The sequence below is a fragment of the Amphibalanus amphitrite genome, unplaced genomic scaffold, assembly GCF_019059575.1.
Source record: "Amphibalanus amphitrite isolate SeventyFive unplaced genomic scaffold, NRLGWU_Aamphi_draft 000069F_arrow, whole genome shotgun sequence".
Lineage (NCBI taxonomy): Eukaryota > Metazoa > Arthropoda > Thecostraca > Balanomorpha > Balanidae > Amphibalanus > Amphibalanus amphitrite.
The window spans coordinates 677,967-800,998 of NW_024881565.1; the positions used below are offsets into that span (position 1 = coordinate 677,967).

At 48.8% G+C, this 123,032-nt stretch overlaps 5 protein-coding genes across 31 annotated transcripts; 3 read left to right on the forward strand and 2 right to left on the reverse strand.

The window, feature by feature from the left end:
- Positions 1-1,375: 1,375 nt before the first annotated feature.
- Positions 1,376-14,428, reverse strand: LOC122379009 (tRNA pseudouridine(38/39) synthase-like). 4 transcript variants are annotated; one of them, XM_043360819.1, is made up of 11 exons: positions 13,856-14,428; positions 10,139-10,266; positions 6,373-6,553; positions 5,960-6,092; positions 5,437-5,558; positions 4,955-5,108; positions 4,846-4,918; positions 4,280-4,369; positions 3,593-3,736; positions 2,710-2,843; positions 1,376-1,740 (listed from the first exon to the last, which is right to left on the reverse strand). In XM_043360819.1, the coding sequence occupies exons 1-11, from the start codon at positions 13,940-13,942 to the stop codon at positions 1,457-1,459; spliced, it is 1,530 nt and encodes a 509-aa protein (XP_043216754.1). In that variant the 5' UTR covers positions 13,943-14,428; the 3' UTR covers positions 1,376-1,456. The 4 variants fall into 4 exon arrangements, with proteins under 4 accessions (XP_043216754.1, XP_043216753.1, XP_043216752.1 ...); XM_043360818.1 differs by having other exon boundaries at positions 4,846-4,924; XM_043360817.1 differs by having other exon boundaries at positions 4,846-5,108; positions 13,856-14,427.
- A 429-nt stretch (positions 14,429-14,857) lies between these two features.
- LOC122379011 (ribosome biogenesis protein BRX1 homolog) lies at positions 14,858-43,045 on the forward strand. Of its 18 annotated transcripts, none has more exons than XM_043360838.1 (7): positions 14,858-14,887; positions 36,769-36,914; positions 37,233-37,391; positions 39,937-40,054; positions 41,255-41,376; positions 42,312-42,542; positions 42,734-43,045. In XM_043360838.1, the coding sequence occupies exons 2-7, from the start codon at positions 36,777-36,779 to the stop codon at positions 42,962-42,964; spliced, it is 999 nt and encodes a 332-aa protein (XP_043216773.1). In that variant the 5' UTR covers positions 14,858-14,887; positions 36,769-36,776; the 3' UTR covers positions 42,965-43,045. The 18 variants fall into 18 exon arrangements, with proteins under 18 accessions (XP_043216773.1, XP_043216758.1, XP_043216767.1 ...); XM_043360823.1 differs by having other exon boundaries at positions 14,866-14,887; positions 36,635-36,914; XM_043360832.1 differs by lacking the exon at positions 14,858-14,887 and adding an exon at positions 29,750-29,783 and having other exon boundaries at positions 36,635-36,914.
- A 1,918-nt stretch (positions 43,046-44,963) lies between these two features.
- Positions 44,964-48,072, forward strand: LOC122379012 (testis-specific serine/threonine-protein kinase 1-like). The gene is made up of 5 exons (XM_043360841.1): positions 44,964-45,152; positions 45,545-45,934; positions 46,174-46,381; positions 46,717-46,907; positions 47,242-48,072. Exons 1-5 carry the CDS (start codon positions 45,100-45,102, stop codon positions 47,378-47,380), a joined length of 981 nt encoding a protein of 326 aa, XP_043216776.1. The 5' UTR covers positions 44,964-45,099; the 3' UTR covers positions 47,381-48,072.
- A 1,505-nt stretch (positions 48,073-49,577) lies between these two features.
- LOC122379013 (lysine-specific demethylase 7B-like) lies at positions 49,578-59,672 on the reverse strand. Of its 3 annotated transcripts, none has more exons than XM_043360844.1 (15): positions 59,658-59,672; positions 58,003-58,111; positions 57,431-57,516; positions 55,858-55,975; positions 55,506-55,669; positions 54,901-55,042; positions 54,496-54,688; positions 54,041-54,145; positions 53,548-53,693; positions 53,110-53,311; positions 52,389-52,899; positions 51,884-52,174; positions 51,421-51,611; positions 51,035-51,128; positions 49,578-50,120 (listed from the first exon to the last, which is right to left on the reverse strand). In XM_043360844.1, exons 2-15 carry the CDS (start codon positions 58,098-58,100, stop codon positions 50,041-50,043), a joined length of 2,421 nt encoding a protein of 806 aa, XP_043216779.1. In that variant the 5' UTR covers positions 58,101-58,111; positions 59,658-59,672; the 3' UTR covers positions 49,578-50,040. The 3 variants fall into 3 exon arrangements, with proteins under 3 accessions (XP_043216779.1, XP_043216778.1, XP_043216777.1); XM_043360843.1 differs by having other exon boundaries at positions 59,627-59,671; XM_043360842.1 differs by lacking the exon at positions 59,658-59,672 and adding an exon at positions 59,475-59,517.
- A 946-nt stretch (positions 59,673-60,618) lies between these two features.
- Positions 60,619-115,704, forward strand: LOC122379014 (palmitoyltransferase AKR1-like). 5 transcript variants are annotated; one of them, XM_043360847.1, is made up of 10 exons: positions 60,619-60,720; positions 61,110-61,258; positions 62,724-62,825; positions 63,181-63,319; positions 63,668-63,802; positions 64,046-64,213; positions 65,556-65,795; positions 66,260-66,342; positions 102,605-102,789; positions 112,728-115,704. In XM_043360847.1, exons 1-10 carry the CDS (start codon positions 60,707-60,709, stop codon positions 113,151-113,153), a joined length of 1,641 nt encoding a protein of 546 aa, XP_043216782.1. In that variant the 5' UTR covers positions 60,619-60,706; the 3' UTR covers positions 113,154-115,704. The 5 variants fall into 5 exon arrangements, with proteins under 5 accessions (XP_043216782.1, XP_043216783.1, XP_043216785.1 ...); XM_043360848.1 differs by having other exon boundaries at positions 60,628-60,680; XM_043360850.1 differs by having other exon boundaries at positions 60,642-60,658.
- The last annotated feature ends 7,328 nt before the right edge of the window (positions 115,705-123,032 follow it).

Genomic DNA, 123,032 nt, shown 5'->3' on the forward strand with positions numbered 1-123,032 from the left:
AGGAACCAATACGTTTGGCGACAAGTTTGTTACGACGAACTGAGCGCAGATTGGAGTTTGTTTTATAAGCCCACGGTAAAGGTAAGCATCTTCAAAGACAAAGTAGCAAAAATTCTATTGGCAGCTATAATGATCTTAGATCTCAGTGATTGTTGCCCGCAATCGTCACACACCGATCGCCGAGAGCAGGCGTCGGCCTCGCCGCTGCACGGGACGGGATTCGGTGGTAGAACTCTTGTCATGGCCCGCCATACAGTTCACTGGAAACTAAGGCCTGTCACAAGAACTGGGCGACGCAGTTCGGGGTAGCGCAGTCCGGCCCACTGGCGCTGATTGAGTGCGCGCCATGTCTCAATGGAGCGGGTCGGCGGCAGGCAGATTAGCCGGGCCGGCGGGCCCGCGCGGCGCTACCTACGCCGGCCGGGGCTGCGCCTCCCACGGCGCCGGCCGTGCGCCGTAGTACCGGCGCCCACCGGAGCGGGCCTCCCAGCGCGCAGCCCCGCAGCCACCGGCCCATACAGCCGCCCGCCGACCGGCTCCAAATGTCAGCCGCCAGGGCTTCCCACTTAACGAGAGGCCCGATGGCGGGCGGCGGGCGCGGACAGGGCGCCGCCACCGCCTCACCGCACCGCGCCGGATACACCGGTCAATACCTGCATCCGGCCCTTGATACCCTTCAGCCCCCTGGCCGACCCACGTCCGTTGCGTCACCGCGCCCAGCGATACATAGATAATGCCGCCGCTAACGAGTCCCGCTCTCAATATTTAAATTACATGAATTCGAAAACACGATGTCTTCCCCGGCAACAATCTCCTAGAATTAACGAGCTGTTCTTAGGGAGTTTACGTGGAAGTTTTAGTTTGGTGGTGCTTGGAAGTAAACACTGATTCGGCTGTTGTTAACGGCAAGTTCATTCTTTCGTGTCTGGAGGAGAGCTATGTTGTTTTGAGCTACAAAGAGACCTGCGACTGAACAATTGGAAATCATAACCATTGTCAATACCTATCTAATTCCAAAAAGTCGCCATAATCATGAGGCGTCCACACACAAATCCCTAGTCCCCGTCTTTTGAACGAATATTGAAATGAAGAGCCGAGATGCCTAGCAATCGCCGACCATCGGAGTAAGTATCGACACCCAATCCGAACAGCAGCTACGCTGTTCAGCAAAATCCGGCATCTTGTCATGTCACCTGCCAAACTTGCTCTTCTTTTGAGGCGACAGCAATGTGAACAGTCGCAATAAGCTCAATGATGATAATTCTAAGTTTCTTGCCATTGTCATGTAAATCAACAAAGTAGAAGCAAGCATTGGGAACCTAAATCTGTAGCAAGATTTCATTTTAATTAATGAAAAACAATGCCGAAAGAAATGTAAAATGTACATATTGTATTCTCCCTTGTGAGACTCCCAACACACACTGCGCAGAGAAAACCACTCGATAGCGAGCTCACATCACCGCGTATCGCTCCCACACTCCATGTCGGCCGCTGTCCGGCCGCTGCCGCCGTCACCCCCGTCCCTTTCGGTGGTGTTCCGCTCTCCCTCACCGTCCCCCGTTTCACCCCCGGCGGGAGGCGGCCCTCCCTCAGCACTGTCCCGCTCGTCTGCCCCGTCCCCCACAGCACCTGACGCGGCATCCGACACCCGTCCGCCTGCCACAGAGACGGCCGACTCGAGGATAGCCGGGTCCAGCTTGCGCCGCTTCACGTAGTGGTCCACACGCTCCTCCAGGCTGTCTGCAGGCCAAAACGTGGGTGGGTGTCAGAAGCTAGCGATAAGACATTAGGGAAGCGGGAAGGGGTCAACGAGAGGCGGGCAGAGGCAAAAAAAGATGAAAATGTGGGAAATGAAAGGATGATAGGTGGCATTACTTTGCAGGTGGTGGTATAAGTGGAGTAGGCATGTAGTTACTTTGCGGAGATGAGCGGGTAAGAGTTGGTGGAAAAAAGAGACCAGCCGTTGACAGAGCGGAGTATCGGAAAGGTAGCGACGCCGGTATCTGGTGAATTTCGAAGGGGACGCCGAAGAAACTGGCTGGGAGGACCCCTGCCAGTCCTCTCGCCTCACACACTCCATTATTAGTGAAATACGGACTGGTGGGGAAGACCGTGAAACTATCGAGATCTCTCGTCGGGAGCTGTGAATTCCTCCCGGAGTGTCTCTCGGAGGACAGTTGGGAGCGCCGCGTGCCATGGGCGCCGGCCGGCCGATCGACTCCCACACACACCGCTCTGCTCAGTTTGCCGCCGCCGGGCTGGCAACAGCGGCTAATGTGTGCGCCTTAGCGGGGCGTCCGGTGGGCGGCCACTGCCCGGTGACAGTGCTGGCCGAGCGCCGAACGGCCTTTCGGCTGCCGCACCGTGTAATTACCGCTCCACTGTCGGCCGGCCAGCCACCGGCAAATGGCAGCGCCGAGACGGGAGCTGAGGCGGTGGGGTGCTGGGAATGGAGCTACGGTAGGTGGGGTGCTTACAGTGGAGCTAAGGTGGGGTGCCGGAACAGGAGCGAAGGTGGGGTGCTGGGACCCGAGGTGAGGCGGGTAAGACGCTTTGAATGGAGCTGAGGTGGGAAAGGTGCTCAGAATGGAGCTCAAGTGAGTGGGATGTCGAGACCAGGCCGACGTCGGTGGGGTATTGCGTACCCTTTGAGTCACTGACAGTCGGCTAATCCTACAATGCTACATTCCCAGCTCCCCGTTGACGTACCACAGGTGGGTCTGCGCAGGAGCGGCGTGTAGACGCGCGGCCGGACGCCCGACGTCAGACAGCGGGTCTGCGTGGACGGCTGCTCGCCGTGGCGCGCCGTCAGCTCGGTCAGCATCTCCCGCAGCATGGCCGCCCTGGGCGGGAGAAGGGCGTCAACCACCTGACATCACCAGAGACCACTACACTGAGCACTGAGCAGCGGCAAGGCCCAGTGGGGGACGCAGCAGTGGGTGTCAACAGGTTCAATGTCTGGAGCGCACTGATCCAGTCAAGTGTAATGAAACGCATTGAACGAAAAAAGCATCGACGATAGAAGATGGGCATTCGTATTTCTTTGCATTTTCGATGAAAGCTCTCGCTACGAATAAAAAACACACCAGCTTTACTATTCCCTTTTAGGTGCATTTCCGATCACGAAACGAGACGTGTTCTGTCCTCTCACAGCATCCACGACCATTCACTGAGCAGGACCGCGCTATCGAGTCATGGAGCCGAGGCGGACCCGCGGGCGGGCGCCCACGCCAGCCCGCATCACGTCTCACTGGCGCGACCGGCCCAGTCGCCACCATTCCACCTCCGTGACCCGGGGTCAGCGCGTAATGAGTCGGAAATGCGCGATAACACCTCCCACCGATCCAGCCAGCGCCACTCAAACGACGCACTCCGTTATACAGGCTGCTTCGCCGAAATTTAACTACGCAACCGTAATTAGCTCCTCACAACTTCTCGGCTGGACAACGTAGAAAGTTTCATAGTCGATTCCCGGGATTAGTAGCGTTATCTAACAGCGCCTGAGAAACGCGTCGACGCAGGCAACACTTGACGACTCATGTCAATGGCGTGAAGCGCTCTCCAAACTAGCTACTGGCGGCGCCGGGCCTACCTGACAGCCGACTGGGTCCAGAGTCGCTGCAGCGTCTCGGCGACTGCGCGCAGCACGGCCGGGTCGCAGTGCCAGCGCACGCTGTCGTACTCGACGTCAAACAGGTTCAGCGGCAGCTCGGAGGCCATGTTGTACTGCGGCTTCCTGAAACGGCAGCCGATACAGAAGGGTGCCATCAAAATGTCGAACCTTCAATGCCGCATATGTAAATTTCGAGCGACATCCTGGAGCCAATGCATCGCATATCGGCTAATGAGGTATCAACATGAAAATCACGCCACGCAAAATGATATTAGTCCGTCAAAAAGTACGCAAAACGCAAACGAGGTGCTGTGGCGCTACACAAGTGACGCAATCAAAAATAATCTGGTACGGTGTCGTCATAAAGTTGGTGCGGCGCATACCTTGCGTTGTACCCTATTAAGGCGATTCACTGCGGATCATCCGACATTAAAACCTCACAGACAGCACACTTACGCAGACATGAGAACAGTATGATAATGAGAGCAGCATACGCAAATCAGCTGTGTCGTAATACACCTCGAACGCATCGCCATTAAAATTGCGCTTGGTACTGCGACATTATGGAGATGGAAATGTTCACTTCACGGATTTTTCCGGAACTCGTTAGCAATTAGCGGAAAAAGCCAGTACGATCCATCATATCACACATCTGCGCGGACCTACCTCGGGTTGGTCTCGACGTCCAGCAGTTGGTCAATGACGGACGGTTCCTCGAGTCCCTCCCCGACGAGGAACAGCACAGCCACCATGCACCTAGCGCAGGGGACCGGGCAATCAGTGGCGCCACACACACACGATGGGTACACTGGGCGAGCGATGGTTCGCGTTAGATGTCCTCCGGATCGCTACAGCGGCGGCGGATCGGCGGAATCGAGAATGGAGTCGCCGAATGCGCTATAAAAATAACAAGAAACACTAACTGATAGGTGTTAATAGGCGTACCTTATAGTGAATCCTGCAGCTAGTGAACAGCGTATTAAAAAGTTTATCTTAGACAGTCGGTTTACAAGAAACGACGGCGGAAACCATTAAGAACAGTTTAAACTGATTTAAATTACAGCATTGCCACATTATAAATCAAAAATACAACACTGCTCTCACAGAAAATGACATATATGTCTTCCCACGAAAACTAGCATCGTTCTACAGTCTACACCCCTGCAATCCTTGAAACTCTCTCCAAATCCCGCCAACCACACCGTTCCCGATTTCCCGCACTGTCAGCGTACCTGATTTGGTGCCAGAGAAAAGCGTTTCCGCGCACCTCCAGTTGATACATCTGGTACCCTCCATCGCCTCCGCCTCCGCCTCCACCTTTCCCTGCGCCTCCGCCTCCACCTCCGCCTCCGCCAGCTGCCGGTCCGTCCACAGGCGTGATGGTCACCCGCTCCAGCCTGCGCCGGTACTCGATCACACCGTTACCCACGTCCATCTTGCACAGGTTTCGGAAGTCGTGGTGGCCACAGAGTCGGCCGGCCGCCTCACACATCGCCTGGAGACGGACGGACGGACGGGCATCGGTCAGGTGGCAGATGCTGGCTACTGCCGGGATAGTTCTGCTTATAACTAGTACATGAAAGATCCTCGGCCAAAATACGATTCCGAGTCATTGACGGCGGAACCCATTTGTCAAAAACTAACGAGTACGTAGCAGCTTATGATTATTTGAACTATATAAACACAACTGATAAAAGCAAGTATCACGATATTCAAAAATATTTTTGTTAGCCTGCAGCTAAACTAACGACCGCCACACAAACCAAACACAAACTACGGATATCCGGAAGGTACCAACACCATAAGCAATAAGTATGTCCCACCTGTATATTGAGGTCGCCTCGGGGGAAGAAGTAGCGGTAGGTGCGGGCGCGACAGTCGAAGCGCGCACTGGCCTCCGGGTCGGCGGGACTCCAGCACAGCGCGCGGATCTCGGCCGGTAGCACTGCATGAGCGCAGACGCACAGAGCGTGTGAGCGAGCGCGAAAGGAAGCAGCGCCTTTTGAGTTGATTGATGGTGATTTGTGTTTAGGGGCGCCGTACTCCGTAGCGTTGAAGTTATATGGGGCATGTGGGCTATGCCTGATCACAAACAAACGTTGACACTGAGCGGAGCGACGAGAAAACGAGTGACCTGCTGTGTTCAGTGCTCTTTGAGTGCACTTTTCGTTATTTCGTGGGAAGTCGATTTGAAATACCTTACAAAAGGTAAATATTAAACGAGGAAAAAAAAATGCACCGATAAGTGATTAATGAATGTGGATACACCACTTCACAATTCACTGAGCTAGCTCAAGAATCTTGACACTAAGCTGCGGAGGATGCCAGAGTCCAGTAACGACCTACCTTTGTTGAGTATGGCTGGGTAGTTGATCTCCTGCTCCGGTGACAGCGTGGCCGCGGCAGTCGGGTCGGCAGGATCGGCCAACTGCTGACTGCGCACGTCGAGAGAAATGACCTGGCTGAACGCAGACACACCCTGACGGAAGACCCGAGAACGGGAACGTCAGAGGCTGACGGCCAGCGCACGGAACGTGCCGGGACGGGGACGAGGCAGCAAACGTGGATTAACAGCGAATGGAGCGTACGCGAGAAGAGGACGGAACGGCAAAGTTCGCCTAATAGCGAATAGAACGCAGCTGAAAGATGATACCAGAGCAGCCCAAGAAATATAAATTTAAATGTGACCATTAAGTAAACTCATGACCATTACCGATTTTTAGCCTTTATCCCACGACAGTGATGTGGGTGATAGTCACCTTATCGGTGCGGCCGCAGCGGTGATAGTTGGCCGTCTGCCGACAGCGCACCAGCCGAGTCAGCTGCAGACACCGGAACAGCTCGGCCTCGATGGTACGCGCCGTGTCTTCCTGACTGGCCAGACCCTGGTAGTCCCAGCCCAGGTAGCAGAACCGCAGCAGAATGTGCCGTCGCCGGAACCTGACCCGCGCGGCGCGCACAACCACCGTCATCAACCACACCGACGGACGTTAAACAGCGACTTATGGGTGTCCATCGTCACGCATGGATGCCATGCGCATGGCATAAACATGTTGCAATGAACAAATTACAATTTTAAATGATTATTGTTAGGGGTCGTCGTCTGCCGGCTGTCGGCTGCCGGTCGTCGCCCGCTGCTGCCAGGCGCTGCCATTAGCTAGGCCCGTATGGGCCGGGTGCGTTTGGCCGTCGTCGATTGGCCGGTGCTCCCCCCTTGCACTGGCCAGCCAGCGGTTAAGTGTCACATAACCTCACCCAGCAAGGGGCAAGTGGAGCCCTCGCCGGGATTCCAATCAGCTGGACGGCCAAGTCATGCCATGAGTGACGCTATGACGGGTCTTGTTGAGCTGGTTTAGAGTTGAAATACAAAAAAGTGCACTGTTAACTAAGAGTCTGTGGCAGAAGGCTGCAGAGCACACCCCACCCACAGTGTACAGCGTGTCTCAAAAGTTCGTTGACAGGTACCAGCCATGCTTTTTTGTCAATAATTCTGAATTCACAAGAAATTAACAGTCGAACTTTTGCATGGACATTGGTACCAACCTTCCTCAAGCAGTCTCATTGTTTTTAAGCGCACTCGACCCTTCATGAGCTCACAAAAAGGGTTCACCTCTGACCATGGGTCAGGCATGAAAATGGAGGTCGCAAAATCAGGTCGGCTGAGAAACTCTCTGTTTCAGGAGTAATGGGAATGGTTAAGTCGGTTATGACTAGTGGTGTCAATCGGAACTTGAATCTTCGAATTCCGATTTTGTCCAATGTCCAATTCGGAATTCGGTTGGACAATGGCAGCAGGCTTTGGACAACTTTGGACAATTGCTTGCTACACCTCAAATTTTTAAAAAAGTAATCGTGTTTAACATTGATTGGCTATTAGAAAGCTCAGCTTTCGATATGATTAACACTTTTAAGCTGGTAACGGTACATGAAAAGCAAATTAAATAACAGTGTTGAGTGTAAACTATTGCGTAAGTGTCGGACATCTTTGGACAAATGGCTGGCTTGGACATTTTTGGACGGACAGTCGACGTAAGCATTGGACATTGGACGGACTTTGGACATACGTTTTCTGAAATTGACACCACTAGTTATGACACATGGCTAAGTGTTGGCGAGGATGAGTACAACATGATGATCATCTAATAAAAACGGTGGCTAACATTTTTGAAGGACGAAACCATGCGAGACTAACAGCGTTTTGAACGACTCTCGTACGGCAGCAGATTCGTGCTCCGGAAAGCAGCTGAAAATGCAGTCACAACTATTGAAAACTGACAAGAAGCTCACAGACAAAGGTAACCCAGTTTCAAAAATTGCAGGTCATCGTAAAATAAAGACAAAGTATCATTTAAAATTGTTTATAATATCTATAACGCTAAATTTTGGGGGAAAATAACGCGAAAATCGTCAATGCCAAGGACAACTGACCCTCCAAAGTGTCAATTAACCCTCGCCCGCACATGGGGGGGGGGGGTGGTTGCCACCCCCCCCAGGTAGTCTTTCTGCTCTGCACTCAACATTTTTAAAGCTAGAAGGCTGATTTTTCGTATAGCTGCTCCTCTATCCTTTCTTGATGTCCACTGAAGATTTCAAGTTTCTGTGATTTTTGGTTTCGGAGATATGACCTTGTTTTTCAGGTCATGTCATGACCCAAATGGCCAGTTCTCAACATCTTGCGTTTGCCATGGGCCTTATGAGCTTTTGACACCCTGATTTCGGCCTTTTTGCCAGTCTTACCTCCCACCTATCATGGAACATGTTGTTCGACGATGTACAGGGGTCAAGGTCAGGGTCAAGGTCAACCTAGGTCATCTAAGATAAATGCGTTTTAGGCAAGCTGAATTTACTTTTTTTTTGAAGTTTTTTGACTGCATTTTTGGTAAAAGCTTCTCAGATCATGATTTCATGTAATATGGACCCAAAAACAATCGGTGCACACATCAGTATACACACAGACACACACAGACATACAAACACATATAATTGACCTTGACCTAACTTGACCTGAAATGACCTCAGCAGCAAAATTCTGGTCGGGTAGTGTGACAAAGAGGTTCTAGCTGGCTTGGCACCAGAAAACGGCATCGTCATCGGTATTTGATAAGCAGCACACTTGATATCCAACGGTGACCCAAAACAGCAACATTTTTTAGTTTGACCTGACCTGGAAGGTCAATGACTGATCTGAGAAGGTAAAACTGGGTATCATTGGATTTGTCTCTTCCCAAAGAATCTTTTTGGTCTTTACTGCTAAGCTCTATCTCCAACAGGAACGAAATGGCGCGGGGGGGGGGGGGGTGGCAACCACCACCCCCCCCCCCCCCATGTGCGTTCTAGGATGGGAAAATGGCATGTGCGGGCGAGGGTTAATGTAAAGTTTTATCTTACGAAGTTTCAAGAGGCAGATCTGGAGCAAATAGCTTTCTTTTAGACACAAAATCCCGATAAAACCGCACGATGGACAGGTTTTGGAAGTTTACAAAGCAGAACCTCTCCTGAGGAGAACACTCCGCAACCCAGCGAAGGTCTTGGCATGACGAATGACGAGCATTTGGGATTTGCAAAATTTGCAAAATGTGTCCAAAAAGCAGATGGCCGCGACATTCTGCTATGATATGCTGCGAAAAAATTGCCCCTGGCACTTCCCATTTGTTCGGGAATGGGGTTGTTTTGAAAAGGAAAATGGTGCTTGGGAGGTCGGCGCCAGTCATTCATGAAGGAATTAGCGCCAGAGAAAACCTACAAAATACTCACGGATGGTGTCGATGCAAGCTGTCGGCTTTCAGGGAGAAGCGGATGTTGCCGGGGAGCTCGTCAAACCTAAATCCGACGCAGAAACTGCAGGGGATTCCCCTACAAGAGCTTGAAAGCTGGTGACCTTTTATCATCCTCCGGCAGCCGACGGAGCGACGAAAATCGGTATGGGCAAATATTTTTGGAGATACAGCAAAGGGTTTGGTTTTCAACCCTCTGAATCAGTTTTCAAAGCATGCATATTTGTCTAGTGTACACACCAGCAAAACCTTAGATTTTTGGCCGGTTCTTATATGCTTTATTGGCATGGGAAATGTGTCAACTAACTTTTGAGACACCCTGTACATTATAATAATGGGCAAGCATTTCCAGATACAAGGCGACAGTTCCGAGCAAGAACATCCTTCCTTAGTGTCAAATTTTTCGAAGTTGAGATATTTATACCATTCGACTCAGCTCGACGAGCTGATTCGAATGGTATGAAGTGAACATCTCAATTTCGAAAAATTGGACACTAAGATATTTATATTAAAAAATATATAAAATTGGACACTAAGATATTTATACCATTCGACTCAGCTCGACGAGCTGAGTCGAATGGTATGAAGTGAACATCTAAATTTCGAAAAAATTGGACACTTAGGATGTTCTTGCTCGGAACTGTCGAAGTATTAAGAACTCAAATTGCAGAATGACCTTTCCATCTGTCGCTATAGCATTTACTTTTTTAATCAGACCTTGTAACTGTTGTAAGTATAATTGAACACATACTTGTCGTGGTTGAATTCCCGGTGTTTCCTCTTGTCAGGCTTGCCATTTGTGGTGCTACTTGATTTTGCAATTATATTACGAAGCTGCCTGATATGCAGCTCCATAGCTCGTACTTTGTCCATCAATTCCTGTAAACAAGTGAAACAAAACAAAGGGAAATAAGTTATGATGGCATGAACATAGTTCATACAGGCAGTGCATCAAACTTCTTATGAAATGTGCATGGTATCAAGTAACTAAATCAGCATATGATGGTAACCCAGACAAAAAAAAAAAAAAAAAACACTCATACACTACGCCGGACGCCCATTAGGCCCTCTTGCACCGAAATTCGGCGCTAGCGATTTTGCGGTGAAATTTATTTGCGCCGAAAGTTGGGTGCCTATTTGTGTCAAAATTAAGCCACTTATATATAAAGCACATGTGCACATCTACCAATCAAGGCTATATCAACCAGACAGAGCGTTCCGGGGCCTTGGGCGCTCTTCCATGGTTCAGCGTCCAAATAAGTTTTTATTTCCACGGAAACCCAATACCTCAATACGCTTAGCACACTGTGCACTGTAGCGTCCTGCCGTGAAACAAGGCCGGAGCCGGAAGTTACGGGGCCACAAAAATCGGCGGAGCGGTGTGTTGGAGGGCCGGGCAGCGGAGCAGCACGTATTCCGGCACATTAGCCTCCTCTCGGCACACGGCGCAGAGCGCTGCGGGGCACTGCTTGTTTGGGCGTTGCTGGCACGCCGCCGAGTGGAGACAGCTGATTCGGTGAACGTACTAGAGCGAGCGGCCCCAGTGGCCCGCTCTCATCTGGTGCACCAAAACGGCGTCCTCTCGGTCCTCTCCGGGGACAGGGAGCTGTGGCGTGCTGCGGAGTGGTTTAAAGAGACTCGGACCAGTTGTCGTGCCATTGATACGAGGCCGCACAATGAACCGCCCTGGTCAGCGAGCGGGTGTTTGAGGGCCCGCTTGTTTCGCCAGGTCGTCTGCGCTCTCATTCCCCTCAATACCATAGTGGGCAGGAACCCACCAATATACCCTGGGAACCCACTGCAGTATTACTTAACAACACTCGGCGATGTTCAACAAAGTCTTCTATATCTGTCTCCACACTGAGGGTTGAGGCCTCACCTGGGCAGCAGCTCCTCCGCTGAGTAGAACCAGGGCGGCTCGCCAGTTCGAGCACACAACGACTGGGGCGGGAACGTCTCGTTCCGAAACCTCTCCAGAGCCGCCCGCAGGGTGAATCTGCTGCTAGATTGGCCAGCATGCCGACTAAATTCGGTGACCGCCTTTCGCCAAAAGATTCTGCGGCCGCCCTGCGCCGGGGAAATCTACTGCCGCCAGGCCGTTAATTCAGCGCATGAAGTACGCCAGTCTTGAGCAAAAATTTTCGGCGCAATCCCGCCACTACACCGGACATAATTGGCATAACTTGTATTTTTTCAGTCTGGATGGTACCTACCAGCTATCTTATCTTGTTACCCGCGCCCTGCTGGGGGGGGGGAGGGGTGTTTGACTTTGAACACCCCCCCCCCTTTGGTTTTTCGCGAATATCTAAAAAACGGCGGCGCTTGGTACACCTTATCATACATCAATTCTACACATGTTGTGAAAATTTCAGACCAAGGTCATTCAAGGTCAGGTCACCAGGTCACTTGAAAGTGACCTCACCTCATAAAAAGTTTCAATGTCTGTCATAGCTACACCGAGTGACCGATCGCTTTGAAACTTTCAGCGATTGCTAAGAGCAATAGCACGTACAAAATGTATATCTCAGAATTTTGATATCGATGACCTAAGGTCAGGTCAATTTTGCGACCTCCCCATTATAAGTCAATGGGAGAAAATTGAAATGCACCTCTTTTGGACGAAAGACATTATAAACACTCCCAAACACTGAATTACAAGTGGTTTAGACACACTGAACATGAAAATGGTGTCCGTGACCCCTGTTTATGCCCTGAGGTCATCTTAGGTCATGAATGGTATCTAACAGTTTTTCACAAATAACTTTTGATAGAGGCATGCTAGAGCGATGAAAACGCATAAGATGTGTTCGGCTCGACGATACGGATCGACTGATATGCAACATGACCCGTTCAGGTCAGGTCATGACCTTGACCTGAGGTCAAATTTTCAAGTTGACCTTTCAAGGTCAAGTTGACCTTATAGTTCATTCGATGCGTCTTGACGAGAGGAACATGATGCCGGTAAAAGTAAGGTCGTGCAAGGCTTGGGTCAAACGTTATTGCAGAAAAAATATGTTTCCGAAAAAAATCGGCTATTTTTTGCAGTTTTTGCCCCCTGCAGGTAAAACCGTTGACGTTAGGTCAAATCTGAGAGCATTACTCAGAAAGAGCGTTAACCCGGCAGTTGCTGGGGTATTTCGCCACCCACCGTTTGCTGGGGGGGGGGGGGCGTTAAACGCCCCCAGCCGATAACTCGAGAACCAATAGGCGCAGCGAAACGCACGAGGCGGCAAACGAAAGAACGCGACGAGACGCTTCAGATGAGTACTTTAAAGTTGAATTTTGAGGTCACAGGTCGGGTCAAGGTCAGGTCAAACACCTGAAATCGGACTTTCAGTAGCATGGACCTCAGGACTTCGCAATGGGCGCCTCTCGTCAGAAACTCTGTCAAAACGGTGCACAACCCATCATATAAGGCCTACAAGAGTGTCAGTTCCATGTAGGGGTCAGTTAAGCGTAGGTCAGGGTCAAGGTCAGGTCAACCGGGTAGGCACATATCCCCGAAAATCAAAACTGATATTCGCAGCCTATGACACATGTTTTATGGGTAATTTGGGCCGTAGAACACGATGGTGACATTCATTTTATCATATGTGTACGTGTTTGGCTCAAAAAGTTCAATTTAAGAAATGCATGTATCATGGTCGTGAAGTAGTCACGAGAAATTGTCAAGATTCAGTTCAAGATTTTGGAAAATGTGGAACGATAATCAATAATCGAAGATAGCCATTTGATTGTTCATGGTATTGGCATTCTAATGGCGTTTACGGCATGTCTGTATGTCTATTCTGTGATTTTATATGATTTTTTGAACATATGCCGTTTTTGGTCAAAAATTCAGAAATCATGACGTCACTAAAACCTCGATATCTCAAAAATTTTCCGACTAATTTTTTTTTGAAACTTTGTCACAATAAACTTCAATCAATTCCCTACAGGTACCCAAAATTTGGCGCGCCTGCGGCGCGCCATTTTTATGCTATGGCCCGGCGAAAAAAGTGGGGGCGTTTAACGCCCCCCCCAGCAACTCGCGGGTTAATAGGGCTATCAAATGCGCTTTTCCGCGGCGCTGTAGCTCTATTGGTTCCCGAGTTATGCGTTGGCATCTTGGAAATTGTCGACATTCAACCTGGAAATCGGCGAAATTTTGCCTTCAATGACCTCTGGTGACCTGACCTTTGAGTTTTGACCTGACCAAAAATTGACCAAAGTGATTTCGTCATTATTTTTGACACTCTTTCGAACGCCACCTTCCGTGTATCGCTACGTGGCCCAGGAGCCGAGTTAGAAGGGGGGGGGGTTCAGCCCAGCAGGGCGTGGAAATCCAGGACCCCCAGCCGGGCGCGGGTTAATGAGGAACACCAAAACGGAATAAACACTTACCTAATTGGATAAAATATTGAAAATTTTATTGGTGGCCTAAATATAAGCTTCCTGAATCCTGAGGAGTCAACTCAAGTATGCTCACCTCTCTGCTAAGCAGATCCAATTTTTCTTTCTTGTTTTCCCCTTGAATGGCATTATACTGGGCATGTTCATCGCCTGGTGGATCCATTCTGGCACGGCAAGACTCTATCCAAGGTATATACTCTAACAAGAGGGGCTCTAATTGTACAACTCGTTTTTATGCCCTACGGAATCGAAACTCCCTATACCCTACTGTAGCATAACAGGTGGAAATAGTTATTATGTTCAAAGAGAGACCAAGCAGTCTGGCTGAGCCTTAAATTCCTAAATCGCCTAGCAACGTGGGAACACAACATGCCACCTGAATGCTTATTGGTGCTTTTGTTATAATCTTTATTCAGCAGCATTTATCGAACATTATATTATTTGGTGAATTACGTATCTGCTGCAGCATATTTGTCTTAGTCTGACGTCTTAAATATGAGCAGAGTGCTGTTCACGGGCACATGCGGTAACTGCGGTAGCTGCGGTAGATCGCAGGCTGTAAGTCCCGCCCACTTGTGCGCACGTCATCACGCGTTCGTCTGAGGCGGCCGTGTCAATTTTCCGCCCAAGTTACACGAATGCGCAACTGCCGCGCCACTTTGCATGACAAATGGCTCCTGCGGCCGCTGCGGTCGGATCGATCCGACCGCAGGAGACGCAGGCGACCGCAGCCGGCCGCAGCCGTATGACGTCACACCACCCGCCCCATCCCCACTTTCTGTGACGTCATTACCCGGCTGACCGCCGAGCCGCAGCTACCGCAGCTACCGCAGGTGCCCGTGAACAGCACTCAGTATTTTTAATGGGATAGATTTGAACTGCTGGAATATATTTATATAAAATAGGTTTTTAAGCAATAAAAATTGTGATACAGATATATCATATATCGGAATAATCGATATTTATGCAAAGATAGTGCTAAAACCAACGATTTTCGGTAACATATTACAAAATGGAACACAAGACATGAACAAATAGTACAGTAGTTTAGTGAAAATCGGTGGAGTTTATTGAAGACCTTGAACGGTCAACAACACGTGCGGCACGTGTGCGTATCCGCGTCGCGTCGTAATAAAGGACGCCGGTGAAAACAGGGCGCCGGAGGGCATATTAGTCACGTGACATTTGGAGCTTCTCCCTTTTCGTTGGCCTTCTCCGGGCCAAACGTCACGTGTAAATTTCACGAACCTTGATCAAATCGCCCCAGGCGCCCTGTTTTCATCGTCGTCCGTAATAAATCATTGCACGTGTTAAAGGGACCCTCCCACCTTAACATTAGATTTGAGTTGAGATAGCCAAAATGGGGTCCCTGGCTCACAATTACCGGTTTCGGCACTCACAACATCGAAAAATGCCTTAAATCAGAAATATTGAATTTCAAAATTGCAGCATTTTGATTCAGAGGGGCTAATGCTTAGGAATACCCCTCTGAATGTGTGACGTCAGCGCAGATATCTAACGATTTTTAAATGTTTGACTAAAACGTTTTGTAGCACGCGGTGGTATATGCTATTTGCGCGCAATATCTGCCGCAAACGCCGCACTTCTAAAATAAAGTCGCTAGAAACAGCGGAGATCCCAAGAAAGTAAACAAAAGTAAAAGTCTAATATCTTGAAAACCGGTGAATATTTTTCGGTGAAATTTGGTAGATATTCGTTTTAGCTCTTTCTGAACCGAGCGACATCACTTTCATGCCAATTTATAAACTTTTTTGAAGGTGGGAGGGTCCCTTTAAAGGGACCCTCCCACCTTAACATTAGATTTGAGTTGAGATAGCCAAAATGGGGTCCCTGGCTCACATTATTCAGTTTCGGCACTCACAACATCGAGAAATGCCTTAAATCGGAAATATTGAATTTCAAAATTGCAGCATTTTGATTCAGAGGGGCTAATGCTTAGGAATACCCCTCTGAATGTGTGACGTCAGCGCAAATATCTAACGATTTTTAAATGTTTGACTAAAACGTTTTGTAGCACGCGGTGGTATATGCTATTTGCGCGCAACATCTGCCGCAAACGCCGCACTTCTAAAATAAAGTCGCTAGAAACAGCGGAGATCCCAAAGGGTGAGTATTGAAGCATCCAAGAGCGCAGCATCCAAGGGACGCAACATCCAAAACCTTAGCATCCAGCGATCAAAACGTCCAAATAACATCCAAAACCGACCCCTTAGGGATGATTTAGAGCATCCAAGAGCGAAACATCCAAAACTGCAACATCCAGGACCACAGCATCCAAAATCGTATCATCCAAATTGGCAGCAACCAAGGACGAGGAATTGCAGCATCCAAGAGTGAAACATCCAAGGATGCAGCATCCAAAACCGTATCATCCAAAAAACATTTTTGGCACCGCAGCATCCAAGACCGTATCATCCAAAATAGTGACATCTGTTGTACAAGCTGTAAACTATTAGTTCAATGGCTGTCCGATAGGTGGTGGCACGTACGGTTCATAAGTGACGGAATTGTATGACATCACTGAGTCTCTATACAGTGGCATCCCTATAATGACCTTACATCCTCAAGACGGAGATGCGTAGCTGCTGGTGGCGACATCGCTGCGATACCACTACAAACCTGACATATGACATGAAGACGCATTGCAGTGCAGCGTATCCAAGCGCGGCACGTATGTAGGTAGGCTGAAGTGTCGATAATGGAGACCGATACCGAAAGTGGGTTTATTAATTTCCCTTTGTTTTCACACCAAAAGTGCCTAATAAGTCGTGAAGTGTCCACTATCCCCGTAACCAAGCCTCCGCAAGGATCTTCATCTCACCGTCAGATCGCGCTTATCATCGTCAGCTCCTCCCGTTCCTTCACAGTTAACCTTTTTCCTGTTCTATGTGATATATTCCATGTTCCAGAGGGCAAAAATATAAAAATAGCCGTTTATACCAGGGGTGCGGAGCCGGAGCCGGAGCAGCCGGAGCCGGCATATTTTGCCCAGAGCCGGAGCCGGAGCCGTTAAACAATATAGCCAGGAGCCGGAACCGGAGCCGGAGCCGTCAAAAAAGGGGGTGACTCCGGCTCTTTTTTTAAGTTGAAAAAATTATTGACCTAGTTCGGTTTGACAGTACAAGGCCATGTGGTATTCACTATTCAAATTAGCCTTGTTATGCAAATACAGAGGCAACGTGTACCAATCCAATTTCAATTGCCCTTTCTCTTCCACCCGTAGGTATTTAATTAATCGCATAGGAGATGTACGTACCTACTGAGAAGGAGCCGGAGCCACCGGAGCCGGACCATTTTACTCGGAGCCGGAGCCGGAGCCGGACCGTCTGAAATTTCCACGGCTCCGCATCCATGGTTTATACGAACAAAAGTTTTAGGTAACAGATTTTGACTGAAGGGAGCCACGACATTACTTTTACCAGCAACGTGTTCTCCTCGTCGAGTCGCGTCGAATGAAATTCGGACTTCTAAGGTCATTTGGAAAATTTGACCTCGGGTCAGGGCATGGCCTGACCGGAAAGGGTCATGCTGCATATCAGTTGATCCGTATCGCCGAGTTGAACACATCTGACATGTTTTTACCGCTCTAGCACGTCTGTCGTCTCTTATATCAGTTCAAAAGAAATAGTTAAAAAAAAACTGCTGGTGACCCTTCATGACCTGAGATAACCTCAGGGTCACACAAAGGGGTAACGGGTGCAATATTCGGGTGTGTCATGTTTTCCAATAAACCGATGTTTGAGAGTGTTTATAGATAGCATGGGCGTCGAAAGCGGGGGGACGGGGGACGCCCCCCCCCCCGCCGGCAGTCGATGAATCCGGGGGGGGGGACGTCCCCTAAAAAAAATCGGCCATAAAGGATTTCAAAAGTGACTATTTGGAACGGTCATTCAATATGGAGTCATGTAAACAGAAATAAACCATTTTTAAAAGAATACCCTCTGATGCTGGTCAGTTCGACGGTACAACTGAGAACTCAGACACTTCTGCGGCTCAGGTACCTACAGCCTACCGCTAAAGTAATGTAGGGTTTTACCAATCTCAACGGTTGGCTTTGACTGGCGATTGTTTAATGCGGAGTGATCGAAAAGAAGATGTCAATAGCTAAAGTTGCAGCTGCAAGGGTGACGATACATATACCTAAGCTACATTCAAAGTTTCATTGTAGTCTGGCTAATCGTTCCTAAGCTTCATAAGCAGAACATACCCATGACTGAAACCCCACATTACTTCTGCTGTGGACTGTACACCCACCAAAGGCTGAAGTTCGGTCCTCTGGGTGGGGTGACAGCTGCATAAGCCACTCATTCGAATATTCACAATACTCAAGCAAGCTGCAAGACCCCCACTTCTAAACGGCCATCCTCCCGTGCTAGGCAAAACGACAGCCGAAGGGGCTCACCAGTTCACCATGACCTTAGAGTAGGTACCTGATGCTGGTGTGAGAGGTCAGAGGACCTCGCCACGGTCTGGGATTTTTTATTGGGTTAGGACTTTTCGGTCTGACGAGACCATTTCAGAGCCGGAAGGAGATGGGAATTAGGGGGAGGGCGAGGGGGGACATTTGGTCTGGGCGAGCACCCTGATGAGTCGACGAGGCTGAGCCCGTCCAGAGGGCAGGCCGACCAGCACCCCAAGCACACACCAGTCACCGCACCCGGTTACGGGCGTGATCTTATCGGGGGTTCCCGCATGGGATAAAGTTGCCCGTCCAGCCCGGAACAAGGAGTTGAGACGCGGAGGAGAGGGATTTGACTGTCCTGAGGATAGAAATGACGGAACGGTGTGTGGTATGAGAGGGTCCAGGAGGTTTGAATCAGGCCCATGTCACTCCACTTTTGATGACATCATATGGGGGCCTCAGGACAATAATGGCGCGGCGCGCCACAATCGCTTCAAAGCTACTTGCCAACCGTTGCCATTTTTGAAAATATTATTTTGAAATAAAGTTCCAAGTAATAAAAATATTGTAATAAAGTTGTTGAATAAATCGATACCATATCTAAAAACTTACTGAAAAATGATTTATTCATAGTAAAAATATAAGCTCGATGCGTTTTTACGTTGCTTTCCTGCAACTGCAGAGGGTTTTTAAATCGTCTATATCTTCAAAACCGGCCATTTCTTAGCATATTGCTGCTCTTTTTCATCGCTAGAAAATTAGTTAGACTTTCCAATGACATCAATGGTTGAGCGATATGTGTAGAATGTCACCAACAATCTTCAAATGAAGTTAGTCATTTTTACGTTGTAAAGGAATGGAGTACCCATTTCGAGCATCAGGGGTGACGTCACTCAGGATCTGTCTCTGATTGGTCGGCGGGGGAGTGACTGTACCTTCTATAGATGGCCTTGGTTTGAATACTCAGTGTGGGCCTATATTGGTCTGACCTCTTTACTGATACAACCACCGTCCACCAGTCACAACGGTCAACAGAACCTACAGCTCTTATCCCACCTGCCCACGATCGGCTAAAACGGCTTCATAAATTTCGACTAACCAGTTAAGAGCAATGAGCATGACTTCAAGCCAGAGAATGTCGACTCTGACTTCGGAGTCGAAGTACAAACGACTTCGGTGACTCCAGCTCCGACTCTGGCCAGAGCTGTCAAGTCAAGCTGACGAGCTGTCAAGCTCCGCTCCGATCCCGCAATACTGCACTTGCACTACACAAAATTTCAAACTTCTAGGAAATAAGTTATACGGTTAAAGGACCACATTTTTTTAGAGGGCTATTTGACTTTTTGACCAGACCTTAGTTAAGTGTTAAGGAGCGGACCTTAGTTAAGGAGCGGGTTGGATGCCATGCCACATTTCGAGTCGGGAGACGTCACTGCAGACTTCGAAACTCCAAAATGACTTTATTAAGCGGATTGATAAACTATGGATATCTATGGAGAAAATCCGGGAACAGCTCAAGCCAGTAGCGGCGGAACACCTTCAATTAAGGGGGGGGGGGGGGCACTGCCGACTTTTGGTCCCATTCTTTCCATGCATCGCCCATAGGGCTCATATTAAAATGCCAAAATTAAAAGGGGACACAGTGCCCCGGTGCCCTCCCCGTTCCGCCGCCTATGGCTCAAGCGGCCACAATAAGCGGCTGGATTTATTATTCGAGAATTTATTAAGCAGATTCCACTGTACAGCATTAAAAAATAAGTCCACTGCAGGCCTGCGTAGCTAATGGGTACGTACATCGAATAGTGACTATTTGCTTAGTTTTGATATGGCCCGAGTTTTGATATGGCCGTGAGGAAAACAGTGGATTCTAATACCGCCCGGTCGGTATTAGAACTGCCCTACCGGCCGATTACCTACTGACCGGCCCGAATTTATACGGGCCGGCCTTACGGTCATTATTGATACGGGCCGGGCAGCATTAATACGGGCCGAGTTTTCAAACGGACCGTAACGTTAAACATATCAAGTGTTTAGTGTTCTACAAAAAGCAAGACTGTAGAGCTTTTGCGTGTAGATCTTTTGCGCTGATGTTGATATTTTATTATAGGTACAGAATAATTCTATTTTTAAAAACACTTTGGATTATAGGGCTGCGGATTCCGGCGAGGGGGGGGGAGGCAGGGCATGTGCAATTGCAGACGTTGAAAATCCCAAGATGTGCAAACTGCAAACACTAATTTTTGCGCATCCACATTTCATTGCGGGCTCATGCGGGCTAATAAGGGCTCTCACAGGCGCTTGCTTGTCTCAGCCCGATGCTCGAGGGCCCCAGCCCGAGCCTGATGGCCCCGCACCGGAACTTTAAGTCCTAAACAGGTACAGTCCACAGCAGAAGTAATGTGTGGTTTCAGTCATGGGTATGTTCTGCTTCTGAAGCCTAGGAACGATTAGCCAGACTGCAACAAGACTTTAAATGTGGCTTACATGTATCTTCACCCTTGCAGCTACAACTTTGTCTATTGACGTCTTCTTTTCAATCAGTCCGCATTTAAAAATCGTCGGTCAAAGCCATCCGTTGAGATTGGTAAAACCACACATTACTTTAGCGGTGGGCTGTACGTGCGGGTGTTATCTTGCAGGTTATCTCAGGGCCCCATGGGCCAGTATCGAAAGGCTCTCGCCGGCTCTTAAGGGCCCCAGCCCCCTTAGGTCTCTAGGGGGCCGAAGTCTGAGGGCCCCACACCGGTACCTAAAAGCCCAGTTATCCCAGCTGGCCCCGCCAGTTTCTAAGGGCCCTCACCGGCTCTGGAGTAGTGAGGATGACCCGGATACCATTTACTGAAATGGATAGGTCATCTGAGGTCAAATATGGTAAAAAGTAGTTTTTCCACGATATAATGGTGCTTAAAACTAGTAAATAGTGTGGTACCAAACTGTCATGACATGTCGATCGCTAGGTGCAAAAAGACCTGCTTGGGTCAAGACAAGACCTGACCTTGACGTGGGTCGAATAGTGAAAGTGACCTACCGACTACCGAGGTCTATCAAATACATATTTCGAACCATCTCGACGGAAAAAGGATGGTACAAATTTTATGTCTAACGAGTTCAAAACGATTAAGCTAAAACGGTCGGAGCTTGGGCGGGGAAGCTACCCCGCCTGCCCCCCCCCCCATCCCCGTGGCGACGATAATGATTGAAGCCCAGAGGCTTTGCCTGTAACCGTACTAAGTTGAATTATCGGATTCGGGCTGCAAATGTAGGTACAGGTAATCGGTCGGCTGCAATTAACCCGCGCTGGGGGTGGGGAGGGGGGGACTCTACAGAGAACTCCCCTCGCTTTTCTGCAACATCTTCTAAACGACTGGGCCTATCCATGCACACGAAACTTGCAGTACCTACTACCTTGAACCTTCGGCTCCATCACTTTGACACCTCGTGTTCCAATGAAAATTTATTCGCTTCTCATAGGTCAACCGGAAATAACGTCAGAGTGACGTCATGTTCGGCCAATTTCGATGCAAAACATTCAGCTACGGTAATCGCTCCCGAGAGCTTAGTTTCATAACTAAATCATTTTTCTTAGATGAGAGAACACAGAATACATGCGGATCTGTAGGGTGAGGTGCCTAATTAGCGACCCCCTTAATTTGAACCGTCATTGCTCACGCTCTATGGGTGCCACTGTATTACTGGCTTGATCTTCGAAGAGATCGTACATTTTGCTATTAAAATCAATTCATTTTCTGCACCAATATCCACTAATTTATTTGCACTGAGCATTTTGGCAAACCATTGCAAAATCGTTAATAGGGAACTCGTCCCGATTAGCGACCACGGTGAGGGTCGCTAATAAGTCTATGGGTTTTCCCATAATAAAAATGGCAAAAAAAAACGCGACGCCTGCAAATTTGCAATATGGTTCCAAACAGACAACTTATACGCAAAGCACTCAATCATTGGAACAGGAGCGTTTGTCCAACACCTTTATGAAGGTAAAAACTGATCACGTGATGCACCAAAGGCAAAAATAAGGCGAAAACCCATATATCGCGGGCTATCTCGCATGATATTCGAGGCCCGCCCTGGATTCGGCATCGGCACCCCTACAGTCGGTGACGACAGTTGGTATCACCCGCCACACATCGCAAACTTCAGCAACACCTCATTTTAATTTCTGTCTGTTTCCTTTCTTTCCCTTCTTAAGCTATTTGCGACCGTGTTGGGCGCAAATAGGAAATATGGGTTGCGACACATTTTTGACTACCATGCAGTGCACAGTAACAAGATTCACTACGGGAAAACGGCAATCAATTGGAAAAGGATTGTCGATGTAGAATAAAAAAGGTGCATGATCTTAAATGTGCATCGCTTTTCATCAGATAGGGTCAAAATGCACACGTTTTGGATAAGAAACTGGCCATTTTTATCGCAACTCCCCTAAAACGTTCCACCAGAAGCACCAACAACCGGAAAAAAATTTAGTTTGATAACCAAAGTATGGCAGACCTTTTGACATTGTTTTTACCCCGATTTATCTTCCCAGCTTTTCTGTAGGGAGGTAGGTCGCAAATAGGCAGCGGCGTATTTAGAAAATCGCGAAGGGGGGGGGGGCAAGGGTTTGGAGGGCGCCACCTCACCCAAGGAGGGCGCCATACGGTCGCGAGATAAAAAATCACTCAACGGGGGGGGGGGGGGGTTGGGAGGCGTTTTTTACCATGCCACCAGTTTTTTTTTTTTTTTGCGTAACCTCGTATAGGTCGTGCTGCATTGATTTTGCATCGTGTGTATTCTTTATACTCTTTATACTCCAGGTCACAAAAGGTCAAGTGGTCTTGAAATGCTGCGCCGAAGGCGCGCGAAATTTTTGAAAACAACCTTTTCCTCCGCTTTTTAGGCACGCCTTTTATACGATCACTGTTCAAAGCTCCTCTCGCTCTTTTACCAAATTTGAAGGTATAAAAAATACCTAAGGTTTGGTCGGGCCGCTGCCACACAAACTGTATAGAAAGCTTGACTCATGGGTGTCGATGTATAAAAGTTTATTGGCGGTGGCATATCTACGCACCAGATCACCGTATCGGATTGATACCGGAGCGCGAGATGCGTAAACATCATCCAAATTACCTCAGACCAGCCTTCATAGCCTTCTCACAGGTGCATACAGTGTACCCACATAACCAGTTTCAATCACCGAAACTTCAGATGCCTGCTGTTGCGGCCGAACCTGTTGACAATACTTAATCGTAATACATATAACGGGTGGTCAGTATGAAACTGGACAAAGTTTGAACTGTTACTGTGTCGAAAGTTTTCAAGCGAAAGCAACGGAAATCGCGTTACCGTGCCATTATTTTGTTGTGATCATGCTCGCCCTAATGGATTTGCAACACTGGACCTCTGTCAGCCTCCAAGCGCACGCGCGCTGGCAGCCCCGCTATTTTCTTTCGCGGCACCTCCGGGTCGATTTGACGGATGGCCTGCTGGATTATCCGCTTCAATTGTGCGTCTCAGCTGACCTGTCACCTTCCCTTAAACACTTTCTGTTGGATGAGCCCCACAGGTCCTCAATGGGCTAAATCTGAGGGGTACATGGCGGGTTCGTGTCACGTGCTGTTTCGGGCACCCCAGCCTCCTCAAGAAGTTCCGTGTTCTAGCGCGCGTATTGTGACTGTTGCAAGGTCGGAACCTAACAGAGCATCATGCTCTGTGTTCTGAGACTCAAGAAGTGGTAACAATACGCCATTCAAACACTTTTCATAGCACAGTTCGCCCTTTACATTGCTTGTGCTCGGCAAGTAACTGGACGCGTGAGCCCCTCGGACTCATAGCAAGCCAGACGGGTATTTCGGGTCGATACTCGCTCTCAGGTCGAAAGCGAAGGTGCGATCCACATGTGGAATAGTGTCTCCACCAGATGAGGTGTAAAATTCGCCTATTGGCCGCCACTGCAGGTGAAATAAGATTCATTATCCATATGCACTTCCATGTTTTTGCTACCCTGCATTGGACCCTGTGACAGACGGCGCAGGCGGATTTTCTGTGTACGAAATTGTGCCTCCGTCACCTTTATACTATTTTTGTACCTAATTCCTGCTTGTTGACACATTAATTGGTCATATGTTTTGAAGATTCCAAAATTTCTTCCCAGAGATCACAAGGAGAGCCCCAACTGTTCGGTGACGGCACCGGTTTGTTTCTTCCGGTGCTAAATGCGCCTTTTCTTGGTGATCTTGCCGTTCCCACCATGCAAAACATCTGCAAGTCCTCAGAATTTATCGATGCTCACATATTCTTAAGATCTGGTTACACCCTATGGCGTCATGTGACGCATAATGATAGCACTTTTGTAATTTGTGTTATTTTCACAAACTTGCGCGAACAGGTCCCGGAACGCTTGCTGACTTACCGGCGCAATGTTTTCTACTAGTTAGTAGCAGAAAGTTGAAATCTGAGCTGGTAATATAGAATAACTGGAAGTATTCACCTGCCAAAAATAATTAAAATCTGTCCATAATTGGAGATGCTATGCTTAATCAAATTTTGTCCAGTTTCATACTGACCACCCGTTAGATGCCATGATGCAGGTAAGAGGGTGGCGAGGAACAGGAGAGCACCAATAGGAGGGTGGCGATCAACAAGAGGTCGCCAATAGGTGGGAGGGCGGTCATCAACTGCAAGTCGCCAATGAGCGGAAGGGTGACGATTAAAATGGGGGTGGCAATGGTGAGGAGGGCGCCTTTGCTCAAGAGGATGACACGAACAGGAGGGCGTCTGTGCGGAGGGCGCTGGTCAACAGGAAGGTGCCAGTAGATAGGAGGGCGGTGATCAACAGGAGGGTGCCAGTGGTTAGGAGGGCGGCGATCAACACGAGGGCGCCAATAGGAGAAGGGCCCCGATTAGCATTCAACAGGAAGGACTAGGGAACCAATAGGTAGGAGGGCGGCACTGAACAAGAGGGTGCCAAAAGGGAGAAAGGCGGCCCTCAAAATTTCACATGAGGGCGCAATAGGTAGAAGAGCGCCAATAATTATGAGGACGCCGATCAGCAGAAGGGCGGCAATGTGTGGCAGGGTGGCGACCTACAGGAGGGCGCCTTCGGGTGAGAGGGCGCTTATTTACAGGACAGCAGCTTACATAGGCGACCACCGTTACGCTTAGAGAGCTACCTGCTACAGCCTACAAATGTGGTTGGAGGGCGCCCGAGGGAGCCCTCCAACCGTATTTGGAGGGCGTATTTGGAATGGGCGTCCTCCGAGGGCGCCCTCCATCCGTATTTTCCCTGTAAACACATTCGCGATTGGAGGGCGCCCTCCAGTCGCGATTGTTTTTCGATTCGATTATATCACAATTGCATTTGCGATTGGAGGGCGCCTTCGGCGCCCTCCAATCGCAAAGGGCGCCTTCGGCGCCCAAGGGGGGGGGGGGGGGGGCCATGGCCCAGTGGCCCCCCCCCCTGCCTACGCCCCTGCAAATAGGAAAGGGTCGCTAATTAGGCACCTTACCCTACAGTGGGAGAAGCCGGGGGAAGCCTGGCATAATAAGCTCTTTTTTATTTTTATGACATACCTTGCGTGATGTATAAAATGTTGATACCCTGTTAGCTTGATAAGTTAACCCTCGCATGTGTAGGGGGGGGGGGGAAGTCGGATGGACCCCCCCCCCACGGTTTTTCGCGAATAACTCGCGTAAAAAGCGGCCGATCGCGACGAAACTTTCAGTACCCTCGCATTGATCAATTTTACACCTACCCTGAAAATTTCATGACCCTTACCCAAATGACCTTTGACCTGTGACCTCTTTTCCGAGACCATGTTTGGCCGGAATCGCGATTTCGCGTATGTTGGCTCGCATTAGCCGCGCGTTTGCAAGCTTTTCGTGGTTTCAAACGTTCAAACATGTAATTTGATGTTACTCCCGTGGGTGTCAAGGTCACCTGAAGGTCAGGTCAGGTCATTGACCTTTGGTGACCTCGGGTGACCTCGGTTCACTTTTTCGAGTTTTACATGTTTCTAGGCTAGTTTTTGGAGCTGAATTCGAATTTAGCAACCATTTGAACATTTACGAAGTAGTTTTGGTGACTTCGTAACATGTTACGAAGCTGTCAGAGGCGGTTGACACGTACTACGAATACCCGTCACGACGCCTACTGGTTGACCTGACCTGACCTGACCCGACCTGGTCTAAATGCTTCAAGACATCATCTGTGATCAAAACTAACACGATATTCGTGATCAGCACCCCGAAAAACCCCTTAGCAGCCACACTTTACGACTTTCTAACAGGTCCCGATTTTCCCGACTTTGGGTCATTGACCTGACCTGGAAGGTCAACCAATGACCTAGGACCTTAAAATTGGTTATCATCGGCTTCCTCTCGTCACGGGCAACACGCTCGTTTTTTCCGCGAAGCTCTAGCTCGATCAGGGGCCAAACGGCAAGGGGGTTCCAACCGACCCCCCCCCCCCCCCCCCAGGGGCGTCGCCATGGGTTTTTGAGTGGGGGGACGAAGCTCGACGGATTCTGCAGGATTTTTTCCTATGCTAGAACCCCGCGACCCCGTTTTCAGCCTTTTCTCTGGATTTGATGCACTTTATTTTCGATATAGCCGGTTTTTATTATTTTTATTGCGCACTTCTTTTCATCGTGTTTATTCAGGCATAATTTCTAAGCCCAGGGCATCGTGTGACACAAAGAATAAACGACACACTATACTTTGATTTTATTTTTTTAATGTCAGAATGCATGGGTGTCACTAAGATATTTTGATTTTTCAGAAGAACGCCTTTGAGTACGAATGGTAAATGTAAATGGGAAAGGTTTGGACTTGCTTATTTCCGGTTTCTTTACTTAAATTATAAATAAATAGGTAGAACAAAAGTACCAAAATTGACTTTCCTCAAAGAAAGCCGTTTAACTTTTGGTGATAAACTTTCGTGTCATTCATTGTTAAATATGCTCGTTTTGCTTCAGCTTCAGACCAAGCGAAGCATATTCTATATACCTAAAGGCATGTGCTTAATTTTGACCGCCTAAATCGGCTTTCGTCTCCCTTTGAATTGCTCGTGCAATGTCGCATTAACGTGAGTCTTTTCGATTCACGTGTGATTGAAAGGCTCTTGTAATAAAAATATCCAACATTCCAGAGGAAGATCAAACTTAGAAGTGCAGAGACACAGGTTTATTACCTCCACTCACAGCTCACTGACGCCCGAATACTCGCTCTCGGCCGGCGTTAACCCGCGCCCCGCTGGGCTATTCAGCCATACGCGCCCTGCTGGGGGGGGGGGGGCAGATTCTGCCCCCCCTATCTAACTTCCGAACCGATGGTCGTAGAAAGACGGGGGAAAACGGCAATCGAAAGCTCTCAACAAGGCGGATCTTAATAGCCCAAATTTTTTTGCTTAAGCAGGTCAGAGGTCAGGTCAAGGTCAGGTCAAGGGTACAAAATGCAAGTTTCTACAGTATCGGCCTTGCACCGTAGTTGCCGAAGAATGGACTGAGACTGATTGCCCAAAACGTGTTCTTAGACTACCAAGACAATATTCGTTGCACACAATGTCATTCAAAGGTCAAGGTCAAGGTCAGTCAGGTCAGGTCAGGTCACCAAAAACAAAATATAGAAAAGGGCATGTGCGACACATGTTTTATGGGTCATTTTACTCATGGAATTCAAAAGGCACACTCAATAAGTGATATGGACCACCTCTGGATGAATTTCAGGTCGAGGTCAGGTCAAGGTCAGGTCAAGTGAGGTCAAATTTTGAAGTTGGTTGTTAAGGCCTAAAAAGGTGTCTATCCGATGCAGTTTTTCACGGCGAATCGAATGGTGCTATTTTTGTTTCCGTACGAGGTCTAGAACTTCCAAAAAAAATCATTTTTCAAAATTTTTGTGTGTCGTGACGTCATAAAATTTTGAATAACTCCCACATTTTTGAACCGATTCTTCTAAAAATTGGTATGTAGGTGCACATAGACCACTTCTTTGACATATATTCCGGTTTTTTTGATAAACTCAAAATGTTGGATTTTATAAATATTTTTCCAAAAGTCAGTTTTTTGGAAAATTTTTGGCCAAAATCCAAAATTTTCAAAAAACCCAGATAGCCATTTGATAGACAAAGTAGAATCACGTATAACCTTTTTGTTACGTCTTGATTCCTTTAAAAATGAAGATGTTAGCGGCATTTGAAATTTTGCCGTTTTTGAGGCGAAAATGGCGAACATGACGTCACTAAAACGTCAATTTCTCAAAAATGTTCTGACGGATTTCGCTCACATTTTCAGGGAACGTGTCAAATTGATGTATGATAAGGTACTGAAAGTTTGGCGTCGCTGGCGTAACGCGTTTAGAAGTTATTGGCGAAAAACGGGAGGGGGGGGGGGGCAGATTCTGCCCCCCCCCAGCGGGGCGCGGGTTAAGGCTGACGAACTGAGCCACGAGTTTGTCAGCATCCACAGCATCCACCCGGTGCCGGTGTACGTGGCAGACAGCCACCGAGGTGAGTCGGTCCTGGCGCATCGTCGAACGAAGCCAAGTCTTCAGGCGGCGCAGCGCACTGAAACTCCTCTCGACCGTTGCTGAGCTTGCAGGCAGTGTCAGGAGGAGCTGCTTATACTTAATACACGTTTTCCCGTGCATAAAAGAGCTTGTTCACTTCTGGGAACATTGCTCTTGCGGGCTCAGGCACCTCCTGCATGATGTTGACCGCATCCTGAAGAGACTTAGGTCTTCTGTCCCGGTAAAAAAAAAACTTGTTCGGTAAAGGATTACTTCTTTTTTTCCGCAGAATGACAGGTAACTGAGAAAAAGCAGCTCGAAAACTTCGATTGACATTCAATTTGAGGAGGGGATAATCCCCCCACCCTCACTCCAGGGGGGACGGTGTCCCCCCATCCCCCCTGTGGCGACGCCTATGCCCCCCCCCCTACACATTAGAAGCTGGCAAACGCCGCACACATGCGAGGGTTAACTGGCCGTGTTGTCCCAAGCACGGTTGCCTGGCCGTGTTGTTTATGTTTTTTTTAGATTTCACCTCTGTCGATCGTCCCCCCCCCCAGTCAAAAATCCGTGGCGACGCCCCTGCCTGCAGCCTCAACGAATAACTTCTAGTAAAGCCTATCCACCAAACCAAATACCATCGACCTCCTAACCTTTCGGTAATGCCACCAGGCGCCAACAGCTAACAGCTCTGTCCGCAATTCATTGCTTTGTTAAGTGCATCTGTACCGGCCGAGCAACGAGTTGCCACGCGGCGCGCAGCCGGCGCCAAGTGCAGCTGCACCTAGCGAGCGAAGAGCTAGCACGCGGCGCGCCGATTTGGCGCGCTTTTGGTTCCCGCGCTTTCCTGCTATTTGGCGGGAGACAGAGTGGCGGGGGCGGCGGGGGGCGTATTTACAAATTGCAACCGAGCTCCGCCGTAGGGTATTTTATTTCCGCCGTAGTGTATTTCACTTGGGGGATTTTCTACCATACATCTGCCTGAGCTTAGGGTAATTACAATTTGTCGGCGACGTTAAAAAATGATGCACGTTTTTTTCGCAGTATAGGATATCGCATGTGCATATTTCTGCCTTTTTGGGTACGCATTATCGGTTTTTCGTGAGTAACTCGCGTAAAAACCGTCCGATCGCGACGAAACTTTCAATACCCCCGTTTTTATCAATTTTACACCTACCATGAAAATTTTATAACCCTGACCCAAATGACCTTTGACCTGTGACCTATTTCTCGAGACCATGTTTGGCCCGAATCGCGATTCGTCGTATGTCGGCTCGCATTAGCCGCGCGGTTGCAGTCTTCACGTGGTTTCAAGCGTTGAAACATGTGATGTGATGCTGGTCCCATGCATTAGGGTGGGTGTCAAGGTCACCTGAAGGTCAGGTCAGCTCAATGACCTTTGATGACCTCGGTTCACTTTTTCGAGTTTTACATGTTTCTAGGCTAGTTTTTGGAGCTGATTTCGAATTTAGCAACCATTCGAACATCACAGGGGGTGTAACGAAATTATCCGGACACCTTTCTTCCCGCTGTAAAAGCAAAACAATCTGGTACTTTTTCTTTTAACTGAGCTTGTAGCCACCTTTCAAAAATACACAGTTTACTCACCTCGTTTACTCACCTCGTTGGTTTCTGCATATCTTTGGAGTGGTTTCAAAGGACAGTCAGAGAGGAAATGAGGAACCCACACAGTGGCGAATGTTCTGGAGCATTTTCAGCCAATGGATTCTCCAGCACACTGGCTTTGATGCGGACCAACGCCGTCCAAACCTGTGCCTGCGGTTGAGCAGTGCTTATGGCGGTTGGCTGTTCATACACCTCCTGCTAAAGAAAAGCCCACAGGTTTTCAATTGAATTGGGATCGCGACTTTTTCCAAGTCATAAGCGTTAGCCCAGAATGATTGAAGGTTCTATCGGCATCACTTCCCGTTCATTTAGGGACTTTTAAGTAGCGCGCCGCCACGCATGAAGACAGCGTGGCTTGAATCAGGCATCAGTGCGCGTTCAGAAACCGTGCCCTCCTATGCCGTCTGGTTGAGCGCCTCCAATCATGCTCCACCACCTTCCCTGGAAAAGCCCCACCCTTGCCTATGGCCTATGGGGCAAAATATAAGGGACAAAAAACAAGACAGATAAAAACAAAGCAAAATTAACTCAACCTAATGAAATTCAGGCTGGAGCAAAAACATAGGTAATAGGTATCTATGTCAAATTAGAATGAAAGATTAAAATCAACCTGACCAGGCCTTACGGTCTGACCGGGTCCTAACCACCTTACTTCGCCTAACTTGACCCAATTCAACCTAGCCTACCACAACACCTGCAGAGGTACCTTCCTGGAAAAATGACGCTCACGCCCAGGGAGATGACTGTCCAACTTATAGGAATACTACCATGATTGCTTGTCAAAATGTGTGTCATCATGCTCTTGTTTGACAAGTGATGTATAATGACAAGAAGAAATGACAAGAAGAAAGAAAAAAAATAAATGTGATATTTAATAATTATCTCCTGACTGTTGACTGTTGAGTGATCAAAACATTCAAATAATCAGGGTACAATCCTGTGCATAGTGCACACCAATCATGTTGTTTTTGTGTAGGCCCTCTGCACATTGTTGTGTGCACTGCTATGTGCACCTTAAGTAAAAAAGTGACTGGTGGTACATGACAAAAGGTTGAGCAACTGTGAAGTTCATGCCCTTGGTCTTGCTGGTGCCAAATGCCTATAGCTATAGCAGGATCAGTGAGGGTTGCAGACATGCTACATACATTGTGCATTGAAGATATTGGCACAAAGTTCATCCGTAATTACTATGCTTAACACCTGATGTAAGAACTGAAGCGACATAAATGCCCAGATGATAAAGCTCTCTGGTCAACATCACACAAATTTATTGACATACTTTGCAGGTACATATTTACATTCATGGCAAATACTTTTGATTTGATTCAGAAACTTGTTGCTAGTAAGCTTGCATTTTTGTAGGTACAACAACGACCATATATTAAATCATAAAAAAAACCTTCTCATGGCATTCACTTCACATACCTTTTAACTGAACAAGTACCTTATACCTAACTACCATGCAATGATTCTAAAATTTGTCCGCAATCCATCTATATCTCAACTGACACAATGAATTTCAAATACCCTAACAAAACATATAACTGTACATAAGAAGAATACAATACTACAAGAATTATGAATTTCTGAAGTTATTCTCACATGCTGGAATGTTAAAACTCTACTTTTGTCGTCCATTTCCATGTTTGATTGAGCCAACATATAGAACTGTTTTCGTTCTTCAGTCACAAGCTTTCCCAAAAATCTTGAATTTTTACACATCATCTTGAACCATGCTCCAGTCTTTCCAACAAGATACTATGTAACATCAAAGCAATTTTGATTTGCTACAACAGCTTCAGATCATGATAGGCTTGAGGTTTGTTACACCATTTGCCAGACAAATCTCTACAAAATGTGTATCAATTCCCAAACTAAGTAATTGATCATATCAGTATTTGCAGTTTCCACACAATGTTTCATAATACTATTCTATGTTTATATAAAGAAACTCAAATAATCCACAATTGTTATTGAAACACTCCCACTTCAAGAATTCACAGCAATAACAGTACAAGTTCAGATTCAGAAGCAAACAAACATTGCGCCACATTTCGTATGAAACGCGCCATCGTCCTGAAGTTTCTACCACAGACGGTAGTTCAACCGCAGCCGTAGTGCGAAAACCCCTGCCCACCTTACCCCACGGCGGAGCTCGGTTGCAATTTGTAAATACGCCGGCGGGGGCGGCGGGAGCACAGAGCAGCCACCGGCAGTCGGCTCTGGTTGTTAATAAATATAAGCGGGATCCACTGTATAATACCTAGTGGCGTCATATTACCTAGTGACGTCACATCGTGAAGATGTGCCGCTAAACACGACGCATTCGCCACCTGTCAGGCGAGCCTAAAACTAATAGTTTATAACAAATATGCCAGGTGGCGCTACTGAGTCTCTTGAGTGGATCCATCTTTTCTGTATTGTTTTGGATGATACGATTCTGGATGTTGCATGCTTGGATGTTTCGCTCTTGGATGAACCGTCTTTGGATGATACGATTCTCAGATATTCTCGTGCTGCCATTTTGGATGATACGGTTTTGGATTCTGCATCCTTGGATGTTTCGCTCTTGGATGCTCTGAATGCTCCCAAAAGAGCCGATTTTGGATGTTATTTGGAGGTTTTGATCACTGGATGCTGCGGTTTTGGTTGTTGCGTATTTTGGATGCTGCGCTCTTGGATGCTTTAATAGTCCCCCATCCCAAAAGAGTAAACAAAAGTAAAAGTCTAATATCTTGAAAACCGGTGAATATTTTTCGGTGAAATTTGGTAGATATTCGTTTTCGCTCTTTCTGAACCGAGCGACATCACTTTAATGCCAATTCATAAACTTTTTTGAAGGTGGGAGGGTCCCTTTAATGCAATGGTTGTTCTATAGGTTAGATATCCAATTCTATATGCATTTCAATTTTGTGAGTCGATATTTTTCCATTATTCAATGTTAAACTGTCTTTGATCGAATGTTGAGTGCCTCTGCTAAGTGCTATGTGTACTAAGCGGATGATTAGCAAGGATTCACAGAGGATCAGGATTGACTCATGTTGACAGCATGAGTTGAAACTTTGAAAGCTGCCCTCACCCTATTTCAATTTTTATCAGTATCGCAATGGCTTCATCCATCAGATGCGTTGATTAGATAATTGTGCCACATAGCTATAGGTCACATTCCGGGTCGCGCCTGGCTCAAACATTAGTTAATTCCTATAATGTAGACAGCCCATGATTTTATTAAGAAACTCGTGTTTAATAGGAGAAAAGCATCATCCAGTTAATCTGATTGACAACTTTCAACCCAGGCTAACTAACCATATATTTACTTCAGGTCTGAGACACAAACATCCCATAGTGATAGCGACTAGCGTGCTAGGTTAGTTGTGGTTATGTGAAGCTAATTAGCATCAAATGATGCAGTTACACACTTTGTAACATTTCCTCCCAGTCATCTGCAACATCGTACCCTCAAATATCAGAAAATTTGGCAACCCATTTTTTGGACAGATAAAGTTAAAGCTCAGGAATTTCTGGGCAGACCTAGTGGCAAAGTGCATCTGTGCTAGAGCTCTGATTTCTGAGTCAGAGCTGGGCAATTCCACGACAAATCACCTAATTTTTTTCCAATTGTTCACCATGACCTCTCCGATTTTGCTCAAATTTGGCATGTAAGTTGACCTATGGGCACTACTTCGTCCCAGGAAATTTTTAGTCTCTAGGTCACAGGAGTCATGAGATATGGGTCATGCAAATTTTTAGGTTTTCCGGAACACTGAAATATAAAGTATTTTTTATCTCTGCAACGGTTCACCGGATCAAAAAAAGTTATATATGAAATAAGAAGCGCAAAGGCTGGTGCGTCTAGCAAAAATGTGAACGAAACCCCAGGGTCATTTTTTGACCCTTTGACCTCGTGACCTTTTCTTGACCCCGTGACCTTTCAAATTTGTCCTATTTTAAAAATTCTGATTTTTTCTATCAGAGATGTCTTATCCATGCTCTTAATAGTGGTATGTGATTTGGTTGGTATATCGGACCCGTTGACCTCAAACTGAGGTCAACAATGTGGTCATGACCTGACATGAAAATGACATCTGACGAGAACGTCGAGAATCATAGGCAATATGGGTGTCATATGAAAGCTTACTTCACGGAGAATACATTGGTGGTGTTTTTGAGTAGGTATGGGCCGGGTCAAGGTCACATTAGGTCAGTGACCTAACACAGCATTGTGTTCTTTGAAGGTGGCGTATTTTGTTTGTTTGGTAAGCCCAGTGATCAGCACACAATAAGAAGGAAACAAAACGTCATAAAACACCATCTGCCTTTATTCAAAAAGCACAGATAAAATGCATTCACCCATATACACACACTCGCACAAACACACACACATACATACACCTTGTTCGAGGAAGATCTTTCAAACAAACCTCAGTAACACACGTGGTGTGAAGAACGAGTCTCAGAAGACTAGGAGAGCTTGAAGGCTGCTATGGTGTGGGAGTCGAGCGGTACAAAGCGGTGAAACGTCCTGGTACCTACTACCTACCCTTCACCGTGCGGGCACTTGTGAACCGTTCTCTTTCATTTTCGTCTTCGTTCCTGCTATTTGCGTTGCCGAAACGAAGAAGAGATGCATTTTATCGGTAAGGTGGTCCTCACAGTATTACCAATACCATCGCATGCGCTTTTGCCATGCGAGGTGGCAAAAAATCCACTCACATTGAACACCGAAATCCTCGGCATGATGACATATATTTGCAAAATTGTATTTGTTCTTGTACTGGGACGCTGCTCCGTCAGAGAAGTAGTGTATTTTTTAGTCTTGGGCATTCATTTCCAATGTGGGGAATAACCACTGCCTGAAATGCCGCTTCAGCTCCCGCGTCAGCTCCCGCAACGCAAATAGCAGAAACGAAGACAAAAATGAAAGAACGCTTCACAAGTGCCCGCATGGTGAAGGGTACCAGGACGTTTCACCGCTTTGTACTGCTCGACTCCAATACCATAGCAGCCTTCAAGCTGTCCCGAGTCTTCTGAGACTCGTTCTTCACAGCGCGTGTGTCACTGGGGTTTGTTTGAAAGAACTTCCTCGAACAAGGTGTATGAATGTGTGTTTTTGCGAGTGTGTTTATATGGGTATGTGTGCATTTTATCTCTGCTTTTTGAATAAAAAAAGACGTTTTATGACGTTTTGTTTCCTTTCTATTGTATGCTGATCACTGGACTTACCAAACAAATAAAAGACGCCACCTTCAAAGAACACAATGCTGTGTTAGGTCACTGACCTTATGTGACCTTGACCCGGCCCATACCTACTCAAAAACACCACCAATGTATTCTCCGTGAAGTTAGCTTTCATATGACACCCATATTGCCTATGATTCATGACGTTCTCGGCAGATGTCATTTTCATGTCAGGTCATGACCACATTGTTGACCTCAGTTTGAGGTCAACAGGTCCGATATACCAACCAAATCACATACCACTATTAAGAGCATGGATAAGACATCTCTGATAGAAAAAATCAGAATTTTTAAAATAGGACAAATTTGAAAGGTCACGGGGTCAAGAAAAGGTCACAAGGTCACAAGGTCAAAAAATGACCCTGAGGTTTCGCTTACATTTTTGCTAGACGCACCAGCCTGTGCGCTTATTATTTCATATATAACTTTTTTTGATACGGTGAACCGTTGCAGAGATAAAAAATACTTTATATTTCAATATTTCGGGAAACCTAAAAATTTGCATGACCCATATCTCATGACCCCTGCGACCTAGAGACTAAAAATTCACTGGGACGTAGTAGTGCCCATAGGTCAACTTGCATGCCAAATTTGAGCAAAATCGGAGAGGTCATGGTGAACATGCCTAGGTGATCTGTCATGGAATTGCCCAGCTGTAAGAGCCCAGAGGCCATCATAGCCTTCGATTCTCCTAATTGACATTCAAGATGTGGTAAATGTGAAGATGAAATCTGAGTAGATATAAAACACAATCCAACCTGACCTAACCTTACATACTAACCTACTAATCTTCAACCTACCAACCTACACCCTACATACCTACAACCTACCAACCTACAACCTGCAACTTATGAACCTACAACCTACCAACCTACACATACCACTTGGACTTCATCTTCACATATACCTGAGAATTGAGATACTACCTACATGATTGTTATGATTTGACATTTCTATGATAAATATTAATCAAATGAGTCCATATTTCATTCCATAGAACAATTATACTTATATATGACATCATTTTCAAACATCAGGTACTGAATGATAATCATCACCTTTTTGCAGCTTAGTGTGCTTGGAGCAGGAAGAGATTTCTCATTGTTTATAGGTGAATTAGGCTCAGGCAAACAGTTGTTCATGATATAAGTGCTTCTGGCTTTCACTGTTCCTGTTCATCACTGCTCCTCTAAACCACTCAGAATACAAAATGGGCAAGGTTACACATAAGAAGCTGAAGAAGGCAAAGAAACTTCCCAAGTCAGAATTGAAAATGCAGAAAACCACAAGCAAAGAAGTTGTCAAAAATAGCATTGTTGAGTCATCTACCCCAGAAGATCAACCAAAGGTAAGTACTTTGAAGAAGATGTGAGATGCATTCAAAATAGGTACTGTGTTGGAGGTATGCTAATGTTGTTAATATTTATGAATAATACCCCTTAAAAAAGTTTGTTGCTATAAAATTAGAAAAATTGAATTGTGATAATTTATATTAAATGCTTAGCAAATGAAAACCAAAGTTTTGTCAATAATTAGCATAGCCAAAGCTGCTAACCATTTTGCCCATCTTAAGTGCGAAACTATTGAAACAATTCATATGACCCTCCTTTCCTTTCAGCATTTGTGTATAAATGGGTCAATACAATGTTTTCTTCATTTTCTCCAGAAGGACAAGTGGATCAACAAGCAGCGCGTTTTGGTGTTTTCGTCGCGCGGCATCTCGCACCGCTACCGCCACCTGATGACCGACATCAAGGCCATGCTGCCGCACGCCAAGGCCGAGTCCAAAATGGACAAAAAGGACGAGAAACGCGTCATAAATGAGGTGGGTCAATCTAGAATTACAATGTGAGGCAATATATTCCTGCCCGGGGCCCAGTGTTCCAAAATTATATTTCGGCTTGGGTGTCGGAGGGGAATATTCGTCACTATAAAGAGGGTTGAGAGTGGAAAAATGCCAGTCAGAAAGGCAAAAAAAAAAAAGAGCGGAACATGCAGGGATCAACAATGTTTTTGTGAATGTTGAAGGATGTGGGAGCTGCTTTATAAGATAGTTGAATCGAAAATGGAGCGAGGTAAAAGGTACCCGCAGATGCTCTTTATTGGTAAAATAGGGAGTGAAAAATTGCTCTGGAAAGTTGGAGGTTAGAGTGGAAAATTATTTTGATTTGGATGTCATTTTCCACCCAAACTGGCAAACTTTGGGACACTGCGGGGCCGGGATGATTCAATAAATGTCACCGAGGTTTTTTAGCGAAAACTCCGAGGACCGTTAGGCCCGAGGTGATTTTGCTAAAAAAAGCGAGGTGACATTTATTGAATTCCCGGCCTTAGGGCTGGAAGGTGTTTCCCATACCTGCCAAAAAGCTCACAACTATATGATAGTGACGTCAGCAGCCGTGTGGTTCAATGTGTTTAACCACACCTTGAACCACACCCCTTGAACCAATACCATCATTGCATTAAACTTTGAAAAGTGTGGTACAGTGCACGTGCCGTTTAAATGCCTGGATGTCTCGATTTAATCATGCAATGTAGCAGGTATGGGAAGCCAAATAGCCAAATTCGAACTCCAGGGGGTGGGAGTGGAGGGCTTTTCGCGATTCCACTGAAATATCGGGAACTACAAGAGGTAGGTATACAGGGTGTCCCATAAGTTCGTTCTCACCTTATATTTGCATGTAAAACAGAGTACATTGCGTTTTGATATGTTTATGACCCCTCAATGTGCTCCCCATTTCATAGGCAAACACATGAATACATGCTGCGGCATGCCAACCGGCATGTTTGGCAGTATAGCAGGCTTGAAGTTAGCCCAGACTGACTTGGCATGCGCCGTGAGCCCCTCGAGGCTGGAACAGCGCTTCGCTTCGACGAGTCTCGATTTCAATATTTCCAACACATTTTTATGAAATTTGGATCCGATGAGTTGCCTGGGATGTGATCTTGCCACAGACGCCTATCACAGTCTCCTGGCACTGCTTTTAAGCTTTGCTTGACCTCTGCACTGATGCACTGTCTTGCTTGAAGATGGGCCTACGACCTCCCGGATGCCATTTTCTCCTCCAAAAATGTGTTCATACTTGCGGTTCGAGATAAGCTAGAAGGCTGAAACTCCTCCTAGATCTTCTTGGAGAAGCATTCTGCGTCCCAACACCGTTTCTGAAGTATCAATCGCAACCTGCTCAGTGTCTGGACGCATACCTGGACGGTATTACTCCACATTACCGTGACCCTGGCCTTTTGCATAGGTATAAAGCGGGATGACACGAAGGCCTTTTCCGTCGCCCATATGAGAACTTTTGGGGTTTGGACGGGTGCTTTATCTCGAACACGGACTAGGTAGTCCAGATGACCACATTGATGTCATCGGCCCTCCAGTCTTTTAGCCTAAGGCATAACGAAACAAATGTTTGGCCATTTTAAGACATTTTCGACTGTTTTGCGTCCTCCGTTAAGTTTAAGCCCAAGTGACCGTGAGTTATGTACCCCGAAAAAATACTCTTAGACAGCTGGTAATCCATCCTGAAAAGCCTGCTTACCAACTTTCTAACGCTAAGACCTTTTTGACGGCCACTTTGGCGCCACACAGTTTTGGCCACATGGCTCACTCCTGAGAACTGACAAAAAAGAGCATAAACTTGCAGCGATTGACTCCCGACAAATCATCGGTGTCACTTGCTGACTGTGCGTCCAGTTAGCGACAGACATTGGCTACAGACTGGATGGCCTCAATCACCCTCAACAGTCGCAAGAGGCCCACGTGCGAACTAAATACCGAGACGTACCCGTATCGGAGACCTCTAAGTTGCGGCGTAAGCCGTCTCCACAGGAAGTGAACTCTCTAGCAAAAAATATTTTGTCTAGACGAATTAGTTACCGTGGAGCATATTCACAGTTGCCATGGCAACCCCAAAACCTCAGTTACAAAATAAATTAAGCGTAGCTTTAAATAAGAGAGCCTCTAAAAGAAAAATTTAGGTGAGAAGGAACTTATTAGTAGTAAAGTTATCTTGGAACTTATGGGACACCCTGTAGTAGAGACGTTTCTTGGTATAATGATACACTGTTCTTTGAAAAAAGGACGTTTGGAAGAATGCATCATTCTATGAGAAATGGCATCTTGCATATTGTGACATGTTCTCAAATGAAATCCCATAATATCAGCTCATGTCATCTGTTGAAATTGTGGGTTTTTCAAAGCACCAAAGTGCAACATAATCTATTTTATCGGGGAAAATAGATTTATTTACGGAAACGTTAATTATCTTACGGAATCATATAGCTGAAGGATAAATACGCGCAAGGCAATGTTAAATGCGAAGAGATCGACTTTCCATCCTGGTTTATGTGATTCGATCATATTTCAGATCTGTGAGATGAAGAACTGCAACAAGTGCTTGTTTTTCGAGCCCCGCCGAGATTCTCTGTACTTGTGGATGAGCAACGTACCTGATGGTCCCACTGGCTATTTTCTGGTCGAAAGCGGTTAGTTTGCTCTTACTTCGTTTGTTATTCGTGTGTGTGTGTGTGTGTGTTTTTTTTTTTTACAAGTCTTTGTTTTATAGAGGACAGGACATTTCCGATTTTTTACATTGTGTTTACAATCTTGTTTACTTCTTACGGTGTGTTACTGCTCACGATGCTCCTGTCTCTTTTCATATATTTCATAATTAGAGTGCCATTCCAACAGTTAAGTTATCGTTGTGAAGCTGATCGTCGTTTCAACCTGATCTTCCCCTAACCCCCGCCGGCACAGGACATTTTGCGCCCTTTGACGGCACAAGTGGGGGGGGGGGAGGGTACAACCCCTCCCCCCTCGCGTTTGACCCCTGATCGAGCTAGAGCTTCGCGAAAAAAAAAACGAGCGTGTTGCCCGTCACGAGACGAAGCCGATGATACCCAATTTTAAGGTCCTAGGTCATCGGTTGACCTTCCAGGTCAGGTCAATGACCCAAAAGTCGTGAAAATCGGGACCTGTTACGTCGTAAGGTGTGGCTGCTACGGGGGTTTTCGGGGTGCTGATCACGAATATCGTATTAGTTTTGATCACAGATGATGTCTTGAAGCATTTAGACCAGGTCAGGTTAGGTCAGGTCAGGTCAACCAGTAGGGGTCGTGACGGGTATTCGTAGTACATGTCAACCGCCTCTGAAAGCTTCGTAACATGTTACGAAGGCACCAAAACTACTTTGTAAATGTTCAAATGGTTGCTAAATGCGAATTCAGCTCCAAAAACTAGCCTAGAAACATGTAAAACTCGAAAAAGTGAACCGAGGTCACCAAAGGTCAATGACCTGACCTTCAGGTGGCTTTGACATCCACCCTTATGCATGGGAGCAACATCAAATCACATGTTTGAACGTTTGAAACCACGAAAACATTGCAAACGCGCGGCTAATGAGAGCCGACATACTCGTACGCCGAATCGCGATTCCGGCCAAACATGGTCTCAGAAAGAAGGTCACAGGTCAAAGGTCATTTGGGTCAGGGTCATGAAATTTTCAGGGTAGGTGTAAAATTGATCAATGCGAGGGTATTGAACGTTTCGTCGCAATCGGCCGCTTTTTACGCGAGTTATTCGCGAAAAACCTGGGGGGGGGGCCGGGGGGGGGGCATCACCCTTGTGCCGGCGAGGGTTAAGTCGGGTCGTATATCACATAATTATAATCTATTCCCGCATGTCAGTGCATACAATGCAGGAACTCAAGATGACTGGGAACTCGCTGAAAGGCTCGAGGCCTTTGCTGTCCTTCGACACAAACTTCACCCTGCCTCATCTCCAGCTCTTCAAAGAGCTTTTGACACAGGTGAGACGTGCTTTTTCTATGTTTGCGAAAGACTCAGAGGAATAATGAAGTACGGCAACATTATGATAAAAATTAATTATTTTGATTATTTTTCTTCTTCTTCTTCTTGAAGGTTTTTCATATTAAAGGGACTATCCCACCTTTACCATGGGGTTTGAGTTGAGATAGCCAAGTTTGCGGCGAGGTTCAGAAACCACTATCTATCTAGGTTGCAACCCCCGCGGCCTCTTGGTGTTGAAGAAATTCGTTCCCTTCATTTGAAAATGGGCCTTGTATACGAGGCCCTATCTTCAACATGGAGCGACCGTTAGTGTGACGTCACCTCGTTTAGTCATTCTGATTTAAATGGGTTTGTTCGTTGAAGAATCGCTTAAAACTTGGTCTGAACTTTGTTGTGGTGCCTACAGAGTAAAAAGAATCAGCTTTATGACAGTAATGTGGCCTGGGGAAGGAGGTAATTTTGGGCTGTGACGTCACATATTTGAAAGTTTGTGTTTGGAATATGGGAAGCCTAAGATGTTTAATGAAAAATAAATGCCAGAACCGTGTTCCTGGTCATCCAATCTATAAAGTCGGGCACAATTTAACTGGTTTTAACAACATTTTAGAAGGTGGGATAGTCCCTTTAAGCCATTTCACCCTTCCCGGTAATAAACATGAACATTTTAAGGGATCACATCTTTAAGCTTTCCTAATAACCGATATCGTGTACCCGTTTTTCCATCCATGTATTTTTGTCTGCTGTCCTTCGATCATCCATTATAAAAACAAAATAATAGGTGCTTACTGCTTAGGTATCTGCTAGCGGTTTTCATCTAACAGTCCTGCCTGCTCGAACTGGCATAATTTCACTGCACAGGTTTTCGGCACGCCCAAGCGCCACTCGAAATCTCCACCCAGAAAGTTGCTTGTACTGACGTAGTTTCACTGGGCAGGTGTTCGGCACGCCCAAGCTCCACCCGAAGTCTCAGCCGTTCGTCGACCACGTGATGACGTTCTCATGGCTGGACCAGCGCATCTGGTTCCGGAACTATCAGATCGTCCAGGAGACGGGCGCGCTGGCCGAAATCGGGCCCCGGTTCGTCCTCAACCCGGTCAAAGTGTTCGCGGGCAGCTTCCAGGGCGAGAAGCTCTGGGAGAACCCGCACTTTGTCTCGCCAACCTCGGTACGAGTCCGATTATAATGTGCGCCTCTTCGGTGTTAGCGTTTTCAATTTCGTTAGATTGATCTCGAAATGTTTAACGAATTGAATTCTAGTTAATTATATCTTGCTTAATCATGTACCAGAACTTCCCGGTATATTTTTACTAGTTCCCATCGTGTCCCTGTGATAACCGTGATATTTCGATTTGGCAGCGTCGGCGGCTACTGAAAATGTCCCTGGCCCACAAGTACATCCACCGGAAGGACCAGCAGCAGTCGTATCTCGCGCGCAAACCCGGTAAGGACGAGACGGTCAAGGTGGACGTCACCGATGACGTGCTGTTGACGTCACACGGTGACGATAGCGGCGCGGAGGAGGCAGAAGCGCCGCCCAGGCCCGCCCTCGTGAACCGGCGGCGCCACGGAAAGAAGAGGAAGCGCTGAAGTGATTCCAGCCGCGAGTCCTGGGTGATGTACTTTCTACAATGTGATGTGCCGAATACAGCTGTGATGGGGCTGACATAAGGCGTTTAGACCGGGGCGGTTCCGCTCTTGGGCTTTCTGCAATAAGACCGATATGACACTGGCGGATGAGGTGACTGGTGGTTGGCACTATTTCTTTATCTTTCAGAGTTTTCCTCATTTCACGTAGTCAGTTCTGTTCAGTTCTGTTCTGTCTGATCAATAACTATGTTATATTCGCCGCTGATGATGAGGTCGTTGTAGTCTCTCGTAGTCGTAGTACATACTGCCAACAGGGCTAGACGACGCCGCAATATTCACGGCCAAGACTTGCACATGGCGGTGAGCGGAGCCCACAACTGCCTGGAAGGTAGACTGTGCCGCAGAACGGCAAGGCGCTGCGGAACAGTCTACCTCGCGGCACGGCGAGCGGACAACCGTACGATTCCGAGCTCACACAAACTTGTTTTTGGTTAGTAACCGGGACCGAACGAAGCCCAATGAAATTGTTTTTGTTTGCACGAGGGTTGGGTGTTGGAATCCATGAATGCTTGAATGAATGCAATCAATCAATGAATGCGCTGTGCAATGTGCATTGAGAAATGTTTGAAGTCAGCCAGAAGGTTTGGTTTGCATTTGCTGGACTGGCGCTCTCGCAATGCTGCTTTAGTTGAGACATTGTTCGGCTGCTGTTGGTGCAGTCGGCACCTTTTTCTACGTGCCACATTGCTAAAAATTCCTTCGAACCACACAGAAGTTCCGAATCCTTTCAACGACGGACACCAAAATTGGTGGAGCAATACACAATTGTCAGTTACTTCATCTCGCAACGGACGGATCACAGAACTACAATATTTCGACATATAGTTAGGCATTGTTCATTATTTCGGGGTCCAAACAATATATCATCAACACTTATTCAATTTGAAAGTGGGAACGTTTTGAGCAGCTGGCGTTAGTCAGCGGCATTTAACCTCGTCCTTGGCTCATGTTTACTACCAGTATAACGCCTTTTGGGGCGATTAACGGAGCGAGCGAGAGGGTGAGCCTTGCACGTGCGAAATTTCGAGGGGGTACCTCCAGCTGACTTGTGCACGGCACTCTACTAACCGGTCTCTAACGATATGCCAAATTTGAGCACAATCGGCCCAGCCGTTCTCGAGATCTGGAAGCGGCACCCTGCACGTGCGCACGTGCAAAATGGGTCCCAACTGGCTTTTGCACGGCACCCTACTAACCGGTCCCTAGCCATGTACCAAATTTGAGCGCAATCGGTCCAGCCGTTCTCGATGTCTGGAATCGACCCCTGCACGTGCGCACGTGCAGCAGTACCCCAACTCCGGCACATGGATATGCATTGCCTAGTGGGTGCCTACCTGCATGCCAACTTTCAGCGCAATCGGCCAAGTAGTTACCGAGATATTGCAACAATTACAAGAGTGACACCTCTTCGTTTTGCACGTGGCACGTGCATAAGGGGTCACCCACATGCACCGGGAATAGTCCAATACTTGGTAGAAGGAATGAAGCTACCCTACAAAAATTACCGCATGTAAATCGGTCAAGTGGTTGCTGAGATATAAGCGTCGCAGAATCGTGACCACGGCCGGCCGGCCGGCCGGCCGCTCATACTCAGAAATTTCCGTTATTCTACGTAAGACTCCGCTCGCTTCGCTCGCTCCGTAACAAACATTAATTGTTGAACGTGATGGGATGTTGTGCGGTATTCAATAACCAATAGGCATGTCATGCCTATTGGATTTCGTGTAGAAAAGATACGTTGTGCCTTCCAGTTGTCACACCCAACATTCTCTATCTGAAATGCATTCTGTATTATCGGGAATGTTTGAGCATACTCTTTTTCTTTTACCTTTCCAGTTAAAATTGTTCAACAGCGCACATAACGTATTTATTTTTATTCCACTCCTTTATTTAGAGGTGCCTACTGCCTTGACGACAGTGGATTTCTCGAGCTTTATCAGCTTTTCTGCCGTAGAAAGATGTTAAATTTCGCAGTAACACCGTTGGGTTTCTTTCTGCTTTATTTTCATTTTAAATCGCTGAGTATAAATCTTACGTGAAAAGCATTTAGTTTAAAGCAAAATTTACGTTTTCTTATGGCACAACATGCCTCCTCAGCCCGAAGCTCATCACGGCAGGACCGTCACAGGTGAGGGAAAATCTCGCGACGAAACTGGACAAACTTGGCTTAATTAAGTGTCAAAATCGTCCCTATTCATGGCTTGTTAACCACTAAGGTAGCATAGATCTAACTTCGATTAATTTACATGGCTAGAGTCGTTTTATTGGAACCGTGTTCATTTTCTCGTCAGTTGAGACCTCAGAACTGGCATGCCTATAGGCATCCCTCGTCTTGAGCATCATTCTCCATCGCTTGCCAGTACCTAATCTTTGTATTATTAAAACGTTGAAGCATTAAAATGTTCTGCCTGCTGTTTTGACGTACAACGATTTTAACTTAAATCATGTTGATGTCTTCATATCTGGCTTCACGTCCGTCGTCCAAAGCAGATGATCATTGAAGTTGTGTTTTTATTGCAGCTCGATTAGCATCCTTCATGGCGTTTTCGGCGATGCCGCCGCTCAAATTCTTAGCAAAAAGGGATACAAGTTGGGAAAAGTAATTGGTGAAGGCTCGTACTGCAAGGTGCGACTCTCAAGTAAAGTTTTGGACAGTGGAGAGCTCGTGAAAATTGCATGCAAGATTATCAATAGGAAAAAGGCTTCTCATGATTTCGTTACGAAATTTCTGCCGCGAGAGCTGGACATAATACGCCATATTGACCATCCCAATATAGTGAAGTTCTACGACATTATCGACATCAACGACTGTGTTTATATATTCATGGAATATTGTGACAGAGGTGATTTGTTGGAACATATTCGAAGTAAGGGAGCATTGAAGGAACCAAAGGGACGTCACTACTTTCGGTAAGCTTTGCATACACATGTACATTTTTAACTATCGAGCATCATAGCGCGTTTTGTCTTATTCATCGTATACTTTGGTGCGATGTTTCATCGAAGATATTCATTTCCGAGCCCGTCGTAATCACAAAATAATGTGCACTTGTAATACTGCTATAACTTGTTAGCTCTTTGTGTGTGATGACCATTTTAACAGGACTCCAAGCGAGAATACTGACCTCCCTTGATCGTTGCTGACCCAGTCAGCTGGTATCCGCTGTGAAATACCTTCACGCGTTGGATATAACTCATCGTGATTTGAAGTGCGAGAACGTATTGCTGGTTTCTGATCGTTCTCTGAAGCTCACGGACTTTGGATTTTGCCGTCGCTGCCGGGATGAAGCCGGAAAAAGAGTGCTGAGTAGAACGTTCTGCGGCAGTGCCGCATACGCCGCTCCAGAGATCCTTCAGGTCAGTTCCATTTCACCGTAAACACACATGCATCGTAAGTCCTGACGTGAGTCATTCCCGCGCCTTTGTGCGTCCGATCGTAACACCACGAGGCTGGAGGAAAGGAATCGTTTCATGTTTTCTAAATCGTGGTTACAGGTGGGTTACAGGTCGTCACGACCTGTAACCGGTGCAGGTCGTGACGCACATTGGCCCAAGCAAGTTACTGAGATAAACCGGTCTTTGGGTATTCCATATTATCATAGCTGTATCATGCCTCCGTCAAAGATTATTGCCCAAATTACCATTGTCATCATCACTTATTTGAGGTAGGTATTACCGTGTGCTGGTTCCAGGGCCAGCCGTATAACCCCAAGATGTACGACGTCTGGTCCTTGGGGTGCATCCTATACATCATGGTCACAGCTACAATGCCTTTCGACGATTCTAATATCAAGAAAATGTTACGATATCAACAAGAGCGGAGGCTTGGTTTTAACGGTAAAAACCAGGAGCCTCTTACTGCCGGAGTAAAACGACTTATCAGGTAGGTCAACATCGTAAATATACACAGGTTTCAGGCAGAAAACCATAACCGTTCATGATGAAAATATTCATTGTTGGCTATAACGTCGTGTGAGAGCCCCGGAAAAATACCGGGTGTTGGCAGACAAAAGTGATGTTGGCAGTGTCGGGTCCGTTGTTCACTGACGATATAAGATTAGGACGCTTAGCCGGACGCCAGGTTTGTCGATGAAAATACGCTTTCTGTATGTCAACATTTCAATATTACATGCATTTGCCTACTAAATCCGTCGGAGCAACACTGTGAATGTGTGTAGAGTCTGACTGAGGCGTGCGTCGGGTGTCTGTCTGCACAGACACATGCTGGAGCCGGACATCACCCGGCGGGCCACCATGGACCAGGTGGCGGCCGATGCCTGGATCTACGAGACCGACCTGCACGCCTTCTCCGGCTCTCAGCTGTCGTCACTGTCCAGCCTGCCCGCCAACGACTAGCAGAGGGCGCACAGGCTACCCGTCGGAAGACGATCGGCAGCGGCCTGTCCAGCGCGACTGTCCACCGTCCCTGCCATCCAGCGCGACTACCCACCAGCCCTGCTAGCATCCAGCGCGCCTAACCGTGCCAGAGCATCCAACATGACCACCAACGACGTAACGGGACAGCCAGTCAAGACCTTCAGCCAATAACCAGAAGAAGTCCATCAATCCATTCGGCAACTGACCAGCTACTACTTACTGCAGTTGTGTAACTTCCGATACCAAGCGATGACGCGTATGCATTCAAGCGCCTCACATCGGCAGCTAGATACAGTTTCAGTGCTAATTGCTACGGCAGTCCATCGTCTGAAGAGAAAACAGATGGAAACCGGGATACGAAATGCGAGATAAAGAAGCCGGCCTTTGTGTCCATTTGAGTCACTAGGATTAGGCAATAGACAAACGGAGACGTGATATTTTGGAAATCAGTGTAAAGTCAGGGCAGCTCGCTTAATTTGGTGAGCTGACACAATCAAGTCCGACTCTGACCGAAGTCCGCCCTCTGCGGTACAGTAACCTGCGCCCACGGAAAGCCTGCACAACGGTTTGGCTCATTAGGCGGCGGGGTAAATTTTCGCACATATTCGGTTTCTCACTGGGCAGTTAATTTCATTTTATTTAACATCTTCCAAATATACAAGCTTTTTGCGTCGAGTTGTTTGGAAGGGAAACAAACATAGCCTCTGATGGCCTGGTTAGCCGTGAGTTGGGGAAATTATCATCAGTTTGAGTTGGAACAGAAGATTTGACATCGATTCGTTACATCAAACTCATTAAAAAATGTATGTTACATCGCCCTCTGCGCCCGCCGTACGCGGGATCTTGACCACAGACAGGGGAACGGGCACTACACGAGGGCTGTGGTTTCCCTACATTCGAGATGGCTCGGAGTCGGAGCAATATTGGGAAACGGCCCAATGCGGGACGCGGGACCGTTCTGTGTGCTGCGGCGCAGTATGAGTTCAGGCGCTGATAGCCAGTGCCATCTAGCGGCAGGGTTATAAGCTGGTGCTCTGCGGTGCAGTATGCAACTTCAGGCGCTGATGACCAGTGTCATCTAGCGGCAGGATCATAAGTTGGTGTTCTGCGGCGCAGTATGACTCCAGGCGCCGATGATCAGTGCCATCTAGCGGCAGGGCTATAAGTTGGTGCTCTGCGGTGCAGTATGCATGACTTTAGGCGCTGATGACCAGTGTCATCTAGCGGCAAAATCATAAGCTGGTGTCCTGCGGCGCAGTATGACTCCAGGCGCTGATGACCAGTGTCATCTAGCGGCAGGGCTATGAACTGGTGTTCTGCGGTGCAGTATGACTTCAGGCGCTGATGCCAGTGCTATCTATATTATTGTTTATTCAATCACGGGCTTAGTTATAGTTCGTTTTTCTTAAGTTTGCCCCTCACTGTAAACGTCTCTTTGAACACAGCACGAGAATTGCTAGCTGAATTACTGAGAAAACTGGTTAGCGCACATTGTATTGTAGATATGAATAATATTTTCAAAAATAAGTTTTGAACACAGACGATTTAACGTTATGTTAAGCGCCGTGCAATTTATTTATTAGTTCAGACATAATTCCTGAGAAGTCGTCTTTCCCTGTGGGGCTGTAGGTATTGGCAAATACGATTTACGAGTCTGTGAAATTGTAAATAAATTTGATGAAATTGATCGTCTGTGAAATCTTGTCAAATCAGTGTGCGCCAACCAGTTTTCTCAGTAATTCAGCTAGCAATTCTCGTGCAATGTTCAAAAAGACGTTTACAGTGAGGGGCAAACTTAAGAAAAACGAACTATAATACCGTAATTGCGGTAAATCAACCATGAACAACCTTGACGTGTAGATACTGCTATTTATGACCCGATCGCGGCCCCTTCGTGTTGCTGGTGCCTGAGATCGGCGGCGCACCACATCAAAGGATGTCTTTGGTGTGGTCAACGCTGCGATGTTGTCTGCCTATATCTGCACTGTCATTAATTGCTACGCTCCCATGGCCCGTGGTCACTGGTCATGCATGACGGTTTCGAGGCGCGTAATACAAGATAAGTGGTGTGCGGGAGCGCAAACGTAGTCAACACCAGTTCCAAGAAGATATTATACCAAAGTGAATGAATAAATGAGTGCGCTAAACATTATTCCCCTTATACCAAAACCAATGCTATGCGATAGATTCGTATTCATACAATATTCATTCAGAACGCACTGGACACATACGATGAACTGCCGTTAGGCCTTAAAGCTGCAGGTAGCTTCTGACCTACTTGTTACTCACAACGTAAATTGTGAATGATCCGATAACAAAAAGCTGGCGCAGTCTGACGCCAGTAAATATGAGGATGATGAATGCTACGCGGTGCACTAATTCATGTATCACGCATCGGCCGGCCACGGCGCCACCGCTATGGACATGAGCGATGAAGGCTACCAGGGCAGATCGTCGTCATAATCGGCGGCGCAGAGCGCGTGCGTATAACGTACACACAGCCACCCGTGGTGGGACTGACCGTGCGAGCGTGGCCACGGCCGGGAGACGCCGGCCCCGGTCCGCCGGCCGCACGGCGCCCTCTGAACACAAGGTGGGACATCACAGCCGGTCCAAGGCCCGCCGGCGCCGCCGCCTCCTCAGAACTTCATCTTGTTCAGCTTCAGGATCTTGCCCAGACGCTGCTTGGCGGTCGCCATTCCCTTCTTCGGCTTGGGTCCTGCAAACGAGACATGGAATTCAAACATCCACCAGCGAAACATCCAAGCTGCAGTGAATTATCGCAACGATAAAAAGTCTGTGAATATTTGTAATTACCGTCCGCCGGGCCGCCGCTGCTGCAGCGAACAGCGCTGCGGCGCAGCCTACCCGGCGGCGCGGCGCGGCGAGGTCGCTGATTGGTGACCCGTGGATCACGTGACCGGCGGTCGATGTGGGGCCGGTGCCGCGGCGGCGGCGCACTCTCGCGGTAGATTCGGTCGGGACCGGAACGTTGTCCGTGTGGTGGGGCTCTCGGAGTCGGACTGCATTGCCGGCTCGTCAGCTCGCACCGCGGCAAACATGTTAGGCGCAATTTGTTGCACGCTGAGAATGGAACTACTGTTCTGTTTGAGGCCCACCAACTAAATTGCATCGAACAGCCAAAATCTAGAGGTGGGACTGCATTCCTACCTCTAACATGGACCTCTTTCAGCCATCGAAATTTACTTAACACCTTTTGCGGCAATTAATTGTACCCATGGCCTCACAGTGGATTAAAGGAGGTATTAACGGGTAGCGACTGCACTCACGTCGCAATCGAGTCATATCGTCATATCGAGTCGTTGCATTGCACAGTTTTGCTTGTCTGTTTGCTTGACATCGTGGCAATAAGACGTGAGGAGCCAATTAATCCACAGTCTTTTGGTTAGATTTGATTTGAGAACAAGACCAGAGCCGAGAGGGGATTCGAACAGTTGGGCTGAGTTCCTGACAAAGTCATTGGACGATGACTCGTCATCTTTTTATCCATTATCTCCCTTGCTAATGACACAATGAAGTAGCAGCATAGCTCTTACTTCTTATTCCCTAATCAAAGTTCCTGTACGTCCGTGGTGCCAGAAACGACAGCTGGACGTGGCGTCATCGACTCACGTTTGACAGAGTCGGGGCCACCTCCGAGCGAGAGGCCCGAACTGGAAGAGCCGGGCTGCGGGTCTCTCTTCTTTGGCTGCACCTTCTTCAGCGACTGAAAACAGCCAGTAGAACGTGAGGGTCGCGCAGTGCATTTCAACAGTATCGAATTACGCAGCTCGCACGGCGTGAGGCAAATGGTCGCGGCAGTGGCGACCCGCTTGTGGATCACTTAGCCACAAAACGCTACGAAAGAATCATAATGCATATAGATTACCACCAACTTCATGTGACAGCCGAATAATACAATATTTACCACTCTGACAACATTCCCAAGTCACTACCGCTCAGTACTGTGACTGCTGTCACCCCTCCCTCTCCTAGAGTCCCCCCCCCCCCCCACTGACCGCGAGCGTCCGGTGGCCGGCAGACTGGGGCGTCAGCGGCGGTCGGCGCGCCGCGTTGGGTCGCGCCGGTCGCCAGCTGCGCCCCGCGTTCACCGACACGCGCGCCTTGGGGTTCCAGGCCTCGTCGCCGCGGCGCCGGCCGCGCGGCTTGAACACGTGCTCGTCATCTGAGTCGTCGATCGCCGGGTACACTGCGGGACCGGGCGGCGCGTCAGCTGGTGGTCCGTGCAGGACGCATCACGTGGTGAGCGGGTGGATAATCATGGACACAGGTTTGCTCCATTAGTCAACAAACCACTGGGGACAGGGTACGGGTATAACTATACTAATTATACGAACACAGGCTACCGTACAGTACGTTGATTCTGATTCGACTCGAGCAGGACCATCAGTTAGCATCGTTTTCGGTAAGCAACAGCTGTGCATTCGCCCGGCCCGGACAGTGTCGTCAGACGCCACTCACCATACTCGTCGTCCTGCGTGGCGGCAAACGTCTCCTCATCTGATGAGTAGGAGTGCGGCCGGCTGCGTTTAGCCGCCGGCGCCGGCGCCGGCTCCGGCTCCACCACGGCGCGGCTCATGGTCAGCATGCCAACGATGGCGTCCCGGGTGGCCGGCGACGCCTGGCCGGCCGGCAGCGTGCCGTCCGAGCCGCCGCCGCCGCCTCCTCCACCGTCAGCCACGCTGGAGGCGCGCAGCAGCTCCTCGATGCCGTTGGAGGCCGGCGGAGGCGCCGGGTCCGCCCGGCCGTCGACTGGGGAAGGAGGGCTAGTTAGGTGGACACTGGGTGGAGAGACTGGTAACTCTCCTGATGGTACAGCGGCCATCAGTCGTGCATCAGCCACAAAATTGGTGAAATAAGATCTATGATTTACCATAACTTACACCGCTCTCAACTGAAACAGCCCGCAAAAAGCTCGTTACCAAAACCCATGTGACTGCATTGCCGACCGGCGCCCCGCACTCACTGGAGAGGCGCAGTTTGAGCGGGTTGTCCATGGACACGGAGCGGATGCGGCCGTAGCGCCGGGACGCCGGCGCCGAGTCGTCGATGGTCAGCGGCGCCTCCTCGTCATCATCGTCCAGCCCGGGCGGCGGCTGCACGCGCGGCCCCAGCCGGATCTTGAGACCGCCGCCGGCGGCCGGCGGGGCGCGGTGGGCGCCGCTGGCCGGGCCGGGCGCCGGGCTGGGAACGGGCCGCGGCACCGTCAGCCGGCGCGCCGGCTCGGTGCGACGCTCGGCCGCCGCCGACTGCTGCAGCAGTGACTCGAACTCGGAGCGCTCCGAGATATCCACAAAGTCGGCGCCCAGCGGTCGCTTCTTCACCTGGCGGCGCGATTGGCGCTCGGGCCGCGCAGGAGCCACCGCCGGCGCATGTGCGCTGTACTTCTCCGCGTGGCGCACCTCCTTGTTGATCATCTTGATCAGCTTGCTGGGGTTGATGAAGGCAGGTATGGGCTCCACACCTCGCCGGGCCGACTGCGAACGTGAGCAAGAAAACGCCAAAGATAAGCCGAACAACAACACTTCACCGAATTATAAAACAAGGGTACGGCGATAATTTGTAAACTTCGTAGCAACAACTATGCGATATTCCTAATTTTGCTGGCCAATAACTATGCAGTATTCGATAAACTAACTAGTGACTGAATCTGGGAGATGTGGCGGTGGCCCGCTCGGCCGACTCACCGAGGCGTCGTGTGCCCAGGCGCGCAGCTGGGCGGCCAGGCTGCGGCCGGCCTGCACCAGGTAGGTGGGACACCGCTGGTTGGCGTCGCTGTAGTCGCGCATCTCCTCCACCAGGCGGCGGGCGCCCAGCCAGTGGCACGTCTCGAACGACGGGAACCGGAACTTGAGCGGCGTGCGACTCTTCTTCTCCAGCTCGTACACTCTGCGGACAGGGTGATGAGGAACACACTCAGACGGGATAGTAAGACACCGAGAAAGGATAGTGAGACAGTCAGGCAGGACGGTAAGCTAGACTCGGTGTCCACTGTGAATTGTTTTTGAATTCCTGATGGGAAAATAGCAGGTTTGCATGCTAATCGGTGAAAGCTACATATTAATTTTGAGATACGCCTTGGCATCGACGACACAATTTAGAACATGACGATCCACGCCACTCACTTGAGCTGAATGGGCACGTTGAGGCTGCAGAGGAAGTTGCCGCCGAAGACCAGCGAGTCGTGCGGTGTGTAGACGGCGTGTATCCAGCCAGAGGGGATGAGCAGCGTCTGGCCGGCGCGCACACACAGACGGCTGCAGGCGTCCACCTGAGTGGCACGGAGGGGACGGTTAGTGCGGACAGGGGAAGGGATAACGACCGTCATGACACACAGCATGTCAGGGACGGCAGGGCACGGGACAACGACCTACACGTTACAGCCGGGTGCAGGCACTTACGAACTCACACATGACGCCCCTAGCTGCAACTGATAGTACTCCACAATCTTCATACCTATTACCTTTTCTTCGGCAAACGTAAAGGCACAATGCATGAGTGAAGAGGTGGCACAAATGGTGGCCACTGTTCAAACGTTTCCAAATGCACCATTTTCTCGCTCACCTGCGCGTCTGACCGATCCCACACTCCGGAGAAGAGGGGTGCTGGCCGACCCACCTGGTCTCCAAAAAATGTGGAGCTGCGTGTCGGCGAGTTGAGCCAGCGCTGGTACAGTGTTAGGTTAGACGCCGTCGGCCGGATCAGGTAGAATATCTTCTCTCCCTGCCAACGTACGGAGTCATGGCGGTGTATCAGGCAGCAGGAGATCCGTGTGGGTGGGGGGGGGGGGGGGGGGGGCGATACGCGGTTAGGAGAGTATAGCACGGACTGTTCATGAGACTAAACATCTTGACAGCAGGCAGCTAGCATGTAACCCTACGTGTAGTCAGAGAACCATCCACAGTCGTGTGGCAATGACCGACATTCGACTGAACCAGTTGTCATTCAGCAAGGTAGGATCGGGCTAGTATTCTCTTGAGTCGCATCGGATCTTCAGGGGCTTGTATCCATAGCACGTGGCACCGTTCGGCTGCAACACACAATAACACGTGGCACCGCTCGTACCGTCGTACCTGGAGCACGTGATACCAGACGGACGTGCCGCCAAAGTCCACGTGGAAGTCGGTGTACGAGTCGACGGCGCTAATGAGCGCGTACTTGGTGACGGTGGGCTTCTCGACGCCCTCGGGCGGCGGAGTCGGCCACAGGGAGGTCACCCAGCACAGCTTCCGCACGATGTACGGCGCCTCCACCAGCGCAGAGAGCCTGTCAGAGGGTGAGGTCAGCTCGGGTCATATCTCAGGAAATGAGCCAGTCATTTCACATAGGCATGCTAGTTGGTAGCGCATAATTACTACATAAAGAAGCGTGCGAACATAAGGCAACATCCAAAGTAAAAAAACACACTCGATTTCCTACAATCTGTCCGGACTCCGGAAGCCCGACTACCCCTGTGCCCATTTGGTTCCGCGACTGACCCGGTGCCGCTGAACTCAAGGCTGATGCAGTTGAGCGTCTCGGAGCGCTGGCCGCTGCTGAAATAGTCGGCCAGCTCGTGCATCGTCAGACGGATGTCCCGCTGGCGGCCCACGTCGATCACGTCCACCTCACGCTCAGAGCCTGGAGAAGCCACAGTTGGTTATAGAACGCCCACCTCACGCTGAGCCTGGAGAAGCCACAGTTGGTTATAGAACGTCCCCGACACGCTCAGAGCCTATCGAAGCCACAGTTGGTTATAGAACGTCCCCGACACGCTCAGAGCCTATCGAAGCCACAGTTGGTTATAGAACGTCCCCGACACGCTCAGAGCCTATCGAAGCCACAGTTGGTTATAGAACGTCCCCGACACGCTCAGAGCCTATCGAAGCCACAGTCGGTTATAGAACGTCCCCGACACGCTCAGAGCCTATCGAAGCCACAGTCGGTTACTGAACGTCCAGCCCGTGATCATAGCCTGTAATAGCCTCGGCTGGTTACTGAACGACGCAAACGTATTTAATATCCTCTGACAAGAAGACAAACTACATAATGCAAGTAATTACCACCCTCCCGATTTCGCTGTGCGGACAGTCCGCCAACATACCGACGTAGTTTTCGATGTCATGCACGGTGAAGCCGGCGGCCGGCGGGAGCTGCATGCCGAGCCCCTCGACCGAGTCGAGTTGAATCGGCCGCTCCCAGCCGTGCTGCGCCAGGTAGGGCAGCGTCAGCTGCTGACCGCGCAGCCGCACCACCACATCGTCCGCGCTGCCCGCACAATACACATGAACACTGGATCAGCACACAGGGTCAGCATCAGAAACACACAGCATTAGTATCGACAACATCGGTTAGTATCGGCAGCTACAGCTTACAGCTGCCTAGTGCCTACACAGACACAACGCATGGCAAAGTGTCAGTGGTAGTGATAACGACACATTTCACAGGTTTCTAACCCTTCAAAGTGGCGGGACCGCAGCTCCTTGATGAAGATGGGAGTGCCCGTCTGCACTGGCCTGGACTCGGCGTTCGCTTCGTACGGATCAAGCCGATGCCAGTTGGTCCTCTGCTTGTCTGCCGGAGGTAGAATGGGGGCGTATCAAAATTCCGCTTGCTTTCAGTGCTTCACATGCTTATATTGTGGCCACTTTACTGTGGTCATATGTCACTAGAAATAGTAACAGGACTACGAAAAAGGAAGCAAGGAAGAGCCATCACAATATCGAGAAGAAAGGTGAGCCAGACACCCTCAGTGGAACACTCTCGAGCAACCATCCAAAAGGAATCGCCTAGCAATAAAATCTCGCGCCTATTTAGAAAATGGAAAAATGTTACAAATGCGGCGACGTTCAGGCGAATGTCCATTTTCTTCCAAATTTCAGAGTCGTGAACAAGCTCTATCTTTATCAATCCGGATTTAAAATTAACAGTTACTCTTCCTACATGCTGCGTTCAATATTTCTATCGGCAAATTTGAAAATACCACTTGATTAGACAAGCAAAAGGCTGGAAATGTTCGGGACTATGTAGGTAAGGCACTAAACAATGTAGGTATACCTGCAAATTCAACGCGTAGGACGCATCATTACTTCGAAACATTTTAAGCATCGCGCTATATTCTCTCCCGCCGACTGACCACTAAATGTCTGCATCGCACGATGGCTGACAATGAGCTGTCCCAGGCGCTCGGCCACCGGGAACGGGCCATCGCCGGCACCAGTCAGGCACACATGCGGCGCCGCACCGACCCCAACGTGCGCTACGCCCACCCGTACCCAGAGCTGGAGAAGGAGTACACGAGGGAGCAGTGCGCCGCACTCGAGGAGCTGTTCGCCGAGGCCGACTTCGACAGCGACGGCTTCATCACCCTCGACAAGCTGAAGAAGTTCTGCGAGAAGAAGATGGGCCGGCCGATCACCCATCTGGACGCCAAGAAGATCATCGCGCTCGGAGACGACGACAAGGACAAGAAGCTCAACCTGGACGAGTTTATGCGTCTGTGGATGAAGGTGGCGGCCGGCCAGGCGCCGCCCGCCTGCGGCATGGAGGCCGTCATGGACGACAACGGCATCCGGCCCGACATCTCGAAAAACCCCAACTTCACCGACAACTCCAACAAGGCCGGCAGCATGAAGAACCGCTTCGAGCAGATGGCCATCGCCGACCAGCAGAAGGACGCCCACGACGAGGACATCCGCACCGAGCACCAGAAGCTGCGTCAGCGGCAGCGCGAGGAGGCCGCCGAAAAGAAGAAGCTGGAGGAGCGCCGACAGGCCATGAAGAACCGCGGCGCTCTGTTCGAGCAGCAGTGAGCGCTCCAATGCAAATTCAGCGGACAAGAATACAACTATTTATTTCATGAGTTGAGAGATCGATTAAGTTATCTATGTAAACCAAACCTAGAGGATGGAAATCATGAGCTTATAAATACCAACATACCCAATAATCCAGCACACCCAAGTGATGCAATGATGAGATGTGCAGAAAAAGGAATAAATCAAGTCAGTTCAGAATAACAAACAAACTTACATATTGACGGGCCGCACATCAGCTCACATCTTGGACAGTGATACTTGTCAATGTCAACACTCTGGTGCTCACGAAGGCCAACACATCTGCGAAATAAGAGTGGAGATAACAATGGAAAGCATTTGCATCACTCAAATATGCTGATTAATAAATGGAAGAGCTACTTAAGGGCACAGTAGAGAGAACACTTAGTGTCAGTGAGGATTGTGCAATTTAGTTTCTGTAGGTTTAGCTAGTTATTTTGCAAATTTAATGCATGCTAGAAGCATGAAAACCAAAGAGCCTGACTGCATGACTGTTATGAAATGCTGAAAGCTGAAGCAGGTGTTATTTACCCTAGGGGCTATTAACATAATTTTATAAGAATTCAATTCATTAAGTAGTTATACATTTCTATAAAGGAAAATTTATAGAAAAAACATCACTAAATAGTAAATACTATGCCAAGCAGCACAAGTGATCAAAACATACAGTGTGCTGGAATACAAGATAGGTAACACCTATAAGCGAATACACATTATAGAAAGCTAGTTTAAAGTTAATATATTATTACAAGATAATTGGCTACTTACAGTCCATGGAGCCAGTCCTTGCAAATATCACACTGAATCATAAACTTTGTGTTGTCATATGGCTGACCACAGGTGCAGAGTGATTCACTGGAGGCCATTTTTCTGAATTCTGAAAACAAGCATAACACAGTATAATAGTTTGGGGAATGGGCAATGGGCATTGGGAATATAAATGACATGACAGGTCAACATGAAACTATAGTCAGCAAAAGTAAATATATCATTCCAATGAAATGAGTCAAGAGAGTATAGGCAAAAGGCATAGGATGGTAGGATCAGATTCCACAAGCTTTTAATGTTACTAATCCAGAAAGCCTCTGCCAAGGTACCTCCCTAGGTGTCATCTTCCGATAAAGTACCTCTGTAGGAATGGATGTTGATTTCTGTCAAACGGTGCTGCAGCACCCAGCCTGTACCACTTCAACTTCTTCACAGGTCCGGACTTTGGAGTTGCAACCAATCGCACAGGTTAAGGTCAATTACTAATCAGGTCAATTGGCAGTATAAGTGCTTGGGCACCCCCAACTTTGCAGATATTGACACCCATGTCTGTAGGAGTCATTTTGCAAATGTTTTGATGTGCCATTTGCAGCAGATCTGGATTATCGGTGGGAACTAGACCAAAAAAATTGATGACTGGAAGATGACACACAGGAAGGTGCTTACTGCTTGCCTTGTTGCCTGTTGAAAGATTACAGAAAGAGTAACATAATATTTTTATAGGAATTGTGCAATCCTATGCTGATGCCTATGGGCTATACCCAGGCCTGTACAGTGTACAAACACTCACTTCCTTGGAAAAATACATTTTCATTTGCTGATCTAACTACAGACTACAGAGGGCTGGTCATATCCAATGCAGCAGCATAGATTTGTGCTGTGTGCATCTTAATCAGGTGACATCAGCCACCTGGCTCTGCCCACTCCATCGGCAGGCAGGGGCCGAGGGCTGCTGCACTGCTGCAGCCCACTCCATGCGCTGCAATACCTACTGTGGTACAAGTGGACTGGTGGTTGTCATTCAAATAATAATTAAAATGTGTTCAAATGTGGTAGATAGTAGTGTGCCACTGAAGAGTGATAATGACAGGTACTAACAAAACATACAAACCGCGGGAGCGATACAATAAGAAATACAGGAGTCAACTTTGATTTCTGCCGCTTTCAGCTACTGCACCAAATTTTGTGCTGTAGGAGATAAAAGTATGCTTCAGTAGGAGACATCACACATGTGATGGCGATTGGCTATACAGTGTGGGTAGTAGGTACTACAAGTGATTAGCCCTCCCTGCGCATGCGTCAGCGTGCTGCACTCTGCAGTATCAGCATTTCATTTTTGCCGTGAAGCCCTCTGACTTGTTGAGGATAAAAGACCAGGTAACAAGTAAGAGGCTATTAAGTTTGAGGGGGAAAATAATTCAAAGGGAACATAATTTCAAATTGAGATGGAAGTTGGGTTGGAACCCCAATACCATCCTCGGACAGCAACACGTTTCTCATTTCTGGGAACGGAACAAATAATTCCCAGTACACCCTCACAAAACAAGCAATTCAATATGATGCGCACACTATTCAATAATGCCCGAAAGGTGAATAAACCCAAAAAATAAACGGCAAAACAAACCCAACGCGTTCAACAACACACAAACACACACAAAACCACGGAGCACAAAACTCAAAACAACACTATCGCAAGCGGCCCCCGCCGAAGTTAGTTGGTAGCACTGCTGCTCCACGGCGTACATTTCCTACCAGCCCATAGGGTTTACATGTTAAATGGCCTGTTTTCGGTGAGCGATATCTCGGTCAACCTTTGAAGGAATCAATGGTTCTTAGTCTCAAATGATAGATCGATGAATTTTCTTTCGACAATTCCTCTACCATTTTTCACGAAACCCAGCCGATCTTCTACGGCGTACAGGGTAAAGATTTCTCTGCACGCCAGCACCCGCGATCCTCCTCTCCGATCGTCGGCGCGCGGTCCTCGGTAGCGCAGTCGGTAGCGTATCGGGCTACGGATCCGAGGGTCGTGAGTTCGAATCCTGAGAGCGCCGTGTGATTTCGGCTAGTATTGAATGATGTAGAATCTTGAATGTTTGCGTAATCAATTATCAATAGCTAATTGAATGTATCTGCGCACTTATCGGCCCCTGAAGCATGTTATTTAAGAAATTTAAGAAATGAATGTCACGTGCGCGTCACGACTGCCAACCATAAGCGCTACCATATTCTAGTTTGAACTAACTTTTTGCTAGTCCCGACCACATATAGTAGGTTTTCTAGTAGTTATACTAGAAATTCCTACCAAAGTTCGTCCTACCCTTCACTCAATATACCCTGATCGCAAGTGCAAGGTTTAGAAATAAATACAAAATAAAACTTTTGACTGAAAATAGTTTAATGACGTTATTTTCAAGTGAATTTTGTGTTTTAAATGTTTCGGTACAGTTTGCATTTATTTGAATGGTTTTAATATTTAATAAAATTCGATTTTTTGTTAAAATGCAAGCATTTACAACAACGTAAAAAATCAAAACGACTTTGCCATTTCTTACGTCAATACGAGCAGCACCAAACGAGCAGGCAAACACCCAACCTTGCACCAAACTTGCACCCAACACCAACAACACGAAGGCTGCCCACCACAGCACCCAAGGCTATACAGCACCTCTCAACACGTGCTCAAAACCTGATCAAAACACTCATGCACGGTGTAAAGTGTGTTATCGAGGGCAGTTAGGGGTTACACTACGTACTTAGAACCGTGATTCTGTTGAGGACGCGCCCTAACAACAACAACAATGACTCTGTAGAGGTGCTGCTATAACTTATATCTTGCCGTTATATCAGGGCATGCCTCGTATCAGGGCATATATAATATCAGTTATATGCTATATAGCATCGAGAGGCGCGCTGCTACATTGGTGCAAATCCACCTATTTTGATTTGAGAGTCATCACTTGTAATTACAAAGATTGGGTGAGTAAGTTTAAGCAACTCATAGTCTGTGACTAGGTAGGCACTGTAAGAAATGTCACGGTGATAGATGTGTCAACATTGACAAATGACATTGGTCATGGATGAAATCATTGGTATTGACATTTCAGGTCAAGGTTTGATTCAGATTTGGCTCCTGCTGGGAAAATTGGAATGGAAGGCACACCAACAAATGTTATCAAGCAGTTAAGCTTTATGGATGATTCCCATGTTGAGAAGCTGCTAATGAATCAGCAAGATGCTTTGTTGATTACTTATGGTGAGTTTGAACTATCTTGATCTTGATGCTACCTAATTAACGACTAGGTATGAACAGACTGCCAGCTGATTGTTTTGCTTTAGGTATTCATTTGCATTCATTCGTTCATTCATTCATTCATTGATTTATTTTCAAATCATCTACTATCTTTGACACCTTCAATCAGCTTGATCCTAATTCATTCAGCCATTTATAAGCTCTGGATTCATCTTTTTACTTATACATTCATGCATCAACTCATTCATTTGTTAATTCATACAGCTCCTAAAATAAGACCTGGAGGGGCCCTGAGCAGTGAGCAATGCCCATTGCCCTTTCAGAAATTGTTTTATTTATTTATACTTGATGGGCACTAGGTGATTGCTGCATAGGCACACTGTTGTAACTTGTAGCCCTGCCAGGCCAGGACAGCAATGTCCTGTTGCAGAACAATGTCTTTTGCATTTCCAAAAGACATTGCAAAAGACATTGCATTTGCAATGTCTCTATTTGATTAGTTCCATTTGCATTGCCAACTCACACATGCCAAGTGACAAGTAAATACACTGATCTCCACTGATAATATCATCAATGATTGTTCATGAGGACATAATGAGGACATCACACACATGAGGACACCCCCTTGTGTCTCAGGAAATGACTGGTGAAATGAATTATTGCTTAGTTATATTCACAAGTAGTTCTTTCTGTTTATCCAGATTGGACTATTTACTGTATCTAGGTCCTCTGACTAATTGGGCTTGGTTAAGAAGGTCTTGTGGTCTTCAAAAATGAGTCATTGTGGTTTTGTGGCACTGCCACTTACCAGGTTAAATTCTGACCTGAGGACTCACGGGGTATCAATGGCAAGTTGTACCCTATGCCTGTGCCAGGAAGTCTTCTGGACTCCCTAGGTATCTCACAGTACTGGTTGGAATCTGATATCTCTCCGGTTACTGGCTGGGGAGTGGGGAGTGGGGACCCAACTTGGGGTGGAAAGTTACCATAATGGTAGGGCCGTCGGTCCTCAGCGATACGAGACCCGTATGGCGGAGGTTGCGCCATCTACCAGTTTCTCACAGTTCCGCTAGGTGGCGCTCTCAGCAGGCCCGTCCTGGGGCCGCATTCACGCCAACATCGTACCATCAGCTTGCATCGCACGAGGCACGAGCGATTTGGTATTCACGTTGACCGTCTTAAATTTAACGTACGATTGGTCTGGCTATTTAGGATATTTCGAATTCACGTCGGCAATCTTCGGACAAGAAAGTGAAATTGAGTACAAGTCGGTACCTATTCATATAGCTCGTGCACAAATTGCCAGGGATCAGTAGGTACTCGCGCCACGGAAACCTACGATGGGACCGCGGAAACTATATCATCCCCGATGAGTTTATCGGGTTTGACTAACGAAGTCCCTGAATTATGAGATGGCTGGGTGTCTCGTGATGTCGGTTCGTGTGACAGTTCGTCGTGGTTGTTTCAGATGGCAGATCGCTGCTGCACCACGCCATCCTGTCCGGCAACCTGGCCGTTGTGGGTGCCATTCTTCAGCGAGGTGGATTCTCCGATGAGCCGGACTCAGAAGGCAAGTAGCTGATGGACCAGATTCACAGCGGCTGCTAGCGTCGGGACCGTTGTGTTTGTGCAGTTCCCTTTGGCTGATCTCACGAGAATCGAGTAAATCAGCCGGTAAACTCAGAAGTAAATCCGTTACAAATCATGCGCAATAACTCCTGATCTGGGGCTGCTCTCAGTGTGCATTAGTGTCCGCCGCCATCGGTCTGAGTTTCCGCCGCTGTCAGTGTCAGCTTCCAGCGTGCTGTCGATGTCAGTTTCGGCCTCTGTCTGCCAGTATCCACCTCCCTGGCTCTGGCTTATTCCCGCCGCTCTCGGTGACCGCCGTGGCCCCCAGGTGACACCGTGTAGCCCTGTGACCTCAGGTCAGACGCCACTGCTGGCGGCGTGTCAGCGCGGTCAGCTGTGGCCGGTACACCAGCTGCTGGCGGCCGGCGCCGACGGCAGTGTCAGGGACGCCAGCGGAGCCGGCTGCGCGCACGCCGCCGCCGCCGCTGGCCAGCTGTGAGTGGCTCTTCAATTACCGACGCCTTTCTGCTGGTCACTGACATTGCCGCGTCACCGGCAGCTGCCGTGCGAACAGATCGATAGATACTGTTGAGTTTGCCTGCGTGGTTTATGTCGTGATGTCCATTATGTGAACCATTTTCTGAGATATTGATGCTACGTGTTGCGCTGTCTTTAGTACGGTGGTCCAGTACGTACCTGCACGAGGTTCTCGAGTGATTTCTGCGGGCTGACCGATGTGTGCCCACCCTCTCCCCTCAGTACCCGGTGCTCCTCCAGTACCTGCGCGAAGTGTTCGGGTGCTCTCTGTCGGACTGACCGCTGTGTGCCCACTCCCTCCCTCAGCACGGTGCTCCAGTACCTGGGCGAAGTAGTTGGGTTCTCCCTGTCGGACCCCGATGACGACGGCAGGACGCCACTGATGGTGGCTGCGGCCGGAGGACACGCGGCTGCCGTCAAATATCTGATCGAACAGGCCAGGTGGGTGCATGGATAAGTATGTAGGTATTACCGTACTCGCACCCCTTCGCTATGGGCGTCTGAGTTAGACGCATGATTTTCATATCCCGCATTTCGAGCGTGTTGGAACCGCGTTGTGTCTTTGACATAGCCCTTCCCCCCGTGTAGCAGGCCATGTTTCTGACCAGACCCCGTTTCAGAGGTCGTGTGCAGTGCAGCGCTGTCCCATGTTTCCGACCTACCTGCCTCGGCCCTGTGTCGCAGGCCGTCACTGCTGTCCGCGGACGCCGGCGGCCGGACGGCCCTGCACCTGGCTGCCGCTGCCGGCCATCAGCACGTCTGCTGGCTGCTGGTGACCAGCGGCTCGGCCGAGCTGCTGACCGCTGCGGACGCCGAGGGGCGCGCGCCGCACCAGCTGCCGTCCGTCTCCAGGTACGGCCGGCCGGCTGACCGTCGGCCGGCAACGAACACTCGTCAGATCTTACCGAGGTTGTGGCGGCACACTGATGCCTTCCAATGGAAAGACTTCAGGGAATACCGTAGCTGTAGGATCGGGACGGGTGAGATCATTCAGTTGTATACGAACAATGATGCTCAACTTCCGCGGAAGGCCCGACTCCTGTATGATGCGAAACGTGGCTGTTCTCATTACAAATCTTGGGTGGCACCAGTGGCCTGTTTGGTGTGATTGCCACTTCAACCCGCTAAGGTAGCCTTAACCCTCGCCCGCACATGCCATTTTCCCATCCTAGAACGCACATGGGGGGGGGGGGGGGTTGCCACCCCCGCGCCATTTCGTTCCTGTTGGAGATAGAGCTTAGCAGTAAAGACCAAAAAGATTCTTTGGGAAGAGACGAATCCAATGATACCCAGTTTTACCTTCTCAGGTCAGTCATTGACCTTCCAGGTCAGGTCAAACTAAAAAATGTTGCTGTTTTGGGTCACCGTTGGATATCAAGTGCGCTGCTTATCAAATACCGATGACGATGCTGTTTTCTGGTGCCAAGCCAGCTAGAACCTCTTTGTCACACTATCCGACCAGAATTTTGCTGCTGAGGTCATTTCAGGTCAAGTTAGGTCAAGGTCAATTATATGTGTTTGTATGTCTGTGTGTGTCTGTGTGTATACTGATGTGTGCACCGATTGTTTTTGGGTCCATATCACATGAAATCATGATCTGAGAAGCTTTTACCAAAAATGCAGTCAAAAAAACTTCACAAAAAGTAAATTCAGCTTGCCTAAAACGCAATTATCTTAGATGACCTAGGTTGACCTTGACCCTGACCTTGACCCCTGTACATCGTCGAACAACATGTTCCATGATAGGTGGGAGGTAAGACTGGCAAAAAAGGCCGAAATCAGGGTGTCAAAAGCTCACAAGGCCCATGGCAAACGCAAGATGTTGAGAATTGGCCATTTGGGTCATGACATGACCTGAAAAACAAGGTCATATCTCCGAAACCAAAAATCACAGAAACTTGAAATTTTCAGTGGACATCAAGAAAGGATAGACGAGCAGCTATACGAAAAATCAGCCTTCTAGCTCTAAAAATGTTGAGTGCAGAGCAGAAAGACTGCCTGGGGGGGGGGGGGGTGGCAACCCCCCCCCCCATGTGCGGGCGAGGGTTAATACCGCGCGCCACTTGCCGCCGAGTCCCCCTCACTTTGTATTATCCGTTACGTTTACGTGCTGTATGCTTACTCACTATTTTCACGCAGTAGAGCCATGACTTCTCTCGTATTTCACAGTGCTGCACTGTTTTTCCGTTCTCAGATCGCCATGTGGTCGGATGCTCTCCGACCTGTACCGGCGTCAGGCGGCCGGCCGCGGCCCGCCGTCCGTGCGGCCAGCGCAGCTCTGGAGCCTGCTGAGGCCGGCAGTCACCTACGCGGCGGCGCTGGCGGCCTGCTCGCTGGGGCCGGACGACTGGGCGCCTCTGCTGAACCCGGCACTGATGCTGACTGCCCTGATCACCCTGCGCGGCCAGGGTCACCGGCTCAGCCACCCCAGCCGGTCAGTGGATAGGGTGCTCTCCCATCGGGGGCTGGGAACAGAGACAGTGGTCAGAGGCGCACTCCGCACCTACACCACCCTCAGCCGAACAGAGGACTCGCAATGAATCGAGCTGCCCACCTGCCGCACCGAAGCCGCACAGATGGTCTGAGAGAAGGAGGGGACAAGGGCCAGATAGATATAAATCAATAGAGTAGACCGCAGATAGGGAGATGCATGATAGATCCTAGATAGAGGTAGGAGACATGGCTACTGCGGGAACGGGCAGGATAAACACTGAACGCTGGAACATGTGCGAAGACACGATTGTCTGATGGATGGATGGATGATTAACACACCAATCTCTATGGGATATGAGGGAGATGCAAGCCGTCGAAGGAGATCACTGGCTAGAAGCACGGGAGCCGCCAGAGGTCTGTCACCATTGCCCCCGTACTGATCGCCGTGTGCTGTTTGCCCCGCAGCGCTCCCAGCTGGTTCGCCTTGGGCTTGGTGCTGACACTTCTGGGCGCATCGGTCGCCTGCGTTCTGCTCTACATGCAAACTCGTATCCTTTAGTTGAAGCCTGTCGCTTTGGTATGCGGTCGTATGCGTGTTCGGACGGTTTTTGAGGCTACACAGGACACCAAAGGTAAGCGGATATTATATTTAAATGGTTTTATTTTATCCTGAACGCACTGCATATACTGAGAGGAAATTATTTCGCATACTTCCTTTTAAGTGATGTCCTAGCCGACAAAGGACATAATAACTTTTTTCCTCTCGGGTAAAAGCTCATGATTTTAGAAGGACAAAGGAGCTTACATAAGAACCGGTGCGTGAAGTTCTTTACCGTCAAGCTTCAAGCAGCATGTCTCTATCCCCGTCTCAGAGACGCGCGAGTAGGCCTAGTGGCGTGTCTCACGCTGGCAGCACGTGCCTCTCGAAAATCTTCTGAAATCACCCGCGCCACCATTCAGGGAGGTCTGAAATCACCGGCGCCATTCCTGGAGACGGCCGTGAGGAGGGCCGGGCTCCTGGCGACCGGAGAATGAGAGGCATGCGCTCGGCTCGGCGGCGCTACAGATTTGGCGGGCGACCAGTGCTTGTGGCCGCCGGGAGGAGTTGGCTGGCGCCAGGAGTCTGACCCAGCTCTGACCGTATTTGGCCATCGGCGGCCCGCCGTGGCGACGGATTGACGGCTGCTGAACATCGCCATTAAACTGATGAACCGACCGCAACTTCATGCGTCGCTGAAACAGCGATGTCGGGACCCGAAAAGCTGTGGTGTGACGTGCTGCGATGTAGCTGATGTGAAACTGTTTACAGATATTATGTAGCGGAGTTTTTGCGGTGTCGGCAATCGGGGTCGATCGGAATGTGGTAGCCGCTGCGGTCACGATAGGCCGCGGAGTGACCTCACCGGCCTGCCGGCCGACACGGGCGCGCGCTCGACGGGCTCGGCACTGACAGGGACTCGGGCGCGGCCGGCTCGGCGCCTGACACGAGCGGATAGCCGACCCAGGTGTGCCCCACGGGCTCTGGTGACACTTACACTAACTCCCGCGTCACTGGCCCTGTCGGAGACACTGACCGCACTGACCCCGCCTTCCTTGACACTGGCTTTACCAAGGGCTTTACCAAGGCTGACCAAGGCCCTAAAAGATACTGTCCGTGGCACGGGCTCTGCCGTCCGTAGCACGTGCTCTGTAGACTATGGCACTGCTCTGCTGATTCCACTGGCTGTATAATCTGTAGCACTGCTCTGCTATTGATCCCACTGGCTCTGCCATCTGTAGCACTGGCTCCGCCTCCTGTGGCACTAGCTGTCTTCTGTGCCTTCTCGAAATACCAAACGACAGGAGAGACTGAACGGGCTGTCAATTTTGTCTCGTAGACAGATCGGGTCCACCAAAGGCGTGGCGGAAAATCCAGCCTATAGCGGTCAAGACTGACTATCCACGAATGCCCGCTATGCATAGTGGATGAAAATAGCAAATGCCATTAGGGTTTGCCGAGCTGTGGTCAGTCAGGCATCTCGTGCTATGGGGAAAGTGTGCGGCGGCTGCCATTGTTGGGACCGGCGACCGACTGTCGTGTTGCGTCACTCCGTGGTCAGTTACATGGGTTGGACGTCGCTCACAGCTCCACTCGGGCCTGCTGCCGGCAGACAGTGACCTCATACTTAAGTCGACTTCGGTCGGCTCACCGGCCGTTTACAGATAACCGGAAGTGTGGACGGGCTATTCCGATAGGAGTCCATGCCTGCCGATATTACTGGATAAAAATGTGACAGACGGACAGTCCGTCTCTCCAACTGATTTGTTTCACTGTCAGTCATTGACGGGGTCTGTCCGAGGTGTGGTTATGAATGAGGACACACTTCCCGGAATGGTGCCGTAATCATATGTAGGACACCCGTTCAATGGATGTCCGCTAGGCTAACCTTTCTGTGAACGAGATAAGATCGAAAATGAGATCATGTTTGAACCAGAAACCGGCTTCGAAGAAGTTTCACAATTAATCTTTTCGATACAGTAAAACATGTTTGTATCGAACAAGATAGGTACAGAGACCTTACAAGCCTCTATGCTACCTGTTTTTGTGCACTGGGGACTTTTTCTACATGTGCTACCAGCGTTCATTCCGCTGAATTGCAAGGGCAGTATCGGATCTATGTCTTACAAAATACGTTTTGCTGTCCTTCGGCAGTGCCCAGAATGAGATCGGAAATGCATCGCAGACTATCGTTTCTCGCAGCATAGCAGCATACCGATTTGCTCATCACTGCCAGTTTTATATTACGTAGAAATATCATTCATTAATGTGTAGGAAGGAACATCGAGCTCCCGGCCTCATGTTTTTATCATGTGCCGTGCCGTGCGAATGTCACGTTGGTGATCGGGCATGACAGTTGGCTAAGGAGACAGGTACAGGAATTTTGTCGGCGGCAAACATGCTTGCGCCCATTCGAACCAGTCATTGCATCAGGCAATTAGTTGATAGGCGACGTCTTAAGGTATTCAGAGGAGGAGAAATGGGCATCCGCCGTGCAAAGCATCGCGCGCCGCCGATATAGATCAGCATTTGTTGGTAGCTTATTCAGCGCAATATTGCTTTCCGTTCCCTCTGTACAGCCCTCGCCTCACTGCTTTGCAGGCATTTTTATTTCGCTAAACGGAGAATGGCTTAGAACTATGTTTTCAGCTACTCGGACTTTATAGCAAACATTCGTGCGATATCCCACGGGCCCATTACCAGCTGAGATCTACGCCCAGTTTGGCAACAAAGTGCAGAACTTGATGTTCTGTCTGACCAAATACAATCGTTCGCTTGCTGTCGACATATTGGCTAAAAGTAAAGGCAATGATTAGGTCAATCCTGAGCGTAGTGTATCACGCGTCTACGGTTTGCTTTTTGAGCGACTGAAAACTGCATACAAGTCAATACTTTGAGCTATTCTCAGTTTTTGCAGAAATAACGATACCTTTCAGGCAGCTAAACGAGGGCTGCACACCAACAACATTAGAAAATGACCAAATAAGGCAACCCCAGCCATGAAATGCTTGCCTAAGCTAATTTATATATCTCATCGCTCAAATCATGACTTTCAAGGCAGCACAAGTGCGTGGAAAGCCTCAATCAACTCTAAAAAAGACTTTCTGACTCCTTTTTCTCTCGAGCAAGAGCTCCTCTACGGTTCCTTGTTTTGGGTAAGGGAAAGGCCCAAACTGCGGGGCAACCTCGTTGCTCGTTAACCTACTATCACCTGCACACTTCGTCCCAGAAGAGGAAGGAACGAACCCGTCCTCATCAGCCTGGAAATTGACATGACATTTATGTTTGGCTGTCTCGCAGATCTAGAACAGCGTACTTGTCATGCCAGTAGTTTCTTGTTGGTTTAGTTCGCTGTTTGCGGTCGCAGAATATTCAGCGTGACATGGTTCGGCCGCGGAAAGTAGAAATGCATACATGTGCAATGTGCATAGCGTGAGTCAGAAGCGGTTACACGCTGCTCACGTTTTCCTATGCTGTCATCAAAGTTGTTCTATCGGGCTGTGACTTGTGTACAGCCATGAATGAATGAGCTCGTCACTGGGCCGTCGAGTCCGGGTACCGCCCGGTGAGACATCTGTTGGAGTTCCGGAGAGCCGTCTCGGTCCGCCGCCGGCGCTGGCTCCAGGTGCGCCCGCCCGCCCGTCCGTCCACCGCTGCAGGGGCGGTGGCTGTCATCGGCCGCCTCCCGGGCTTATCCTCATTGGCCGTGAGTCAGCGCACCTGGGGCCGGTCGCGCATCTGTTTGGACAGCACGTCATCCAGTGCACGTTGAAGTGACATGCACCTGCGGCGTTTGGGAGCTGGTTCCACTAAGCCTGTAAGAGCGTCCCGCCCGCATCACGTCAGTGTTTGGGTAGGTATGACGTGGACTGGCGGCTCAAGCAGCTGCTGGCGACGTTAGTCATCCAGTGCCGGAGTAATCGCCGGTCGCACGCACCGCTCTGATCCGAGCAGCGGCAGGTCGCGGAGCGGGGTGGTGACAAATTCACGGGCGGGCCCCATCCTCATCTTACCGGTGCTGCCTCTGGAGCGGGCCGAGACCACATAACCGGCCCGGTCAGGTCCGGACCAGCCGGGGACGGCGCGGCGCGCGGCGCGAGATCGCCATCTAATTACCGAGCCGTGTGGCGTGCCACTTTGTCGGTGGGCCGGCCGCCGCCGCGCGCCGACCACTTGAAAGGCGGCCCGGTGTCGGTGTCGCGTGCGGCCGGCTGGTCGTGCCGTCTGGCCGGCCCGGTAGCCCTTGATGCTCATGTCGCCGACGGGCTGGCCGCGCGCGCTCATAGCACGCCGAGCGGGCGTAGTCACCTCCTCGGAACTTCAGACACAGACCCTGCTAATTGGACCGAACAGCATTTCGTGCTTCATCGGGCCGGCATTTGGTCGGGGTTTTGTTTTTAATCGCTTGGTCTAAATTAGTGTTCACCCTATTTCGTTTTGATTGTTTTTCGTGGTGTCATGCTCCTGTGATCAGTGAAATCAATAGCTAAATGTACTGCGTAGGACGTCTCGCCTTTGGTATTCATGTTAGCAATCTTAAAGTAGCTAAGAGTATGGTGTGGCTACCGTGCATAATATGAACCCCTCGCGCTCATGCATGCATGAAGGGAGGCGCAATTATCCGACCGATTCGATCCAAGTAGAAACGAATACCAATGCTGCGACCAAATATGGCATTGCTGCTCCAGAAACTGGACAGTTTTATCAGTTCTGGTTCTCGGACTCTAGAGCAGCATCAGTGGAGAGCAAATAGTTACCTACCTGCCTGTGCGGTTGGTCCGGGTAGCGAGCACCCAGGGTCGGAATCGCCAGGGGGTCGCCGTGAGAAATTCAACGGCTGCTTACTTTGTGCGTTCTCGCGTCTACATATATACATACACATATGACTTCGCCCGTTTTTATTTGACGATTGGGGCGACCGACATTTGGCATAGTGTAACGTGTGATAAAGGTAAAGGCTTTGCTTGCACCGTGGTTGTAAGCGAATGAAAAGTGTACCTCTTTCGCTTCTGTGTCCCGGATTTGACCTGAGGTTAACGGTTCAGCGCAAGCCTCGTCAAAATTGACGTATTTGCTGAAGACGTTTTTTTCTGCTACAACCTGTGATACAAAACTTGGCGGATATACCGGCATCGTGTTATTCTGGTCGAGACGCGTCGAATGAACGGTGATTAAATTTAACTTAAGAAAATTGTTTAAGTCAACATACAAATTTGACCTAAGATCAAATTCATGACCGCCCGGAAAAGATCATGCAAGCAACATGTCAGTGACAGTCGATACCTATTATCGCTCTAGCATGTTTCTATCAAAATTTATAGTCGAAAAACCGCAGAGTGACCTGAGATGACCTAAGGCATAGACCTTGGAATACCTACAGAGGTATATCTATGCGTCAGGGTTAGGTATAGGTGAATAGTGGTCACGGGTGCAATTTTCGAAATCAATGCTTATAAAATGCGCAAAAAAAGCGACGGCTAAAGTGACCATCCCACCTTAACATAAGTTTTGAGTTGAGATAGCCAAATTGGTGGCCATGGCCTGAAAATACCGGTTTGGGCACTCAAACCATCGAAAAATCGGCGTTTAGCGCAGCTAGGAGCTTTTTCCAATCGTATACGAGCGAAAAATTTTGTGGTAGGTACCATGACTTCTCTGTTTGGCCCTCTAGGGGCAATGAACCAGCGCGCGGCCGCTGCGCAGCCAAGACGTCCGTCGCGGTCACGTCAGGACCTCGGCTAACATGTTAACTGGTGGGCCAAGTGGCCCACCAGTGACCCGAAATGGCCCACCAGCCTCAAAGATTTGGCCCACCAGTAATTTTCCGAAAAATCAAAGTTTCCACATTTTTCACATTTCAAATTGAATTAGCAGATCTTATCGTACATTTTCAGGCTGTAAAGTACCCATCGGTGAAACATATTCTTGTGAAAAAATTCAACCTATTGTTTGCAATATCCTCTTGGGGTAAAAAGTGAACTATAGTGGACTAAGTGGACTAAGCCTCGGTCACACTTCACCGGATTGGACCAATGGACGAGAAACGGACGGCGTCCGGTGATGTCCGGGGGATGTCCGTTCGTTTCCGTTGGACGTCCGTTTCTCATCCGTTCATATCCGTTCCATGTCCGGTGGTGTCCGGTGTGCTCAACCGGACACCACCGGACATGGAACGGATATTAACGGATGACAAACGGACGTCCAACGGAAACAAACGGACATCACCGGACGCTGACAGTTCTCGTCCGTTTCTCGTCCGTTGGTCCAATCCGGTGAAGTGTGACCGAGGCCAGTCGGTTACAAGAAAAACTACCAGACCAGTTCAGACGGTCGGGGATAAGCCTGCGAGCGATCTCAGACGGCTCGCCGATAGACACGATATAAGCCAGAGTCAAACTAGAGGTAGTGTCGGCGACTTCCAGCCGATTGAAGTCTGCAAGCGATATTATGCGTCTTTACGACCGGTATGTTGCTTGCAGTCACACATCTGACCAGTTGGACGAATTTCGAACCGTTCACAGTCAGCGTTCCAAAAATTTCTCATTTGGGCTGAAGATGACACTCAAGAATAAGAATGGATAATTTTCCACTTTCACATTTTGGCGGCTCGAATTTTCCACTCAGACACCCAAGAGAAATCTGAAGTTTGGGACACTGTTCACCAGAAGTGAACGTGTACATAACTTAGTTTTTTTTTTTTAAGAAAATATCAGGGTTGCGCAGTGCGCTTGGGCTTTTGAGTCAATTATTTTCCATGCGACACCAATAGGCTTAATGATCATTTTCAGAGATGTTGGGGTTGCTGCTGCTGCTACAACCCCCTTTTGGGGTTCCTGCTACAACCCACTTTATATATAAAGTTGCACTCGTGCTGTTCACAATTCCTCCCGATCCACCCAACAACGCCCGATCCCGTCCGACCGCTTCTGAATCTCCGACTAGTCGGCGAGCGATCCACTCACGGCCGTAAGTTATCGTCCAACGTTTTATAATCTGCGTCAATATTGTGTGCATACTTGTGCCACGGAATATATAGTCTACGACATGTTGATATGTCGATATGTACTACGATATGTCGTAGACTATATATTCCGTGCTTGTGCGATTTTATGTGCACCGCGGGAGTATCACCACTGAGAGGGTTGTGGGTCCCTACTCTCTCCTCTCTCTCTCTCTCTCTCTCTCTCTCTCTCTCTCTCTCTCTCTCTCTCTCTCTCTCTCTCTCTCTTCTCTCTCTCTTCTCTCTCTCTTCTCTCTCTCTCTCTCTCTCTCTCTCTCTCTCTCTCTCTCTCTCTCTCTCTCTCTCTCTCTCTCTCTCTCTCTCTCTCTCTCTCTCTCTCTCTCTCTCTCTCTCTCTCTGAAGAGTCGGGTGGGGGGGGGGGGTCGAGCCCCGTGTTTTTTTTTATACATTTTTTGAATGCCATCCTGACGTTTTTTGCAGAATAAAGTGGCCGAAATCTGGGGAGAAACCGAAAATTGGGGGGGGGGGGCTATGGCTACGAAGGTCAGTCCATGTCGCTGCCCAAGTGGCCCACCAGTCAAAATTCCTTAGCCGAGGCCCTGGGTCACGTGACTTAGGCTAGGGGACGCGCGCCCGCGATAACGTTGTGTCCCATTTCTGCCTGGTCTGTCTGGCGACACACGCGTTGCCGTCCGCCTCCCCGCCGCCGCCATGTCATGTTATTCGCTTGTCGCGTGTTATACCTCATCGGGCTGTCACCTCACCCAAAGACGCTGTTTTCGTGAGAATATAGCCCCGAATCACTTTCGCACCGTCTTTGCTAGCGCGTAGGAGCATTGGAAAATGCTTCTATGCGGAAATATGGAATTTCAAACTTGCAGTTTTCGGATTCTAAGGGGCTAATGCATTGGAATGCCCCTTAGAATTTGTGACGTCAGCGCAGATCTAAAAATTTTAAATATTTTACTAAAACATTTGGTAGCACGCGGTGGTATATGCCGCTTTGCGCGCATTAAGTGCCGCACTTTCAAATAAAGTCGCTAGGAACGGCGGAGATCCCAAAAAGTAAACAAGAGTAAAAGTCTAATATCTTGAAAACCGGTGAATATTTTTGGATGAAATTTGGTAGATATTCGTTTTCACTCTTTCTGAACCGAGCGACATCACTTTCATGCCAATTCATTGACTTTTTTGAAGGTGGGAGGGTCCCTTTAACCCTCGCATGTGTAGGGGGGTCGGATGGACCCCCCATGGTTTTTCGCGAATAACTCGCGTAAAAAGCGGCCGATCGCGACGAAACTTTCAGTACCCCCGCATTGGTCAATTTTACACCTACCCTGAAAATTGCATGACCCTGACCCAAATGACCTTTGACCTGTGACCTCTTTTCCGAGACCATGTTTGGCCGGAATCGCGATTCCGCGTATGTCGGCTCGCATTAGCCGCGCGTTTGCAAGCTTTTCGTGGTTTCAAACGTTCAAACATGTGATTTGATGTTGCTCCCATGCATTAGGGTGGGTGTCAAGGTCACCTGAAGGTCAGGTCAGGTCATTGACCTTTGGTGACCTCGGTTCACTTTTTCGAGTTTTAGATGTTTCTAGGCTAGTTTTTAGAGCTGAATTCGAATTTAGCAACCATTTGAACATTTACGAAGTAGTTTTGGTGACTTCGTAACATGTTACGACGCTATCAGAGGCGGTTGACACTACTACGAATACCCGTCACGACGTCTACTGGTTGACCTGAGCTGACCTGACCCGACTAGAGATGTCATTCGGATACCAACCTTTTGGTATACCGATACCAAACCGATACCAACTTGGTATTTGGTATTTCAAGGCGAATAGATTTGGTATTTTGTTGGTATTATGAATCCTCGCTAATGTAAAAGAGGCTGAGAATTTGGTAAACAAGTTGGTATTTTCTCATATTCCCAAGTGGTTTCGGTATTTTTCCAGGGATTTTGTTGGTATTTGGTTTGGTATCGGTATCTCGATTTTCCGTAATTGACATCACTAGACCCGACCTGGTCCAAATGCTTTAAGACATCATCTGTGATCAAAACTTACACGATATTCGTGATAAGCACCCCGAAAAACCCCTTAGTAGCCACACTTTACGACTTTCTAACAGGTCCCGATTTTCCCGACTTTGGGTCATTGACCTGACCTGGAAGGTCAACCAATGACCTAGGACCCTAAAATTGGGTATCATCGGCTTCCTCTCGTCACGGGCAACACGCTCGTTTTTTCCGCGAAGCTCTAGCTCGATCAGGGGCCAAACGGCAAGGGGGGGTCCAACCGACCCCCCCCCCCCCTACACATTAGAAGCTGGCAAACGCCGCACACATGCGAGGGTTACAAACCGCTTGCGCCCATAACTATGCTTTTCAGATCATGTGACATAATGAAAAGTTAATCAGGCCTTTGACAGTAACTTTCGATAGACATATTGAGGCAATGGAAACGCATTGAATGTGCTCATCGTAATTCTTAACGATACGAATCGATAAATGGAGGTACAGCATGACCTTTTCCGATAAGGTACCTACTGGCATTGTCTCAAGTTCAAATTCTAAAGCTGACTTTTTAGCTAAAGTTATACGCCAATACGATGGGGCTCTCTGGGAAAGAAACGCAATGGCTTCAAGATCAATGTCATCCGTGTTTTGTGTAAAAAACAAAATCATCGGTAAAAACTAGTGTTCGCGAAAATGTCTGCTATTTCCCTCAGCAAGTAAAACCATTGACCTCAGGTCAGCTAGGACCGCATGTTCGAGAAAGAGATTTAGGAAGGCTATCATCTATTTTCTGCAGTGTCCTAAATTGTATTTTTCTCTGGGTCTTAGGCGGAACTTTCTCACTAATAAAGGAGATAACTAATAGTGGAAATCGCTGTTCAGGTAGGTCCCTGGTCCCTAAAAGAGATAAAAACAGACACAGCATAGCTATCTACAAAAGATTGTGAAGATGTAGTACATGGTTGCCTCACAAGGTGATCGATGAGCTGTCGCCAACCGTATGCCGCTTCTGGATGAAATTGGAGTAGAAAATAATGTGTAAAAATATAGGTGAGGGTAGAAAATTATTCCTTTTCACCATTAATGCCATTTCCACTACCTTCTCTGTATACTTTCGTGATGGTCATGTCGTTTTGAGTCAGGTTCTTTCGAGCACCTTGGAATTTGAGGATCGTATCTGCTTCCTGCTTGACGAGTTAATGACACATGTGGTTTGATGTCATTTTAAAATTCCCTCTTAAAAACTTGTGCATTAACTACACGTCCGTTGCAGTTACGGACATCTAAAGCCGATGCCGGGGTACTTACACCTGCGCTCTTATGACGGCCGTTGATTGATATCAGAATGGCACGTTGTTTGAACATTTGTCGCCGAATTTTATCTGACCGGCTGTCAGAGCTGTCTGAATAAATTGCCAGCTGGTGGACGAGTTTGTTGTTTGTGATTCCGCATGGAAACACTGGTTTCCGGCGCATGTGTTACGGTCGTGACACCTTTCTTGCGGAAAACATCCAGTTGTGTGAGCCATTTCTCATCTGGCTGGCCGTCGGCCCACTTGTCATTCCAGTTACTTCCTGTCGTTTACCTGTGCGGCGCCGTTTGATGGCGCGCCTAGTACGCCGTGACGCAAACACTCGGGATCGAAAACCGACCTTTTTCTCTGCCTCCCTGAGGCATTTTTCGTGGACGGCGGCTCTTTGATTGCACCGGCTTATGTGCGGAAAAACCATCCCTAATTGTCACAGTCATTTCTCGTCTGTCAGTCTGCCGTCCGATTTATACCATTTCTGTTACTTCCTGTCATTTACCGGTTCGGCACCTTTTGATGGCGGCGTCGGCTAGAGGCGCCGCTCGGCAAGGTGTCGGCGGTGCCAGCCGGGTCCGTCTCATTGTGCATTTCTCGGTGCGGAATACGGCGCGTTCCTCGTCCCGTGCCGTCGCCCGGTGTGTCAGTGCCGCGGGCCCGACTGACAGCCGCCGCCTGGACAGAGGGTGGCGTACTGCCGGGACGCCCTCTCTCATCACCTGCCTGTCAGTCCCGGCCGCTGCCCCTGCCGCCGCGTCCCTCCCTCCAGCTCAGCTATCCCGCCTCTCCGGCCCGGCGGTAGTGGTGTCAGCTGCAGGCAGGATTAGCCTCCGGACCCTCCCACCACAGCCTCCCACCTCGTCCCTCCAATCCCGCTCTTCGCCTCTCCGCGGGCTGCGCTGTGTGTCGCTGGCCGCCAATCGACTGCGGCACGCGCCAGTCGCGTCATATTGGCATATCGGCCCTGATGCTATGTCTGTTCGTGCGAATATTTGCACTTTTCTATTAAGTGCATGCCTGTTTGAGCTGTGTTAGGCGAAAAACGTTTGGTTTGGCCTTGCATGCATGTGATCGATACAATATCTTGTGCGATTACTTGACATGAAGAAAGGGTCGTATACTATCCGATTTACGAAGGCCGCAGATGTTCGAATAAAATAGTTTTAGACGTCGCTTCTTTTTGTTACATTCCTCATAGCAGTCAACACCGATCTGGTGCCTGTTAGCGTTTGTTCTAATTGACCAGTGTTTGATTCCAAAAGGCTTGCTTTGTTAAGGCAAATGTACATTTGTACCCAACTGTAACAGTTTGGAGGCGACAATGGCATGGCCGCTGTCCAGGAGGTTGGCTAAGTGACACTGTTTATAATAACGGGTCATTCGCAGGTCACCGTAGCAGGGAAAATAGTGTCACCGTCGTCCGGCTGAGCGACGACAAACACGGTACGCTTCCCGGGACCCAGACTGAAAATACTGTTTGACGTCGGGTTCAGAGACTCTGTCGGGAATATCCACACCCAAGGTAACGCGAGATGGCTATCGGCATTTTGTTGGCGGCGTTTTGGCGCCGCTGGTCGGTGGCGCCCGGTTCAGAGGAGTTGCTTCCACGGGGTCGGGCGGACGCTCAAAGGGCGCCGCCGCCCGCTAAGGGCCTGGCGTGCCGGACAATGCGCGGAGACGGACCGTTGGCCGACGCCGATCCCGGCTGCGATACACGACTCCCGGATCGATGATAATGTAACACCGATGTAAGCCGATCATTGCGGGCTGGGCCGTTCGATTCAGAGTATCGGCCCGCCGAAATCCATTTCCCATCCAGTTGACCCCGAATCCAGGAACCCACGACACCCGCTGGTTCTCGGCATTGACGTCAGAGGACAGAGGAGACACGTCATTGGCACCCTACAAATATTGGGCGCAACGGTACCGATCAGAAAAAAAGGACTTCAAAGCGTCTTTGCCGACATTCTTTCGCACCTAGCACAGTCGCTCCATTTTAGCTCTCTTTACTGCTTGTCGAGCAAGTCATTATCTGTCCAACTTGTACTCTGTTATCTCTTAAAAATTTCATTCTGTTCATCCATGTCTATATAGGCTGGCCAGATATTACTTGTCCCGGTTTCAAAACAGCCAATAGTAACCAGGCACTTAGCTGAGACTGAGTTAAAGATTGTATGACCTATATTTTTCGCCTTATCTGTCAGTTCCCTCTATCCGCACGGCTATCCCGCGGATCAACTCACCGGCTTCTTGCTGCTGATGCGTTGATGCTGTTAATGCTCGCAGTCCTGGAAGGGGAGGGGAGAGGGCACAATTGTTTTTTTCAACTAGTGGCGGCTACAGGCTGGGACGGCTGCCCGACCCCTGTGGTAGGTACACTCAACACTGTGTACCTATTTGAAGGTGAAATTCGTACAATCACAGGCTGATCTCAATTGTATGCCGAGGTCCTATCTTGTTCAAATTTCGCATTATTCAACTTGAACTGGACAGTTGTTGGCGACTTAATCTGTCGCACACACAGAAAAATATTAACACCGTTAGCGGTGTAATTGCACAGTACATATCTGAGCACTTGAGGAAAGTTAAGTTAGTCCCTTCCCCGCTTAAATTACTCGCGCTTCCAAATGAACACCAGGAAGAAGGTAATAGAACACTGTTAGGAGGGTTGGGTGTTTTGCTACATGTAGTAAAACACCCAACCCTCCTAACAGTGTTCTATTACCTTCTTCCTGGTGTTCATTTGGAAGCGCGAGTAATTTAAGCGGGGAAGGGACTAAATTAAGTTTCATCAAGTGCTCATATATGTACTGTGCAATTACACCGCTAACGGTGTCAATATTTTTCTGTGTGCAAGGCAGATGTCTGCCTTTAAGCAGCTGACCTACCTACAACTTATGCTCGCCACTTGATTCTAGCATTAGAAAGTTTTGTCTCAGGCTTTGCTCATCTCGAGATTTTTGGCTTTCCTACACGTATCTCGAATTTTGCTACTTTTATCTTAACCCGCGCCCTGATGGGGTCTGCCGAGCAACGCGGTCTGATGGGGGGGGGGACCATTTTGCCCCCCTCCCCCCCCAAGATCTCGAGAACCACGCAATATAGCGACAAGCGGCAAACGGCGTTGGATAGCCCCCAACGGGGAACTACCTTGTGACCCAATTTCATTGACCTCGGTCAAACCGATGACGTCACAGGTCAGGTCAAATGTCGAATTTTCACCGTTTACAGGCATTTCAAGAAATGCGTTGTAAAATCGAGTAAAAATGCATTTCATTGAAAATCATCGATGGGGAAATGTTGTCAAAAATGTCAAACACATATTTTGCTATTTGAGGTCACTGATACCAGGTCAGGTCACAGAGGTCAGGTCACTGAGGGTCACAAATTAAGAATATCATGTGATGCATGTTTTATGGTCCATTTCATATGCCAAATGCGATTATGTGGGACAGACAGCCCTTGGGGTCAGTTGAGATTTTGTTTTGGTGAAGGTCAGGTCAAGGTCAGGTCAAATTAGGTCAAATTTGAAAGTTGATATTTTTGCATAAAATGGGTATCGATTCGATGCAGCTCGTCACGGGAGTTCAATGGTGGTCTTTGTTTTGCGCTACGTGGTCTAGAATTGCTAAAAATTAAGTTCAAAAATTTGACGTCATCAATTTTTAGTTTTTTTTTCGCTATAACTTGGCCAAAAAAGGAGGTATCGATCTAAAATTTGGTGTGTATATCGAAGAGCGCAGGAACTACCAAGATTCTTACAGATAAGGTTGGGACGCCAGTCACGTGATCCTTTTTCTGTTTTTCCCAACCCTACTCACGATTTTCATAAGCCTTGATTTATTCCTTGCACGGAGGCGTTTGTAGTTATTTTATATACAAAAACTAATTCAAGGATATTTGAAATTAACAAACAGATTTTACTCGCAATCTCAAACAAAAATTGAATTTATTCGCGTTTCATTAATTTAATCAGCTGGCAACCATCACCCGGCCATCGTCCTCGATGTTGTCGAACCTGGCGCACTCAGATAGTGTTTGAAAGTTGTGACGCTTACTTGTTGCTATGGCGACCGAGCAGTACCTACGATTTTCATTTGTCAACAAGTGCTTGCGTAGCTGCCGCTCACACTTTTGAACACAGTCTTTATGCGTCAGTTTGTTTTACGCGTCATATCTGAAACATGTTTCGTGAGGCTCCAAAACCATTCAATTCATCTCCTTCAAAAGAAGTGTTTTGTAACATTTTCGATATGTTTTTTTGGGCTTAATTGCTAGCTCCATTCATCTTATCTTGCGTGAGGATAGTCATCACTCGGGGACCAGTCGTTGAAAGCAAGGAACAACGACGAGAAGAAGGTCTTGTAAAAAGTCGCAGCGATTGCATTGAGCATTAAATGACGAAAGTATTTTTACCCCCCACCGCCTCAGGCGATCACGTGCTGTCACCCACCTGGGAACTACCACATATATTCCGTTTTTTTTTATTCGAATTTTTTTGGGAAATTTTTTGAGTTTTTCTAAAAAAAAACATTTTTTTTTGGAGGTGAAAATCCCAAAATTTCGAAAATCCGAGATAGCAGTTTTGTAGCGCTGTCTTTTCTCTACACCACCACATAAAGAACTTTAAAATTGCTTGTTAATTGTAGATTTGGTGAGCGTTTCAAGATGTCATGTTTTTTGCTCATTTTTACTCGAACATGACTTCAGTTTGACCCCAATAACTCCTGACCCGAGGTGACCTGTGACTTGAAATTTTGTGTGAAGATGTCAAATTGATGCCCGGTAAGGAACTCAAAATTTGGCGGTGCTGCGCGCCGCCGTTTTCTCGCTATTTAAGAAAAACCACAGGGGGCCCCCCATCAGGGCGCGGGTTAAGGAAATATCAAAAAGAAGAGTTTTTCTCGTCGAAAAAATGCTGCCAGGTAAATGATTTCTCGTCATTAACAGCGATTTTGTAAGCGCATAAGAGCATTGGAATACTATCCCCCTAGCTTGCAACGGTGCAGGCTGCCTTTATGTTTATTGCTTTTAAGGTGTTTTATGCACGTGAGGATGTATTACTTTGCTAGAGTTGATATGGTATGCACAGTCATCTGATAAGCGAATCATGAAACATGGCATGTGCCTTTGAAAATTGAAGCATACGAATATTTATTACGAGTGAGCGCGAAGCGATTCTTTTCGATATAACTGAAACATCTTGTATGAGCGGCCCGACCCGGCCCGACCCGACCCGGCCCGGCCTGAAACGCTTTTGAGAGGCTTGTATCTCAGCAACGGCTGGACCGATTAGCTAGCGGTTTTTTGTTGTTGTTGGGTAGCCTTATCCCTTTTACCCCGTAATTGACCACTCTTTATGAATCTAAGTGACCGTCGTGACTCGTGGCACGTGCCGCGTGAAAAGTCAAGGGCGTTCAAGCTGGTATGCAGAAGTAGCGCTTTTGTGAGGCCTGTATCTCAGTAACCGCCGGGGCGATTGATTTGCGGTAATTTTTGCAGGGTAGCTGCATACATTCAGTCGAACATCGGATACTCTTGATACATCTGAATGACCCCTCACTGCACGTGCAAAATACAAACATAGAAGGGTTGTCAGATGTGTTCCTTACAATAACCCGACGATTATTGGACGATTTCGCTTAAACTCGACATGCAGCTAGGTACCCACCAGCCGATGTATTCCCATGTGTTACGGTTAGGGTGCCATTGCACGCGCGCACGTGCAGGGGACGTTTCTACATAGATCTCGAGAACGGCTGGGCCGATTGCACTCAAATTTGGTACACTGTTGAGGACCGGTTAGTAGGGTGCGGTGCAAAAGTCAGTTTGGGCCCAGTTTGCACATGCGCACGTGCAGGGTGTTTTGTTTTATATTTACCGTGTAAGGGTAGTTGTGAAGCTCTTGAGACGTGGCACTTCGTGGCATATTTGTTATACCTACTCGTATACCCGTTCTTCGCCCAAAGGGACTAGTAAACTAATTAGTTTATTGATATGGGCTAGATTGGGCTAGATATTGGGACTTTATAAATATTATGCTTTTGAAGCATTGCGCTAACTCATGAGTTAATTGGTCCTTTTCATAGATTTACGTAAATTGAACGCGTTTATCTTTTAGTTTGCTAATTATTACTTCATATGGCTTGGCTTGGACGATGACAAGAATAGTGCATTTCCACCGAACACTCCCTTGCAGTCCTATACAATGTTATCGAATCATTTAATGGCCCATTCTTCCATATGATCGGAAGCCTCAATATGGCCAATGATTTAACGTTGTGGCCTTGCAATCTGTCTATGAAGGCTGATAACCTGCAAATGTCTCGGCACTAACAAATTACAATTTCAAATCGGACATATCAAATCGCCAGACGGCAACTCGAGCTTCCAATACGGCCAAGTGTCACGGCGGCACCTGTTCGGCCTAGAATTACAAAAACCACTGGGAATGTATGAGCACATGACAGGAATGCAAAAATGTCGTGCGATCAAGAATGCGAAAAGCTGCGCGTCCTTTTTCCGGCGGCGGCCCGGGGTGGGACGGCGACACGGGCGGCGCGCGCGGCCACCGGCCTGCCGCCGCGCTGTATTGGCGACATTTTTTGGCCGAGGATGGCGTGTTTCCGGCGGCCAGCTGGGTGTGGTAATTATGCCGTGTCCGTGTGTCCGAATACCGGGCTGGCCACGCCACTACACGCCCCGTATCCGAATGCCGAGCTGCCGGCGTGCGGCCGGCCCACCGCGGGACTCTGCACTCTGCAGCACACCCGGTCTTCCACAGACCTTCGGTCGTCCACTCCTCTCCGCATTCAGAGTGCCGTGCCTCCATAGGCCACGAGTCGGTTGTTCGGCGGGTGGTGAGTGGCGACACGATGTTGATACATAACGATAATGATGACCAGTTAACCACAATGCGGGGGTGGCTCTTTGCTCGCTGACTTGAAGGTTGTGTGAAGTCCGTTGCAACGCCATCGGCATTCATAATTATGATGGCCATTGATCTATCATTACTCACACTCTGTGCGACACTAACTAAAGCTTTACTAGATTTTAGTTGCTTGATTCACCGGTGACTAACCGACCTGGTGCTAATTATCCTATTAGCAAGTTGGCTGCGTGCTGACCTAATTTGTCATGCTCAGTGACGGTATAATGTGCGCCGCGTGAGTCAGAGGGCGGCGCGTCGGCCCGTCACAGGGCGGCTGGCTGTCACAGAGTGTCAGGCGCGGCACGCACTTTCCGCCACACCTGCGTCTGCCGTCACCGTCTCGGTGCGACGGGCGGCCATCAGGGCGCACCTTCCTGGCCGGTACCGGCACACGAGACCGGTAGACCGCTGGCCTTCTACTCTCTCTCTCTCTCTCTCTCTCTCTCTCTCTCTCTCTCTCTCTCTCTCTCTCTCTCTCTCTCTCTCTCTCTCTCTCTCTCTCTCTCTCTCTCTCTCTCTCTCTCTCTCTCTCTCTCTCTCTCTCTCTCTCTCTCTCTCGCCCTCGCCCTCGCCCTCGCCCTCGCCCTCGCCCTCGCCCTCGCCCTCGCCCTCGCCCTCGCCCTCGCCCTCGCCCTCGCCCTCGCCCTCGCCCTCGCCCTCGCCCTCGCCCTCGCCCTCGCCCTCGCCCTCGCCCTCGCCCTCGCCCTCGCCCTCGCCCTCGCCCTCGCCCTCGCCCTCGCCCTCGCCCTCGCCCTCCCCTGCAGACACAGACCTCCGAATGGCGCGCATAATTCAGGGGGCACATTTCTGGACTACAATAAACTGAGGGTCATTCGGTCCCTGAAAGCGTTTCCGCAACACTATCTGGCAGATACAAAGGAATGAAGACTTGCAATAGTCCAAGATAGTACAAGCAGTTTTTCGCGCTTTAGAAGATGGGCTTGTAGGGTTTGAAAAATATAGTGTTTTAATGCGTTTTCTGACAATTTAACCCGCGCACCGACGGGGGGGGGGCGGATATCCGCCCCCCCTGAGGTTTTTCGCGAATAGGGGGAAAACCGCGGCGCGTAGCGCCGCGAAATTTGGTATGACTATTCCCTCATCAATTTTACACATGGTGTGCAAGTTTGAACCTCCTACCTTTCAAGGTCAGGTCACCAGGTCACTTTGAATGACCCAACCTCAAGTCACTTTTTTGCAACTTTGTCACCGTGCCAGAGCTACAGTAGATGTCGGAGGCCTTTGAAAGTCGCAGGATGTTATTAGGTCATTAGTAGCTACAATTTGTTTATCTCGGAATTTTGATATCGGTGACCTAAGGTCAGGTCAATTTCGCGACCTCCCCATTATAAGTCAATGGGGGAAAAATCAACTCCCTGTTTTTACCACTAAAGCGGGTCGGAATGGCCCCATATACCATACATGACTTCATATACGATCAACCTTCACTACCTTGAGGTCTGTTTTGCTGTTGGGCAGCTGTGAGGTCATGTGACGTCATCAAAGGTCACCAAAGGTTTTTGGCCAATAACTCCGTACAGGAACAAGATACAGACGCGTGGATGGTCTCATTGTGTTCAGCTCGTCAAGACGCATCGAATGATATACATGATGACCTCGAGGTCACGTGACCTGAGGTCAACCTTTGACCTTGACCTTTCGAGGTCAAAATATATATCATCCGATGCGGATTGACGAGAGGATCACGATGATGCCCTTAGTTTGTCCCTATCTTGACTAATTCGAAAGTTATTCGAGAAAAACTCTCTCCATTTCTAGCGCCGCCATTTTGACTTTTTCGACCCCTGTGACGTCATCTTTGACCTGACCTGAAAATGACCTTAGTAAAAATTGTAGATCTTGACCGTGCGTATCCGATGCCGTTTACCGCTTGTCGCTATCTTGCTTCGTTCTCGAGATATCAGGGGGGGGGGGCGGTCATCCGCCCCCCCCCCCGTCGGTGCGAAGTTGGCGCAGACCCCCGTCGGTGCGCGGGTTAACAATTCTGTCCCTAACGACTGAAACAAGGAATATTACTAACCAGCAAGTTGGCGTAACTTTTGACAAAATACCTGGAAAAGTGGGCAAAATGATCCAGAATTAGGTCTATCGTAAGATGCCTAACATTCGTTACATTCGTTCGCATCGTTGAACCCAAAATGCAGGCAATTATGTTTATTTGATTCAAATCCGAAGTAATAATCATAGGTACCCAGAACGTCATGCTGCAGCTACGTTGTTTGGCCGTCGCGTTTTGCACTACTGGGAGTAAATGTCCAACACTGTTTACCTAGTGCTGAGCTTTAGTGTAATGTTTAAACATGGGCAGGTAACGAGATTGCTCGTAATCCACACGTGACTATTACGGTCTCTTGTTCGATGATTAAACAAACGATGAAAAAGGGGCAAAAATACACAGATGCTTTAGCAGAACATTTTCCAAATATGTGTATTCGAAGAAGCCACAACACACTGGAAGATCATGGTCAGGAACGCGACTTGATTAAAGCGTCGAGGAAAACCCGACCGAAGGACTGGATGTCCCATTTCATCTGTAAGAATCCGTGTTGTATGGTCATGGACGCGAACTTATGAATGAAATGCTTTCGGCTGACAATTGAGCGCGGCCGTGACTGCCCGCGACCAGACAGCGGCGGGTACGATTTTATTGGGACCGGCGCCGTCTGACGACGGGTAGCCATGACTGGCGGTGTCATTGCCTATTGGAGAGCCCATTGTTTTCCAATATGTGGAACTGTCGTGTGTTACTACACGTCTGTAGGCCTTTCTCCGAGCGGCGTTTATGGGCGCTGGCTGGCTGTGGCCGCTATACGGCCGGGGCGCGGCGACGTCCGGCCGCTGTGTGACGTCCGTCCGGGCCGACCACCCATCCAGCCCGCGGGCACCCATTGACAGGTGGGGCCGAGACGGCCGGCCAGACAGACGGACCGCCGGCCGGCCGACCGGCACCGACGGACGGGCCGTCAGCGGGCGCACGCCACGCCGGGGCACAGCTGGCCCGTCGGCGCGGCGGCCGGCGACTGTCGGAGCGGCGGCACCCTGTGATGACCGCTGGGGCCTCTGCCGGCCGCCAAATTTGGACCGTGCGCGCCGGCACTATGTCAGTCCGCGTCATGAAAGTGGCCTCATAACTGATACCAGCAGCTTGGTAATTGCTGGAAACGTCCAAAAATATATCTAATGGACACGTTCCCGTATATGGCATTGGCATCTTCATTGTCCGCGAGCGCGTCGGACGAGCTAAGTGTATCAAAGTACGGCTACCCGCTTGACGTGACCTCGACCAGGCCCTGTGACCGTGACCTGAGGTCACAGGGCCTGCTGCGACCGCGCGCGGTCCCAGTCCGAGCTGCATGCCGACCAGAGAACGCCGCTGGCTCAGTGTTGTAGCTAAGTGGCTGAGTGCTGTAGAGTGAAGACAGAGTCGCTGAACTTTGCCAGCTTTGAGCAAAGAGAACCTTACGAAGAATCTTACATCATTTAATTTTTGTTTTGTGTGTAAAGATGCCATTCGTTTAAAGCTCTTATGGGAACTGCGCAGTCCAGGAACAGCTAAACATTCCTCGACTTCTCTTCCTCCCCGTCTCAGGCTCTGTCTGGTCCCGGGTGGCGTGTGCCACAGGCTCCCCGGAGTCGTGTGTTTGGGGTTGCTCGTTTGGGTGTGTCTGCGGATGAGCTGAGCGGAGCGGGCTGCCGGTACCCGGCGGCCTTGATCCCGTGCCGACGCGGCGCCTCTGTTCTATCGGCTCAGTCCCGCTGCTTCACTTCTGTTGGTGCTGTCGGCCGATCTTGTTCCTGGACCGGCCGCCGGTCACAGGGGTCGGCTGTCGGCCGGGCCGCTCAGTGGAAATAGGTCGGATAAAAGCGACAATCTCACAGCCTTCTGAAGGAGCGACTGATTAATGCAAAATGGAACGACTTCACAGAAGGCCTGTATGTCTGTCTTAAAACTTCCTGGAATGTCTTAGTCAGTAATTGATTTTCAAGTCGGCGAGATTCCATAAATAAGTAATCTTTTCACCCATAAATTGTGATGCGTGAGTTTCCTTGTATTGCGTTACTCTTGGTCACTTTTTGTCCGTAATTTTGTCGTAAAGACAATGACAGACCGATGTATCGCATTTCTTGTACGCCAAAAATTATCGAAAGCGCTCTATGTTCTATTGTTCTTGGCGCGCTCGTCTTTCTGATGAGGATGGCCGGGCGGCGGGTGGCGTCGTACCTGTCGGAAAGTGAGTGCCTGTGGCCGGTGGCGTCGATGTCGTCGGTGTCGGCGCGCTGACCGCGGCTGAGGCGGGCCGCACGTGCAGCCAGCACGGCCTGTCGCGGCGCTCGGCGGCCGATCGGCGCACGTGCTGCTCGCGTGCGGTCAGTATCCGACGGTCGCTGTCGGCCGCTCACGGCACACACATGTCACCGAGGTGGGGTCGGAAGTCGGCACACTTTTATCCAGCCGACCGTCCCAACCTGTTCGCTCTAATGTATTCTCGGGACTACGACTCACGCCAACCAGTTGTATAAAGCCCGATTCTGTTATCCGATCGCGAAATTCCACTTGGCCGTCCTGGTTTGGATGCAAGGTCAGCGTATTCGGTAATTCCATGAAGGCCTATGGACTTCGTGTCCGCGTTTCATCGGACTCGTCGGCTGATGGCTGCGGCCCAGTTCGGTTTGGTGTGGCGATCTGCCGAGTGCCTTACGGGCCCGATCTGTGGCCGGCCGTTTCGCGGCTGATGCCGCGGCCAGGTCCGGGTGGCTTCATTTCGATACGGCAGTCTGCGGTCAGGGCTGGTGGGCGCGCCGGCTACTCGGCTGAGAAGATAACGCTGCCAGCGCGGCGGCTCGGCGTGGCCCTCGGCTCGACAGAGTTTTAGCGGCTTGTGAAGATCTCATAAGGTCCGAATGAATTATATGGTGTAATCTGTACCTGGTTTTGAAATGAGATGAGCGTGATGCGTGAGTCAGCGGGCTGTCTTGGCGACGACTGCACGCTCCACTGAAGTTACGTGAGACCGTTACGTGGATACGGGATCGTGGCTTTGCACTTATCTTTTGTTTATGGTGCTACCCATGCGAGTTGCGACTGAAGTAATGCTGGTTTTGTCTCAGTGATATTGTAGTTCCACCTGCTGTAAAAGTTGGCGACGCTGTTAAGGAGCCGTGTTTCATACCTGTGTTAATTTTAATAATCGAATAAAATTAAATGGAAGCCTTATAATATGCGGCATTTAACAACATCCATCCCAAATCTTCCTCCCCAGTCGGGTGGCTAGTCAACGGTCCTGTCTTCTTTCAAACATTCCACTTCATGCTCGCAGTGTTGCAGGTTTATGGAGCTGCTCGGTACAGAGCTCGGCTTTGATCACTAATGAACAGTGGCATAGTGACGCGTCCTGAGTTGCCGAAATCTTATCAACGTATTTTAAAGCGAAATCGAGGAATGTTGCCAGTTACACAATAAGCTTAAGCCTTTTGGACATTTTAAGAATTACTTGATTTTTCCTCTCAAGTAAGTTAAAATGTGATTTTGTAGCGGTAATGGCAAACGCCGGCGTTACATCAAATAACAAGATTTCTCATGAACTGCCGGCTGCACTATGTCCCTTGATGGCAAACATGTATGCCTACATATTAGGTATTGTTGCTGCTTTTAGAACAGGCTTGATGCTTGGTAGCTGAAGTACACCTAAATGTTAGCAGTATCTACAATGGTGCCTCATTTTCGCCCCTCCAGTCTTTTGATACTGTTGATAATTATCCGCCTTGGATTATCGTAAATTACGCTCTCGCTATAGGCATCTAGGTTTTGTCTATGCATTGATTCACCTCTGCTTATTTATGCCTTTCTTCCTTTCACTGCTCCATCCTAAAAACCAACATGACTTAGAACAAGAGTAAACTGTGCCACTTGTCACCTACCTACTTAGTTCTCAGTCGGGTAACATTATTGCCGATTGTATTAAAGGAAATAGTTCACTTTTAACATAAGGTTTTGAACTAGAATAGCAGTTTTGTAGCTTGAGCTGAGACTAGCACAAATCAGGATCTTTCAGTGGCGGATCCAGGGGGGGGGGCAAAATGGGCATTTGCCCCCCCCCCAAACGGCATGATTTTAACACTACGCCTATGGACGATGCATGGAAAGAATCGATAAATCCTTATGGTTTGCCCCCCCCCCCCAAAAAAAAAACTCTGAGCTGGATCCGCCTCTGGGATCTTTTACGGCCCAACGATCACCCTAGAGCTAGACGAAGATATTCAATTTCTCGTTCCGTAAAGTGCCTCGCAAGGGAATGAGTGCCTTGCTGAGGAATGCAGCCACGTCATTGTCAGCCAATCAGCATGCTGCTCACAGCCAATGCAATATGCGTAGGTAGGTTTGAACAGGACCTACGCAATGTGATTGGTCAACGCGTAAAAAGCTTCCGCGTCAAATAATATTTTATATAGAATATAGTTCTTCCTATCTTGAAATATAGAAATAATCCTTTTTATAAAAAGGTTTTATTTTATTTTCTGATCATTTTAAGCACAAATAATTATAAATCCATTGCAAAAAAAGCAATTTGAGGAAAGTGAACTATTCCCTTTAACCCGCGCCCTGCTGGAGGGTGTTTGAACACTACCGTCTTTTGTACGTTTTTTTGCGAATATCGCAAAGAAAAAACGGTGGCGTGGAGCGCCGCCGTCTTTTGCACACTTAATATGCATCTTTTCTACATATGTTGTGAAAATTTCAGACCCAGGTCACTTAAGGTCAGGTCACCAGGGCAGGTCAAGTGACCTCACTAGATGAAAAGTGTCAATGTCTGCCATAGCTTACACCGAGTGACCGATCGCTTTGAAACTTTCAGCGGTTGATGAGAGCAACAGTATGTGCAAAATGTATATCTTGGAAATTTAATATCGGTGATCTAAGTTCAAATCCAGGACCCCCAGCGGGGCGCGGGTTAAGCGGAAGATATAGATACAACAATAAAACGCATTGTGTCATTTTCCAATCTGTATCGTTTGAATTTAACTGTTCCTGATCGAAACTTGAATTATGTGTTTGTGAAGTGTGCTTAATTACGCATTGTCAGTTAACCCTCGCACTTACAGGAGGATCGAACGGACCCCCTCGGTTTTTCGTGAATAACACGCAAAATGCGGCCGATCGCGACCAAACTTTCAGTGCCCTCGATTTGAGCAGGTTTACACCTACCCTGAAAATTTCATGACCCTAGCCCAAATGCCGTTTGACCTGTTTCTCGGGACCATGTTTGGCAGTAATGAAATCGCGGTTCGGCGTGTCAGCTCACATCATTCGCGCGTTCCCAGTCATTTTGTGATTTTAAACGTTCAAACATATGATATGATGTTTATCCTATGCATTATAGTGGGTGTCAAGGTTTCGTGAAGGTCTGGTCAAGGTCATTGACCTTATAGATAACCACGGTCTTTTTCAGGGGCGGATCCAGCCGATCCGTTTGGGGAGGGCAAAAGTTTCCGACCTATCCGACGACCCCTATCCGCCCCCGCACTCGGAGGAATGTAAGATAAATTTTGGATGGGGATGCAAAATTTTCTCAAGGGGCCCCACTGAAGGTTTTGGGTCCCTTTACTTTTTCAAGCTGTCAATCATCGATTTATGAAAACCAAAAGTTAAGGAAACAATCCATGCAGGAAGTTATCCAAAATGTTTGCATATTTCAGTGAACCTAACAAGCTCACAGCATACCTAAATAAGTGAAATGCAACAAGTTTTTTTTTTTTACTGGGTGATTTTTCTTATGCTAACCACCACCCGCAAGCCCCAAACTACTTTTCTGGATCTGCAGTGGACCTTTGAGAGCCCTCCGTGTCCGCTCTTACACGACCGTTAAAAAACCTCTGGAAACTGAATGACTCAATGGAGGCTCCTCCAGAAGCCTTCACGACTTCTCAGATTGAATGAGTCCCCGACCAGGGTCGGTTCCTCAGAAGGTGCTGAAGGGTTTCAGAAAGCAGCGTAGGCTCGAGAGTCTGGAAAGTTCTCAAAGACCGGCATCGGACCCAAAAAGCCTGTATGGAGGGCGGAGGCCCTCAAAAAAACGGGATAGAGGCCAAAGGAGCTGATGTTTAGCCTAAAGAACCGGTATGGAGGAAAGGGTAGGAGTCTGAGTGGGGCCTTCAGGGGCAAGCGTTAGGGCCCCAAAAGTATGTGTGAGGCTCTTGGAGGCAGGTAGGTCCATGGAGCGTGCATGGGGTCCCAAGAGCTCGCGTGTGAGCCCAAAAATTCGGCTTCATGTCCGTGGAACATGCATGGGGATTCTTAGAAGCCGCTTGGACACATTATTTGATGGGTCGTGGGTACCAAGATCGATGTAATGGTCCTAAAACCCGGTGTATGGCCAAGAAGTTCCGGTGTTGAGACTCTCAGAGGCCGTCGAAGGGGCACCAGGAGCGGATACAGTGTCTCAACAAACCTACATGGGACCTGACAATCAGTGTGGAATCCCACGAGCCTGCGTAAGCCCTCAGAGACCTTTGTAAGGCCCTCAAAGGTCGTTGTGAAGGGCCTCTGAATCTGAAATCTTCGCGGGGCCCCGAGGCCAGCATGTCCCCTGCCTGCGTTAAGGCCCTCCAGATGCCGTCGTAGGGTTCTTCATAGGCCAGCGTGGGCCCTTGGAGCCTTCGTTACAGGACTCTCAGAGGTCAGCATGACCCCTGCAGTCTGCCTGCGTTGAGGCCAGATCAGAGGCCGTCGTGGGGCCCTCAGACGCCAGCGTGGGCATTTGAAGCTTACATTGGGTCCTAGAGGTCGTCGTGAGGGCCCATAGATGATAGAGGTCGTCGTGAGGGCCCTCAGGGACCGTCTCGGGTGGAATCATTGTGGAAATCGTTGTGAGGGCCCTTAGAAGCCTTCAAGATGACCATCAGAGGTCATCATGGAGATCCTTGGCCATCATGACGGTCTTCATAGGCCCTGGGCCCTCAGGTATCTTTGCAAGGCCCTCAGAGGCTGTGGTAAGGACATCAGAGTCCATCGTTAGGGCCATCAAGAGACCGTCACAGGTTCCTCAGATGCCAGCATAGCCCCTGCAGCCTGGTTGTGTTGGGGCCCTCAGAGGCCGTCGTGGGCCGTCTAAAGCCCGATGGGCACTCAGACCTGAGATGGGTCTAGGACCGTGTCACGAGGGCCCTCAGAGACCGCCGTGGGGGCCCTCAGTGGCAGCGTAACCCCTGGAGTCTCCGTGGGGTCCTCAGATGCCGTCATGGGGCACCAAACGCGGTTCGGGACACTCCTAGCCGGTGAGGGCCCCAAAGACCAGCATAGGGCGCTCCTGACCAACAACTGGACGTCTGATGATCGGTGATCCCACCTGATCGTTCGTTTGCCGATCACTGGTTTTTAGGATAAAATGTATTTGGTGGTGTGACAGGCCTCTTATACGGCTTTTGGAGGGTGCAAAAAGCTATGTTTGCACTCCAATGTTTTCCATGGGTCTGAAGCTGAAACCCCTGCACCCTCTATCCGGATTTCCGCTGCCCTTGAGCACCGAGATGACCAAACGACTTTACAACGCCACACTATCTACATGCAATCAGTTCAGGGAGTTCGATCTATTAACAGCATTCTGGCATAAATCATCAGCAGCGAGCGTCCAGCTCCTTTCTTCGGAATGGCCGTCGCCGAAAGTCCTGCTTTTCGTCCAGATAGTCCTCGACGCCGTATTCAATTTCATCATCTCTATATGCTTTGGGAGGGGCAAAAGGACAGTCTTGCCCACATGATTTAGCTTTGGGGAGGGCAAATGCCCATTTTGCCCTCCCCTGGATCCGCCACTGGTCTTTTTTCGAGTTTTATATGATTCTTGGGTAGTTTTTGGAGCTGATTCGGATTTTGGCACTCATTTGAACATTTACGAAGTAGTTTTGGTGCCTGCGTAACCATGTTACGAAGCTGTCAGTGGCGGTTGACACCTACCTACCTACTATGGATAGCCGGTAGGACACCTACCGGTTGACCTGACATGACATGACCTGACCCAACCTAGCCTAAACGCATGAAGACATCATCTTTGATCAAAACTCACTTGAAATTCGTGATCATCACACCGAAAAACTTACTAACAACCTTGCTTTGTGAAGTTCTAGAATCTAACAGGTCCCAATTTTCCTGACCTGCCATTGACTTGACCTGGAAGATCAACCAATGACCTAGGACCTTAAAATTGGGTATTGTCAGCTTCCTCTCGTCACGGGCAACACGCCGGTTTTCCCGCGAAGCTCCAGCTTGATCAGGGGCCGAACGGCAGGGCGTCCTACTGCCCCCCCCCCATACGTTAGACGCTCTAAAAAGGCCAAAACTTGAGAGGGTTTAACTACCTACATATTCAGTGTATCCAAGAATATCCGTTTAGATTGGAGTTCACCACGTTTGGCGATGGTTATTATTTTCTATTGAACTATTTTTATTATTTTTGATAAGTTTTATTTCCAACAATAGAACATTGTCATCCATCGGGAAGCCACAGAAATGTGCTCGAAAACGGAAACGATATAGGTTCTGTTGAATGGAGTAGAGTAGATTTATGAATCGCGAATTTCGAACGGGGCGCTGGTAATTGCTCTTCGAATGAAAATGTGTTATTGGGTACAAGACCACCTGAAACAATGTGTTGTTAGTTTTGTTAACAGAGTTACTCGTTGTCTTTGCAGGAAGGCTTATATGGGTGAGGCGGACAAGGGATTATTACATCATGAGAACGTTCAAGGGTAGGAGGGCTGTGGGAATCGCGTGTCTTACCATTCATTTTGTCACTTACACCCTGCTAGCAAACAGATCACTTATCAAACTAGTGAGGGCTGCCGTTCTGGCGCCTTGTGACAAAAAAAAAAAAAAATGCCGAGAAAACGCCTGTCCAGTATACGTTACGATAAGTGATAGGATCTGCTCCGGAGACCGATTCATGAAACAACTGTCGGCGGGCTACTCGACAAAAACATTCATAGTGATTGTCATTCAGCTTACAGCTAGATAAACATTTTAAGGGAATACAACAATGTATCATTCGTAATGGCTGATGCCTGGCGAACAACCACCTACAAAAGTGCATTGTATAGATGCGCGATGCCATGCCGTCCGCTATCGCCCTTGCCACCGGCCCCTCCCCGGATGGAGAGCTGAGGAGGCTCAACGGATCTCCAGCGATTATAAACTGGACGATTATGCCTCTAAAGGGCTTCGTTTTCTCTAATCTTTCGGATAACTGAGATTATATTTTACTGTCTGCTGTCTTAGATTTTGAGTGCACCGATCCACCGATTTGCCTCAAAAAGGGTTTGTTGAACGAAGGCAAAAATATCACAAAGTGCAATCTAGTCCCAGGCAGCCCAATGACCAGGCCTGACTAACACACCACCTCCTTTATATGCCCGAACGAGATTGCGCTCGCTTATTCACTGTAAAAAGTCTAGCACCCGTGTCAAAAAGCAGCTCCCTGTACGGGCTTATTTTAAGCAGGCTAAATGGGCACACCCATTTGACTTGAAGGACTACGTGATGCTAATTTTCAGCCTTGCGGCATGGCCAGGACACGTGGACCTCGGGATACCGAGCTAAGACGAGATTGCATGAATGGCTCAGGCAGGACCATTGTCATCGGCTTCGGTCCGTGCTTCAATCGGTGCTTCGGCCTTCCCAGAAAAGGACTGCTGGAGTGGACTCTTGCTTAAAGTGACCATCCCACCTTAAAGGGACTATCCCACCTTTAACATGGGGTTTGAGTTGAGATAGCCAAGTTTGCGGCAAGGTTCAGAAACCACTATCTATCTAGGTTGCAACCCTCGCGGCCTCTTGGTGTTGAAGAAATTCGTTCCCTTCATTTGAAAATGGGCCTTGCGCAAGGCCCTATCTTCAACATGGAGCGACCGTTAGTGTGACGTCACCTCGTTTGGTCATTCTGATTTAAATGGGTTTGTTCGTTGAAAAATCGCTTAAAACTTGGTCTGAACTTTGTTGTGGTGCCTACAGAGTAAAAAGAATCAGCTTTATGACAGTAATGTGGCCTGGGGAAGGAGGTAATTTTGGGCTGTGAAGTCACATATTTGAAAGTTTGTGTTTGGAATGTGGGAAGCCTAAGATGTTTAATGAAAAATAAATGCCAGAACCGTGTTCCTGGTCATCCAATCTATAAAGTCGGGCACAATTTAACTGGTTTTAACAACATTTTAGAAGGTGGGATAGTTCCTTTAACATCAGTTTTGAGTTGAGATAGCCAAATTGGTGGCCATGGCCTGAAAATGCCGATTTGGGCACTCACAACATCAAAAAATGCTTTAATTCGGAGATATGGAATTTTAAACTTGCAGTTTTCGGATTGTAAGGGGCTAATGCATTGGAATGCCCCCTTAGAATTTGTGACGTCCGCGCGGATCTAACGATTTTAAATGTTGTACTAAAACGTTTGGTAGCACGCGGTGGTATATGCCGCTTTGCGCGCAACAAGTGCCGCACTTTCAAATAAAGTCGCTAGGAACAGCGGATATCCCAAAAAGTAAACAAAAGTAAAAGTCTAGTATCTTGAAAACCGGTAAATATTTTTCGATGAAATTTGGTAGATATTCGTTTTCGCTCTTTCTGAACCAAGCGAAATCATTTTCATGCCAATTCATTAACTTTTTTTGAAGGTGGGAGTGTCCTTTTAATTGACGGGACGGATTTGTGCCTCTAACGACACTTGAAATATCTACGTACCTATATTCCATGCTCACCCGCAAACGGCATCCTGTTGTCGAATGCACAATGCACATTGCACAACCCAAAAAGTTCAGAAGTTAGAATCATCTATTGGAGGAAGTCCGTCACTTTGATGGTCCTGATGACATTTGATGTTCCTATGACATGTTATGCTCCTTTTCCTGATAATGAGCAAATGCGTGCCGATAGTCGAGACAAGTGCTTTTAGTCGCGACTTACTTATATGAAGAAAGGGAACTTGGCCAATGGCTTACCTCCCAGTGAACGCCTTTATGAGCAATGGGTTGTCAAAGAGCTCGGCCCGGTCGTGCGCCCCCGGTTAGCAACTGATTCACGTACGCGTGTCACCCCGGCTCACCCGGCTCATTCGCCCCAGCCTGACCCCGCGCCGCCCGGTCAGCGCCGTTTCACATATGAGTGCTCTTCTCCTCCAGTGCGGCTGCAGGCTGGGAGGCTGGTGATGGGAAATCGCTGCAAGCTAAACCACTTTAGATATTTGTGTGGATATTCGATACCTGAATACTGATTTTCTTCATTCAGGATGTAAGCGCCTGTCGTGTCTTTCTAGCCATAACGAATGCGTATGAAGTCTTCCGAGACCACTTACACATATTGGAATGTTTCCTTCTATGCAGTAAGTTCTATCAGTCATTATGGCGGCATGAGGACACTTTCGTCCGACATGTTTCCCCCTGTATCCGCTTGAGCGGCCTCTCGGCTCACCGCGTTCCATTGGCCATCACTGACTATGCGAGTTGAAACCCTCAGTGGCCAGTCCCTACTCGGACATATGCCAGCTCGATCTCAGCCTCAGGACGAAACCGAGCTTTTACGGATCGGAGTAGGTTTCGGCTGCTCACATCATCGCTATGTGATGCCTTTGGGTGTTGTGTCGGCTGAGGGGCGCGCCCATGACGTCCCGGCAGGGCGTCAGCAATGCAATTGGCCGAAGGGCGCAGCGGCTGGAGGCGGCGCGCGGCGCTCGACTGACGTCAGGCCGCCGAGTGTCGCGCCGCGTACAAAACCTGTGGCCAGCCGGCGGCGCGGAGACAGTGTCGGTGCTGCCGCCGCCGCTCGTGCACGCTCCGAGAGCGAGTCTGAGCCAGTCAGAGCCGATAGATCCGTTCAGCCGCCCGCCGCCATGGTCGCCCCGGTGCCGAGTCCGCTGCTGCTGCTGCTCATCACGGCCGGCCTGGCCCCGGTGTCGTCCTGCTCTGTGCGCCGCCACATCCTGCCGGCCTCGGCCGCCTCTATCCAGCTGCTGAGCCTGCGCTCGGCCGCGCTGCCGGCGCCGCCGCCGCCGCCGCCCTCGGCCGCACACCAGATGATGCTGCGCTCCACGCCGTCGGCGGCCTCGCTGCCCGAGGAAGCTGGCGGCGCGTGCGAGCCGACCGCCGACGGCGCACTGTGCTCGGGCTCCGTGTGTCCGTACCGCACCTCGACCATCACCGTCTCCACGCCCACCATGGGTAACGTCACGTTCACCAGCCGGCGCTGCGCCAAGCCCGGCCAGCCGTGCGCCGCCGGCGAGGGCGCCGTCTGCCAGCAGCAGACCCAGACCATCGACGTCGGCGGCTGGCCTGTCGAGCTTGACACGGCATGCGTCTGCGCCGAGAGACGGAGCGGCGCCGGCCCGGCCGACGGCGACTCTCAGTCGCTGACGACTCCGCGACACCGGCGCCGGCGGCGGTCGGCGCGGCGGCGGCTGCACTGAGCCGGCGCCGGTCGGCCGCAGACCGCCAGTCAGCAAGGCCGCCGCCGCCGCGGCCCGCGAGTCAGTTATCCTCAGAGTATCGGCGCGTGCCGTGCGTGTGCGTATGTGTGTATCAGTGTGCCGCTCTGTCTGTGGACGCGCCCGAGCTGGCCGGCGCCACGGGGCGCGGCTGGCCGAGCGAGTGAACGATTGGCAGCGCCTCGGAGCGCGACTGACGGCGCGTCCGCCCCGCTGCCGCCGTCAGTCCGGCCGCCTGTGCCGGGATCTCAGTGTTACCATGTGTCTGCCGCGTCGCGCCCACGCGCCTCATCCTTCCCTGAGTAATTTATGTTCGCATTGATTATTGTATTGTGTGTCATGTATGTTATTGATATTGTCTTGAAATATACAAGTGGACCGGTATTCTCTTTGCAACATGCGATTTGGTACGGGCGGCTCGCCACGAGGGCGCCTCGGGAAGAACGTAGTTGGGCGGACCAGACAGTCTGTCTGCCACTAGCCGACGTCGGGACGACCTTCAGGCCTTTTTCACAATCAACGGCCATTCAACTGCCGGCGATAACTGCCATTAAAATCCATCACTTGTGTTGCTGAGTCGGTGCAGAGGATCGGCACTACCATAGGCGTGATCACTAGAAGCTATTGTAGGAAAGGAAGTTTTATAGACCATTTTAGTTGAGCTCGCATTGATAAGTTTCCTGTCCTTGTCAGGCGGTTCCATAATTGTCATACAGTGTACCAGCATGCACTCAGTGCACCTGATAACGCCACTCATCCGCTGCTGGATGGCGATTAGATTTACCCAGTGTTTTTATGGCACTGTTCGACACAGGGCAATGAATTACTCCTGAAGGGTGATCAGAGTTCAGTCGAATAACATGTGCAACCGGGGTACCTTTTAAGTTTCTCTGGTGACTGGCAAAATTATCTGAGAGACGATGCTGCGGTTTGACGAATAATTTATCGAGTAGGTACGGCTCTCGCGAGATTAAGCGGTAGGTTTTGCACTTTTACATTTCCGGTTATATCTCAGAAACTAATCGATCAACGATGAAGCCATTTTACACGATCATGGCCGGCTTGTGAACCAACAAGTCGATCGCATCTTCAACACTTAAAAGCTTAAGACGACGAAGATATAGCCTGAAGTACCCTACATTTTCTAGGTGCAAAACCTACCGCTAAAACCCGCGAGACCTGTACCTGCGTTTCTTTGTGACGTACTTACAGGAGCTGTTTCATCCAACTCCCAGACTAAGTGTTTCCCAAAAAAATTCATTACCTTACATCACACAGCGTAGGATTGAAGACGTTCCATGCATCCAATAATCTACGGACCTTGAAGCAAGAAGTTCGAAGTTTTCCTCGCATCCTCGTCAAGATGTCCGCCATGTCCTCTTGGTGGACCTTGAATAGTTACTTAATCAACTGTTTAAACAAATGCGGTTTTTGTGGTCGGTGATGGTGCTGTTGTCACAGCTGATTAAAATCGTTATTAAATATTGCCCTACAACTTGTTGTGGGCGCCGATAATCAACATAGACCGGGCGCTCCTAAAACCCAGCGTCATCCAAACGCTACTGTTTGAAAGTGGACCTGCATACCTCAGCGGCAGTGAAAGCTAATGACTAAATGGGGAGGAGCGTAATACTCCTAGTCCTAACGTGTTTCAGTGGAGGACGCTATTTTCATCCCCCCGTTAGTTTCGCTGCTGGTCCGGAGACTGCGGCCCGATCCGTCCCGTCTGCCTGTCCTGCCGCGGTCCGTCCCGCGACGGCCGACAGCCAGCTCCTCAGACGTGACACGGTCGCACACCGACCGTCCTTTCAGATGGAGCGGAACAGTGTCAGCGGCTGATGGCCGGTGTAACACGCTGGTCGTATCTGCCGTATCGCTGGGTTGTGTCCCAGCAGTAGTATGATGTCCAGCGCTTGATAAGGGCTGTTAAGCGTTTTGAAACTTAGTCTTGTCAGGCGCCCAACTGTCCCATATCTGCATGTCAATCACAAGGATGTGAGGGTATATTTTTGGCATGTTCTGTGGTTAGTTTGTGAGTTGGTACTGGTGGGAACTGGGGACAGTACGTCAGCAGGCTGGGGGCCGGTGCCAGAGAAGTGGTTGCAGGGTCGCGGCCTGTGGTATGAGGAGCGAGCGGGTGGTATGCGGATAATGAAGGGACCAGGTGGGTGGCAAAGGGAACCAGCTGAGTAGCAGTGACAGATGTGTTAGACACTGGCTCTCACCGGTAACTTCAACGCTTATTTCCATGAGATGACCTGAAAGTATCCTCAATATTCTTGGATCCTTGCCGGGCGCGGCTAAGATCGCTTGGAGTAGTGTTACCACCTTGGTTTGCCTTATTCAACCGCATCCTCAACCGGGTCAGCCCGGTGGTATATTCCCTTTAACTGATAGGCATCAGGCTATTTACACGGCTTACGGACTGTCATAAAAAGGGGGCGATCTCAGGATTTGGATCGCCTTTACAGCATTTTGTTATTGTGGCGCTCATCTAGCGGATCCTCTTTCCTGTGTAAAGAATTTGCGGCTTGTGTGGATCGCTAAAGCATTTCAACACGATTCCAAGTGTACCACCGATCGTTTAATGTCGCTTGTGCTGATGCCCTTTTTAGATTCGGCTGTAGGTAGGCTTAAAAGCTAGCATCGTAACATCGGATTACATTTATTTAAAGATTTTAAACCTCTTTGAATAAGTATTTGCTTTGAGGATCATTGAAGATTCGGACAACCATAAATGTCTTTTCATTAGGCTTATCTTGGGGCTTTGTTTTGTGACCGTACATGGTTACAGAGTGCCGGTGCGGCTGTCAGCCGGTGTGCAGGGGTTTATTGTCTGTCGCAGTCGGATGGTTGCGGGTAGAGATGTCAATCGGATACCAACTTTTTGGTATACCGATTACAAAACCGATACCAACTTGGTATTTGGTATTTCAATCCTAGTGTAATCGGTATTTTGTTGGTATCATGAGCCCTCACTAATGTATAAGAGGCTAAAAAATTGGTAAAAAGTTGGTATTTTCATCATGATTCCAAATTGGTTTGGTTTCGGTATTTCCCCACGGTTTTGGTTGGTATTTGGTTTGGTATCGGTATTCCGATTTTCCGTAATTGACATCACTAGTCGCGGGGCACTCGGTCGTTGTTTGGCGCGCTGCGTTGGCCTTGGCGGGGGGTGACCGCTCTGTGTGTCGGCCGGGGGAGTGTCGGCCGCAGACGGCCGGCAACGGGTCGGCACTCACGCCATCCGTCACCAGACGCCCACACGGTCCGGCGCCACCACCCACCCGCTTCCGGCCAATATTGCGCCGGCCGGTCCAGAAATCCCTTCGGGCCTTCACGCTTATTCCAGTGCTCCTCTCTCTCGCTCTCTCTCTCTCTCTCTCTCTCTCTCTCTCTCTCTCTCTCTCTCTCTCTCTCTCTCTCTCTCTCTCTCTCTCTCTCTCTCTCTCTCTCTGTCTCTGTCTCTGTCTCTGTCTCTGTCTCTGTCTCTGTCTCTGTCTCTGTCTCTGTCTCTGTCTCTGTCTCTGTCTCTGTCTCTGTCTCTGTCTCTGTCTCTGTCTCTCCCTGGTCCCCTTTCTTGCCGCCTGTCTTCTCTCTTCGTCTTCTTCTCTCCGTACGCCATAGAATATCCCAAAGACACTTGCAAACATTCAACAAGCTCTCCCGATCTCTCATGCCGCCCTCTCTGATATTACTCGCTTGGTGTGCCGGCGGCTACATTCAAAGCAACCTTTCCTAAAAAGCTAATGGGCTCACGATTTGCCGCCTTTGAACAGGAATGGCTCCATTAGGAAATCGCTGAGCATTTTTATTAGTGATCTGACCGCCCTGTGATGTTGTGTCCTTGTGGTGGGATGCCCGCATTGCGGGTCTGTATTCTGTCTCCCGTTCTGTGCTGCTGGGTGTAATCAGCCGCGGATGGTAGATTTTTGTGTGGCCGGGAACGTGCGCACGGCGCCGGTCGCAGCTGCCCCTGCCGTGCCGGGAGACGCTAAAAAGGGTGACCGGCGCTGGCGAGGTTTTCCGGCGGCCGCTTTTTACTGACGCGCCGCAGCCGCCGGCACTGATCGGACCAATTCCGTGAATGAACGGTTACGTCAGCGAAATGTTCGGTCCACTTTGATGCCCTGAAAAAGCTGGCCCTGCGCGTTATGGTTATGGGAGTGATGTTGATATCAATCCTCTGGAAAACATATAGCACCGGAAATCTAGACAATGAGATAAAAATGATCATGCCAATGGAATCATAGGAAGATGTGCATTGTTCCCTGCATGGCAAACAAAAGTCCATTTGGCAACCACTCAACTTCTTCAACTGAGTCACGAAACCCATTCATGAATGCAGCCGGCGTAAACATAGTGTGCGGGAGGGCCTCGGACGATCGGCCCTGGTTTTGCGTGCGTGTCTGGCTGCAGGGGAGCGTGTCTGGGCTGAAGCGTTGTCTGACCAGCGGCGGCGGCGTGTCGTGCTGACACTGGCTGTGGCCGGGGAATGCGACGGGCCTGCGCCCGTGTCTGCTGTCTGAGGCCGGCTGGCCGAGAGCGCCGATGTTCCTTAGCGTGCCGACTGCAGACGCTCTGGTGCCGCTGTACGTCACCGGCCTGTCCGGCGTGGTACTGACTGCCTTCGTGGTCACCTTTCATCGGGCGGTGACGGCCGCCCCGGGACTGCTGCCGCCGACCGATCGCCTGGCCGACACTCTGCGAACGGCGGCGGCCACACCCACCGGTCAGCTCAGCTACTGCCCCCACTGCCAGGTCAGTGTCCCCACCGACCAGCAGAACTACTGCCCCCACTGCCAAGTCAGTGTCCCCACTGTCAGATCACAGGTCATACGGTCCCCAGCGGCCAGCTGAGCTACTGCCTCCACTGTTAGGTCAGGGTCCCTACTGCCAGGTCACAGATCATTGTGTCATTCCACCCAGTTCAGTTACTGCCCCCTTTTCCAGGTCGGCTACTGCCCCCTTTGCCAGGTCAGCTACTGCCCCCGATGCCAAGTCAGAGGTCACTGTCATCCTTCCCCCACGGTCAGGTCAGAGGTCATACTGTCCCCATGCATTGCCAGGTCAAAAGTCATACTGTCCTCATGCATTGCCTGGTCAGAAGTCATACTGTCCCCATGCATTGCCAGGTCAGGGTCACCTATACTGTCTCCCACTGCCAGGTCACAGGTCACTGTTTCATGCTGCCCCCACTGCTAGGCCACAGCTTATACTGCCCCCTACTGTCAGGTCAGGTGTCACCCATGCTGTCACGACTGCCAGGTCAGAGATCATACTGTCCCTACTGCCAGGTCAGAGCTCATACTGCCCCCTACTGCGGCTGCCAGGTCGGCGGTCACCCATACTGTCCCCACTGCTAGGCCAGGGGTCACCCAGCTGTCATTCAGCGCCACTGTCAGGTCAGCGTTCATTGTTATTCATTCTATTCTGTGTTTAATGTGTTTCATATTAGTCTCTCGCTTCAATATTATATCAGGTCCGCTGTTCATCGTATAGGGATACACAGTACTTGATGCAAGATTGGAAGAGATCAAAATAATTTCTTTTCATCTATGAACATGTCATAGATAACCGGTATAGAAACTGACTGCTGATATATCCAGGCTTTTTCGTATGTCTGTCCCTTATGTTCGCCTGTATGTCTCAGAGACCATCATCAATGTACATAATAGGATGTCTTTATGATCGTAGCTGTGTTCTGTGGTTTGGCGTACATTTATCGAACGGGGGCTGAAAACTCTCGGACGGTCCGTTACTGCTCACTGTTATGGCATGTGTAGTTGGTGTACACATACGTTCGCGGGCTGTACTCCCCGATATTTTCCAACTTTATCTGATAAACCTGCTTCTCGACATCGTTTGAACCGCTCAGTCGATGACAGTCAATAGGAAAACTTTATCTTTTACCAGGTTGACACGGGTGCCCGGCAGCGTCTGAGCCGGCCGCCGAGCAGTGCGAGTCGGTGTAGCGCGCCGTTTTTTTTTCGGCCGTGTTTGGTACCGCTCCGGGCTCCGGCTGCAGGAGGACCAGCTCGAGCCGCTGAGCAGCTCCCACGCCGCCGCCCCGGCCGCTGATGTGGTCGTTTTCGGCATTGGCGGGTGGGGTGTGGGGGCGGCGAGCGGCGGGCTGCGTCAGTGGCCTTTGACCGGTTCGGCGGATGTTGGCTGTTTCCTGCGCTTATTTGCCTCCATATCGGTTAATCCGCGAAATGATTCTGGAAAACGGCCGTCCAGCCGCCACAAGGGTGGCACCGCTGGGTAATTGATCGATAACAAACCGAGTTCGTGATATGCGTTATTATATTATGTTTCTGGTGGACGATGTCCAAAGACGACTTAGGACTGTAGCCATGGTGACTAAAAAAGAACTAGTTTGGCTTATGTCATTGACATAAGAACGTAAGAAAGAGCGGCAAAATTATGGTCTCATCTAAGGGAAATCAATGTGACAATGGACAATAGCAGATTGGCCGATGGTTTTAGTCTCTTTTCAAGGTCTCTACGCATATGACGTTTTTTTTTCATGAATGGATCGCAAACCGGATTAGCGACAAAATCTGAGCTCTGGCTATCAGATCCAAAGCTTTGATGTTTTTACTGATTTGATATTGATAGTTTCGGAAACGTGGGGCATATAATGTATTTTCGTGCGTTGATGTTGGAATGCGTTTCCATTATTGTTAAAGGGAGATAATGACCTTTTTCCACAAAATCTGAGTTAGGATCATTTTCTGACAAAACACAACAAGTTATAATGTAAATTAAAACCATTTTGCTCAATGCGGTACCTTGCCGCAAATATCTCAACTTGAAGTCACGTTAGCGGGGAGCGCTGAAAATGACCGTTGAATAAGTACTTACATCACTTTTTGGTACTTGCATGTAATTTTGTAAAATGAGCGTATTCCTTACATTTGATCTTCATCACATCTAGTTAGTTAATGGTCGTCTATAGTGCCTTCAAAAGATATTCATGGTTTGGGGGTGGTTTATGTCTAAATTTACGCAACTATTTTTCCTGTTCATCATCTGAGGCCATATGCTGCTATTTTAGTAGCAACGACTCAATTTTGAATCGGTCCCGCCGACTGCACAATAAAAGAAGATAGATACAACACTTTTGCGGCATCACTGAAAAACTTATGCAGTACTGTTATCAAAATTCTCATAACACCGTTCGACAAACCTGAAGTCTTTTTGAAATAAATATGCTTGTATTTTTCGCTTCAGGCTCTGAGGCCAAAATAATGAATTTCGTAGTCGCAATCGCAAGATTTGGCTGCGTTTCTGGCGCATGCCGTTCATTTGTGGCGCAAAATAATACTTGGAAACAAAGAAGAGTAGGCACTATGTACGAATCTAATTAATTCTAAACCGAATTAACTCTAATTCAAATTAGAATCCTTACAACCAAGCAACGACAAGGCGATAACATAAACAAAAACCCAAGCGTCGCTGTTTGAAACAAAAGCGCCATATACTGCGACTTTTTTATAGAGAAGGACAAGAAGGACAACGCATTTCGGTGGGTGTTACAAGTACTGCAAGTACTGCTTCTTTTTTGCAAAAATAAAAACCTTTTTCACATACGAAAATGTGCTAGGAAATTTTCATATTTTATAGAAACTACAGTAGAAATAGTATAGATGTCGAGTAATTTTTATTAAAGAAAAAAGAAAGCTCATTATCTCCCTTATTATTCGCGTATATATTCGCGCGGTATATTCGCGTGATTATCACTTTTGGGTCCAAGAAATGATACATTTCGATGCGTGCCGGCAGGTTTAAAAGCGATCATTCATAACTTCTAAACGCTGTCAAATTTCTGAGACGTTTAGGACCGTCCACCACCGTTTATTGATTATTTTTAGGAGCGGGTCAACGACTATTGGTCGGCTGTTCATCCCCGACCATTTACCCCGCGTTCGATGTCTCTCGAACGGCGAAGATTCTACGACGTCCGGCCAATCGCGTTCCATAACCGCTTAACCGCTTTCCATAACTCACTGGTGCTTTTATTTTTGCTCTACCTTAGCTAGATCAGACGTTATAAGCGAAAAAGTTTTGACGTGTTTTAGCGAATTTTTTACACTTATACCCCCGAAGGCCGAAACCCCCTAAATATTGACCCAGACTCTACTGAGTCACCAAATTTGCAGAGGGTCGAGCTTTCCTATGGGTCCTTCTACCGTGTAAATTTGGTGTTTCTAAGTGCCAAAGGAGCCAATCGCCGGGGGGGGGGGGTTGTACCAACCACCCTCCCCCCTCTCCGCCCGTGTTATGAAAAAGGCCCTCGCCTATCGAGGGTTAAGAGACCTGGTTTGAGGTTTGAAGGCCAGGTCAGACAGCTAAGCTACATATAAGACACTCTCCGGTAAACTGCTCGGCTCAATGGAAGCAGATGTTACGTTGTTAATGTTTATTGACCAATCTACCACTCGCCTTGTAAAGTGTAAACCACATGCTGTAGATGCCATTACTAGGTCAATCGCGTTCTTGTTGTTCATATCACACAATTTATTTTCTGATATAGATCGTCACGTAAGAGCGGATGCTTTCATAGCTTTCTGGAGGCAATTTAAACAGTACCAGACTGCCTGTGTCTGGCTCTGGAAGTCTGACGTCACAAGCTATAGGCCGTGGAGTGTGTCGCAGTCTGTGGAGCCTGAAGTATTGTTGCAGTTTGGATTGGCGAAGGCTAGGTGCGCCTGCTGGCTGATACGCTGGTGCCAGGAAAAGCCTCGATCCGGTGACACGTGGTGCGCCGAATCTGTGAACGGACTTTTACATGGACTACTTGAACTTTTCACTGTTTTTTCGCGTAAGTGTTACTCGAAACTCAATTTTAACAATCATTTTTACATTAAGATAAATTGAGATTAATATTAGCAGTCTGACATTTCCTCATTGTCTAAACTTGTTTTTACCTCCAGCACCTGCCTAGCATTCTCTAACTACGCGTGTTAAATAAAGGCGAAACGCTGCATCGGACGTGACTGGCAGATCTACTTAGCGCATTCCAACAGCGATTGTTTTCCATCACGCCATTGAGGCTTGAATAAAAATGCGTTTTTCTCGATGCTTGAGGTAATGTCAGGCACACATATCCATGCAGATCAAGTCTTCAAAGCGTTCAACCGCTTCCTGGTAGTAAGTGTTGTGTAGGTGGGTACAATATGTTTGACTGTCTTGCAGAAACCGGTTCTTCTTAATAGTGAAGGACACCGCGTCGTCCGTAATCAAGTCCGTCGTTGCGCCTACCGCTGGTCCTTGTGGTTGCCGGCCTTCGACCTCGGCTGATGGCGCTGGTGGGGTCTGGCGGCAGCTAAGACCACCCTCACACACCGTCCGCAGAAAGGACAATTCCTCCAGCTAAATCGGCATAACACACAGAAGGCCAGCGCATCCGTCGTCGGATCAGATGAGATTTTCCCCAAAAGGCCATTTGCCGCGGCTTTTCAAACACAAAGGGCTCATCCTCATGGCGAGCAAATTCGTTTCCCATCTTTCATATCAGTTTGCTTTGATTTAATCCGCCGTTGTCTGGGGACGCTGCTGCTCTCTACAATTATCTTTAGATTGGACGAATTCCAATTATACACGTTTCTGTTGTTTTGCAATGCCACATGTCATTGCGTATACCTTAACCCTCGGAGGCCGAGGGGGTTCGGGTGCCGCCCCACATAGTTTTTTTCGCGATAGCTCGGAAGACGACGGAGATAGAGAGCTGAAACTTGGCCTTCATGACCTTTGATTCAAGCCGGATCTTGTGACACCGACCGCATTTTCAGGTCAGGTCATGTCACTGACCTAAGACGTCATAAGTGAACCACTGAACGGTCCCCAGGTATCGCAACGCAACTTCGCAACGCCCTCAGTGCCAGAGGAACTTCCAGAAGGAAATGAAACTTACGGGTTTTAAGTAGTATCCTCCAGAGGTCTCACAACTTTTATATCTCGGATTTTCCTTAGAGTCACATGAGGTCAGGTCGGTCAAGTGACCGCACCATTATACGAATTAATTAATTGTTAAAGTTAATTAATTGTTAATTAACCCGCGCCCCACTGTGGTCTGTGTATAAAGGCTGAGCTACACTATGCGTGACCGTCCAGGAAATTACGTGCGTGATCTGCAGATCCGTGATTGCGAGACTCCCTTGACATCGGTTTCTGCGTTTTTCAGAATTTCCGAGAATTATTGTATGCTGACTTAATAATAACCACTAATAAATGGTCTCGCAACAAGCGCTTAATTTTGCTATCTTCTATACTATTTAATTGATAATTAGTTTATTTTGTTAATAAAACATCACAAACACATGAAAATTAAAGAAACAATTATCAATTACGTCACTTGGATTCATACGGTGCGCCACCAAGTGCGCCAACAACTGTCTCATATCACGCAATCTCGCAGATTCTGCAAAAAAGTTCGTAGCTCTGAACTTTATATCGGCATGGAACATCCTGACCTGACCGTCCTGACTATCCGGCATTTCCTGTACTGAACGTCCGGGATTTCCTTGACTGAATCTGCGTGACCCCAGTGTAGCCGACCCTGTGTATTTCCTATCAGCTGAACTTGACCTGCGTACCGATTTTCTGCAAGACCCGCAAACTCGCAGATCACGGACGTAGGATCCCGCATATCGTAGCTAGACCTTAACACGCCCCACTGGGGGTGGGGGGGGGGGCTATTCATAGCCTCCCCCCCCCCCTCCTAACTCCGAAACTACTGGGCTGATCGTCAAAATTCAAACGGCATCTGATAGCCCTGAATAACTGTCGAGCGAAACCTAATTTCATTGACCTCGAGGTCACTGATGACGTCACAGGTCAGGTCAAAGTAAAAATTATCGATATTTGGCTTGTTCACTTTTTGGGCTCTGGCTGCCGTCTTACAAGTCAGATCAGGCTAATTTTTGGTTTACACACTCGTAAACAGATGCTTCAAATACCTACCCTGAGGGTACCAAACTTGTACTTTGATTTTCAGGTCAGGGTCAGGTCATCATAGGTCACGGAAATCTTATGTCTTAAGTCGGTCACGTGACACATGTTTTATGGTCCATTTAACCCTCGCCCGTAAACGGCGATCTGCCACCTTCGCCCATGCAGGGGGGGTTGGTGCGACCCCCCCCCCTTGGCGTTTGAAAACGGAGCGTCGTAGAGCTTAGCGGAAAAGACCAACGGATTGCTCTCGCCGAGATCTCGCGATTGGTGGTATATTTTTTGGTCCTAGGTCAACATTTGACCTATTTTTGACCGGTCAAAGGTCAAATTTTCGGAAAAATATACTTTTTTTCAACTTTCCGCGGCGATTGCGGCAAAACGGTGGCAGATATCGACTTGAAACCTTCACTATCGTGTTCCTTGATTAATTCTCTATCGTTTGGTATGTATTTCGTTTCCCTAGCTCTAAAAATGGCGCGTTGGGAGCGCCGGAAGTCGGCAAGGTCACAGTCGGCGGCAGAAATTCGAAAAATCAAAATTTAAATTTTTCAAATCTGATTGTATTTTTGGATTTCGGAGGTCCATTTGCTCCCTATAGAAGCTAATATTGCTGCATATTCCCATTGAGGTGACAAGAATTAGCAAAATAGTGGTTCGGGCGCTTTTCAAAAATAGTACCGGACGCTGTTCCTCTTGTGACGTCATAGCTCCGTGACCTGATCTGACCCGGTCAAGTTTCTTATACCATATGATAGCCAATACTTGCCCCAACATGCATGGGAAGTTTCATCACGATCCATCAACCGATGACCGTACCACCGGCAGGAAACCTCGGGCGTTGGCACTCAGTTTGTGAAAATCCGGCCGGAGGCTGTTCCCTTTGTGACGTCATAACTCCGTGACCTGACATGACCCGGTCAAATTTTCTTTATCAAAAGATGCGCAAGGTTTGCCCCATAAGGTACCCAAAATTTGGCGGCGCTGCGCGCCGCCGTTTTTGCACTATTTCCGAAAAAACCTCAGGGGGGGGGGGTTGCACCAACCCCCCCTACATGGGCGAGGGTTAAGCCATATGTTTGGAATTCGGTGTCGCATGTGTCATTTGAGGCCATTTTCATCTGAATGTAGCTGAGGTCAGGTCACTTTCAGGTAAAAAAAGATCAAATTTCAAAGTTGAAATTTTTCAACAAACAATATGTCTATCGGATGCAGTTTGAGCTCAGAAACACGATGGTGCTATTAATATTGGTGTACGATGTCAAAAACGTACTGAAAAATTGATTTGACAAATTTATAATCGTGATTTTTTTGCAATAATGCGTATAACTTGGCCATTTTTGAAGATATTTAGCTAACACTTGCTAGAGTAAGTCATAAGCATGTTTTCTATCACATATATTCCGGTTTTTTCGAAAAGTAAAAAAAAAAAATGGGAAAAATATAAAAATATATACCTATTTTGAATTTTATTTTAAATAGTTTTAAAAGTTTTCAAAATTTTGAAAATATGAGATAGCAGTTTGATAGCGCAGTTTATTCTGAGCACTTTCATGCAAAGAAATTGGATCTATCTTAAAAACTGAGCTCTTGGGAGCGATTGCCGTGGTTCAATGTTTTGCGTCGAAATTGGCCGAACATGACGTCACTCTGACGTCATTTCCGGCCGACCTATGGTAGCTACGAAGTTCATATTTTGACACAAGGTGTCAAATTGATGCAGCCGAAGGTACTGAAAGTTTGGCGTCGATACGTCAAGCGGTTTGGAAGTTATTGCAGAAAATGGGAGGGGGCTATGAATAGCCCCCCGTGGGGCGCGGGTTAATTGTTAGTTAATGGCTCGTAAGTTAATTGGGAAATTTACTCGTAGAAACTGTTATTTTGGCGCCGAAAATGATCTAAAACTATCTCAAGCACATGAAATCGTGCTTTCATACACTCCTTGCAAGGTTCAATCATAGTGTAATAAATAACACAGTTATTTATTACACTATGGTTCAATGCTTCACTTTTGCATTGCTTACTTTGCGCATGACGTCGCTAGGGCCATATAGAGTTTTTCGTCAATAACTCTAGATCAAATTGAGCTAGTGAGTCGGGAAAGTCATCAATGGACTCGGGAAGACCTGCCGAATCGAATGCTATGCGATATGACCTTCTCGACCAGCTTCGTGACCTGAGGGGCTCTGACCTGACATTAACCCCAGGTCAACACCTTACGTTAACCTCACCTGAACAATAAGTACCTATACCATTCGACGTGCCTGCCTAAGGCGAATACGATGCTGCTAAAGTCGCGGCTCTGCGGCCATTTTTTGCGAAGTTATTTGCCAAAAGCCGAGCTGACCTGAGACTTCAAAATAGGATATCAATCGCTGCGTCTCGTAACGGCGCACACGTTCGTTTTTTTTTTCCACGGAGCTCTAGCTTCATTAGGGGCAAAACGGTGAGGGGGTCGTACCAACTCCCATCGATAAATAAAAAGCCAATAGGTCCGGCGAGGGTTAATTTATTATGGGATGTCAAAACTTCAAAATCGGGCTCTCGCTGCCGACAATTCGACGCACAGTTCTGATTTCCTGTAACGAATATCTGCAACGAATATTTTGAAATATCTTCATCAAAACTGCACGTCTTCATATGAACAAAGTCATTCATTTCTACATAGGGATGCATTCATAATTCCGTTATGCAGTAGTTGTCTGGAATACTGTGGCATGACGCGTTTCGGAGGTCGCGTCCGTCCGAAGGACGATATGTTATTTTATGGGTCATTATTAGTTATGGCCATGTTGCACTCCCGGTACAATTCTGCGGGTTTCCTGTGGCACTCGTTGTTGCCCGGCGCTGGTGCCTGCACCCGAGCGGTTGGCTCTCGTCGGCGCCTGGGACGGAGGACGCGGTTGACTCAGGCGCCGGTGACACCGCCTGACACGGTACCACTAACACCGGGCCCCATTCCGGCAGAGACGCACCCGCTCTGACGCGCCCACGCGGCAAAAATGACCGGCCGCCAGCCTTGAGTGGCCGAAAAATGGCCGTCTCTCTCCAGAGCAGGCCGTTTTGCCCGGCTTCAGGGTGATCCGCCCATCTTTTCCGTTAATATTGTCGATGTTTTATGCGTTCCTGAACTCGTTATATCATTAACATTTCGTTCTAATCACTGGTATCGCCTACGCAAGTCGATAGGTATCCTGCGCTGAAGTGACAGCGGATTTAGCGACTGAAATTGGTAATCCCATCGGAAAATGCTTCAGGCTTGCTTCAAAAACTCCCAAAGGCGTGGCATAATCCCTCAAGAGCAATCATGATGTTCTCACCGAGTTTTACCACTGACCTTGACACAACGTAGTCTCCGGCTGCCGACCAATGCAACATGTTCATATTGATTTGTTATTCGAATAAATGAAGTGTAGCTGCTAGATGTGACCTATTGCAGCCATTTTCTAGAGTTGAAACGTGCAGCCGTGCTATTTATATTTGTTACAGCTCCTGTGACTTGTGGCCCTCACTGCATCTGTGGCCCGTGCGACGAGATTTCTGACTGCAGCTGCCACTCGCAGCTCTAGGCTCTAACTGCAACTTTGACCGGGAGCGGTAACTTGGGACTGTGCCGTGTATCTGTGAAGTTACGCCCTGGCCCTCTATTGTGACATGTTTTGTGACTCACGGCTGTGACCCTCAACTGTGACCTGTGTTTGTGACCCGCGGCTGTGCCTGTGACCGTCGCCTGTGACCGGCAGGTGGTGCTGGCGATGCCGGACCGGCACTGTCGGCTGTGCGCCCGCTGCGTCCGCGACTACGACCACCACTGTCTGTACATCATCAACTGTGTGGCGGCGGCCAACCGGCGCGTCTATCTGCGCTGCCTGCTGGCGGGAACCGTCGGCTGCCTCACCTTCCTCGGCCACGCGTGGGCCTACCTGGTGCGGACGGAGCCGGTGGTCGGCCGCTGGCCGCCGCGGCTCGCCGGCTGCGACATCTACATGGGCACCTGCGTGCTCGGCCAGGCGGCGGCGCTGCTGCTGCTGCGCTCGCTGCTCTCGCACGAGCTGACCTACCTGTGGCGCGCGCTGCCGGGCGCCGGCTACCGGAAACTGGCGCAGATGGCACGGTTCGTGGCTGGCGGCACTTTGGCACCGGCCCGCCGCGACTTCATGCAATGCTGATGCCGCCCACGCGCTGTCGTTGATGGATGTGGTGTGATACGTCTGTGATGTGATGTGATCGATGCACGTCATTGACTGTGCAAGTGCTTGCCGGCTGACGGCAACCGCTCGTGATTGTGGGCCGATCAGTTTCCCTCTCTAGCATTTCAGGAGGATGGAATGTAAATGACAGTCATTGTTAACACGTGACGTGTTTTATGTTGGTATTGTATGTCGATCGCGTGCCTGCCATCACTGAATTGTGATTAATTTGTGATCGAATTTCCGGGCAAATCAGGATTATTATTCTTATAAATATTAATTAGAGCTTCTTTCACCTGAAGTATGAACACCTGCATTGATATAGAGGTATTTTAGGCGTTTGTATAGCTTATGCATGCATTTCAGTTTTTATATGTCGATAGTGTCTTGTTTGCGTTTTTTAACCTTCTTGCACATTTTTCCAGTTCCACCATCGGCACAAGAGATTTTTTTTTTGTTTAATAGTTAAAACACTATTTGTTAGAATTGTGTTTTTAAATTAGAAAAGCAAACTTGAGTTCTTGGACATTTTAGCAAAAGCTGCCTGACAGCTGCTTTTTTGAACTGTGTTCTATCAAGTGTAGTGAAATGCAATTGGGTGTAATGACGTCGGGATCAATGCGGCCCGAGCGCCCTACCCTCGACAAAGTGGAAAGCTTTTTGATTTATTCGTATGAATCGTTCGACAGCAGTGTTTCAAACATGTCGCATCACATACATAATGAGGCTTCTTGAAGAAAGTTGTAAAGTTTACGTACACTGCCGGTTGCTTCGATCTGCAACTGATGAACTTTAAGCGCTTAGAAACCTACGCACTCGTTGCTGTTGTACTATGGACTTGCTATGGACATTGCAGTATTAGCATGCTAATCATTGTGCCTTTGCTATTGTGGATCATTGATGTGCCATGTTGTCGTCACTTTCAGTAACCGTCTGTGATACTTCTGGTGTGAACATAGTTCAACATGTTTGATTTTGCATGAGTCACTCGGGACAGAAATTCAACTAGCACTGCCAACTGTCAACTTGTCTGTCGTGTGTTTGCATGTTCAGATGTTCACATGGTATTATTAACTACTTCTATTCGATATCGTGAATGCAATCATCACGCCATGTAAAAGTACGAAGATAATATACAGGGTGTTGCAGGTAAATTGGGAATTTTCAAACCTAATTTCAACATGCTATTAATACGGTGAATGAAAACATAGAAAGTTGAAACTTCGCACGTGTATTGTGTCATGTACGCACAGCCTTGTCACTCGATGTGACCGCCGTCGGCGTCCCGCACCCTCTCGAGACGGCGCCGGAAAGCGGAGCACGCGCGCCGGGCCTCGTCCTGGTCAATGGTGCTGACTGCCTTCCTGATGGCCTTCTTCAGGTCAGAAACGTTGGCATGAGTGGTCGAGTTGGACTTTTGTTCTACCACGCCCCACATCCAGAAGTCGCATGGATTCAAGTCAGGCGAGTTGGAGGGCCATATGTCCTTGGGTACATAAAGGGGGATCCTCTGGCTCAGGAAATCTTGCACCCTCTGGGAAGCATGTGCTGGGGCGGAGTCTTGCACCAGCATGACTTTGCTCAGGTCATAGTATTTCATCATCCAGGGGATGAGAGACTCCTTCAGGATGGTCAAATACGCGTCAGTGTCGATCATCACACCAGCAGGTATGAAATGGGGCGGCATTATGCGGCCATCACTTGCGACGGCCCCGAATACCATCACTGATGCCGGATTTTTGCCTTTCATCACGGGAGCCACTTCATCAGGGCTGTAGGCGATAGCCCGCGAGTTCCGGCGGTTGGCGACCTCTTCTACGATGAACTTTTTCTCATCGACAAATACCCTGACGTCACTCCCGAGGTGCTTGAGGAGATTGAGGACCTTCGGTGCCCTCTCCCTTCGCATCGCCCTTGCTGGTTCGGTCAGGAGGCTTCGTCGTTTTCTGGTAAACGACTTCATCCCGAGGTCCTCTCTCACGGCTCTGCTGATGGTGCTCTTGCTCACGTGACGGGCACGCGCAAGCTTGTTCATCGAGGTCCTCGGTTTGGCCTGAATCGAGCGTTTCAAGCCGCTCAGGAATGTTGGTGTCCGTTTTCGGTCACTGCGAGGTGTGTGAGAACGTCGAGCGACATCCCCTCCAGCTCCTACGGTCGCGATAGTTCGGTACACGGTAGACTTTGGGTACCCAGTTAAACTTATTATGTCCTTCGCGCTCTGTCCGGCGCGAACTAACTCACCAATCGTTTCCCTCCGACGCTGCTCCATGACTGCGCGATATGTTAGGATTAAAATTTCAATATCAAATGAAAAACAATTGTTGAAATTATATTGTGTCAAATTTCCATGATGTTCCTCCGCATAGCAATTTTTTTGTAAGGTCATGAACTTAGTCCCAATTTACCTGCAACACCCTGTAGTGGTGTGATGTCTCGCACATTTAATCGCCTTATGCTCAGTCGATTTTAGCGCTATTCACCATTCCGGTTGGTGTTAACGTGAAATGAAATAAATAAAATGTGAAATCGCTTCACACTTTATGCGACCATGAACCAGTCGGTGGGTTCAAACCACTTAATACGCATTCTTTCAAATTACGAGAGCTGCCCTGTGTTAAGGTATGCAAATAGCTGTTCTTCAGTCGACCGGTGGATGACACCTAGCTCTAAGACCATCAAGGATCCTGTCTCCAGGGGTCCAGAGACCATCATGGTCTTCGAGAGGTTCCCAAGACCAGGGGACAGGGAGTGTCCTATTCTCTCCCAAGTTGATCCCTTCTATCCTCCCGATTCCAGTCCATAGATCGCCCTATTCTCGACCCTGCTATTCTTTCCTGGGTCGATTTCGCGCCTCCAAGGGATCATCGGCTGTCTTCTCAGAGCTCAGTTTAGTACTCAGGGAGTTCAGAGTTCAGAGAACATAGAAGAAGTAGTCGCCACTCACCAAGCTTCTGCTGTACCGTGTGATTGCGCTTCGATAGACACGCGTGAAACGGTGTTAACTGAGAGGGGGCGGTGAGAGCCACTCGGTAGCGAAAAACGTCCGGCTGTAAATCTCGGAGCGGCGCCGCGCCGGTAGGTATCCGGCTGGGTTGTGAGCTGACAGTAATCCCAGGCCCTGCCGAGTGGGACGGATGGGCTGTCGGTGGCGCTGTGCTGCGTGTGTTGCTGCGGCGCAGTGACCGGCGCGGCGGTACGGGGAGTCGGTCCCGGTGGCTCTGCTAGCTCTGCACGGCTGGTCTGCCGGGAGGCGTCAGTCCCTTGTCCTCGCCGGTTGTAACCGCTCCCGACCGCCGCACTGTGGGGTTTTTATCGATCCTAGCACGAATTTATTTATATCGCATCCTCCGCTACCTTAACTAATTTTATTTCACCTTCAAATGGTTAGGCTTAGGGTGTATGATCCCTGACAACATGGTTGGCTCTCCTGCTTGACCCCATCCCTCCCCCGCCCCCTCCCACGGACTTAGCACTGAAGCGTTTTCGGCTAGCAATGCATCGTGGGCGTGGAAGCGTTAAAAAAGTAGAACGAAACTACAATCGTTTTAGAAGTAGATATTTGTTCATGTCTAGCCCAATCACCAAAAGGCATTTCGGGCTTAACCTTTGCACTTTGTTAGTCCTTGCACTTAACCCGCGAGTTGCTGGGGGGGGGGGCGTTAAACGCCCCCACTTTTTTCGCCGGGCCATAGCATAAAAACGGCGCGCCGCAGGCGCGCCAAATTTTGGGTACCTGTAGGGAATTGATTGAAGTTTATTGTGACAAAGTTTCAAAAAAATCGGTCGGAAAATTTTTGAAATATCGAGGTTTTAGTGACGTCATGATTTCTGAGTTTTCGACCAAAAACGGCATATGTTCAAAAAATCATATAAAATCACAGAATAGACATACAGACATGCCGTAAACGCCATTAGACTGCCAATACCATGATCAATCAAATGGCTATCTTCGATTATTGATTATCGTTCCGCATTTTCCATAATCTTGAACTGAATCTTGGCAATTTTTCGTGACGACTTCACGACCATGATACATGAATTTCTTAAATTGAACTTTTTGAGCCAAACACGTACACATATGATAAAATGAATGTCACCATCGTGTTCTACGCCCCAAATTACCTATAAAACATGTGTCACAGGCTGCGAATATCAGTTTTGATTTTCGGGGATATGTGCCTACCCGGTTGACCTGACCTTGACCCTGACCTATGCTTGACTGACCCCTACATGGAGCTGACACTCTTGTAGGCCTTATAAGATGGATTGTGCACCGTTTTCACAGAGTTTATGGCGAGAGGCGCCCATTGCGAAGTCCTGAAGTCCATGCTACTGAAAGCCCGATTTCAGGTGTTTGACCTGACCTTGACCCGACCTGTGACCTTAAAATTCAACTTTAAAGTACTCATCTGAAGCGTCTCGTCGCGCTCTTTCGTTTGCCGCCTCGTGCGTTTCGCTGCGCCTATTGGTTCTCGAGTTATCGGCTGGGGGCGTTTAACGCCCCCCCCCCCCCCCAGCAAACGGTGGGTGGCGAAATACCCCAGCAACTGCCGGGTTAAAGGGGGAGGGGGTCGCACAGACTTCTGTCCTCGACTTTTCGCATACTAACTCAAGCAAAACGTGGCGGATCACGACGAAACTTTCTATACATTCGATTCGATCAATGTTACTCACACACTTAAAATTTCATGACCTTGACCTTAAAAAAAATTTGACCTGTGACCTGTTTCACCAGACCATGTCAGGCTGGTATCGATTTGGCGCTTATCAGCGCACATTATCGGCGCGTTTTCAGTCTGGCTGTGGTTGTTAACTCTCCAAGGCATGAAATGCTGTTTGTTCTTTGCATTTTAAGGTCACGTTAAGGTCAAATCAAGGTCATTTACCTTAGATGACCTTAGTTGACTTTTTCAAGTTATACGATTTTTCTAGATAAGTGCTTGGAGCTTATTTTGAACTTAACACCCATTTGAAGATTTAAGTAGTTTTGGTGCCTAACGGAACATGCTATACGAAGCCGTCAAAGGTAATCGACGCCTACCTTCTATGGATAGCCGGCAAGACACCTACTGGTCGGGCCTGACCTGACCCGGCCTAGCATGAAAACATCATCCTTGATCAAAACTAGCTTGAAATTCGTGATTAGCACCCCAAAAACCTCCAACCTCACTTTACAAAGTTACAGCATTTTTCGATTTACCTATATCAAAGCTCTGTTCTGAAGTTCAATAAGGTGAACATTGGCGGCGATAGCCAATAAAATGGACGCAGCGTTGCAAGGGTGTTGTTGTTTTGTTCAAAAAGAACATTTGGCGAAAGAAAAATAATGTCAACATGGTATCACCCCTTTCCTCCCTCCTCCCAACTCCTATACTGACCGGAAACCCCCAGGCGGTGTGCTGCGGTCGGGTAACCCGCCGCGGCGCGGCCCGGCGCGGCGTAAGAAACCACGCGGCACCGTCTGCTTTGACGTCTCATAGTGACTGGTTTAGGCAAATTTCGGCAAAAAATGAGAGCTGCCCCCGATGCAGAAATTATTGGAGAACATTTTGATATACATTTCCACGCGTAAGACCGCGTATCAAACTTTGTAAGGCAATAGTTCGCTTGTCAACTCTCTGAACCAAGAAGCATTTTAACATCTTAAGCTTTTCGGTCAAAAATTATACATTTGGATGAATTTTGGAAATTTTCGTGCATACCATCATATTCCTTATAAGTCAAAGATAATGAAAACATGTCGCAACTATAACCTGCTGTTCAGGGAAACGAGTGAGAGGGCGTTTTATTGTAGTGTGCTTTTTCGCTGTATGCAGGTAGCACGACGCTGGTCAGGACGAAGCTACACTTTGAGAGGTTTTTTGAGGCATAAACAATCATTTTACAGACGATTTAAGGTGTGATTCGGATGCGCTGGACAATTCTACGTGGAATGAATAACAAAAAAGTGGAAATCGAAATACTTTAACTTGCCACTTAATGCGTGCTAGGATGGCCTAAGTCCCCACGGTGCGCCGTCTAGGGCTCAGCTGTATGTACACCCCTCTCCCATGACTATGACACCTCGATGCGTTTCGGGAGTGTTTTTAATGGTTTGAAGCAATGATTGCTCAATATGTAGTTATAGTTTGTCGTGTCGTCTCCCGATCACAGCCGGCCGCCCAGCGGCCAGCAGAGACCAGTTTATGGACTATACTCCCGTAATATACTCCGACCCCTGACCCTCCATGGTTTATGATTTGTGCCAATGAACTGGACTAGGGGTCGGGTGGATTATCTTAAGACTCTCGAGCACTCTCTGTCGTTAATGATCCTCGGTATTTTTATTCATATATGGACTCCCTGCGGTCTCGGTGGCTTGGGGCGGCTGAATGGCAGTTGACCGCCGCAGTCACCGTGGACAGGGGCGGGTGTGCCACTGCGTCTGACGGCTGTGTGACTGTGTCCCTGACTGACGACCGTGGGCGTGTATTCTCCGCCGAATGGCTGTGACGCCTGTGACGTTTTCCAGCTGGTGTTCCTCTGTCGGCTCCCGAACACCTGGCTGGGACAGACACGGCAAAAAGCTAAAACAACTAGGTTATCCATTAGTCCAACGCTGCGGTAGACCAAGGGAAAATATGCATTGCAGTGGTTCTGACAACTCCTTCATAACGGCCGCGTGTGCTTGGATTCTGACGAAGGAAGTTGTTTGACAGATGTAATTAGGCGGTAGGCAGAAACCATCCTGCCACTCCTGGTTCCAGAGCGGAAGCGTGGTCGAAGTGCTCGCTTGCCTCAATCGAAACGTGTTGGGTTTTCGGAAGGCCATCCTACTTCCTTCCCGTCCACATCCGCCCCTCGCCTCGATCCGCACAGTGCTGCGAAAACTGCTCGACGAAATCCTCCGCCCACTTGAGCCCCTGACTGACGCTGAGAATAAACTAGTCAGCATACACCTGGCCATGACGTTTTTATTCATGTCCACTCTAGTGTAACGTTTAACATATACCTACCGTATCCGGACCAATGCAAATGTCATCGTAGGGGTGGATACTGGCGAGAAAAGAAATAATCCGAAAGTTGTATCGTGCTAAGGCCCTTCCGAGCTACGAATATCGCTATAATCAAATAGATAGCTAATCATTTATCCCCTAGTGACAAATCCTTCGGCCGCAAAATGCCCTGCAGCAATATGTATGCTGTACCTAGAGTTTTGTGCATTAGTGTTGCTAGCGATCGGGACCTACAGCGCGATTCACAGGCGGGAACTCATGAAGTCTTCAGCAATTAACCATTTGGACAAGGATGGACATTCGATGAAGCCGTACATTATCGGCAAGATCCGCGCGAGGCCGCTGGCCTACGTCCCATCGTTTATCAACGCTCCTTTGAATGGCTGTTGTGGACCAAAGGGACGCGAGCGGCGGCAGTCGGCGACTGAGTTTGCATGGGGACGCCGGCGGCTCTGACGGCCGACGGTGCAGCCACGTCACCAGTTCCATGGGAACGTCCCAGTGCCCCGCGCACCTGCCACGCGCGCAGACAATGGCTGGCTGTCGCTGGGACGACACGCGGTGCCGGTTGATCGATGCCCGTCCCTGCCGGCCGGTCAGAGGGGCGCGCCCACCACCCACCCGTCCGGCCTCTGGAAAACCCAGCGGTGAGAGGCACACGAGGGGAGCAGTGCGTGCGGCCGGGCCGGGACGGCACGGACGGACTGACGGGCCGGGACGGACATACAGTGAACGGACTGACGGGCCGGACGGGCCGGGACTGGACGGACGAACAGTGGATGGACGGACCTGGACGGACATACAGTGGACGGACTGACGGACCGGGACGGACATAGAGTGAACGGACTGACGGGCCGGACGGGCCAAGACTGGACGGACGAACAGTGGATGGACGGACATACAGTGGACGGACGAAGGACGGCACGTAGTCACGGACTGACAGACAGTGAACGGACGATCAGCTCATGAATGGGAGGATGAAAGAAGGAGTGAGCTGACCGTCTCGTCCCCGTGACTGAAGCAGTGACCAGCGGAAAGCTAAATACCTTCTGACAGAAATTAACGGATGGCTGATAAACGAACGAAAAGACGGGCAACTTGACGAAGAACAGCTGGAAGGCAAAGCATTTGACTGTAGACTAAGAGACAAAAATTATCGTCCAGGCATTTAAAGGAACAGCAAGACCCCTAAACCTGAGGACGATCACCTGAGAATGGCTCCCCCACGGAGTATTGCACCTTCAGAAGTGCGAGTCATGCCACAAGGTCAGGAGCAGACTTCACCCAGCCGTCTGACGATCATTTTCGAAGCCCTTTTCCGCCTTTCCATCTTGGTTGCGTGCCTCTCATTGCTTGGAGCTCAGGTGAGTGGTCCGCCGAGTGTCTCAATTTGCCCTCGTCTTTCTGTCTGATCGTTTGCTTATATGCGCTGTGTTTGTGTTTATGTTAGATGCACCGGGACGCACGTTTGCTTCAAATACTGTGCCGCAACACACACTTCCCGGATATTTCAGATTCGTAACCACCACTTATTTCGATGAACCCATGTTTCGCCTAATAAATAAACTTGTCCTAAATCCTAAAGCAGAACTAAATACAGAAAAAGCTCATTCATATCCGTAAAGGTGGATAACGCTCGTCTTCATTCGTTTACGGTGGAAAGTCCGCGATCGTGGGCACTGCGCCGCGGCAGACTGCCTGGCTCGGATGACTCCTGGCTTCCGGCACGACATGTTAACTGCAAAAAGACTCTGGAGACTGATGGGCTCCCACAGTTACGCGTCTTTCCTGTTACCTGCAATGCTGCCGAGGACAATAGATCGTGAACTGAATGACGCGCCTTCTGGCCCAGCGAGCCATGCCCATTCAGGCCGCGAAGTGAAGGGGCTCGGTTTCCCAGATCAGAGTTATGCCAGCTGGAGGTGAGTGGTCAGCACCCCTGCCGTGCCTTGAGCCGCTGTCGCTTTGCACTGCCAGGTACCACAACACGGGATTAAAGGAAACGGGCTGGGCAGAGCAGGTAAATGTCACTCTGGTTTTAGTGAAATTTATAAGGAGTTATGTGTAATCGATGAATATGGACTTTGGAAACGATCATCCATTAATTATATGACTCTTCTAATTTCCGCTCACTTCGCGTGGGACTGGAATTCAGCATTGAAACGTATGCAAGGATGTCATCGCTAAAATACGTGGGAAAATATGTGATCATTCAACACAGCAAACGATAAAGCGATATAGCACATAAAATGTCTATTTTGCTACTAGAGCAAGGCTTTGACGTCTGAATAAAAAATCCAGAATAAATTATTATCTTACAATTATGTAAATGGGGAAATCAGACTCATCATCCTGTTACATGTCTATGGTATAGGCCTATAGGGAGATGCATTCAGACTCTTATTTATTTTCAGATCCACGCGAACGTTTCCAAATACCTCGGCAGTAGCACTTTGTTATCTCTCGAGTGGCGTCGTTTCGGCGAGGAAGGGTTCCTGCTGCCTGCCGTCACATTGTGTACAGCCATTGACTTTAATAGGTGAGTACCACTGCTGCAGCTTATAATAGAGTCATAATAGTGTTTGGTATATGTGTTGCATGCAACATGTAACTACATACCCTGCATTTTTTACTTAATGCCAATGTTCCGATTTTTATCATTTGGTTTATGATGTGTTTACTTGACTCCAAATTCGTTGACTAAATTCGTCCGTTATAGGATATTCGATATATGGCGTCACGGAGCAAGCAATCATGCAAATGTGAACATTAAAATTGATGTTTTCTGTCCTCTGACGTGTGTGATTATTTTCAGCTCCATACCCCACAAAAGATCTGACTTTATCACAGATGTGAGTACCGC

What these genes read in the sequence shown, in the direction of transcription:
- LOC122379009 (XM_043360817.1), bottom strand. Translation starts at nt 13,942, where the DNA reads ATGGATCCACCAGGCGATGAACATGCCCAGTATAATGCCATTCAAGGG. An exon ending in GCTGCGGCCGCACCGATAAG is followed by an intron (nt 6,093 to 6,372) that starts GTGACTATCACC and finishes GTCTTCCGTCAG; the next exon opens with GGTGTGTCTGCGTTCAGCCA. An exon ending in GAGGCGACCTCAATATACAG is followed by an intron (nt 5,109 to 5,436) that starts GTGGGACATACT and finishes GTCCGTCTCCAG; the next exon opens with GCGATGTGTGAGGCGGCCGG.
- LOC122379011 (XM_043360821.1), top strand. An exon ending in AGAAACGCGTCATAAATGAG is followed by an intron (nt 37,392 to 39,936) that starts GTGGGTCAATCT and finishes ATCATATTTCAG; the next exon opens with ATCTGTGAGATGAAGAACTG. An exon ending in TCAAAGAGCTTTTGACACAG is followed by an intron (nt 41,377 to 42,311) that starts GTGAGACGTGCT and finishes TTCACTGGGCAG; the next exon opens with GTGTTCGGCACGCCCAAGCT.
- LOC122379012 (XM_043360841.1), top strand. Translation starts at nt 45,100, where the DNA reads ATGGCACAACATGCCTCCTCAGCCCGAAGCTCATCACGGCAGGACCGT. An exon ending in AAGGGACGTCACTACTTTCG is followed by an intron (nt 45,935 to 46,173) that starts GTAAGCTTTGCA and finishes TTGCTGACCCAG; the next exon opens with TCAGCTGGTATCCGCTGTGA. An exon ending in GGAGTAAAACGACTTATCAG is followed by an intron (nt 46,908 to 47,241) that starts GTAGGTCAACAT and finishes CTGTCTGCACAG; the next exon opens with ACACATGCTGGAGCCGGACA.
- LOC122379013 (XM_043360842.1), bottom strand. Translation starts at nt 59,502, where the DNA reads ATGAGAAACGTGTTGCTGTCCGAGGATG. An exon ending in CCACATTTTTTGGAGACCAG is followed by an intron (nt 53,694 to 54,040) that starts GTGGGTCGGCCA and finishes CGTGCCACTCAG; the next exon opens with GTGGACGCCTGCAGCCGTCT. An exon ending in CCTGGGCACACGACGCCTCG is followed by an intron (nt 52,900 to 53,109) that starts GTGAGTCGGCCG and finishes TCACGTTCGCAG; the next exon opens with TCGGCCCGGCGAGGTGTGGA.
- LOC122379014 (XM_043360847.1), top strand. An exon ending in GCCGCCGCCGCTGGCCAGCT is followed by an intron (nt 63,320 to 63,667) that starts GTGAGTGGCTCT and finishes TCCCTCCCTCAG; the next exon opens with CACGGTGCTCCAGTACCTGG. An exon ending in TCTGCTCTACATGCAAACTC is followed by an intron (nt 66,343 to 102,604) that starts GTATCCTTTAGT and finishes TGCCGACTGCAG; the next exon opens with ACGCTCTGGTGCCGCTGTAC.